This window comes from Rhinolophus sinicus, chromosome 3 (genome assembly GCF_057876585.1).
Source record: "Rhinolophus sinicus isolate RSI-liver-muscle chromosome 3, RSI-T2T, whole genome shotgun sequence".
Lineage (NCBI taxonomy): Eukaryota > Metazoa > Chordata > Mammalia > Chiroptera > Rhinolophidae > Rhinolophus > Rhinolophus sinicus.
The window spans coordinates 194897415-195041593 of NC_142503.1; the positions used below are offsets into that span (position 1 = coordinate 194897415).

General features: G+C 43.1%; 1 protein-coding gene and 1 pseudogene across 4 annotated transcripts; one reads left to right on the top strand and one right to left on the bottom strand.

Moving 5' to 3' along the window:
* Positions 1–1246: 1246 nt before the first annotated feature.
* On the top strand, positions 1247–63061 carry PAPOLA (poly(A) polymerase alpha). 4 transcript variants are annotated; one of them, XM_074326966.1, is made up of 22 exons: positions 1247–1473; positions 15924–16097; positions 16501–16567; positions 24287–24368; positions 26312–26421; positions 26864–26917; positions 29165–29276; positions 29972–30061; positions 30152–30290; positions 31839–31911; positions 33217–33337; positions 34305–34389; positions 39528–39581; positions 40105–40224; positions 41530–41639; positions 45660–45781; positions 49653–49795; positions 52247–52347; positions 52577–52797; positions 56821–56883; positions 58711–58785; positions 60881–63061. In XM_074326966.1, exons 1-22 carry the CDS (start codon positions 1466–1468, stop codon positions 60974–60976), a joined length of 2220 nt encoding a protein of 739 aa, XP_074183067.1. In that variant the 5' UTR covers positions 1247–1465; the 3' UTR covers positions 60977–63061. The 4 variants fall into 4 exon arrangements, with proteins under 4 accessions (XP_074183067.1, XP_088653600.1, XP_074183068.1 ...); XM_088797474.1 differs by having other exon boundaries at positions 52250–52347; XM_074326967.1 differs by lacking the exon at positions 56821–56883.
* A 2398-nt stretch (positions 63062–65459) lies between these two features.
* LOC109457625 (small ribosomal subunit protein eS26 pseudogene) lies at positions 65460–65973 on the bottom strand (annotated as a pseudogene).
* Between the last annotated feature and the right edge of the window lie 78206 nt (positions 65974–144179).

The following is a 144179-nucleotide window of genomic DNA, read 5'->3' on the forward strand; positions in this document are numbered from 1 at the left end:
TAATTTAGAATTTTTCAGTAGCCACACTTAAAAAAATGAAAAAAGAGACAGGTGAAGTTAATTTTTATATTTTCTTTAATGCAACATATCCAAAACACAACCTAAAATATCATCAATGAGGTATTTCACATTCTTTTATTCATACTAAGATCACTGAAATCTATGTATTTTGCACTTAGATTACATCTTCAATGGACTAGCTTCAAGTGCTCAAAAGCCCCATGTGACGAATGGCTGCCGTATTGGACAACTGAGGTTTAAATCCTGTTTTTCCCACTGAGCCATTAATCCTACAACGTTAGGCCCGCTAGATGTTCTGGGGGGAGAAAACAAATCCTTTGTCAAATTTCCAGAGGCTTTACAAGTGCACATTAGTATATTTAAAGAATTTAGAACTTTAGCTTTCCCATATTTCTTTCTTTCCCGCCCCTCCCTTCCATTCACCTTCCGTGTGACACGTTAGAACGCGCTAATTCGAAGAGCGCAGGACTATCGGTCTCTCTAATCCGAAGAGTAAAGGGACATCGGAGTCGAGACTGTCTCAGGCACCCGACTCCTGCGGGGGGTGGGGGTGGGGAAGACTCCCAGGTGCCGCCCCAGGCAGATTAGGGCTGGAAAACACAGCCTCTGCGAGGCTGTGGTCGAAACCAGCCTTGGCTGAAATCCCAGTGGTTACTGCCATCTCAATTTCTACGGAAAGACGTCTTTACCAGTAAGTTGTAGAGCACCTTTTTTTAAACTGAAATTAACCCGTGTTCCAGAATTCGCTGTCATCAGTCCCACCCTGCGGATTTACTCATTCAACAAACACTTGTTGAGCGCCAGCGTACATCAGTGGACGAGACAGCCGAACAGCTCCGTCTCGGGGAAACTCAGTCTAGTGGGGAAGGTGGGGTCCTAAAAACATCTCTGCGCCTTCGGGCCTTGGGACTCGTTTCCCTCCGAACTGCGGAACCTCACAGTGCGCCGGAAGCGGCGCCTCGCAATCTGGGGACCTCTCCGAGTTCTTCCTCGCGCCATCCGGGCCGCGTCGCTCCGTTGGCGACAAGCGCGTCCCCGCTGGACAGACGACCTGCCACCCGGAGCCTCCGGCACCGCTCCCAGCAAGCGCATGACACCCCGCACCGAAGCGTGACGGGATTGGGGCGGAAATTGCCAGGCCTCGGGCCGCTTCTCGAACTACCCTTCCCGTGAGGCTTCGCGGCGCCAGCGGCCTCTACGCAGGCGCGCGCACGGCGTGCGTGGCGGCGTCACCGGTTCTAGAACGTTGCTGTGGTAGCGCTCGGGCGCCATGTTAGGACGAAGGGGAAGGAGGAGAAGCGCTTAAAGCGGCGGGTGCGGGAGTGGGGTTGGACCCAGGGCTGAAGCAGGCCCCCCTCCCTCCCGCCTCAGTGGATCATGCCCAGGGCGGCAGCGGCGGCGGTTGCGGGGGGGAAGTGACTGGGCGGTGCCGGCGCAGGAGACGATGCCGTTGTAAGTGATTTGTATTCTGTTTTCCTCAGCACGCCGGCGGGGCCTCGGGGGCGTCGGAGGAGGGGGAGGGGGTGGCGGGCGAGTCGGGCCCTTGCCCCGTGGGGGAGGCAGGCGGCACTGGGGCTCTTCCTGTTTCTTCACCCAGTCGCCGCCGCACTTCCCCTTGTGCCCCGTTCCCACTTCCCCCACCCCTTCCTGGCTTCGGCAGCCTTCGGGCCGGGGGCCTTCCCCTTCCGGAAGAGCCCGAGGAACCTCTTGTTCGCCTGCTCCCGCTTTTTCGCCCCGTCTGAAAAACAGAAACAAAACAGTGTGTGGCGGAGCGGGAAGCCGCCCCTCGCGGGGTCTGCGCACGGGGTTCTGTCTCGCCCTGCGCGCCTCCCGGGCTCCTTTCGCGGCTCTGTTCCCGGTCTCCCTCCGCCGCGTCCTTCTCTTCTTCCCGTTTGTAAGATGCGCAGATCGTGCGCCAGTGTTAACCCGTTTCCACGTCGGAGCTTTTTGAAGCACCAGTGAGAAGCCCCCTTTTGAACGTTGAGCCCCGCTGTGTGAGACCCTCCTGCCTCGCCTCAGGCCTCCCAGCCTTTCCCCCGCCAGGAAAGGGGCGCTTTCCGGGGTGCTCTCCGGAACGTGTCGGGTCCTGGTCGCTCGCCTGGTTTTGTTTTGGTGGGATGTCCGGATTGCAGCCCTGCTTCCTCCTCCTTCCAGGGGCACTGTTTTTCTTACTGTAGACTTCGGGCTAGTCCATCTTTTTTTTTTTTAATTAAATTTATTGAGGTGACAATTGTTAGTAAAATTACATCGGGCTAGTCCGTCTTACTAGACCTGCTCTTACACTCTTTTCCCCCCTTCTAGGGATTTTAAAAAGTGTATCTTTTTCAATGAAAGAATGAGATGTGATTTGAGAACTCATTGTTGGAATAGAAAGATTACAGCTTATTTTCTGCGTTTGTACAGCAGTGTTGAGGCCTAAATAGTGAGACTGCAATTCTTTCATTTTTGAAGATTCGAGAGTAAGAGTGACCCTTTGAGACAAGGGACCAAGTTTTCTTCTTTGTAGCCCCCCCAAAGAAGCATGTAATTGACACTCGAAGTTTTACTTGAATGCAAAATAAAGGTTTTATGGTTTCTAGATACCTAATGTGCCACCTCAGGTCTATTTATATTTTTAAGTAAAGATAATTTCTTTTCTGCACCTATCACCGATTATAGTTTTACGATTGTATTTATATTTATATACAAGTGTACATATGTGTGTATGTGTGTATGTCTCTACTGGTGAGGCTGTAACGTTGACACAGGCTTTAAAGACATCTATTGCATTGTACACAGTATTTTAAAAAGGAATTTCACACTCCTTCTCACCCACTCCTGTCATTTTGTTGAAAAGCCCATAAACATATTATTTCTGTAATGAGAATATTTGCTTTAATTAAATATATAGACCTCAGATTTTAGAATCTGCAAGATCCTTGTTAATTGATTCATTTTTCATGGAACGGTGAAAAGAGGCTCTAGGAGAGCCGAGTCTAAGCAAGATTTTTGTGGTATTTTTCAGTTCAGCAGCAATTAAAATGTTTGCAGTGATGCCATGTGATGTTTTCGTGTTAGGTCACATTTTATTGCTGCTTTAGAAAATGGACTTCTCTTGTTTATAATCTTGTTTGTATTAAAAATTGATCAGTGATAGGAAATGTATGCCTAAAAACTTTAATGAGTAAATAAGTAATAATTTGTCTTTTTTTTGTAGAAATTAAAAGTCCTTTTATATCTACTTTTTCCAAACTTTCTTGGAGAGAAGGAGGTATACATTTTCTTTGAAGACCTAAGTGCTTTAAATTTTTTGACAGTAATTCAACTGCATAAAATGGAAGACAATCAAAACAGTAGATTTATACATGGATATTGCTTTTCGAATGTGTTTCTTGAAATGTGAACAATATGGCTAGTTTTTCATTAGCTATCCCTCTCATTTTTAACCCCAAGTGTACTATTGTCCTTTAAAATTAAGCAACAAAAAGACCAGAGCCTGCCTTGGCCTTTTTCCTCATTAATTTGCTTTTTCCTGTTCTGGTGTTACACTGTCATTAAATTTTGTTTCTTTGATGTTTTGAATTGTGATTTCCAAGCTACACTGGTTTGTCTTACACTTTTCATTTTTGGTATGTCTGTCCTGTTAAATTTGGGTGGATGGGTGGGTAGGATTGAGGCTTAGACCATTGATGAGATGTCAGAATGGATTGAATCAAAATAGATTGTTAAAGTTTAAGTCGCTACAAAACATTGTGAACAAGTGTCCATACTTTGTCTAGGAATTATATGTAGTTGCATATGTAATTTTGAAAGGTTCATATGAGCCATGGTGATCAAACCTTCCAAAAATTTTGATGGATATTCTTAGGATTCATTAAGAGAGTTTCTCACATAGGTACAATTGACATTTTGGCTGAATGATTCCTTGCATGGAGCTGTCCTGTGTATTCTAGGGTGTTTAACAGTATCCCTGACCTCTACTTGGTGGATTTCAGAAGCCCCATCCCCCATTTCCCCACTAGTGACAATCAAAAATGTCTCCAGATATTGCCAAGCAAAATCTCTTTGTTGAGATTAATACAGAGTATAACGTATGGAAACTGTATTCCGATTTCTGCCCTACTCTGTGCTGGTCCGGTCATTATTTGCATCAGCTCAGTTCTGGCTATCACACTTGTAATAAAAAGACTTTAGGGAGAGTAACCAATATCAGTGACCTAGCATTCATGCAGCATAGACGGTTGGTTGTTGGAGTTACTGGAAGAGACATTTAGCAAGAGTTGGGAGAGACAGTAGGTGTTCTCCCAAATATTTGTGGGGCTGTCATAAAAAAGAGGGACTTGGAGTAATTTCATGTAGTCATCACAGGTAGAACTGGGACCCATTGGTGGCTAGTAATATTGTGTAGCAGTGGTTTGGAGGGTGATCTTTGGAAGCCTGGGGGTAGAGAGTGGGCTGAAATCCTCTCTGGGAGTACATAAAAACCAAACTATTTTCATAACAATATTGAGAAGTTAGGTGTTTTTTACTCTGTTGACGCTTACACTGGTGTTGCAAAAGCTATTACGGCTAATGCTGCTCATGCCTTCTGAGGAATCAAGGCAAAGGCGCCGTATTGTATTAGTAGCCGTCGTGTTTTTTCACTACACACCGAGTTAAAGTCCTTGAGGAAGCAGTAAACTGTTAATTTTATTAAATCTTGACCCTTGATTTAGTCTTATAAATATGCTGTGATAAAATGGGAAGTACACATAAAGCTGTGTACTAAAAAGTAGAACGGTGGTTTTGAGAAGAGCACATGTATGATTGATTAGTGAGCTAAACTAGTGCTTTTCTCATGGGCCTCTATATTTACCTGAAATAACAAGTGAGGAACGGGATATTCATACTTGACTATTTAGCATTTACTTGAAAATGAAGTGAACCTGTCTCTTTAAGGAAAATACAGTATTTATAGTCAATGATAAAATGTGAGTTTTCAAGCAAAAATTAGAATTTGGGAAAGCTTGACAGCTTCCCAACAATTAAAAAAATTTCTAATTAGATTTATGGTAATATTAATGAATATAGTCTTTTTTTGTTTGTTTTTGTTTTTTTAGGAGGGCGCAACTCACAGTGGCCCATGTCGGGATCGAACCGGCAACCTTGGTGCTACCAGCACCACACTCTAACCAACTGATCTAACCGGCCACCCCATGAATATAGTCTTTTTGATAGTGTATAATAATGTGTGAACATTTGGAAGATATGTATAATTCAGTGGACCCACATTTTCCAAATCACCAATCACAATGAAATAAAATCATCCATGGGTAAAAGGTACATTTGAAGTGCAAGACAGACCAATGGATGTCAGTGCAAGTGTGCAAAGCGTTTATTGATCCAGTTGCAACTTTCATAGTGTAATTAATCTTAATGAAATTACCACTTGTGGAGTTTTGGTGGAGTATCAGGAGAACATCTACAATTATTTGAAAAGGCCTTTAGCGTGCTCTTTTCTAGTTACAATGGTATGATGCCAGGTTTTCTTCATATGTGTCTACCAAAAACAACTTACTGAAAGGGCTTGAACACAGAAGCACACATGGGAGTCCAGCTGTTTTTGATTATGCTAGAATAAGATTTGCAAAAACGTGAAACAGTGCCATGTTTCTCACTAAATTTTTGTTTTGGAAAACATTAGAAAAAATTATGTTAACATGTAATGGAATTCTTGTTACTTAAATTAATAAACATTCAAAAAATTTGCCGGTTATAATTTCCAAAGCAGTAAATACTGGCAGATGTAATGCATATAAATGAAAGCTCTTCGGGGGTCCTCAGTAAATTTTTTTTTTTTAATTTTTATTGGTGAATATTGGGGAACAGTGTTTTTCCAGGACCCATCAGCTCCAAGTCAAGTTGTTTTCACTCTAGTTGTGGAGGATGCAGCTCACTGGCCCATGTGGGAATCGAACTGGTGATGTTGGTGTTATGGGCACTGTGCCCATAACACCAACTGAGTCAACTGGCCGCCCTGATCATTAATAAATTTTAAGAGTTATGAAAGGGTCCTGAGACCAAAAAGTTTGAGAACTGCTGCTGTATAGTGACAGCTAACAGCTGCCCCAAGCTACTGTTTCCAGTGGTGGTGTCAGTGCTACATCTATGGTGGTTTTTTATCACAGTCTAGAGGAAAGGACGCACATGATTTAAAAATTATTTGTTGTTGTCAGTGAAAAGCAATGCATGAGATACTAATAACCTTTAGGGAAGATAACTTCTAACTCTTGACAGATTTTGATAGCCAGATTTTAGGATTTAGAGATCTTGTCATGAATTGCTTACTACTTAGTAGATGTTGATTATGGTTTTGAAGCATGTTTTCAGTTCACGCTTTTTCATGGAGAAGTTGGGTGGGAAGGTGTTTGAGTCGAGTAAATGTATGAGTTGATTTCAGTTCTAGTCCCTGATAAACTCCCTCTGCCCCTTAGGCAAAAGCCTCTCAGCTTAATAACACAACTTTTAAAATGTTCTTGTTTGATTCATCAGAACATCCCATTTCTTGGTAACTAAGCCACCTTTAAGTTAACATTATAGTTAAATGTCAACTTCTCTTGCATCTAGGCAAGTTTATAAAAACTGTTTTCAGGCAAAATGAGGCCATTTGGATTCTTAGCTATTTCTCATTTTTGTGGGGTGGGAAGCATGTGTTTCATTCCATTTATTCATTGTTTTGATTATTCAGCAGCTTTTAAATAATCACACAATCTCAGTTTATGATTCACAAAACAGAATTGCAGGAGCCATTTAGTGCTCTTTAGCTTTGGTTAAATTGAGGCTCAGAGTAGTCACTTGTCCAGGGTATTAAATGGTGCTGAGGTGTAGATTGGGCTTTAATTCATTCATCTCTGGGTTCCATGTTCAATTCTCATTCTAGTACTGTACTATCATCTCCTGTGCACCTTGTTGGAAACTGATCAGCCCCGGGGGGAGTCTGTTTACATGTCTTCAGTAGAATTAATTTTCAGTATCAAGTTTTTTGTATGTAGAACATTTGAATCCCAATTTTTTTACTGGTAACATTTATAGTATACATAAAGTATAATATTCTATAGAACCTAAGATCTTAGTATGTCATCTTTTTAGTGAGTGTTTCATTTATCTAAAGCCATGCACAGATTTACCAGTTACAGACCTCATTTTGTGACCACTGCCTTCTGTGGAAGGTGTTTGTTTCTTCATCTTTGGATTGCAGGTTTGCAAAATGGCATATAGCATTCTCATTTGTGGAAATTTAAGGGTTGGGAAAAGAAAACAAGTAGGCTTTTTGTTTTTTGTGTGTTTTTTTGGTATCTTTCTTCTTTGTCATACAGAATTGTCTTTCAAATTCGTATTTTCTTTATATTTTGTCCAAAAACTAGCTTCTTGCATTTTATGGTAGTCTTTGGGTTAAGAATAGTGTTCCTGTCAATTTTGGTCATCAGAAACATCTAAATTGCATTTTCTGGAGTTATAATACTGTGATTTAATATATTTTTGGCTATTGCTTTCTGATAAATTTTTATACTTTTTCAGATTCTCAATTTTATTCACATTTCCTTCATTTTCAAGTGTATTTGGCAAATTGATACAGGAGTGCGTGGTTTGGCTGGTTTTGTTACTACTTCTAGCCCCTCTTGAGAGAGAGACAGGAGAACAGTTGAAAGTGCCCTTAGGAAGTAAGGAAAACTAGCTTGGACATTGTTATAATTGAATGCTAAGTACCCTTTCCCTGAATAATCAATCTTGCATTTCCAAAGTTTGGCATTGGGATTTATCAAGACGTATTTCTCTTGAGCATAAACTATTAGTTCGTTTGTGTTTGAGCCTCTGCTCTAAATATTGGCTGGATGATCCACCTGGAATACATATTTTAAGAATTTGGTTAGGTTCTAAATATATTTAGTACCGCTGACAGAACACATGGCAGGCGAATTAGCCATCCTTAGAAAAATTTCTTAGGAGCAAATACATTGTCTTGGGTATATGCTTGACTCTTAAGTTACTAGTAAAATTAAAAAAGTTAAGCTTACTGTGAAAGGAGATTTGTACTGTTTCTGCTAAGAATTAATATTTAATGCACATTCACATACTTTAGAAAGATCCCTTATTCCTTTTCTGTCCAGTGTCCTTTTTTCCTGCTTTATCTGAATGGGCACATTATGTTTTAAGTTGAAGGCCATTAAACAGGAAATTATACAGTGGTGAATTGTTACATTAAATAAGTTATTGTGATTTATCTGAATGCTTCCAAAGAAAACTATGAATATCAAGTTCAGCTTTCATTTTTAACTTGACTGACTAAAACTACAAAGAAATGATAAAGTGTTTTTTTTTCTGTTGGCTGGTAGGTATACATTTTGAGGCATTTGATCCTGTTAATATAATGGGCCACAACATATACCAAATGCCCAATATAAGGAGGCAGGGATATATTACCATGTTTCTCTGAAAATAAGACCTAGCTGGATAATCAGCTCTAATGCCTCTTTTGGAGCAAAAATTAAGACCCGGTATTATATATTATGTTATATTACATTACATTTATGATATATTACATTATGTATATACAATATACATATTGTATATTATATATACAATATAATATATTACAATATGTAATATTATGTCTTGCATTATATTATAGTGGGTGTTATAGTAAAATAAGATAGGGTCTTATATTAATTTTTGCTCCAGAAGACTCATTAGAGCTGATGGTCCAGCTAGGTCTTATTTTCGGGGAAACACAGTAATAGTATTAGCTTTGTTCAAATTGGGATGCAAAGCCATTAAACATTAACTATTCCGGAAAACACCATTGGCGATTCCTTGTGTTATCTGCCTAGACTGCACTTTCCCCCCTCCCTTCCAGGCATTTAGAGTGCGCTTCTCTCTTAACTTTTTACTTTGCTGTTCTGTGTTTAAGGACCTGAATCCCCGACAAGATTTTGAGATTCACTGAGAACAGAGGATGTCTTTGTAGTCCTGATTTTAATTTAGCATTGTCTTTCATACACATATAAGAGTTCGGTAAATTTTAACCTAAGTATTTATTATGCTGTACTTTTTGGCAAAAATAAGTTAAATGAGAAAAAGGTGTTTTTAGGAAAATTGGATTGACAAAGTTTGATAGCTTTGGATGCCTTAACAGTTTTCTGGAGCAATAAATAAAGCATGATTTGCTTTGTCTTTGCTATTTCTAATCACAGAGTATTGCACTGAAAAATCTGTTTTTAAACTCTTGTTTTAATTCACATCTTTAAAATAATGTGTTTTGATTAGCATAAACTGAGTTTTTAGTTAATAATCAAAAAGCTACTTATTGTTTTAAATTGAACATTTGTTTGGTGTCCCTTTCTGCCAGGGAATGATCTTAGGGGGTGGTTTTAGCTTCCAAACTCAAACTTAATTTAGTGGTGAATAGTAGCATTAGAAGATTTTTGACTTGTATGACATCATTCATACTTATTTCTAAGAATAATTTTAACAAGTTGAAACAAAACTTCATAAAATACAAAGCGAATCTCCTCTAATCTCAGTTCTGCTTGGTGTGTTTCTATGCACATAGAAACATGATGCACAAATAATTTTTAAAGATATAAGGCGTTCTATTGTGAAAGATGTGTAGAGGCACTTCAGCCTCTGTACATACCGGTTACGATCATAGTCAGATACCTGGGTTCGTATCCTGGCGCAGGGAACTTAGGTGAACTTTTTTTCTCTTTAGTTTCTTCATCTGTGAAATGGAGAGAATTAGTAGAGTTGTTAGGAGCAATTGGGAATAATGTCAAGAAGTGCTTCCTATGCTACCTGGAATATGTTGGGGTTTCCATAAATACTAGCTATTATCATAATTATATTCTGCAGCTTTTCACCTGACATTGTGTGCATCTTTCCATGCAACTGCATGTAATACCTGCCTCATTCTTTTTATATCACATAGCATGACGTTATAAGAATCTCCTGTAATTATGCAGTGAACAACCTGGGATATCTTTTTGTATGAGTTCTATGAAAAGGGTCAAATTCCTGAACGTACAGGGTCAAGAGAGGTATTTATTTGCAAATTCCAAGCATGCCCCCTGGATGGGGGATAACCCTGGGATAGGGACTGCTCATTTCAAGCTTGTTGTCGCTGTACAGATTTGTAGCTGTACTATGCTTGGCCTGTCTTCTAATCCATTGTATCCTTACCCTGGGAGTGGCCGGACATTTAGATTTTTGTTTTATTAGTTTCAGGTACACAAGACAAAATAATACTTAGACGTTTATCTTTTATATCCCCCACACTGTGTGAACCCACCCCCCCATCCACTATCCCTCTGCCATCGAACAGCCATTACATTTCCACTGTATTCCTAATGCTGTACTCCGCTTCTTGTAAATACATACTGGACGTTTGGATTTTTATGTAATATTTTATATATTAAAATGTGAATTAAATAGGATATGTCTTGCAACTTCAGGACCTTCAGTTTGAATCCTGTGTCCTAGTAGTTCTGTAAGATAGATTGCTAGAGGTGAAATTGCTAGTCATAAACTTCAAAAATTGATATATGCATTTTTAATTTCGATGAATATTGCTTTTTAAAATAATGTACCAAGTTCACTTGCATTGTGATGGTTAAGAGTGCTCATTTTCTTACACCATTGCCAACATTGGAGGTTTATAATGTCTTTAGTTTTTATTAGATGTCCGTCATCTTTTCCTCCTGTGTGGCAGAAAATGGTTGTCTTAATTTGGTTCCCTGATTTGCAGTGAAACTTTTTTTTGGCGATTTAAGAACTCTATATGGATTAAGAATATTGTTCTGACATCAGTTGTGTGTCTTTTCCTCACTTATCGTTTGCTTCAACTTTGTTTATGAAGTATTTTTGCTATATAAAGGTTGGAGTATTTTTATGTAGGCAAGTCTGTTTTTGTGTATGGCTTTTGGGATTTGTGTCATGTTTAAATGTGGTTCTGAAAATAGTGTTCTTCATTTTTTTTTACATTTTGAAATAGCTCTGTAATTCTTAAATACTTGGAAATATCATTGCATCTGGAATTTGGATTTTACTATGTATTACTAAAGCCATGTGAGTATTCCAAACTTTCCTCACTAACTTGAAATAGTTATCAATAATAACATAACATGTTTCCCCGAAAATAAGACCTCACCGGAAAATAAGCCTTAGCATGATTTTTCAGGATGTCATCCCCTGAACATAAGCCCTAATGCATCTTTTGGAGCAAAAATTAATATAAGACCTGGTCTTATTTTTGGGGAAACATGGTACCCAAAGATTGATCATAGTTAGGATTTATGGCCACTAATCTGCAGTTTAACTACCATAGAGAGGTGCGCTATTTGAGTTCACTTTTTAAGTACTGTACCAAAGTAGTTTTTGATATTTCAGAGTGTATATTTTGGTTAAGTTGGATGCCTAAATTTTTGAAACAAGTATTGCCATAATCAGCCTGCAATCATATGCTAATTTCACAAAAGTGTTGCTATTTCTAAGTACCTAAATATTTGTCATAATTAGAATCAGGTCGTGGACAGCCTAGCATGGGGAAATGATGGAGCTTTCTTTAGAGTATTGGTTTAAAAACTTTCTGCGGTTGGAAACTGCTCTTCAGTGTTATAAACGTGTGATAGTTTTTAAATTCCTACTTTGCCATCCAACTTAGAGAAGAGATATAGTAAATTCTAAGGTAAATCCACAGAGATACAACTTACCAATGATAGTATATAACTAGTGGCAGAAGTGAAACCAGGCCTACTTTCTACTTTATTAGAGTGCTTCTGAGTTGAGAGCAGACTTTGTAAGACACATTTTTGAATGTCATTACCAGAAGTCGTAGGGGTTTTTAAGGAAGCTGTGTTGTATTTAGGAAGATACACTCAATAGCAGTGTAGATGGCATACTGGCATGGCAAGGGCGTAGAAGGCAAGGGGGGATCAAACTGTCAAGAGTCAGAATTGGAGTAGTTGGAATGGAATTGTTACATAGCATGTTGTTAAAATTAAAAGGAGACATGGGCATGTGTCTGTGTGAGCTTTGCCCCCGATGAAAATATTTTAAATATTATAAAGAAAGTACCCCATATTCTCAGGGAAAGGTTCTGAAAACATTTAACACTGTGCCCTCTTCTTCCCCCTCCCTGTCCCCAAAGAAGTGGGACGGGGGAAGGAGTGTTTTGCTGTCATTTGTGTGATTTTGAGAGGGAACAAAATTTGTGTATGTACTGTTTGTATATGTACTGTATATATGTAGTATGTGTGTCTTACTCTGATCCAGAAAGGATTAAGACTTCCCCCCCTTCTTCCACCTCCCCCCACTCTGGTTCTATTCCGATTCTAGCCATTGTCCCCCCACTCCAGTTGAAGCCATTGTTTCTCAGTCTAGTTGTGCAGGACAGAGCTCCCTGGCCCATGTTGGTACTATGAGCCTTGCATCCTGTAGTGTGTCCGTCCCCTCCCCCCCCCCCAGGAGTCGGTTGCTGGCTGCTCACGATAGCCCATGGTAGCCCAGCTCCAGGGAGAGCCGTTGTTCACAATCTTAGCTGTGGAGGGTGGAGCTCCCTGGCCCATGTGGGAATCGAACCTGTGACCTTGGTGTTAGCCCAGCGCTCCAACCACCTGAGCCACTGGGTCGGCCCAGGATTAAGACTTTAGTCACATGTTAAAAACTATCAAGGTGTTTGTATTAAAAGTGGGTGAAAAGGAAGAATAAGGATAGAGATATAAAACAGGAAGCAATTAGGGTACTGAAATAGTTCTTACAGTAATACAGTGGTATTTGGATTTTTGTAGAGAACTTGCGGAATTGCCACCAGTTTCATTCTAAGAATTTAGGCAATATCTTAAAGGTAAATATAAATTATGTTAATGAGATGAAAGTAAATCAGTTGCTCAAGAAAAGCAAAAGTGTTCTTGATATTGAAAACCAGAAATTTTAATGAGTCACACATACTATATATCTAGTTTTTTTTCCATTGTTTCACATAACTGTAGAAGTTTTATTTTTAAAATAGCATAATGTCTGAAGAAGGCTAAATACTGGTAAAAATGTCTCTAGGAAGTGATGGACAATGGGCAAGTGTCTAATGTGTTCACACATGGGAGGAAGAGCTTGGCATTCTTGGGATTGATAGCTGTCTGGTGTTTGGTTCTAGGAGAGTCTGTAAAGCAGAAACTTTCAAATTATCCAATATTGCAGTGTGTATTTTTGTTTTGTTAGAAGAACAACAACATAAATTGTGTTTTATCACCCTACTTCATTTCTAATATTAAAATTAAATGGAAAAACTTAACTTCCTCCACTTAAAGCATAATCATGGTTAATGTTTTTACTTGGGATATTTGGAAATTCAAAGCATCTGGCAGCCTGGAATTCCTAGCCCTGCCACTTAGCTAAGATTAAGCCATTTTTATTGGAGGCAGAGGTATCTTGTAACTTTTAGAACATGTATTTGTTTCTTTACTTTTGTTTGGTTGTGACTTATTTTTATTTAATTAATATGTTCTGTATGTATACTTGAATTAAATATATGTATATGTATACATATATAAATATGTACTATATATGTCCTTTCTTGAATTAGATGGGGCAAATAAATGTGTTTTATCATAGATGATGTGACATTATGAATAAAGTAAATAAAAATTTATGACTTGCATGTGATTTGTTGCCCAATCAAAATGTTAATGTGGAAACTAATGCAGACATCAACTTTTTTTTTTAAATTTTACGGTGAATAGACTTGGTGTGAATTTAGAAATCCGAGTCTGTATCCAAATATTCTGGTAATAGAGTTGATATAGGCGGCTTTCCAAGCATTTTTTTTTTCTCTGATGGTGAAAAACCTGAATATTTGAGAAAGAAAAAAATAGCAAAGATAAGCGAGGAATCTTAACCCCACAGAGAATAGGTACTCATATTTTGTTGATCTAAACTGGTAATGAATTTAAGAAAGGGAAGGAATACAGAGAAACAGATTACTTGCTCAAAACAATAAAAACAAAACAATCTCTTTGAACCAAGTCGAGCTAGAATGAACTGTACACTCGTTTTCATTTCTGGCTCTACTCAAATTAAAATTTGTAAAACTTCATAATTCTGGGATAGTCATGAAGGGCTATAGTTCACTTGGAGAGACGCATGAAGCAGTGAACAGTACAAAAGAATGTAATTAGGATGTGTGGTAGGTGTACATTTTTCCATTTAATACCTAACTTCTCTGATAGAGTATGGTGTGAAGGAGGATTTTGAAATGTCTAGGCAGTTTTGAGGGCCACCTTTTTGATGTCAGTTTTATGGAACCTGATAACTATTTGATGACTGATGAAAACGTAGTCACCAAGACATGAATACACTTACACTTAATTTGTATATTTTGTATATACATCATAGGTGATGCTACATAAATTTGAAAAATAGGACATCGATGTAAGGTATTTAATCTTCAGATGTTTCTTGGTGCCCATGTAGATCCCCAGCTCTGAAAAAATTAGATTAAGAGAGGACGAAGGGGAGCATTTAAGATCTTGCTTCCCAGCATGTCATCAGTTTGGCTCAAATAAACTCATTAAAAACTCAAGGAAAAAAAGGGAGTAGGAGGAAGTGATGAATTAACTGCTGCAAGAGATAATAAGTCTGATATTTATTTAGTAAATGTTACTGTAAAATCTGTGTTAAAATTGAGACAATGCATAACTAGACCAGGAAACATTGATTAGGTGATATACAGCCCAGTAGCTAATTAGTAACAGACAGTATGAGCTTCATGGCATTCTTAGGTCTGTGTTGATATCAGAAGACAAACTATGAAACACCGTCCAGCAGTCACAGTATAAACCAGAACCCAGCCAGTAGGCGGTGAATACATAATGGGACGTAACCTGCATAGGATTCTTGAACCTGGCACGTTATTCTCAAAGTAGATTATTGCACTTTAATTTAAAAAGGAAAAATGTATTTAGAACTTAAAAAACAGTGGAGGGGCATGTGTGTATAATAATTTTTTAAGAAACAGAATTTGGGGGATATAACTGATCCAGATGTTAGGTTATTCCTTTAGGCCCCTATCTTGTTTTGTATGTTATTTGACTTGTTAGTTTTTAAATAATAATTGTGCTTATCTTTAGAGTCCTTGTCCATTGACTTATAAAGTTAATTATAAGGATGGATAAAAAAACAATTGTTTTCACCAAAAAATAATCCAAGTCAAATTAGTTTTCTAAAGTCTTTAAAGCATGCCGTTTCTTTACACCAGTTATATTAAAATCCTATTGGTTTTTTAAAAATCTGAATTTCTCTTAAAATGGAAAAAACTTCTAGGCTAACATTATTGTTGAAGTGTAAATCTCTTACTAAAAATCTGTCACAAGCTTAGTGTGAATATAGTTCTCCCTCCCCAAAGTTTGTTATGTTTATGTTATGCCCTATTGTCTGAAATTTTATTCATTGTGAGTCATGTTCAGTTCCATTTGGGGAGTCTCTTGTATTGGTAAAGATAGTGTTTTTGTAGTATGTTTATCATTACTTTAGAAGTAATAGTGTAACAGATTTTGGCTCCTTTTCAAGAAGTAAAATATCTTGGTTTACTTCTTGTCTAGATTGCATTTTCTCCAGCAGTATATTTGATCAGGATTCTTAGAGTTTTGGATGTTTTAGGTAGTGACAAAGTTAAACTCCTTGGAGTGGGAAGAGAAATATTTCATTTGGTCACTTGCTTTTCGTTACTTTTGTTGTAACACAAGTAAAACGTCTTTTGTAAGTAAAGTTTTTTGAGGTGTGGCAAAGAACCAACTATGTTTAGAAATGTATTTTACTAAGCAGGTTTTCTAGTCATGCTGATTTGCTTCAAACTGTAGACATTCTTTGGCAGTAATTGTATCCAATTCCATTTGTAGTCCAGTTACAACGCAGGGATCACAACAAACACAGCCGCCGCAGAAGCACTATGGCATCACCTCTCCTATCAGCTTAGCAGCCCCCAAGGAGACTGACTGCCTGCTTACACAGAAACTGATTGAGACTCTGAAGCCCTTTGGGGTTTTTGAAGAGGAAGAGGAACTGCAGCGCAGGTAAACGTGTGTGTGTGTGTGTATTTTTATAATTTCTTATTAACATAAGAAACGAATTTTGAGGCATTCTCTACTCAGAAAAACTTATTCTCCCAAATATATGTTTCCTACAAAAGTGATACTTAGAAAAAACTTTTTCTACATAGAATTCTATTCCCTTAATTTTGATTTTTGATGCTGTCGGTTATCATAGTATAGAATTGTCAGGAGAAAGGGGAACGCCTTACTCAGCTAAAGGAATGCCTTACCCAATGTAACAGTACCTACATATATCTAGCTACTACATACTTTCTGATAACTTAAAAATTTACAATTTAGAAAGCCACTTATTGAAACCTTTTCATTTTGATAAGTAATGATTTGGAATAACAAACAACTTGATTGATCTTTGCTCTATCAACAGAATTTTAATTTTGGGAAAATTAAATAACCTGGTAAAAGAGTGGATACGAGAAATCAGTGAAAGCAAGGTAAGGTGCCTTATTTGTGCATGAAATAATTTGCCAACTGAACATAGCAGTTGTCTTACGTGACCTGTTATTTGAGTGGATTTAGTCTTTAACACAGAGTCCATTTTAGACTATTGATAACAGAATTTATATTTTGTTTCTAGTTATTTTGAAAGTAGGAAAAACTGAATTTAGTGATTTTTATAAGTCCTCTTTGGTTGCATCATTTCAAAGCTTAAATTCAGTAATTATTTATGTACTTTACTGAAATAGTAGATAGTTCCCTGGAAGGGTGCTTTTAAAATGTGTAATATTTGAAAGTCTTGTTACCTTTTAAGGAATCCTACAACAATGAGCATTTTTCAGGTTTTCAGATATTAGACTTTCAAACCGAATATTTATTTAGGTTTTTTATAATATTCTCTGAGTTCCTAATACTAATTTTGAAAAATCATACACACAACTGATGAATCCATGACTGGATTTCTGGTAAAGGAAATGTATTCTTAGAATTGTGTGTGGAGTTCATTTAATAAAAAGAACCCAAGATAGAAGAAGAGGTATCAGTGTAGAAGAAAAGTCAGTTCGTCTTTTGGTTTTTGTAAAATTTATAGTATTTTTTTCTTAAAACAGTGTATGTGTAGTTCAAGCAACTAATGAAAATTTTAACGTGGGAGTATTTTAAATTGGGAACTCTGTATTGCCTATTTCTCATTGATAGAGTTTGGTAAAAATGATTTTGAAAAGGAAGGTCTTTTGAGTTGAGGAAAGGTATTCAAGTATTTTTTAATCATTTATTGAACTTAGAATTTTTTTTGTAAGTACACACATTTTGTTTTTTTTTAATTGGGGAAGGGGAACAGGACTTTATTGGGGAACAGTGTGCACTTCCAGGACTTTTTTCCAAGTCAAGTTGTTGTCCTTTCAGTCTTAGTTGTGGAGGGCGCAGCTCAGCTCCAGGTCCAGTTGCCATTGCTGGTTGCAGGGGGCACAGCCCATCATCCCTTGCGGGAGTCGAACCGGCAACCTTGTGGTTGAGAGGACGCGCTCCAACCAACTGAGCCATCCGGGAGCTCAGCTCAAGGTGCTGTGTTCAATCTTAGTTGCAGGGGGCATTGCCCCCCCATCCCTTGCGGGACTTGAGGAATCAAACTGGCAACCTTGTGGTTGAGAGCCCACTGGCCCATGTGGGAATCAAACCAGCAGCCTTCGGAGTTAGGAGCATGGAGTTCTAACCACCTGAGCCACTGGGCCGGCCCCTGAACTTAGTATTTTTTTTAACCTTGTGTAGAAAACATAGATTTGTTTTAATGGCTTTTTTTTTTTTCCAGATGTTTAGTCTTAAGTTTAAAGCCATAGTCAAGTACACAAGACCAGAACTTAAATTTATTTAATGTGAACCAAGTACTGTCTCACTGATAGTTTTGTTTCAGGTACTTGAGTGCCCAGTAAGTTTCTTTAACCAGTAATTATTTTTAAATTATTTTTTTATCTTCCAATTACAATTGACTTGCAATATTACCTTAGTTTCAGGAGTACAGCATAGACATTTATATAACTTACAAAGTGATTCCTCTGATAAGTCTAGTACCCCCCTGGCGCCATACATAGTTATTACAATATTATTGACTATATTCCCTCTGCTTTACACCCCCGTGACTATTTTGTAATGGCCAATTTTGACTACTTAATCCCTTCACGTTTTTCATGCAACCCCCCCTCTCATCTGGCAACCAGTAATTGTCGATACAATACTTCTGCTGGTTTTCCTGAGGGTAAGAAAAATTGTTTGGATTAGTGAAGTTAATGCTTATTCCTATTCAGATTTCTCTGTGTCCTTTTTTTTTTTTTTTTAAAGATTTTATTGGGGAAGGGGAACAGGACTTTATTGGGGAACAGTGTGTACTTCCAGGACTTTTCCAAATCAAGTTGTCCTTTCAATCTTAGCTGTGGAGGGTGCCGTTCAGCTTCAAGTTGTTGTCCTTTCAGTCCTAGTTGTGGAGGGCGCAGCTCAGCTCCAGGTCCAGTTGTCGTTGCTAGTTGCAGGGGGCACAGCCCACCATCCCTTGCGGGAGTTGAACCGGCAACCTTGTGGTTGAGAGGACGCGCTCCAACCAACTGAGCCATCCGGGAGCTCAGCTCAAGGTTCCCTGTTCAATTTTAGTTGCATGGGGCGCAGCCCACCATCCTTTGCTAGAGTCGAAGAATCGAACTGGCAACCTTGTGGTTGAGAACCCACGCTCCAACCGACTGAGCCATCTGGTCACCCAAGAGCTGAGCGGCAACTCATTAACTTCATTCTATTGGAGGGCGCCTCTCACTGGCCTATGTGGGAATCCAACTGGCAGCCCTGTTGCCCGGAGCTCGCGCTCTAACCAACTAAGCCATCCGTCCGCCCTGTGTCCTTTCTTTATAGCCTAATTCTGTAAGTAGTAAATTGGTTAGAGAATGGGAGTAAAGAGTTGAGGCTTCCCAAGTTTTGTTCTTTTGTGTCTGCGTTTTGTGGAGAGAATTTCTTCCTAAGCTGGTTAGTTTTAAGACTTGATACAGGATTTCTTGATGAAGTCACTATTTATATTTTTAGACTAGCTAATTTCTTTCTTAGGGGGGTGTCCTTGGATTGTAAGATGTTAACTAGCACCCCTGGCCTCTTCCTGTTAGATGCACTGTCCCTGCCCCTCCCCCCCTTCCCCAGATTGTGACAACCAAAAATGTCTCAGACATTTCTGCGAGAGGCAGAATGATCCTTGGTTGAAAATTACAGATTTAATGTATATTTACAATAGATTTGTAATACTTTGGGGGGAAAATTGCATAAAATTGGAACTTTACTTTAGTTGTTTGGTTTGTCTGTCATCTAATAATATCCTGAGACTTAAAAAATTTTACACTGCAAATGTTTTTCTATGACTGGAATTAAGAAATCTTAGTTTGTGGGTAATTATAATAGCTGTAAACACATGTATGTCTAAAAGTGTACTAATTGGCCACTAGCTACATGTGACTATTTCCATTTAAATTAACTACAATTAAACCTTCAGTTCCTCAGCTTAGTAGTGAAGTGTAGCTAGTGGCTACTGCATTGGACAGTTCTGTTAGACAGTGCTAGCCAAGATACATGTGTGTAATCAGAGACGTCCACAGATCAGTGTTCTTAGGTAGTTTCTTCCTAACTTCCTTTGAAGGCCTGTTTCTGCACACACCTTACTCATTTCATTTAAATAATCAGGCCAACTTTGTGAGTTTTTAAAATACCTAAATATAGGCATACAAAGGCCTTGACTACTATAAAAACAAAACAGAATAGGAGAAAAATGACCAAATTTTTTATGTATGTAAATATGGGGGCCCCACAGAATATGGGGCCCTTGGGACAGATCGGACAATTAAGGCTTATATGCCATATTCTTTTTTAAGTTTTTTTTTTTAATCTTTTTTAAGTTTTTTAAAATTGATTTTTTAGTTACAGTTGACAGGCAGTATATTAATTCCAGGAACATAGTGATTAGACATTTATATACCTTATGAAGTGATCACACTGATAAACCTAGTACCCATCTGACACCATTCATAGTTATTGCAATATTCTTGACTATATTCCCTATGCTGTACTTCACATCCCCATGACTGGGGATCCCCATTTTTGTAACTGGCAATTTGTATTTCGTAATCCCTTTCACCTTTTCCACCCAGTCCCCCCAATCCTTTCCCATCTGGCAACCATCAGTTCTTTGTATCTCTGAGTTTGTTTCTGTTTTTATTCATTTATTTTGTTTTTTAGATTCCACATATAAGTGTAATCATATGGTATTTGTTTTTCTCGGATTTTTTTCACTTAGTGTAGTACCCTCTAGGTCCATCCATGTTGTCACAAATGGCAAGGTTTCATTCTTTTTTGTGGCTGAGTAATATTCCATTGTATAAATGTACCACATCTTCTTTATCCAATCATCTATTGATGGGTACTTGAGTTGCTTCCATAACTTGGCTATTGTGACTAATACTGCAATGAAAATAGGGGAGCATATGAGTGTATGTCTTTTCTTTTTCTTTCTTTCTTTTTTTTTTTTTTTTAAGATTTTATTGGGGGAAGGGGAACAGGACTTTATTGGGGAACAGTGTGTACTTCCAGGACTTTTTTATTTTTTTCCAAGTCAAGTTGTTGTCCTTTCAATCTAGTTATGGAGGGTGCTGTTCAGCTTCAAGTTGTTGTCCTGTCAGTCTTAGTTGTGGAGGGAGCAGCTCAGCTCCGGGTCCAGTTGCCGTTGCTGGTTGCAGGGGGCACAGCCCACCATCCCTTGTGGGAGTCGAATCTGCAACCTTGTGGTTGAGAGGACGTGCTCCAACCAACTGAGCCATCCGGGAGCTCAGCTCAAGGTGCTGTGTTCAATCTTAGTTGCAGGGGGCAGAGCCCACCATCCTCGTGGGACTCGAGGAATTGAACTGGCAACCTTGTGGTTGAGAACCCACTGGCCCATGTGGGAATCGAACCGGCAGCCTCCGGAGTTAGGAGCCCGGAGCTCTAACCGCCTTAGCCACCGGGCCGGCCCTGAGTGTATGTCTTTTCAAATTAGTGTTTTGGATTTCTTTAGATAAATACCCAGTAGTGGGATTGCTGGGTCATAAGGTAGTTCTGTTTAATTTTTTGAGGAATGTCTGTACTGTTTTCCACAGTGGCTGCAACAGTTTGCAATCCCACCACCAGTGCACGAGGGATCCCTTTTCTCCACATCCTCGCCAGCACTTGTTTGATGATTTATTGGTAGTAGCGATTCTGACAGGTGTGAGGTGATACATCATTGTGGTTTTAATTTGCATTTTTCTGATGATGGGTGATGTTGAGCATCTTTTCGCATGTCTGTTCATCTATATGTCCTCTTTGGAGAAATGTCTATTCAGGTCCTCTGCCCATTTTTTAATTGGACTGTTTGATTTTTTTGGTGTTAAGTTGTAATTGTTCCTTATATGCTTTGGATATTAACCCCTTTTGAACGTATCATTGGAGAATATCTTCTCCCATTCAGTAGGTTGTCTTTTTGTTTTGTTGATGGTTTCCTTTGCTGTACAAAAACTTTTTAGTTTGATGTAATCCCATTTGTTTATTTTGTCTTTGTTTTCCTTTCCCGAGAAGACATATCCCAAAAAATAATGCTAAGAGCGATGTCAAAGAGTTTACTGCTTGTTTTCTTTTAGGACTTTTATGGTTTTAGGTCTTACGTTTAAGTTTTTAATCCATTTTGATTTTATTTTTGTATATGGTGTAAGAAAGTGATCCAGTTTTATTTTTTTTGCACGTATCTGTCTTGTCTTCTCAACATCATTTATTGAAGAGCCTGTCTTCACCCCATGGTGCATTCTTGCCTTCTTTGTCGTAGCTGAATTGACTGTATAGGTGTGGGTTTATCTCTGAGCTCTGTTCGTTCCAGTGATCTTTGTGTCTGTTTTATGCCAATACCATGCTGCTTTGATTACTGTAGTAGTTTGATCTAAGGTAGCGTGATACCTCCAACTTTGTTCTTCTTTTCAACGTTGCTTTGGAAATTTGGGGTCTTTCGTTGTTGAGGCCTTAACTATTTTTTAAATTTAAATTTTTTTTTTTTTAGGCCTTGACTACTTTTAACAAGTGTAATATTATGCATGTAGAGTGTCTCTTTTCCGTAAGTGGTGATTAAATGTGTTCTTATAAAACAGGGGAGTCCCTGAGTCTTACAATTTATTTTTAGGGTTTTGGAATATGAAGTAACACTTCATTTATGTCATTTTTGGCAGAGGGGTGGGTAAGTAGTCTCTTTTATGCTCTGGTACTGAATGAGACGTTACTGAGTAATTAGAAGGTAAAGAGAAGTATTGACCTAACACACAGTAAAATTTTTTGTTTGAGCAGACATCGTCCTTACCGCCAGGGCCATTCAGTAGTCATCATGGTACTTTGTAGTAGTGCCAGGGTCAGGAAGGTGATTTTTAAGTGCTTTCCTTTCAAGCATCCTAGGTGTTTGTGAGCAGATGAATGGATAAAGAAGAAGTGGTACATACATATAGAATGGAACATTACTCAGCCATAAAAATGAATGAAATCTTGCCATCTGCAGCAACATGGATGAATCTAGAGGATATTATGCTGTGTGACATAAGTCAGACAGAGAAAGACAAATACCATATGATTTCACTTATATGCGGAATCTAAAAAACGAAATAAACAGACTCATAGATAACATTTTGATGGCTGCCAAATGAGAGGAAGGGAAGGGATTAAGCAGTACAAATTGGTAGTTACAAAATAGTCCTGGGGATATGTAAAATACAGCCAAGAGGGTTGTAACAACTGTGTGGTGTCAGATGGGTGCTAAATTTTATTGGAGTGACGACTTCGTAAGTTATATAAATGTCTAATCACTGTTGTACACCTGAAACTAATTAATATTATGCCAACTGTAATTAAATAAAAACTTATTTAAAAAAAATTTTTGTGATGAAAAATTCTTATTTCTGGTGTTTCTGCTTTTAAGAAACTGTCAGTAAGTTTAGTTCTGTCCAGAATCATCCCACCAAAGTCTTTTGGAAATCTAAAAAATTAAACTTCTGTATTTCCCCGAAAATAAGACGGGGTCTTATATTAATTTTTGCTCCAAAAGGTACTTTAGGGTTTATGTTCAGGGGATGTCATCCTGAAAAATCATGCTAGGGCTTATTTTCCGGTTAGGTCTTATTTTCGGGGAAACATGGTATTATGTAGCAGTATTGGTCTTAAAGTAAGTCACTTATTTTTCCCCCCTTCTTCCGCCCCCTCCTTCCTCCCCCCCCCCCCACTCCGGTTCAAGCCGTTGATTCTCAGTCTACTTGTGTAGGACACAGCTCCCTGGCCCATGCTGGTGTTATGAGCCTTGCGCTCCCCCTGGCTGAGGCAGTCAGTCACTGGTCGTCAGTCGGCTGCTCACAGCAGCTCACGGCAGCTCTCACCAGCTGCCGGCTACTCAGGTTGGTCACCAGCTGCTCATGGCAGCACACAGCAGCCCATGGCTTCTCACGCTGGCTGCTGGCTACTCATGCTGGCCACCAGCCGCTCCTGGCAGCACATGGTAGCCCGCAGCAGCTCACGACAGCTCACGCTGACCTGCCGACCTCCAACTGCTCACAGCAGCCCAGCTCCAGGGAGAGCTGTTGTTCACAATCTTAGCTGTAGAGGGCGCAGCTCACTGGCCCATGTGGGAATCGAACTGGCGAACTCGGAGTTAGGAGCTCGGAGCGCCAACCTTCTGAGCCACTGGCTGGCCCAGTAAGTCACTTTTGATGTGGTAAAACTATACGCTAATATTATGGGCTATTTGGTATAATCATTGATTATAATATAATTTTTTAAGCAATCATATATTTTGTTATATTCTAACATGATTTATACAGCATCTTGGTTATGAATAGAATCTCTGATTCTAACATTGCTTCTGTGTAATCCCATGGTTTCTACCAGTCCTCTTTAAAGCAGTTTCTAGAAAGAAATGTGACAAAATTCTAAAATAGTAAGGGTCTTCATTAAAGAACACTCATTAAAAGTTCAAAAGTGCTTGAATTTCAAATTAGATTGATCTGTGAAGGCCTGGTATTTTGTAGAACTTATACAGTTTACTGTCCGTATAAATTTGCACTGAAATCTTGTTTTGTTCTGTTTTGTTTTATGTACAGTGTTACTTGAAATTTCCTTTGTGCTCCACTGGCAGAATAACTACTTCTTGTTTGTTTCAACAGAATCTTCCACAATCTGTAATTGAAAATGTTGGCGGAAAAATTTTTACATTTGGATCTTACAGATTAGGAGTACACACAAAGGGTAAATATTGTTTTCATTATTTTGGGAAGGAATACTTTCTTTAAGGTTTTTTTTTCTGGAGGGGGAGAATATTGGGGAACAATATGTTTTTCCAGGACCCATCAGCTCCATGTCAGATCGTCCTTTACAGTCTAGTTCTGGAGGGGTGCAGCTCAGCTCCAAGTCAAGTGATTGTTTTCACTCTAGTTGTGGAGGGCGCAGCTCACTGGCCCAAGTGGAAATTGACCGGTGGCCTTGGTATTATAAGCATTGAGCTCTAACCACTGAGCAACCGGCCGCCTACTGGTGGCTCAGCTCCAAGCTCGAGCTGTTGTTTCTCACTGGCCCATGTGGGAATCGAACAGGCGACCTTGGTGTTATGATCACTGCGCTCTAACGACTGAACCAAACAGTCGCCCACGTTTTTATTTCTTAAAAATTGTAATAGCATATCCATCTCAGTTACTTGTGGTGTATCATACAGCTTAAGTTTGCGTTAAAGAGAGTACTTCAAGGAGCCTTAATTGGGTAAGAAGAAAGAAATAACATGCCTTCTATACCTGTGCTGTCCAATGCAATATTAAGTAAAATGTAAAATTCAGGTCCTCAGTATAAGTAGCCACATTTTAAATGTCTGTAGCCACATAAGCTAGTGGCTACCACATTGAAAATTGCAAATATAGAACATTTTTCCCATTGGAGAATTCTTTTGAACAGTGCACCTCTCTATGTCATTTCCTCTACCTGAAGAATATCTCACTGTGGAAATCAGAACACAAATGATTTAAACTTAAAAAAAACACCAAAAACCTATGGATTCCCCCCCCATGCTTTTATTATAGTTGTAAAATACAGTAAAGGAAAAAGTAAACCAAAAAAGTGCGTAGCTGAACCCATTGACAATTACTATCAATATTTTCTTATTTACACTTGTAATTTTTTTTCTCTGTGCAAATAAATACACAAAAATGTTATCATGGCAGAATGTTTATTGAGCTTTTTCTTTTGACTGAGCATGGAGCTAATACGTTTTTGATATTCATTGTCTTATTTATTTCTCATTCTATTCTCATGTAATATATAGGAGTCTGAGACTTAAAGAAGCAGTAAAGCATGAACAATATCTCCCTGCCACCTTTTGGCAGAACTAGGATTCTAACTTGGGGATTCTGAGGCTGTACTTTTCAACCGTTAACCACTGGCCTCTATGTTAAAAATTTCTGTCAGTATATACGTGTTCTTTGTTCAGGCGCCCTTCCTTCTCCCCATCTCCCACTATGTGCCAATAGTAGTGTACTGTTTGCTCGTCTGCTTCATGAATATGCTAAGTGCACAGCCTTCCTAGCTCTTGAGTCTTAGGGAAATGTCTGTATTGACCTGATTCCCTGTTGCTCTCTCCTTTTTATGGTCCCAGTTACTGATTTTAATGATCTTTGTTGTGTTTTCCTATGTGCTCAGTGCTGGCCTCCTACCTATCAAGCACTAAATTAATAACAAATATCTTACCATGGTCTGCCTCATTGGATCTGTAGGTCCCATATAGGGGCCAGATAGGAGCCTATAAGCACCTATAAGTCACGTCATGTATAGAAGGAAACTATTTCTTTGTTTCACTAATGGGCACGGCTGTGACTAAATGACATCAGGATGTTAGGTCTGTTCTTAAGTAATTCCCTCTCCACCATAAAAGTCCTATCTGAGTCACCTTTCTTTGACTTCCATGTCACCTGGGCCACTGCAACTAGAGGATGCTGCAGGAAAAAAGATATATCCCATTAATTAGGATCATACTATTCCTATACTGACTGGTGTGTTTTTTTAAGGGGAGGGGTGCATTTTTAGATACTTAACAGATAATGTTAACCAATTCTCAAGCACAAATGCTGCAATAAGATATAAAATAATGTTCTAATAATAGTAATTAATGGTTGATGGGCTCGTTTTTTGTTTGTTTGTTTTTCTAGGTGCTGATATTGATGCCTTGTGTGTTGCACCAAGACATGTTGATCGCAGTGACTTTTTCACCTCCTTCTATGATAAGTTGAAATTACAGGAAGAAGTAAAAGATTTAAGAGTGCGTAAATGTTTGGGGTGAAAGGGAAGGAGTTATAAAAATTAGATAATTGAGTGAATTTTATGGCTGTCATTTATTGAACTCTTGAAATTTGCCAAACCCTTTTAAGTGCTTTTAATGTATGCTTGCATATTGTTCTTTACAAGCCTGAAATTATAAATCTAATCTCGTGTACAGAGTAGGAAATGAGGCGAACAAAATATTATGCAGTTTAGCCACTATCTCATATCCAAGTGTCAGAAATCAAGGATTTGATCTTAGGTTTGTCTGATTCAAGAGCCTACTGCGTTAAAGCTGGTTGCTGAGAATCTAGTCTGTGTCAGGCATTACGCTAAATTACCTTTTAATAATTTCAAGTATTGCATTCATTTAAAAGTACTAAAACTAGAATAGGTGTAATGTGTAGTTTCAGAGACACTGAACTTGTTTGATTTTCTTATAGGCTGTTGAAGAGGCATTTGTGCCAGTTATCAAACTTTGTTTTGATGGGATAGAGGTAAGGCGTAGTTCAAATAGACGGTTTTGCTATGTGTATTTGATCAATGTAAGTTAAAAACATGATTTATTTTAAAGTTTTATAATTAGTGAGTTGGTGTGATATTAATAAGAATTAACTTTTTAATGGAAATACTGCCTATTCTTTGTAGAGTACCATTTTTAGTCTTTTAAAGGAGTGTAGTGAAATTAGGAGCTAAAATAATCAAACTAATGAAACATTGACAATAAAATGCTGCTACAAAACAGTTTACTTGGTAGTTTATCCACATGCAAATTTTGTATAATTCTAGTCTTACTAGGATAACACAATATATTTTTACAAATAGAACTTCTCCTTGACTTCATTTAAATTAAATATTTAAGAAGCTGATAAAAAATTGTGACCTGATATTATGTCTGAGGAAATATTTTCTGATGGGAGAAGATACATGAGCTCAAATTCCCGAGATAATATGCATTTCTCTTTGCCGCTTTCACCATGTGTATTGAAAGTAATTTGAACAAAGCTGACAGTGAAGCAATTTTAGTTATTGTGTTACTTCTGCCATAAATGGTGGTGCTGGAAGCACTGATAGTAATAGTGAAGATTATAAAAATTCGTAAACTTGAAGAATAATACTCCATTGTTTTGCAAAAAAGGTGGTTTCTGTAATGTCTACATAAGATGCCCAACTCAATCTGCTATAAAAAGTCAAATGACTAACCTTAATAAATAGACATAAAGTATTAGTAAAGGATTATCAAGTTCAGGTAGTTTTAATTTACTGCCAATGTTTAAATAAATATAAAACAATCTGTAATGTAAGGTGATGTTCCGTTTTCCCAAAAATAACATTACCAACAAAAGGGAGATTTTTTTTTTTTCAGGACACTCAACCCAGTTGTGTAAACTTTTCAGGAGGGAGATGAAAGCCAAATGGTTACTTGAAATGTTTAATGTGGTAGTTTTTTATCCATACATTGTATAGAAAATAATATTAGGGAATGTCTTTCCATTACAACATTTTGTGAAGTAATTTTATCCTTTTTTCAAATATCTGTGTACTGAGTTGCTTTTTGAGTTACCTGTTTTTGTGAGCATATAATCTTTATTTCTGTCTAAATTGGGGCTTTGAAATCAGTTTCATTGGAAAACTTATGCTACACCGCAGGTATTAGGTTGGTGCAAAAGTAATTGCGGTTTTTGCCATTATTTTTAACCTTTTAAACCGTATTACTTTGGCACCAACCTAATATTTATATTTGTATGCATGTATAGTTTTGTCTATCCTGTAGGTACATGTGAATCATTTTTTACAATAAGCTCTTAAAATACTTGTTTTTAAAGAGATCTTATAAAAGGCTCATTTATAGCAGCATTCAAAGTTTTGGAAGCATGAAATCATACCCTCGGGAGTAATTACCAAATCTGTGCTAAGTGTCTTTGCACTCCTACCTTTCCTTGAAAAAAGGAAAAACAGTTGTCACTTGTATTTTACAGAAGATGCCAAAAAAAAAAAGTATACATGTTTTAAGAACAGAAAACTATTAAAATTGTAATAATATATAACGATAACAAAAGATGACTACAAGTCACATTTGACTTCTGCAATTACAAGAGGTGCTCAGCGTCAAGACACTTTTGATTACGGCAAACTACTGCTTGAGCAAAGTTGACCAAAGTGTCCACTTGTGTACATTTTTTTGACACCCTCCCCCATAAGTCTTCAGAGTTAGCCAGTGTTTGTTTTTGTTTTCTTAGTCAAAACTAAGCTGGAGGAACATGCCATAATATTATAGATATATAAGTTCTTAAATATAAGGAGCTCCTTTTTTAACTGACAGGTGTATTTGGGCTGAATATAAGGATATTGGCCTTATATTTGGGTATCTTTTAGTATGTAATCAATTCACAGTTTATATAGATGGAGAATTGAACAGTTAATTTTAAGTAATCCAGTTTATGAATTTAGCAAACTTAGTAAATCCAGTATGCATTTAATAAACTTAGTAAATCAAAGTTAGTGTTGTAAAAATGACAAGTAGGTATTTATATAAGTTCTGTTTCAGATTACCATGTTTTAACATTATCTGATTAGAATACCCATGGTATCAATTAATAGTGTTTGGGTTGCTGCAGGCATTTTCATGTTCATAATTGATGAGAAGATGCCGGCTTTAAGGAGTATGAAGTGTTTTGTTTTTGAAGAAATGCCTTAAAAATAGCCCAACAGATATGGAATGTTAAGTTTTGTTTTTGTTTTAGATTGATATTTTATTTGCAAGATTAGCACTGCAGACTATTCCAGAAGACTTGGACTTACGAGATGACAGTCTGCTTAAAAATTTAGATATAAGATGCATAAGAAGTCTTAACGGTATGTTAAAATGTGTTTCCTTTTGCGTAATGGCAGTTTTTGTCAAATATGAAATAGTTTTAAACTCAAGTTTTGTAATGAAGCTTCTTATAGCCATATTGTTTATCCATAGTCAGTCAAATAAAATGTGCTTTACTTAATAGTTAGACTGTAGGTAATTTATTTTACTCATTGGTATCTTGCACTTTTTTTTGTCTATTTACTGGGACATTTAAATTTAAAAATTGTGACATTGGTACTCTGTTGCTAATGATTTATGTTTCACTGCATGATCCTAATTAATTTTGATCCTAATATCCTTTGTAAATCCTTTGTAATGTTATCAACTATTGTGTTTAAAAGGATTGCTGTTGGACACTTTTGTATTAGCATTGCTTGGTACCATGGTCTTGAAGAACAATTTTTGGAAATTTAAGTGGATCAAACTCAGTATATCCGGACTGGGAGAAATTCTAATTATGGGTTGAAAGTTTGAGATTAGGCAGATTCCAGTTCAGATTCTTTGGGTTAAGACAGTGCTTGTAATAGGAAATGAAAGTTTTAGGTTTTTTATTTGCCTCTTTATTGAATTAACATTACTGATTCTACCAAATAAGTTTTTATTTATTTGACATCGATCTCAGTAAATTTAAAAGAAGCATTAGCATTAAATTTTTGATGATTTAATGTTCTGTTTTTTTACTCCTGTTAATCAGGTTGCAGGGTAACCGATGAAATTTTACACCTAGTACCAAACATTGACAACTTCAGGTTAACTCTGAGAGCTATCAAACTGTGGGCCAAACGTGAGTTCAGAATTTGTTGGCTAGCTTATTAAAAATATTTAAACTGTTGTTCAACACTAACTTCTGTTTTTGCTTTTCCCTTATCAACAGGCCACAACATCTATTCCAATATATTAGGTTTCCTCGGTGGTGTTTCCTGGGCTATGCTAGTAGCCAGAACTTGCCAGCTTTATCCAAATGCAATAGCATCAACTCTTGTACATAAATTTTTCTTGGTATTTTCTAAATGGTATGTGTTTAGATTATATTAAAATAAAATTGATTGTAGACACTGAAGTTTAGTCTTATTTCTATGACATTTCTGCAGCTGGTTTCAGATTCAAATTTTAATTCATGATGTAACCATTTAGGTAGTCTTGGGGGGAGATCATATTGTATATAAAATGGCAAACTTAATTTCATTCCTTTTCCCCTAGCCTCCCCAGGATAGATAGTAAGACAGTTGCTATTTGTACTTCCATGTGTAAATTTACCCTCTAAATAAACTCTGAATTTTAGCTGTAATGTCTGCTAAAATCCAATGAATTAATAGGTTCGGATATCACTTTGGATAAATTTATATATACAACCTTTTACCCTTTGAATTCTTCTAAATCTATAGGCTATTAGATTCTTGCGATTTGTTTTTTGCTTTCAGCCGCCCATTTATCTTTGGTAAAATATTAAGATGTATATAGCAAGCTTTTAGGAATAACTGAAAGTGCTTGAATAAAGGCAATTGATCATCCCTTTGAGATTAGTCATTAACCGTAGAGGGATTTTTTTAAAGCTCCCTCGTTTTATTTATCATGTTCACATTTGTCAACCATTATTTCTTTTAAGAAAAGTAAGATAAGAGGTTATTGCCATTTTAAATTAGTTGCTTTGGCCCAAAAGCTTAGGGTTCTTGGTTTTAATGAAATTGATTTTAGAGATTTGTCTTCCCTACACAATTTCTGCCAACCCCTCTGCCAACTCCTCCTCTGAAAAATGAATCTTTTCTGCCTATTTTATAAAATCAGAGTTTTTGGATAGAGTTTATAATGTAGAATGTGCCACACCTTTTAATACACATTCTGTTATTTACAGATTTGCTAGCATTTAATTGTATATAACACAGGTTTGATGAGAGTGACTAAAGAATGTTAGAATTTCTCTTAGTGCTACACATCCATAGCAAATGATATTTTTAAGAAGTTAACCTTGATATTAAGGATGGTAAATGTTTTCCAGTTTTTAATCTCTTCCATAAAGGACTGAAATAGCTAACCTATAGGGTGCATCTTGAAACTGTGTTCACGTCACAAAGTTTTGTAACACATACTCATAACCCTTAAGTCAAGAGATGGAGAAAAATTTTCCTAGTCAGTTTTTTTATAATTATTCATACTTCTTTGCCTGTAATGAGTTAGTTTTTTCATTCTCAGTTTTTTTGGCTGGAGCTAGTACAAAGACAGGATTTTTGTCTTTCAAGAGGGATTTCTCACATTTAGGGTTCAGGTGAACACATGAGATGTCTTGGGATAATACTTTTTAATTGAAATAGTGCTTTATCAGTTCTTTGAGAGGCAGAGATGTTTGACTTCAGTCTGAGAAAGCTACCAAACGGTTTAAGTTAATTTCATAGAAGAAAGGTATTTCAAGTAGTCTTAACATCGATGGGAATAAAAGATGATATATACCCAAAGGGCAAAATGAATGAAGAAGGATCACGTTCACAAATGCTGTATGTTTAACAAAATACGTTCAGATGGTAATATCCAATAGTCTTATCAAGTGCTACAATCTTTTTAAACAGGGAATGGCCAAATCCAGTGCTATTGAAACAGCCTGAAGAATGCAATCTTAATTTGCCTGTATGGGACCCAAGGGTTAGTGTATTATTTTTTCCCCTACAAATTCACACTGTGCAATAACAAGTAAAAGTCATCTGCGTAAACTTCAGGGAGACTTCCCATCCTTTTAACGTATGAGTGGACATGTTCGTATTACACTTTCTTTTAGATAACCTCAACTATAATTGTCCTCTGATGTGAGAAGCATAATTATGTACCCTGTAAACTACATTTAATTGTGCATAGTTTATAATACCAAGTTCACTAACATTTTAATTTATATAGAACTACCTTGTGTAAGTCCAAGTTGTGTGGGCATTTGTGCTTAAAAAAAATAAAAGGATCCTAAAAATTCCTGTATTTTTTTATTTGATCTAAATATTCTGTTAAAATTGGGTTGTTATAGGAAAACCGTTGCTTAATGTTTACCTGGGGCAGATACTAATTAGTATGATGTAATTATAAAAATTGCTTTGGGTATTTCAGATTACAAAACATGGTTGGGCCAATGAAGAGCTTCCATTCTGCCTTTTGGGAAGTTACGGCCTTTACTGCTTACTCAAATGTTGACAACATGCACTTTATTAATTGGTAAAAAATTTAGGTCTGTGGAAGGCTTCATAGGGTTATAAATATTTTATATTTCTATATTGTTTTGCTATCTTAATACAGTATCATAAACATTGTCAGTTTGAAGTTCTGTTAATTATATCAAGTTATGTCTTTTCAAGTTTTCCAAACCTCAAAGCATTTAATTTTGGAGGGATGTGAGTTTACAATTTTCTCCAGGGAAATATACCACTTATTCTTAGTATATGAATTAAGGTGAACAGTTACTAAATCATTACCTTTTAAAATAATACCAACATAGATAATGTAGTTCCGCCATGTGTTAATAAGCTTGTATGCTTTATAAGTTGAGGGTATGTTAAAAAACAAGTTTCCATCTTGTTTAAAGTTCATTTTACACAGAATATTGTAGTATAACATTTCTCAAAAGTGTAATTGTGTATGCATCCCCATTTCTGTTGTTGAAAAAGGAAAAACTAAACATCCATAGATGCCCAAGTAGAACCTTTTTTGCTCAACAGGCACACTGTTTCTAGTAAGGTCGCCAAAATAGTCATGCCCAAATGATTGAAACAAACTTAGTTTAGACCAAATCCTGATTCTATAAAGAATTCCCATAAAAACAGTGTCTCCTTACATGGTTTTTCTTTCTCAACTCCAGCTGTGAATGAAATGAAATTTAATCGTTGGTTCAGTTTAACAAGGGGTAAAAAGTCCAAGTATCTGTTGCATATGTACTTGAAGAAACTGATTGGCTGTTGTTGTATGTAGGTAAACCCCAGTGATAGGTACCATCTTATGCCTATAATTACACCAGCATACCCACAACAGAACTCCACGTACAATGTGTCCGTTTCAACACGGATGGTCATGGTTGAGGAGTTTAAACAAGGTAAGTGGTTATCCTTATGCTCTCCTTTATACACAAAGGATTTACGTACCATTGTAGACTCAGTAGTTGGGTATGCAATCTAAATTCAAGAAAGCACTGAGGTGAATTTTGATGTTTTTGTTTATTGGTTACAATATATATTAGAATTAACTTGAAAGACTTAGCTTAATTCCTTTTAGGCAGTTCATTTTTGATTATGTATTGGAAGATTAACCAATATTTAAAGCTGTATCCTTAGCACAGCTTTTAAGGACTGGTTTAGTGCCATACAATTGCCATGTCAAAATTTAAAGTGTCGTAGTTTGTTTCCATTGGGTGACGTGAGATGCTTTTTTAGCAGGCTATATTGGAAAGCGCTTTGATCAGGATTGTGGTCAAACTGCCCACTGATTTGGAAGACCCTCTAAACTTTCATGACTTCCAATAGCACTGTTAATTTGAAGGTACAGCTAGCTATTGGCAAATGGTCTGAGGGAGGTTACTGGAACGGGGTGGTTTGACTTGACTGACACCAGTCTAGGAAGTAGAATCAGCTGTCCGACTACCAACTTCAAACTCAGAAGTGTAAAGTTCTTTTCTGTGGTCTAAACAGGCTCTTCATGAGAACACATTGCTATTCTTTTAGAAACAGCAGGAAGCTTGTTTTTAGAAAGACAAGAAACAAAGCTGATGGGAAACTTTTCTTGAGTAACTACAGTGCTTAATTGTTGGAGAGAGTCAGTCTATGGGCATGGCATTTAAGAGTAATGGTGATTTACCAGAAACCTGGCTCTCAAAAACTACCCCAGTTTTTTTGAAAAGTATGTATATATGTAAGAATCTTTGTGCTCTAACGTCATAGACTGAAATTGCTATTTATTAAATTTATTGTAGGATCATAGTGAACGCATGTGGTATGTTTAAGATCTTTAAAACTCTAGATTGTTAGACCAAACCATGCAAACATTTTAATATGTTTTTAATTTAGGTCTTGCTATCACAGATGAAATTTTGCTGAGTAAGGGAGAGTGGTCCAAACTTTTTGAAGCTCCAAACTTCTTTCAAAAGTACAAGTATGTATTTTAAGGCATGTCGGACATGTTGCTCTCTTAAGTAATGGTTGCATATGTGAAATCTCTTCTTGCTAGACTAATGCAGTTTTGAATTTTCCTTTAAACATCTTCTATAGAAGTTTCCTTCTGTCACAAAGGGTGTACTGTTTTTAGTTAAACCCCTATTTTTACTTGTCAAGCAAAAGTATAACCCCTACAATTTTGCTGTCCTCTGAAACTGAACTCCTACTCCATTTGTAGCAGCATTAATTTTCTAGGCATATGGTATTCATCACCAAATCTCAGACTCTGTACACCTTGGCATGGAATGAACTGTAAAATTTGTAGTTAAGAAAGTATTTTCAGCTAGTTCTGGAAACATCATTAAGATTAACTATAACAGGCAAAGCTCATGTCACATATAGTCAAATGTTTTCAATAGTTACAGCACATGATTGGCCTAAAATTTCCCTCTGTTAATGAAGCCCCTTCAGATATTTCTACAATTTTTTTGGAATCTAAGTGGGTGTAATACTTTTCACTAATGGTTTTGATGGTTTAATACCTTAGTACAGGTTAAAAGCCTGCTTGTGTTGGTTTTGATGAAAATTGTAAGTTACAATAAATCTTACTTTTAAAACAATGGACTTGCACTTTTATTTGCCCTGAGCTGAAAACTTTCCAAAGTCCCACTTAAAAAATTTTTTTTCTTTAATGCTCAAAACATTCCTGACCATTTGATCTTGTGGATTGTGTTTTGTAATAATCTAAGCAAGATTGCTTTATGCTATTTCCCCAATTAAAAACAAGAATGATGACCTTCATGATGTCTCTGTGTTTTGTTTCTGTATCTTTTGCATGAAAAAGCAATAATGGAGCCAGCTTAATTGTTGTGTTCTGGGAGCACTACCTTCAGTAAAAATTTAAATAGCGTAACATTGAATGCTCATGTTTATTACTTATTCCCCATTAGTTGTGCTTTTCCATTTGGCAGATGATTTGTCTTTTATTTAAACCAATGTTGAGGAAGTACTCTTGAACATTTGATAAACATATTCTGATATTTAAAAAACTATAATTGTACAGAGAATAGTACATTGGTTCTGTAGAAAAGGATCAGCATCTCTTAATCCCTGAGAATCAAAGATGAAGCTTGATTCATTCTTTTTCCTATCTCACTTGCTTACAGGAGTAAGGTAGATAGAATGAAATTCTTGAAAGTACTCGTGTCTTTCTTCACAAGACACTTTTAAGAAAGATTATTGTTGAAATTCAACAAACCTCGATAGTATTATCCATTTGAATACATTTGAATTACTAGAACTTTGAAGATTTTCTTTTAAGACTTGCTTAATCTTTTTCTTTTAAAACTTCTAAGCTATCTTTCAGTCTGTGCCAAATAGTATCTATAAGCTCTTCAGTTGACATTAAAAGATTATAGATTACTATCTTTACTCTTGAAACAAATGATTTTAGGTTATCACAAATGACTTTAAATATAATTATATGAAGATGTAGCAACAAATAGAAGAAATTATATCAGGAAAATTAAAATTTCAACTGAGTCCTGGGATAAAAGATTTGAAAACATGACAACAATGGGCTAATTTTATTTATATCAAATTGTATTTCCCCCTAATTTCCCTCTACGTTTTGAGTAATTTTTATTAGACTTCAGAGGTATTCACAGATTTGAATTTTTCTTTTAATATATAAATTACCCCAAAGATTGACTGTACAACTAAATGGAAAATTCTAGTTTTCCCTGATTCCAAATTGGTTAAATCTTATTTGAAGACTATCTTGCAAGTATTTGTTATATATAGGATTTTAAATCGTATGTAATGTACCTGCCTGCCATTCCTGGAAGGGAGGGAACCATGGAAGGCCTTTGTCTTAAAAAGCAGACAAGTCATCTTCTAGAAGAGATCAGTGTTCCTTGTGAAAAGGGGTAACATTATTTTGTGAAGTTTTAAATAGTTTTAAGAAAATATTTTTCGTGTATTTTCTTGAAGGTACTCAAATTGACAAGTAACAGTAAAATAAATCATTGATATAGGAAATGTGAATACTTATTTCAGGTGTTCCCATTCGCTAGGAAACATGGAAAGGTATTAGGAAAACCAAAATGTTGTCTAAGATGTTATTAATAATTTGTAATTCCAAGGAGAAAACATGTATACAATAATTTCGCATTAAAATGTTTTGGAAACTTTAAAAACTGCACTGTACCTATTGAACCTGAAGTAAAGATGGAACTTCAAAGATTTTTGTCTGAGAGAATTAGGTTTTTCAGTGAGCTATAATCTACCCAGATAAAATCTTAATGTGATGAAATGGCCAGGAAACCTATTTACAGAAATATTTTTTGGGGAGTGGTAAATAGTTATTAAGTAATAACTAAGTGTTCTTAGGAGTTTTTAAATAGGTTTTAATTCATTTGGGGCACATTTTTATAGTTTATTGGAAACTGATAATCTTTAAATTTGAGGGAAAGTTAGTCACTATTCCATTAAGAATTCAAAGTGTCTTGTGAAGGCATTTGAGCATCTTAAGCATGATAGTGGCAGTGTGATACAGGGGATCACGTTTTTTGGAATAGCAACAAAATAGAGTCTAAATTTAGAAATACTACTTGGTTTTGTGCTCTGATAGGGATTTGAGAAACTGAATACCAGTTCCGGTTTTTAAAACAAACTGAGTTGGGATTCTGTTTTCAATTTCTTGGATGAGTTTGTTTTATAAACAGATTCCTAATGGCAGGTTATTTGTATTAAACATTGTATTTTGTATTTCCACTTCAAATTTGCTTAAATGTGGCTGAGTAAAGGACATTTAACCAGCATAAATACTTGTTAGCAATTGATCACTTTTAGCTATATTTAAACAAATGCATTTGTGTATAAACAATGTAGATACTCCGCCCATTTCATTAATAACCAAAGTTGAACTCTAAGCTTCAAAACTAAACTTTGAATTGCCAACAAAATTACGTTCAGATGTATTGTACATTTTTCCTTAAATAGAGACCACTGTACATTATTTGAGCTTTTGTGGAAGACTTAGGTGGTTATTAATTATATACATTTTAATAGTGCAGTAAAAGTGACTCAGAGACTGGGAGTTTGGTCCCTACGCTGCGTGAACCCAGACAGTTTGCTGTCTTTGAGTTTTTGTATGCATGCTTGCTTTTTATACTTGGTTGTCTCCTGTTACAAGTTGTACTTTGTCAGAAAGCTCTTCCTCCATCTCCCTTTCCTTTTTTTTTTTTATATATTTTTAAATCTTGCCCATTTACAATCTCTCAGGCAATTGGAAATTGGTTACTGAGCTGGTTAAGATTTTGTTTGATTTAAGAGCACTTCGGTCTCTGAGAGCAGATTTCTGTATACATAAATGCATGAACTTTTAGTGCTTTCATGTGACTTATTTATTTGAACCATCTGTGTTCTATATATAGTTGACCCTTGAAAAATGCGGTGGTTAGGAACTGTAATCTTCGTACTACTTTTGACTCCAACACTTAACTAACAGCCTACTGTTGACTGGACTCCTTACTGATAAATAGTCTATAAACACATGTTTTGTATGTTATTTAAGTATTGTATACTCTGTCCTTAAAGTAAGGTAGAGAAAAAAATATTAAGAAAACCATAAGGAAGAGAAAATACGATATTTATTTTTAAAAATCCACGTATAAGTGGACCTGTGCAGTTCAAACCTGTGTTGTTCAAGGGTCAACTGTATTTGGTTTGCTCCAAATCATGCTGAACAAATTAAACAGGTAAAGGAAGTACTAGTCTGTGTGGATTTGGACTGCATAGTCACATATCTGACTCTGTTTTCATATTTACATATATTACCTCTGTTACCATAAGATTATAAATACTTGGAAGTTAACTCACTTGAACACAATTCCTCTGCCATAAGACCAATATTATCCCATTGTATAGATGTTGTACACAAATCTTAGATTTAGATTACATAGCTATTAAGAATTAGAACTATTTTCAAATACTTGTGAGCATAAATAATCAAATGGTCTGTTTTAAGGAAGTATGGTTAAAAAATGTTTCAACATGCCAAGTCTTCAGTACCCCTTGCTTAAATGTCTTTGTGTGTGTGTGGGGGGGTGAGGGTGGGGGTAGGGAGGCGGGAGGGAAGGTGAGGGGCAGTTAATTTGAACTAAGGTTGGTAGTTTTTTTCTGGAGCTAGGTCAGACATTTGCTCTTAGCCAGAAATCTCATTTGTAAAATGTGAAAGAAAGAACATCATAAAGGTTTTATCCTTTTGAAAGAATTTAAAATTTTTTGTCATGCTCTGATTTTTCCAAACTAGTATCCATACTAGATACAGTTTGCTTTTTAAGGTAAAGTTTCTGGTGAGAAGTTTGGCTTCCAGCACCTCTAAAATGGATTCTGTAGAAGAGTATATGGGACTGAACTTTTTCACCTTATGAAATTGAATTATACTTAAAATAGATATTTGGTCATGATGGTATTTTCTCAAAACTTGTCTTTTCTCTAATTTTGATGGAATTGGATTCAAATTTTGATGGAATTGCATACAAATCAGATTTCTTTGTTGCCCTCAATTAGTGATGTCTGCTGCTTTGTTACAGAAATTTATACTCTTGCTTGAAGAGTCGTGAGGCCTAACTTAAGTATTAATTGAGTTTAACTTTTGCTGCCTTTTAATTTGAGTTAAACAACATGATGTGTTCGGTACTGTTTTTGAAGTTACTGGTGTAATAAGTATATTTAGTGATCCTGTTTTTGTGGCACAGCCTTGGTGCTTCATTTCCATTAAAATAATTTTGCTTTAATAAATTATATTTTAGTGAGCAGCTCTTGAATTTTACAGATAAAGCACTCCACTGGAGTCATTGAACCAAATTATCAGTTAATGTGCATTCAGCATTCTTGAGTTAAGGGGCTTTTGGAGTAATTATTCATAAAATAAGTATTTGTCAGAAGAATTACACTTGCCAATAGTTAGAAACTTGTGGAATTTAGCTTTTATGATTTGTGTGCATATTGAGATTGCAGTTCCCCTTTGCTAAATTGATGCTGATGTATAACTGTCACGAAGCTTATATATTAATATCCAGCACAAAGCACTTAAGTGAAATAAATAGCATGTTGTCTTTATCTTCAAAGGCATTATATTGTACTTCTAGCAAGTGCACCAACAGAAAAACAACGCCTAGAATGGTGAGTACAAGATTAGACTTTACAGAAAAACTAAACTTCAGAATGAATCAGATAGCCACAGAACGTATTAGGAGATGGGAGAAAGTCCTTAAAACATCCAGCTTGGTTTTATTCATAAATGGAGTTTTACTACTTACAATAGAAGTATAGGAATTTTGGGGATTCATATACAACTTTTGTTTGTTTTTTAACCTTATAGAAATCCAAGTATCATTTCCTAACTATATTTTAAGGTGCTTTGTTTTAGCTTACTATATTTTTTTCATTAAATACTTCTGGGGACGTCTTCTGTAATCTTCATAGTTTGAAATGTGGTTTGATTTTCTTCTCCCCTAGTTTTCTCTTCAGCATTTTTGGGTAGAGCATGAGATTTTGGTTTTATCTGTGGGGGTCCAGACAGTTGAACTGCTCGTGTATTTAAGTGTGATCTTCATGTTACTGCTTTACATAAACATTTGATTTTGTGCATTCTATCTTTTAAATTAACCAGAATTTTTATTAATACTAAGTGACATTTGTTCAGGGTGGGCTTGGTGGAATCAAAAATCCGAATCCTGGTTGGAAGTTTGGAGAAGAACGAATTTATTACACTGGCTCATGTGAATCCCCAGTCATTTCCAGCACCCAAAGAAAATCCTGACAAGTAAGCAGTTTTCTAATTTAATCTAGTTTCCTCTTCCCATTTTCAGCTTTTACTCATAGAAGCATTTATAGGCAATTTTTAATAGCTACAGTCACTATTTTACTGATTACATACGGCTCAAAACCAATTTGAGATTTGTAATTTAGGTTTTCCTGATTAGAAACATTGAACAGAAAGACTTTCTTGAGAAAAATCACCACTGAAATAAGTTGTTTTCTCTGATGATAATAGTTTGTTATGATTGGGTCCCATTAACTAATTCGAGTTCAAATTCTGTAGATCTGCCCTTGAGCATTTCTTAACATCCTTTCTTGTCCTGTTTTGTATAGTGGTTGTCAGAGTAGCTATCATACTAAATATCAGTCTTTGCTTTCTTAAGTTTTAAAAAAGAGAACACACTTGGATTTGACTATAAAAATCTGATTTGTGATGTATTCTGGAAAATTGTGAAGATATGCTAAAGCAGGCTCACTTCATACTTTTAAAGGTCTTTTATAGATCGTTTTGTGGTTTGATTATTGCTGTATTATTGTATGAGATTCTATTTTGCAGACATGTACTTTGTTGCATTTGGAGGGTGATGGGAGTTTTAGTAATGAGCTTTTAAAAAAAATAAAATAGTATTAAGGAAAGATTGAAAAATATGAGCAAATGGGTCATTTAAGATTGTGCTGTAATAGAATAGTTGCTTTCTGATTGTTTATACAGATTATTTTCTTTTGCAATTATGTAAAAGAGTGATTTGAGCTTTTACAAATTTTTGTTGCTACAATCTTAATTTTTAAAAGATTGTATGAGCCATTCAGTTGATAGGTCATTAAATGTTCAAAGGTAACTGAATTACCCTTGTTCCTGTTACTGCGCTGTAGTCGAATTTTTGTTCACATGGCCTTTCAATTGAGTTTTAAAAGTTTAAGGAACATATAGTAAGTCCTAGTTAAACTTTTATATCTAGAATATCTGTTCCTGTTTCCGATTTTTTTAAATGCGTTAATTCCTTTTCCTTTATTTTTCTTTGTTTGCAGTGCCTCTGGTACTTTAGGGTCATCATTAAGAAAGGTGGCTGTCAGTACATAGATAATATGAGTATATTTGCCCTAGAACTCTGTTTATATATTAATAGAAAGACAGAGGATAGATGTCAGGGGAGGACTTTGAATTTTGATGGAGTTTGGGTTTACAACTTAATTTACTTACACATTTATATTCCCAGTTTTCCCACATACCTCAGATTGCGAATCACCTTGATAACTGTATTTTCATGAAATCCTGATAAACTATAGTAATACTCTTCTTACTTTGCAGGGAAGAATTTCGCACGATGTGGGTGATTGGGTTAGTGTTTAAAAAAACAGAAAACTCTGAAAATCTCAGTGTTGATCTCACCTATGATATTCAGTCTTTCACAGATACAGGTATATCTCTATTTGGATAATCAAAACATGTAATTGTATATTTGGATTTGTCTATGTATACCATAGTGATATTTGTAATAACTGTTAAAATTACATGGGAATATTGAACAATGGCCATCAAAATAATTTTAATGTTTTTGGATTAGGTAATAGTTTCAGAATTGTCTATTATATAAATGATTTTTTTCTATTGTGGCAGAGCTAAAGTGAAGTAGAACCATTTTAAATTTGACTTGTCCACAATTACTTATGAAATTGGAAATCACCTGCATATTTGATTGTCTGAAAGACTGTGTCTAACTGCCTTAATAATCTGGAACCTTAGAAATTTATGTTAAATTTTAGTGAAACTTTTGGTAACTTGAGGAAATTTATCCTCTACATCAAATATAGACTCAAATATTAATTCATGGGTGGGGGATAGGATGATGAGAGCTGTGTTTCAGATTGACCTGTACCCTGAGATCGAAGGTAGTTTGATTTCAGTAAAGACCAGATGGTGGGTGTGGTTGGCAGAAGCTAAGGCTTTACATACACACAGCTTTCCAAGGGAATGGTGAACATGCCCAGAGATCGTGAGGAGTGTGCATCTTCTTTACCGACTAATTTTTCTTTGCAGCATCTCTCCTTTCCCCCCCCCATTTAAAAAAATTTTAGTGTGTGTCATTTTCACTTGTCCCCAGTAAGGAGTTTTCCCCTGAGCACATTCAGATTTAACATGAATTTTTTTAATCTCCGTGGAGGAGAGGCATAAATTGGTACAATTTGTTAAGAAGTCAGTGTCACACTAAACATAAAGGAGAACTAGAACACGTGTATTTCCATGTGGAAATGCTCAGATGCAATGACTAGAAGGTACACTTTGCTCAGGTGATTGCACCTGTATGTAGAGTCAGTCAGCAGTGTGACATCTGTGAATTCCTGCAGATGGAGGTGTTATCTGCTGTGGCTCAGGGACCACCAGCAGCAGTGCCATCGGTGACATAATAAAAGTTAAAGTTTCAAATCTAAAGGTAATCGTTTGATACATATGGTAGTTACATTTCTGGAAAATTCAGATGAAAAATACTAGGTTTTTATGTAAAATTGAGTTCTTCGTTCAAATAATTGATAAGTAGGTTTTTTTATCTTTTCAAATGTAAGGACATGGTACAGCCCTTCGTTGTCAGGAGCTCTCCACATTGAAGGATATTTAGTGTCTCTAGCAAGTAATAATCCTTAATTATTGTGACGACAAAAGCACCCATACAGGTTTTTTAGCACGTGATTTGCAGGGTGATAACTATCTGCTGGATACCACAAGTCTTTCAAAGTAGAAATTCTGATGTGAACTTAAACTATTTATGAACTAGCAAATCATGTGGAGATATTTGAATTAGAAAATTTATTTTGTGCATTGCATCTAAGTTGAGCCATATATCAAAGGTTGTATTAATGAACCATCAAAATTTTTAAGGAACTTCCAGGTATTTGGAGCAGGAAATATTTAGTTATCCTGTATCTTGAAACATTTTAATGGAATACTTTGTGGGATTCTCGAATAAAACAACTTTTACATTTTCAAACCTCACAGTCTTACCTCCAGTCTCTTCCAGCTACTGTAAATCTTTTTGATTTCAGGTTTTGGCAACTGTATGCTTGTAATTGTTCAGGCTAGGAATCTTGGAGTCCTCCTTGCCTCTTGTTTTTCTCATGTTCAGTCCTTATTTAACATCTTTGATAGATTCTTGGAAATGCGACTTCAAGCCAAACGATGTATAACAAAACCAATTTTACCATAACTGCTACCTGTATAAACACTAGTGAAGTTCCTATGGCGTATTTCTGGTCTCAAAAACATCACCAAACTTCTAAATAAAGATCTCAAATACTTCTAATATTAAACATTGAAATAAATGTGAGCTATACAAACATTTAAGAAAGTTTAATAAAAACAGAATTATTTCCACTTACTCCAGCTCAGGGTGGTGGGTGGCTGGAGCCTCTCTTGGCAGCTCAGGGCACAAAGTGGGACCCACCTGGACAGGACACCCTTGTAATGCAAGGTGCACTCACACACACACACACACACACACACACACACACACACACACACACATACACATGCACACTCAACTCAGATGGGGACAATTAGACACGCCAGTTCACCTAACTACACATCTTTGGGGTGTGGGAGGAAACCAGAGTACCTGGAGGAAACCCATGCAGACAGGGAGAAGGTGAACTCCACCCAGACAGTGGTCCTGGCCAAAAATCATGTTTTTTCTCATCAACGTTATCATGAAACAATGTTATTTAGGGACCTGGTGTACTTGATGTAAATCCATTAAAAAATTCTATTGCCTCTGCTTTCAGAATACAGTGAGATTTCTGCTACTAATGTCTGCTGCTGTCAACCTAGTTCAAATCCTTTATCACTGCTTAGTTGGATAACTGCTGTTACCATAGGATCCCTGTTTTGCCCTTGCCCACCTTCAGCTATGGCAGTCAGCATCCAAAATGATACTAAATTAAATCGTTTCCCGTCCGTCCGTGTAACTCAGAATAAAAAGCCTTTATTGTGGTTTGCAGGCCTTGACCTGATCTGACCTCATTATGTCTCTGACCTCATTTTCTGTTACAAGTTCAGAATTCTTTATCCATGTGTCTTGGGGCCAGTAGGTTATAAAGTTAGTAACTGACATTTCCATTGGGGCCTGGAGCAACATTTGGTAATCAGAGACTAACATTTCTGCAGGCAAAGGCAGAAACCAAATAGCCACGGATAGTTTAGGATTAGGGTTTGTTGCCAGATGAGTTTTGGTGCCAGTCTTTGGAAAAACTGTGTGGTGGGAGCTTTTGGGATTTGAGAGTTGCAGGTGAAGGATTACTGATCTGCACTTTTCCTCTTCCTTGTGGCCTTTTTGTTGTGTCCTCAAACATTCCAGATATGCTCTCGGGACATTTTGTCCTTGATATTTGCTCTTCCTGGAATGCTATTCCACCAGGTACTATCAGCTCCCTTCATGTCACTTCTTCACTTTCATTTAAGTCTCCACTCAAATGTAATCTCAATTTCCAGGTTGAGCTTCTTCCCTACTCAGTTTTTCTCCATAGCACTTAGCATCATCTGCTATGAAATACAGCTGGCCCTTGAGCAGCTGGGTTTGAACTGCAAGGATCCACTTAACATGCGAAGTTTTTCAGTTGACCCACACAGTTCAAAACCCATGTTCAAGGGTGAGCTCCATGGTTAGGAATCCACTTATGTGAGGGGCTGACTGTGGTTAAGTATTTTTGACTTTTGGGAAGTCACCACCCCTATCCCCGCGTTGTTCAAAGGATAACTGTTTTATTTTATTTTTTTTCTATTTATTATATTCTCCCTAGTGGATTGTAAACTTTGTGAAGTTCTTCTGGTCTCTTATTCCCTGATGTATCCCAGTGTCTAGAACAGCATGCTACAGTGTAGTGTAGCCACTCAATAAATATTTGTTGTTTGAATGAATTTTTTCATTTGGGGATCCTCTGAAACTAGATTATTTGGATTTAATTATTTTTGTTCTTGTGACCTGTTATTTGCGTTATTTCTATAATACAAAATATGTTATTGTCTTACAATTTTATCTTGCAGATTTTTGAAAATGTATCTTTAGGTATAGTTAATAAATTTGACTTTTGCTGCATTTGTTACATACTTAGGCAAGAATTTAAAATTATACTGGTAGCATAAAAGGGACAGGTTTAAGAACCCCTTTTCCTCCAGTTCCGCCATTTCTTAAAGAGGTACTACTTTAAGAGTTATTACACTGAAAGAATTAATACGCTTTGTTTTGATTCGGTATGTAGGCCTTGTGGTAAAAGGGACTTAGGGTTTGCTGAGGCCGTGAATTATCAGATTAGAGATAGGTTCTGAGCTAATAATTTTACAGATACGAAGTGTTGATGAAAAAGGATCCCTACTTAGAATAGCTCCTGCGTGAGTTTAACTGCCTTTATTAATATGTTTCTGTTTCTTGTAACAATTTCCTAATTGTATAGTTTATAGGCAAGCAATAAACAGCAAGATGTTTGAGGTGGACATGAAAATTGCTGCAATGCATGTAAAAAGAAAGCAACTCCATGAACTACTACCTAATCATGTGCTTCAGAAAAAGAAAAAGGTAAATTTAGAAAGTACTTACAAAAGCATTACTAACAGTATTTTATGTATCCAGGCTATCAGTATTTCAAAAATTTAGGTGCAGTGAATTAGTTATATTTGAAACAGATCTCAGCATTTAAAAAATCTGTTGTTACATGGAGCAGTTCATTATGTGAAACCTTGCTCCTAAGGAATCAGGTGTATTGCGCACAGTTGCTTCAGACTTCAGAAATATTCGTGGTGATGCTTTGCATCCTTGTTTTATATATACTGTCTTAAATCTTTTATTCTTATCTAATATCCCAACATCAGTATCTAATTTCCTTTAAAAAGTAAACAAATTAAATTAGATATTATGTCAATCAAGTTAATTATATGACTTTTTTTAAATGAATGGGTTCATTTTGGTAAGAATTATACATGTATTTTATTTAAAAACTTATAAAGATCACTAACAGGTAACTAGAGTTAATAGTTTATATTGTTGTTCTGTTGTTAGTGTTTCCTGTTGAATAACTTACAGCCTTTTCCTCATTTGGACTTATTATAGAGGGCATGTTAGGATTTTAGTGATGATAATTACATTTTTACTTTAAGTGGTTTCAAAAATAGATGACTTATTCCTATAATGGATTACTTAGCCATAGCAGTGAAAATAAATTAGAGGTGCATATTATGTTGAGTTAAAAAGGTACAGATGAATATGTACCATTTGCTACGTTAAAGTTTACAAGTTTAAAAAATGTAAACTATATGATTTAAAAGAATATGAGATAAAAGTATATGTTGGAGAACAGTAACCACCACATTCACGATAGTGGTTGGTTAACGGGCTGGGAAGAGAGGAATAAAGTTTAATACTTAAGGGACTTTGACTTTATAACGTCCTGTTTCTTAAGACAAAATACATTGCAGTACAAAAGCATCTAAATCAAGGGCAAGGGCTTTGGAGTATTTGATTCAGTCCCAGGTCCCACTGCTTCCTAGCTGTGAGACTGGGGCAAGTTTCATAACAAATACCGTGTTCTGGATTTGCCTCATTTCTAAAATCAGGATAATATTTTTACCTTCCTCGTTAGGTATTTTATGAGGATAAAATGAGTTAATACCTGTAAAAGGTTGTTTAGTGTCTGGCACACAGTAAATGCTTATATTTGTGTTATTATCACCATCTTCATTATTCAGAACTCGGGGTAGAGGTACTTATTTAAATAATTTTGGTCTAAAATGAAAAGTTTTTAAAGCATCTTTTATTTTAAAAAAATAACACATAAAGCCTTTTATATGGCTTAACTTGTTATTCTCTTCTCAACCTAATGGTTTCATGAGTTAACTGAATAATCAAGAAAGTGATAAAAATGTAGTTATCTTGAACAGTGTTTTTTCTTTTTCTTTCTTTCGTTGTCATAAAATATACATAACATAAAATTTACCATCAAGTAATTTTATTTTTAAACTAAAATGTGAAGTCAAACATTTGTCTTCTAATTGTCCCTTGGTGTTACATTATTAATGGTTTTAAGCAACCATACTTAAATACATATTCACTACACACACAGATGTATAAACATTTTATATTTTCAGAAGTAAATTTAAATAATCAGATTTTTTAAACACAACCCATTTCTATTTTATTAAAACAGCTATTTATAATTGAGGTAATTAGATTTTCCAGAAACCTTAATTCGGATTACCTTTTAAAACTCCTGTTTACATGGCAGTATTGATATTTGGAACAACTAATATATGCTTAAGTAAATTTTATTTTTATTCTATTTCTTAAAGTAGTATCTAGATATAATCTTCTAGAATGTAAAAGGAATCATTAATGATCAGAAATTTATTGTTTAGTCCAAAAATGGTATTTATCAAATAAAGTTTAACCGTAATCTCATTACCCAGTAATAGTTACTCTTAACATTTTCATTTCTTTCCACACAGACTATTCAGTGCACATCACATATGTAACCACATATAATGTGTATTTTTAGAAGGTCTTTGATGATACCTTTTTGTGGCGCTTGTTAGTATATTGTGGCCACCTATCCAAATCACATTGCAAGTACTAATAGCTGCTTAGTGTTTCTTTGTATGGCTACACTGATTAAGTCTGTCTTCTAGCTGACATCATTTAGATTATTGCCAAGTGTCCACTAGTAAAATAGCACTTCACTTGTTTTTATGAATAACAGGTGTCTAGAAATGTGTATTTATGAATCTTTTCTTTGGACTCTTACAATAGCTTCCTTTTATTAACTGCTATTTGCAAAGCACAATGTACAAGTGTTTTTCTGTATTGAATGATACGGCAACCCATACGTTTAATCTGTTTTAGAAGAAACAGAGTGGTTAAAAAACTTGCCCGAGTTCATGTAGTATGAGGTGTGGATTGGATCTAGGTCTCAGTGCAAAGGATGTGTGTGTATTTCTCTCTGTAGTATGGTCCATATTTACCCTTTACTAGGAAGTTTTGATAGAATATTTATGATTTATTGGCATTAAAGTCTCTCGTGCCAATAAAGACACAGAGACATAGACACCTAGATACAGACACAGGCAAAGCAAAGCAGCTTGATGCTGCTTTGTGTTCAGAACACCAGTTAACGCCTCCATGTTCACAGTTTATCCCTAACGAGAGGCCTGGTGTCTCACAGGTGTTTGATTATCTGGTCAGGCAGGTATAACTATTTAGAATTGAGTGTAATTTACTGAACAAATCCTTGTCTGGGGGAGAGAGAGATTGATAACATTTTTGCATTGGAAAGATGCTCATTTAGGATATTAGAAAATTTGTTTCACAACTGACTTCATAGGTAAGTGGCATTGCTCTCACCTCCTCTCCCTTCTGCCAAATCTCATCTTCCTCATGTGATCAATATTGATTTATGTCCACAAGTGGTGTCTTTGTAGTTCTAAATTAACAATTAGAATAGAACATACACGCACACACATGGGGTATATGGGCTTTTGTCAGCAATGCAAATTATTTCCGTTAAAATGTTTCTGTAGGTAAGTGAACACTGAGGCTAAAAATATTCTGGAGAAAAGGAAGCTGAAGAAATAAATTTGTTATTATAATAGCACTGATTACAGAAATGGAGACTTTAACCCACTTTAGAAATCAACTTTCATCCCATAGAATCTCGCAAAGTTGTTGTGTTTTTTTAGCTTTATTTTGGTTTTCCTACATTAAGTAACTGTCTTTGAAAGCTTTGAGTTTTAAGAAGCAGGACCAAGATTAGGATTTACATGTGGATGTTAGGTTTAGTTTTCAGAAAACTATTTTTGCTTTTTTTTCATTGGATAATTTACTCTATTAAATGTATCATGTTAAAATCCTGTTTCAGTCAGCACTAGAAATCCCTTTCTTTTGGAGAGACTAGGTATGGCACTAAATTGTATTTACTGATCGTTTTTTTGAAATTACACAATTTTTATGTTCGTTGTAGAATAATTTAAAAATCTATAAACAAACAAAAAATTACTTCTAATCCCACTAGCCAGAGATACTCCTTGTTAATATCATGCTTATTATTATAAGAATTTTTTTCTAATATGTGTGTGTGTATTTAAACCCTCTGATTTAAGATCCATGTGTTTTCATGTACTTTTTGATTTGCAATATGTCTTACATTCAGTGTGTACGTTTAATGCGCCATTCCTTTCTCCTTTTTTGTTTCGTGGAAGAACTGTAGGCAAATTGAAGGCCTCCTAGGAGTCAGGAAGTGTCTCGTCAGATCTTTGCCATCATTACGACACTTGTGATTTTCAAAAACTTATGATTTGTGCTTTGTAGTAGAAGTAATTTATCAGTGAAGGAAAAGATGTTAGTGTTTCAAAGATCTGGGTAAAATAAAAATATATTTGATTAAATATTTTATTAATTGCAGCATTCAACAGAAGGTGTCAGATTGACACCTCTGAATGACAGCAGCCTCGACTTCTCTATGGACAGTGATAACAGCATGTCTGTGCCTTCACCTACTAGTGCTATGAAGACCAGTCCATTGAACAGTTCTGGCAGCTCTCAGGGGTAAGGAAACGGAATGGAGTGTAGGGGCTGCTTCTAAGCAGGTTAGATAGACTCTCGTCGTTCAAGTCATTTTTGTAGAATATGGTTTTTATTCCATCTTGTAATATTTTTAAAATTGCTATTTAACTCTTAGCTTTGGAGCAAGTAATTTTTATTTTTTCCTACTGTGCCATGCGTGTATTCCATTACATGTCTTGATTCAGATGTGAATGTCAGTGCCGTAAGCCCTTCAGGTTTTCATATAGACTGAGGCAACTGCTGCCTACAGTGCACTGCATGGTGTGCTTAGGAGAACAGACAGAGGGACAAATCACCTTTCTGTCCTAGAGCTGCTTATACCTGTGGCAGGAGGACAAATCTGGGCAATATTAGGGACCTTCTAAAGAAGGTGTACATCTGTGTGGGTGGGTTTATGTTAGTGGAAACTTTTGAAGAATTAAATGTCTCTAAAAATATTTAAGGCAGCTAAACATTTTTATTATGAAAGAAATACTAAAATTAGAATAAAAGGCATTATTTATATTTAATTTCTATAAATCTTTGTAGTGTATCCTTACAGAATTTTTTTAAATGGATAAATGATGATTTTCAAAGGGAGCTGTTAATGGTAGACTTGGGGTACTGCTCGTGTTTTCAGTTGTGGAGGTTGTACTGAGCACTTGCTAACGCGGTTGATACTTACATTTGAGCACTTAGGAATGCATGGTATATTTCAATTTTTAAAAGCAGTTTTGAAAGTTGGATAGTTAAACTATTACCAATGTGAGAGGCTCGGCTGGAATGATTCTCCGGATGAGTATGAAATAGAAAATGCCGAGGCATTGTGGATGGGGCCAGTTTTCTTTTGGGCTTTGAATGTGTGATGTGTTTTTAGGCTGATCTTGCACAATCTGAAGACTTCACGTGTGAACATGGCCTCTAAATTTTGTAGTTTTAAAACAATTCCCCACTTATAGAGCATTAACTTCTGGATTTTTACTTTTAATGGGTTTTTTTTTTTTTTGAGCATAAAAGTAGAAATTTTAAGAATTTTAGGATTTGTATAAAAGCCTTTGTGTATTTTGAGTTTGTGCACATACATGTAAAATAGGTGTACATACTAAGTAATTTCAGAAGTTTTAATACTAGTTTCAAAAGTTTAATGTTAGAAGTAGTATAACTTGTGTAAATAACATTTCTGGATTTTCAGTTTATGATTATTTGCTTAAGAAATAAGAGTATTTATTAGGTACCACTTTGCCAGCTCTTTCAGGTGTTTTCCTGCACCTAGTTCTCCGGTCAACCCTCCTTTTCTGTTTAATCATTAGAGGTTTGTGCCCCTGGGGGCGCTCTCTTCAGGCCTTCCTTCCATCTTTGTACTTTCCCTGGGGTTGTGGTGTCACCTGCTCTGTTGACTTCATTTACTTCCATGTACAGTAAGTCCTCACTTAACATCATTGATAGGTTCTTGGAAACTGTGACTTTAAGCAAAACGACATACAACAAAGCCAATTTTACCATAGGCTAATTGATACAAACATGATTTAAGTTCCTGTGGCGCATTTCTTGTCACAAAAACATCACAAAACTTCTAAATAAAGACCCTAGACACTTCTAATATTAAACATTGAAATAAATATGAGCTATACAGACATTTAAGAAAGATGACTACAAACAAGAGAATTCTTTTCTACGTAACACACTTGTTCCTGTGCAGAGTCCTGGTGGCTAGAGATTCTCTCTCTCTCTCTCTCTCTCTCTCTCTCTCTCTCTCTCTCTCTCAGACTGGGGCAGTGTAGACATGCCACTTCACCTCATGTGCACAGCTTTGGGATGTGGGAAGAATCCAGAGTATCCGGAGAAAACCCACACAGACATGGGGAGAACCTGCACAACTCCCCACTGTCCCGAGCCAGGAATTGATTTTTTTTCTTTCTCATCAACATTATAATGAAATGACGTTGAATGAAAACGTTATTTGAGGACCTGCTGTACCGGTTAGCTCCAAAACTTGAACAATCTGCATATTCTCTGGTTTTTTATGTAAATGTCACATAGACACCAGGAATCTGTAAGTCCTCTCGTGTTGCCCACTTTGTCATTACATCATCACTCAGCAGTCACACCATGTGCGCTTGAGCGGAAGGAGAGAGAGTGGCCCCAGAGGACTTTTTGCTGTTGTTTTTCTCTCAGGAGGTAGTAAAGATGGGATTTTTAAATGCTTATATACAGAATTTATTTGAAACAGAAAAGCTAAAGAGATAGGAGTGTAATGGAGGAATGAGTTGTATTTCCCGAGATGACAGGAGGGAGTGGATCCAGAACCCGGAAGGCAGGGTTGGGCTTTGAGAGCCTGTGCCATCTATCTGGGCCCCTAAATGGGATTTTAGGGTTTCATGAATCCTTAGATTTTGTGTGCAGAAACTTCTATTTTGCCCACCATTTTAACTTTTTTTTTTTTTTTTTTAATAGCAGAAACAGTCCTGCTCCAGCTGTAACAGCAGCATCTGTGACCAACATACAGGCTACTGAAGTTTCTGTGCCACAAGTAAATTCCAGTGAAAGCTCAGGGGGTAAGGAGATTGGTTTGATAGGTTTGAGGGTGCTTATATTATGTGGAGTTTTAGCCGTCATTTTGAAAGATGGCTTTCTTTGTTAATATAGTGATTTGAATTCAGTTCTTTAATGCCTTTTTATTATTTGCATGTAAAATCAGTGAAATCAAATTTAGAGACATAAAGCTTTACTTATAACTTGATGTTGGTATAATTTAATTTTTATTAATGTATACTCATTACTTAGGTACATCGAGTGAAAGCATTCCTCAAACTGCCACACAACCAGCCATTTCATCACCACCAAAGCCTACGGTCTCCAGAGTTGTTTCCTCAACACGTCTGGTAAACCCAACACCTAGACCTTCAGGAAATACAGCAACAAAAATACCTAATCCTGTAGTAGGAGTCAAGAGGAGATCTTCCCCTCATAAAGAAGAGAGTCCCAAGAAAACCAAAACAGAAGAGGTATCTAGCTCTATATTAGTTACCATGGGAATATCAGCTTAACTGTTGTAAAATCCAGCCAGAGAAAACCTTTGCGAGCACAAACAGAAGCAGCAAGGAGGAAAGTGTGTAGAAAAGTTTTGGGTAGCTCTGCAGTGCCCTAGCTTCTCTTCACCCTTCCCACTCTTCTCGGTAACTTCCTCTCCCATCAAGCCGTGCCTCTCATTCAGGCTTCTAGTAGCAGGTCTAGTTTGTAACACAGTTTAGCATGGACTTACGTGACATCTCAATTTATTACTCTCTTACAATTATAGCTTCTTTGTGCACTGATTCTTTAATAACATAACCCCTCTGGACACAGTTTTGTGCTTCTGTGATCCAAATGGAGTTTGGGAGTTTCTACCCTGTACTTAGTATTATAGGGTCACTGAATACAAGTGGTTCTGAGGGAATTCTTATTGAATGACTGACCAAAGTTGCAAAGGCAGATTAGTTTTGGGACCTTGAATGATTATGTTTGCTAACCCTTCAGGAAATTTTCTAGCAATACTTTAACTTTTTATAGTGGATAGTTTATCTTGTCAAAGTCTCATATAGTTTTAGGAAAAGCATTATACGTGTAAATTGATTTTTGGTGTGTGTCTTAAAATAGAAATAGCCTTATTACACAATTTTATTGCTCCCTGGAATCACTCTCCTGTTGTTTTCCTTTTAGTGAGACATTCACCATTGCCGCAGAGATGACAGTCCAAAAACACCAATTTTGTAGTGATTTTGGCAGATCATTTCTTATTTAGGAATTTAAATCATTATAACAAAGTTTCTTTAGAATGGGGGGGAAAAATCTGTTTCTCTTGGAGTGTTTGATCTGCAGTGGTGAAAACTTATTGTGTAAGTGTTCTATTCCCTAGGTTATACTGACGTTTTTGTTTTAGATTTTTTGGAAATAGTCACTATTAACAAACTATGAATAATTTGATAAATTTTGTCACTCATATGCTAAATGCTAATAAAAAGTGGGTTATAGTATGTTTTAAAACATGTATTCTAAAAACCCACCTGTGTCTGTCTAATTATCTCTTAAGGCAGTGATTTTGAACCTTTGTTATACATCAGAATTTTTCAGGATTTTTTTTTTTTTAAATGTTTTTCCTTAATATAGATTTTATGGCCTCCTCCAGATAACTAAATCAGAGACTCTCCAGGAGTTAGGCCTGGGAATTTCTCTTTTTTTAAAATGAGAAAATAACTTTATTTCTGTTTCTGTGTAAAACTTAAGGGTGTTTTTTTTGTGTGTGTGTGTGTGTTTTTTAAAGAAACACCGCCAAAAGGGGATTAGCTCAGTTCATCCCTTCCTCAGCCATCTGCCTCCCCCCATCTTCTAAATACTGTCCTAAAACCTTTTGGAGGCAGGGAGTGGTGGGGAGGCAGCTAATCAGAGCCTCTGGTAATCCTTTATTAAAAGCCCCAATGCTACATGATTGCATTTGTAGCTGCCTGAGAATATATTGGTTTTGGTGCAATTCCACATTTTGTCTATTGATATTTGTTTGGAGTTGTCAGACCATGTCAGAATTCACATTTCTTTTTACCTTAGTGTAATACATGGAAGCATAATTCTAGACACCTATCATTCTGTTTCCTTAGTTTTAATGGCTTAATTTCTTAACCCTGCGAGCTCTAACTAAACGTGTACCAGCACGATGTTTGCGATTTAATTTGCTCTTACCTTGGTAGAAAACACTCATGTTTCCTGTCTTAGAGAAGCATTAGGAATATAGAATTTTTAAACTTAGTGTGGAAAGTTTTATACACATAAGTAAAGAGAATCATTTCATGTACCCATGTACTCATCATGCAGCTTCAGGATAATGAACTTGGCCAATCTCTATACCCTTAATTCTTTCAGCCTTTCCCATTTTCCGTTGTTCTTGGATTATTTAGATGCAAAATCCAGACATCGTATTATTTCATTAGTATTTTTAAAATCTCGTGTCTAAAAGGTCATTGACTAAATCTGTAACTAAATAAGATCCCTGGTTAGCAATTGATTGATGTCTCTTAAGTATCCTTTAAAATACAGGTTTCTCCCCGTATTTTCTTGATTTTTTTGTTCTGTATAGTTTCTTGTAGTCTGGGTTTTACTTATGGCAACTCCATGGAGTTGACTAATAAAAACAGAATTTTAAGATACAGAAGGGATCTTAGGATCTTAGTTATCTACTAGACTAATCTCATTTCTTAGAAGAGAAACGAGGTTCAGTGGCTTTCTCATTTATAAAGCTAATTAAGATCAGAGCCAGAATTAGGACCTAGGCCTAAATCTTGAAGAAGATTGTTATAAATATCCTAATTTTGAAGCTCTCCTAAACTGGGTCTTGCATTCTCTCTTAATGAGTATTTGGTATTAGAAATTTTAGCAAACCAGAAAGAAGCACTGGTCCTTCTCGATTAATAATCCTCTAACACGTATATAGATAGGAGGGTTTTAGATATTATTAGGGAGTTTAATTCTGCTTAATTTGCATAATATACTAGAGCTTTTCAAATACATATAAATGGTAGAAATGTAAAATAAAAATAAAAATGTTTGCTCTGTCACCTGGATTACGTGGCTAAATGATGATATATATACTGGGGGTGCCAAAAAAATGTATACAAGTGGACATTTGATCAACGTTGCTCAAGCAGGATTTCGCCGTAATCAGAAGTGTCTGGATGCTGATGGTAACCACTTTGAGCACCTCTTGTAGTTGCAGAAGTCAAATGTGACATGTATTCATCTTTTGTTATCAGTATATATTGAGTATCACAATTTTAGTACAGTTTTCCTTTCTTAAAATGTTTATACATTTTTTTGGCACCCTCTATAAATATTCTAAACTTACGGAAAATTTCAAACATGTACAAAATTATAATGAACAGTCATGTTTACATCACTTAGCTTCAACAGTTAACTCATGGTCAGCCTTGTTTCATCTACACATCTACTCCTTCCCCCATTGTTATGAAGCAAATCCCAGGCATATCATTTCAACCACAGATATTTCAGTGTGTATCTAAGAATAAGAACCAATAAAAAACACAACTATAGTATACTATCACCATACATATTTCTCTGTGTGTGTGTACACACACATATATGTGTATGTTTACCAGTATTGACAATAGTTTCATAGTGTCATGTATTCAGTTAGTGTTGAAATTTGCCCAGTGGTGACTTAAATTACTGTTTGTTAAGTTTGTATGTTTGTAGGATACAAATGAGGTGCTTACCGGAATTTGTTGGTATTGCAATTAGCCTATGGTTTCTATAATTGTTTTAAAGCCACATTTATAATTAAATTTTAGTTCTGCCTAGTAAATCAGAGAAATTAGTGTCAAAATTACTTTTCTTAAGAAAGTGATGTTTATTACAAGTCACTGTAGGAATGGGAAAGTTATGCCATTTTTGCCTTTCCCTTTTCTCTCTTCATCAAAAATGAATTGTTTGTTTTGAATAGAATTATAATAAATTTAAAAATGAAGACCCTAGGAGAGCATTTCTCAAACCTTCTATTCAGGATTTTAATAGCTCCTACTAAACAGGGGGACTCTGTGTTTAATTAAGTTTGGGAAAGTTAAAGGGGTATTATTTATAGAGCTTCCCAGAACCTTTTATGTGCTAATGTGTGTGAATCTCTCAGAATACAGGTGGTAGTATTCCAACTTCCTAAATTGTTTGTTCAAGGAAATCTTTTTTTCCTCTTTCTTAACAAAAAATATTTTATGGACTCAGTGGTTTTAGGAAGGTACTTTAGGTGGTGATGATCAATAACAGTTTTCCTCATGTTCTTTTTAATTTTGGAAGATCCTAAAGCCAAGTTAAATTTGTTCATGTGAAAAAAAGTTTTAAGTGAAGCAGTCATCTATTTTAAGGCCATACTTGATCCTACAGGTTAAATTACTTTGTAATTTTAAAAATTTGTATAAATTAAAGCATTGATTGGCAAATAATCTAAAATTTTCATTTAAGAGAATAAAGCTTTTTTTTTTAAAAAACAGGATGAAACAAGTGAAGATGCTAACTGTCTTGCTTTGAGTGGACATGATAAAACAGAAACAAAGGTATATAATTTAGCCTTGGAATACATAACACAATTAAGAGTACAGAAGATGTGATAGAAATGTCTCTGGAATATTGTACTGTATTTTGTTCTGTAGGTTTTAGGTTGTTTTCAGTATTGTTTTTAGAGAAGTGTTTGTCCCTTTTAATGTTAATTTATAATACTGAAATTGAACTCCTCAAATGTTTGTGGTCCTACTAGAGATGCAGGGTAATCTGGTGAACATTTAATGAATAGAAGGATAAGTTACCTTTAAAGGAATTTAGATAAAGCAGAGAAGATTAGCAGTAGAAGCAATTAATTACATTATCAAAGAAAATCAAAGTAATTGAGGATGGTGGGGGTGGTGATAGGCGAGAAGAGTTAGATGTTACTTTTTGACTGCAGAAATAGCAAAGGCTTCATAGAAGGAAGTGGTAGTATTTGAGTTGTCCTTGAAGGATAGGATTCTTGGCCGTCCAAGATGAGAAGGTCATTTCACTTTTGGAGTGAAAATATGGTATGTTCAGAGAACTGGTTTTTGGCAGAAGGTTCTGGCTAGACCTGGGGTGCATGGGACTTGAAATAAGGTAGATGGAATGGAAGAAATTGGTTTAGCCAAACCTTATTAAAGTTTGAGTGAATGTCATTTTTTTCAGAAATTGACATGTACTGAACGAAGCCTTTTAACTTTTTCCCGTTGCTGTAGAAAAATTGGAAATCTTCCCCAAATTATCTAGATTCCCATTATTGATATTTTAGCAAGTATTGTTTTGATGTGTTTATAGATTTTGTCTGTGCATACATGCCAGTGTCTTTTACTTTCAAATCTTTATTCACTCTAAACCAAGAAAAAGCGACCAAATATTAATGGCTGCAATAGAATGCTATCGTAAAAGTAGTTACCATTTTTTTATGCAACCTGTTCCCTATTGTTAGCAATTGTTTCTGTTACAAAAATAAAGTAGCTCTTTCTATACTGTAGTATTGGCTATTGCTAAACACCTGCCATCCGTTTATGTTCATTTCATTAGGATAAATTCATTGAAAAGGAATTACTGAAGCAAACAGTATGCTTTCTTTTAAAGCCTGATACGTATTGCTTCAGAAACACTGTACTTCTACTCCCTACACCCTATTTTACCCTTTTCAATTTTAGAGGAGAAAATTGCTATCTCATGGTTGTATTGTTTTATAGAAATTCAAATTTTTGTTTTATTTTCATTTGTGTGTATATATGTGTGTGTTATTTTCTTTTGTGCACTACTTTAAAAAAATGTTTAGAGCAGTGGAATGACATGGTTCGCCCTGTGTTTTCTGATTCTACTTAGAGTGGAATCAGTGCATTGATTATTGAGGCGGGGAAGAAAAACCAAAAGGAAGAGGAATGTTTTAGAGATATTTTCTACTTTTAATTAAAGGCGTGGGAGTGAGTTTTTTGCTTCTGGGTAATTTTATTTAATAATATTGAATGAGCTGTGTGTTTTTCACATAGCCAAGAGCTTGGGTTTATATTCTGTTAATTATTGTCTGGGCAACGTTTCATAATGTGCCTGTGCGTGTCTTTAATTATTATTTGCTTAAAATGTCCAAATTGGAGCGAGTTGGAAAGTCATGAGATGCGTTGACCATTCCTTGTGAGACTTAAGGAGGCAAATAGAAATTCATGTGCATATGGATGGTGTGATGACCTGCAACGTGGATTCATAGATGATTTTGTAATGTGGTTGCATCTTTCTCTTGATCCTTCCTGTCTTCCAATTTGTCTTCTTTATTAGCCACCAAACCCAGTTATGTTCTTTTATTCTTTTTTAAGTCTCTTTCCTCCCCCATCCTCTTTGTCTCACAGGAACAAGTTGATACAGAGACAAGTACGACTCAATCAGAAACTGTTCAGACAGCAGCTTCTCTGTTGGCCTCTCAGGTACTAAGTGCAAAAAGCAAGGAGAGTTTTATTAATGTGGTTAAGATTAGTGTGGTATAATGAATTAAAATGAGCATATACAGAAGACTGTTAAAATTATCTTTGTGAAAGTAATTATTTGCTAGGTTATAAATGTGTTTATTGTAATTTAAAGGTAGAACACTGGATTTGTTGGAACCTTTTTTTGTTTGTTTTGCTCTGTGAAGATGCCAACTCATCCCCTTACATATTTGGTATTGCAAATCATTTAAATCATCACTAATCACAATATGCAGTGTTTGTATAGAGGTTTTATTTATAGCTCAAAGAGTGAAATTTAAATTACGACAACTAAAAACCATTCTTCATGGGGTCTTTTTTCCCCATGGTTGATAGGATCTTTTTTTTTTTTTTTAATGTGTTCCTGCCTCACTTTTTACCTCTGATTTTTCAGTTATTAATTTAATGTAATCTATAGTTGTTTAAAATTATTTTTTCATTTGTCCTAGAAATTCTACTTGTGATAGTCTCTTGCATATAGTAGGCACCTGGAATCTTTTCTCATTGATTTGGGAGCCTCCATTTTGTTTGTGAAACAATTTTCTTTTTGAATTCTTTCAAAATGAACATACTGCAAAGCCTAGTTCAAACTCTTCACACAAAGTAAATATTTTCTTTAACTAGGTATTAAACTGGTTAACCTCTACAAAAGAATTGGGTAACAACTGCTACATAGTGATGTTGCTGAACTAATACAATGCTATTTTGCTGCTTTGCGGTTCAGAGTTGTTTTAATATAATTCTAAAATGTGTTGTTTTTGTTGGTTGTTAACCTATGTCATAGTCCCTAAAGATAAAAATATTATGTTTACTGTTCTGGAATGTCTTTTAGCTAATAAAAATTTTTGGAGGGGAGTAACTAAAAGAACATTAGGAAGTGTGCTTGATATTGATACATGGACAAACCTGTTTATCAAACTTAAGAACTGTGCTGTGATTGTAATTGTGTGTCTTGGTTTGCCACGTTACTCTCCAAGAAACTATTTTCATAGTTCTGTCTCACCGAGTTCATCCCTATAGCGATTAGTACCCATGGCGTTTGTTATTTAGCTATTTTTATATAGGAAGTAGGATTTTCTTTTTAATGAAAAGATTCCTAGAGCCATTGAAAGGAAAATCACCCAGTTACAAAAGAGTGATGATGTTGATTTTAAAAATACATCCCTATATTTAATGATAAAAGGGGAATTTTTTTTTCCTGGGGAGGTGATTAATATATTGTGGCTGTGTTTAGCAAGGAATCCTTTTTGTTTTGAGAGGAGATAAACTTGGAATATTTACAGCTGAAATGCTAGGATCTCTGGGATTTGCTTCAGGATAATCTGAGAGTGATGGTGGGAGGACAGTGGCTTGGCTTTCATTGGACAGTTGATGAAGCTGGATAATGAATGCATGGGAATTCATTATATAATGCCCTCTACTTTTGTGTATTTGTGGACTTTTCCATAATAAAACATTTAAAAATTACTATTATGTTTTTGAATGTTAAAGAAGGCTTGCAATTTAATTAATTTTTAACATCACACATCTCTAAAATTTAGAATAATTAAGTTATTGCTCAGTTGTATAGATTTCATTTTATAATATACAGGGTCAGAAAATAAATTTACTGATAACTGCTGCTTTGTGTATAAGGTGAACTTTAAGTATTGTCCCACACGGGGGTGCTCCAGCACCAATTAATATTCCAGCCATTAGCTCTTAGTGTTCTAAGTAAAAATAGTTTAATGTGAGCTTAATAATTATATGATAGGTGGTTCTTAGAGGAGTGTGTTTATAAAAGCTGTATTCGAAATTACTCAGCAGTTTTCTATATATTGCTAAAATATTCCTATTATTTGAAAATTTCGACAAGTGGAGAAGAAATAATTTCATAGTAAGTCATATTTATTTGCACTCCATTTTGATAACGTTTTAGAATATTTTTCTTTAAATTCTTAATACTTCTTGTGATAAGGTCCCATCCATGTCTTAGGAAGTAAAGCAGTGGAAAGTAAATCTCATTGTTAAGTTTCAGTGCTTTGAACAACGTTATGTTCTTTGCTTTTGTTCTCAGAAAACATCCAGTACAGACCTTTCTGATATCCCTGCTCTCCCTGCAAATCCTATTCCTGTTATCAAGAATTCAATAAAACTGAGATTGAATCGGTAAAAACAACCTCAGGGGTCCATAAACAATATCTGCCAACTCAACCTGTTGTCTTCAAATGCTAAAAAAGGAGAATGGAGGGTACAAGACTAGACATGACTGAAAATGGATTTAGGTTTTTTTTGTGACCTCCCTTACTGGGCTAATCAGCACTTGATCGGAAGACCAGGTTAGTATGTGAAGCCAGGAGTACTATTATTATTGTGTTAGCAACAGTTGCATTAACTATTTCAAAAAATTACTGCCTTTAAAAAAAACGAAAAAAAAACAAAAACAAAAACAAAAAAAAAACACCTCAAGCTATATTTGTATCCATAATTGACATCTGGACTGGGTTTATGTTGGATGCATTATTTGGGAAATTTGCGATAACAAACTGGCATAAGAATTCCTTATTCTGATGATGCACTTTTATGTATTTTTTTTATTAGAAAGTAGACTAATTTTAGATTTTCAGCTTGATGGATTTTTCATTTTTCCTGAAGAATTTCCTTTACCATTGGTCTTCAAATCGGATACTATTGTGCAGTGATATACTGTTGTACTTCAGAGAAAGGATAAGAATACATCTGGTTCCGTTTCTGTGAGGTAGCTGTAACCCTTAAAAATGAAATGTCAATTCTAGGCTATATATTTGACATTGAAAGAATAATTAGGAAATAACTTGGTTTTGATGGGGTCATGATTAAGAAATGATATTTTGGTTTTATTTATAGAATTGTTTAGAGTGCATACAAATCAGCGATCAGCCGGCAAATATTTTTTTTTGAGCTTATTAAAGTTCCATATTCTTTTGCCTTTAGTCTGTTGTCTTTGAAACAAACAAAGCTTTTGCTTCTTCCCCCGTTTCGTTTTTCCCTTTTTGCTTGTATGCATAAGGTAGGATTTATTTCATACAAAACAAAATGCCAGTATTTCCTTAAGCCATGATGTGAAACCAATGACCCTGTGACCACATGGCACAGAACACTATAGTTTGGTCCCATGGCTGTAATTTCAGGGCGACTAAAAGTATTGCCTGTGAACATGATCCCTATCTCGATGGCCATTTGATCTCTAAATGAGAGGAATTTTGTACACTCCACAGAACTCCTGTCTATAGTAAAGTTGATTTTCAATTTTAAACATGTGGGCAAACAGGCATTTTCTCCAAGAATTTTAAACTAATTTTTACTTTTAAACAGTTGACCAAAATTTGTCAGTAAATTTTACATGTAGGAACATTTTAAAAATCATTTCTAGCAAGCACTTGCCATCTAGTCAGCTCTCTCCGTTTTCATTTTGTTTTATCCCGTCAACAGATTAGGAACTCTTTTCTTTAAGGAAAATAAGTCCTCATAATTAAGCAGCAGAACATCCATCTTTACGAAGTCTGAGGGATGCCGGATGCGATAAACTTACTCTTTCTTAATCTGGACAAAGCAGACCTGACAGTTTTCTGACGAGCATGTTTTATGAGTCCTCCATTGTGCTCCTTCTATCACATGTGCATTTTTCATGTTAAACTGCAATTCCTTCAGCCCTTCCCCATCCTTCTAAATTAATTTTCCAAAGTTGGAGTGTAGTCTTTCCCCCTTAGGCTAGGCATTAATTGAAGCTTTTTTCTCACCACTCTCGATCACGTGTAGTATACAGTATTTCTACTTCCCACCTCTGCTCTGCAGTCACCTTCCCCTTTCCCTCCGCCTAAGGAAAAAGATGGTCAGACAAACAGGTGAAGTGTACAAGGTGTCTGTGTGTTTTGTGTAGCTGCAGAGTTAGATTGAAATTGTCAGGCACAGATTTAGTCTTGTCATTTTGTTTACACATTGGGGGAAAAAATTCAGTTTATTAAACGTTTCATGTAACTGCACCCAAGTTTTGCCAAGCTGGAAACTTGGACCTTTTCTGTGTAGTGACTTTTTAATTCTAGTTTTCATAACCTGGAGGTCAGACTGTTGCTTTCGCATGATGTACGTAGTGTCTCATGACTGGAGTTTGCTTTGTTTTATAGTATCTGTACTCCTTGTATTTTTCAAGAGCTATTTTGTAAACAGATGATGTATTTCTCCATTGAAAACACAATAAAAAAAAAACAGCACAATCCCACAGTTGGCTGATTTCTTTTGACTGACTTTGTATTCTTTCGTTTTTTTCCGTGATCTAATAGGTTCTACTTATAAGTTTATATAGTATGGCTCTAAGTGAAGATTGGCAAAATAATATACTGCGGTTACTTTTAGAAAAGATTTGTTTCTGGTTAATTTATGCCATTAGCAGCAGCCTAATATTAATTGATAGCTCACATAATTAGGTATTGGTTTTTCATACACTTGCTCATTAGGGAGGAAAACATGAATATGTTACTATTAATTCACTTTCAGCTGTCCCATCATCTACAATATGTATTCTGTGTATGTAGACACTATATACATCTTTTCTGTATGTTTATTTCATGCATGTGGACAATACACCGCTGATGTGCTTCCTTTTCAAAGCGATTGGTTTTCAGAGCAGTTGGTACTTGAACGTCAGCAGGTGGCACTGTTGTTTTTCAGTGAATTTAGGATTATACACCACAACCAGCCAGGATCCTGCGTTTCTCATTTTACTAAACCCGGATCAGATGCTGCTTTTCTTTCTCCCTTTCTCCCTTTCTCCCTTTCTCCCTTTCTCCCTTTCTCCCTTTCTCCCTTTCTCCCTTTCTCCCTTTCTCCCTTTCTCTCTCTCTCTCTCTCTCTCTCTCTCTCTCTCTCTCTCTCTCTTTTTAATTGAAGTTTATTGGGGTGACAATTGTTAGTAAAATTACATAGTTTTCAGGTGTACAATTCTGTAATACATCATCTATAAATCCCATTGTGTGTTCACCACCCAGAGTCAGTTCTCCTTCCATCACCATATATTTGCTTTTCTTAAACCCCCAAATGCTCAACATTGCATATTTAACTCCTGGGTTAGGAGTGAACTGTTCTGTATGTTTGTGATGGCCAGTTCTTGGGTATGGTTCTCCTAAGTGCTTTGAGTGGAGGGATAATCGCATCATGTAAAAGCCATTGCTCTGCGGGACATGTAGGTGTTCTGCTTCATTCCTGAAATTCTAAATTCTAATGCCTTCACTATGTATCAAAGCTACATGACTACAGTGTGGGATAATGTTTTACTAACTTCTGTGACTATTCAGTAAAAGAGAAAATAGTGTAAAAATCACCCTCGACTCCATTGTTAACACCTACAGAGTTGAACTTCCTGTACTTCCTCTACCTTGATAGACACCTAACCATGGGACTGAATGTCACACGTTCTAAGTTTTTATCACCCACGTGGCCTTTTGGCATTTCAGTCATCTCGATGAATTAGTAAAATGGTAATTGAAAGTTGTGTGTTTGGGGTTCTGGGTATATTCTGGAATAAAGTTTGTATTTTTCCAATTAACACCTCTTTTTCCTCCACACAGAAAAATTTTTTAGAGCTCTGTGTAGTATTAATTCTGGCTGCACTCAAGGTGGCAATAAATGATCGGCAGCTCCAAGTACTAATTGATACCAGAAAAATAAATAATTAGCATACCCAAACTTGTGGACAGCGCCCTGGGAATATTAACTGCTAGTGCACTTAAACGCATTTAAACAAAAAGGCATTCAGCAGTCCTCTGGATATACTTTTGCCTATTTTAATTCTAACGAATAATACAAGACAATTAGTTGCCTTTTAGCTGGAATTAGGTTTTTTGTTTTTTAATTCTCTACTTTATTCCTCTTCTGTTAGCTTTTCTTCACACCAACATCACAAAATGGATGATGGTGTCTTAAGTGAGACCTGAAATGTTAAGTGTGTTCTGTAATAAACATGACCTTCTGTCATATAGAGACAAGTGGTCAGTTTAATTCTGTGTAATACTTGTTTCTCATATTTGTGGAATTAATGTATTCATCCTTTCTCTATACTTACCAGTTTAAAAATTCTTATGACATTTTATATATCTTTATTGGCACCAAGAAAGATGGCATCAATATTTCTGAGCCACGTATTTCAGAAATGATTGTATGTACTTCGTTCTAGAAGTGATTTCATATACTTGCGAAGTCATTTCAACATTTTTTCCTCAGAGACATGCTTTTGTCTCAATGTTCTGGGAACATCATTGCAGTTGATCAAACCATATACATATGTTGTTGAAAGGCATGGAATTTTAAGTACTTTTTCCATTTTTCATCCACTCCCAATTCACAGGCCTTTCCTTGAAAGGGTAGAATTAAGGCAGGACTCATGTCCACGTTTCTGAAAGCTCACATGGGTGTGAAAGGTTGCCGTTGTAATTACTGTGTTTTTCTCCAGTTACCTTTTCCAATGCTCCACGTTTTCAGATAGCTAAAAATCATATCTTTTACAAAGAGCACAGTATTGTTTAAAGTTTATGGAATTTAACCTTCTGCTATTTAAAATGTAACTTTGAAAATATTCATAATGAATATAAATAAAATAATGCAGCCACTTTCCTTCTGTTTTAGGTATCTTTCAGTTCCACTAATAGAATGGAAGATGTATCTTGAAATGACGAGCAGAACAGTCTATGTGCTTTAATCAAAGCTTTGTATTTTTATCCTACAGACTATTTCTTCAGTTCCTAAGGACTTGGCTCCTTACATGGGCTTTGGCGGAGGTCGTGGGGCGGCACCCGCAGATCTAAATGGGGGTGGGGTGTCGCGGGAACAATTCCTGACGACCTTGCGTGAATGGCACGACTCACAGTGATGTAGTTGTGCTCACAGCCTGGGAAGCACAGAGGCGGCGGAGACGCTCGCGGGGAAATAACCCTGCGCCTCTCCTGGCGGACGTCACGGCCCTGCCCTTGGCGCGATCGGGCGCAGTTGGTGCTCCGCGTAGGCAGCACATGGCCGCGGCACGACCTTTTTGGCACGACCACTGTTCCTGCTTTTCTTGGTCATCTTGGAAGGGGGGACCCGAGAGAGTGTGTGGTTTCTTTTTTAGGGGTGACAATGTGTTTATGCTAAACCCTCCACACAACCGTCCACACCTCCGCTTACTGGTCCAGAATTGACCAGGGAAGCCTAAGGGTGTGTTGGTTTTTGTTTTACATTGTGGAATAAAGAATAGGGTCTAGAAGCCCCAGAGCTGAATCACCCTGGGCTTGAACTTGCCACTGCCACTTTGGTGGCAGCAGAGTCCCTTTTCGCCCTAGCACAGACACCGCAGCCCTAAACCACTTTACATAAGCCATACCCAGCAAAATGCGTTATTGGCAGCAGTGTAAATTCAACCACACAGTATCACTTTGAAAACATTGTGTGAAAAAATGTTTTACCTATAGTTTTGAATATATTTCAAACAATTGCATCAATAGATTGACATACACAACAGATTAAAGGGAGCACTGAGGGTGAATCCTGCCCTAGGGTAGGTTTAAGTCTTGGACTGAGGAGAATGTCATTAACAGCTAAATGATAAAGCATCCCCTACCTGGTCTCAGTAGGATGTGTCTCCACACTTGCAAGTATTCTCAGTTTTCAATTAACTTGGATGTTTTTAATTTCATATTAATCATGTGAGTACTTTAAAAAATATGTATATATATAAGTCTCTTAAAAATACTTTGCAAACCTTTTAGAAACATTTCCTTTAAATAAATTGTGAGGTGCTATTTTTGGATCCAGCAAATTTAAATATGAAAATACGTATTTTCAGTAATTCAAAATTTGGATTTTATAGGTTTCTTACAGCTCAGTGCAGACATTTATCTCAGTCTTGTATGTTTTCTAATGTCTTATAGCCCTAACATTAAATTTATTTTCAGTATAATACAATTTTTGCTCAAAGAAGACTTGCGTAAATGAAAATAACAAAGTTATTTCTGGGGAATAAAATGATCTTATGTCACTGTTATGCCACATACATAACACGCATATGTGGGTATTTGGGGGTATTTTCAGATTTTAGGTGTAAGAAAGTAGGTATGTGTATTTTAATATAATAATTAACTTTGTGCTTGTTCCCTGTGGATGCTGTCTCTCTCTTGGCATAACACCCTCCTTACAAACTTTCACACTGTGTGGTGCCTGGTGCTATGTGATTTCCAGAAATCTGGCATGAGAATTGGTCCTTGTTTGCGTTTTCTGACTGCAGTGGAGCTGTTAATAAAGAGATTGATGATAAAGTTGTCGAAAAGAGACAGTTGGGCAGAGCTGCTCCCCATGAGTGACAGAGGGCATGATCCGCCTTTGCAGCCAAGAAAGCCGCCCCCAGCAGAGAGCCGGCCGTGCCTGGACACGGTGCCAAGACTATTAGGAGGAGCCGTACTGCCCCGCTAGACTGCTGTGCCTCTAATTTAGACTTGTTTCACGTGCCCATTTTTATCTTGAAGTTCATGGAGTGCTCAGGACAAGTACACTTGCACAGAGGACACACTTCCCAGCTGTGAAACAATCAGTTTTGAAAATTCTTGAAAGCACTCATAATTCATCCTAAGTTGGTTTAGTAAAATTGTTTTATTTCGAAAGTATTACGACAATTTTTGTAGAAAGCCTGAGTTTCTTCTAGCCAGCAGCCTCCTCAGAAGCCTTGAGGGAGTCCAGTCTGACAGCCTCAAGGAGAACCAGTGGCTGCAAGAGCTCTTGGTTATGGGTAACTGTCTTAGAATGGTTGTGTGTATTTTCCACGTCTCGCTGCTGGTAAGCTTCGGCTACTGGCGTACACTCAGCTGTTACTGTTTTGTGAGGTCTTGATAGCCCACAAGAAGTTTGGACACTAGTACTAAAGGCAGATTGTGCCTATGAGTTTTAAGCTGCCCTGGGTTACACGTTTTCTGCTTTTGTTTCTCAAATATGAGAATGTTTTATTGGTTAGGTTTCTCTTACAAGAAAAAGTATATCATTGTGGCCTTTGCGTCTTTGCCTTCTTAAATGACCAAATGTGGACTCTATAGTTTCTAGACAATGAAAATTCTTGAAAAAGTTAATTTTGCAACTATGGTTTTTGCCATCTGCCAAAATGCTTGATTACTTTCTCTTTCTCTCTGTCTCTCTGTCTCTCCCCCCCCCCACACACACACACAAATTTTAGATTGGGCTCAAGGTGGTTTCCTTGATCCCCAGGGGTCTTACTGTTCCTTTTAGAAGCAAGTTCTGACCAATCTCTACTTCCTTTAACATGAGACCTTCAAACATTTCTGAATTGTCATTGGTTGGTTTTCTTATCCCAAGTAAAATCATATGCCGCGGTGTGTTTTTTGGCCAGAGTGCATTAAGACTACAAGGCCAGACCAGGCCAGAGGACGTTAGCATGCCACTCATTGCTGATAGTCCTGGTAGCCTGACCCTTACTATACATCTCCAGGAACTGGACAACTGAAGGGGAATCCCATCAAGCCCCCTGCCTGGAATATATCACAATCAGGACAAATCCTCCAAGTGCAGTAGTTCTCAGAATAACGCACTGACTGGTACCTTACGGTTCTAGCAGGTTCTTTTCGGCATCTGTGAGGTTCATGGTGAGCATGAGCTGTTGCTAAGCTGGGGACTCGTATTTGCCTCAAGGAAAGCATGAATGTACGCCAGGAATTTACAGTAGACAAATCAGCTGAAAGAACTTGTCAAATTTCATGTCATTTCTCTCCATGTCTGTGTGAATCAAAAGTGGTTTTTTCCTGCTATTCTGCATTGTTCTCTTGACTTAGCTTTGATTTGGGAAGGAGCAAAATGGCATGTTTTCAGGAGCCTGGTATCATGAGCCTCCGTGGTGTCCTTGAATCCTAGCATGTTTGTGAACCTGCTCTCCGAGGCTGGGTTTGATCTGAATGCCCTGGCCTCCCAAGAAGTTTCATTGGCCAGATTGGCCAGGTTGGCTTCCCAGGGTCGGTTCCAATCACAGGCCTGTAAGCTGTAATCCCTACAAAACAGGCTTGGGTACTGTGATGGGTGGAAGCAAGGTGAGCCGCGAGGACTCCTGGAATTTTTCATCAGCCCCCTTTTGGCCTTGTTATTACTTTCATGAAGAGCCTTGGATTTGGCAAACAGGCTGTAGGAAACCTTGAACATTTTACTTCATTTCCAGAAGGGTTTGAAATGATTTAGATTTTTGACGTGACTAAGAATGAAATGTTTTTAAAGGGTAACGCAGTCAGGATAAAGGAAATAAATGTATAGTCGGGTCAGGCCAGAAACCTAGGGAAAATACCTTAATGCCCCCCTTGCCCCTTGTTTATTCAACAGATGTTTTCAAGTTCTCTCTCGAGCACTTTTCTAGTTGTTGGCTTCATGGAATTTACATTCCAGTGGAAGTTGACTTCTTTAATTACATTTTAATTAGTAATGGCTAGTTAGTTGCTAAACCACAGAAACAGGAAAACTTCATTAATTAAGAATTATTTGGAAATTCTCATATGTAATTGTTGGTTTGATCACCACTCAAGACTATACCATTCAAAGCAATGGAGCTTCCATGAAGGATTAGAAAGAAGCATGGAAGGGGCTTGAGTGATGTTTTACTTGAAATCTGCCGTGATGGTTGCCGTGGGGAGAAGACGGGAGGGAGAACCCCACCCGGGTGTTTGAGGCATGACCAGACAGCAGCCTTTTGGGAGGTTGGGGCCCCGTGGAGAATAGGAGGGGACGATGAGGTCTGGGCTTTTCAGTGAAAGGCTCGAGCTGCCACTTCTGGAGGAGGTGGCCTTGTGGCAGAGGTGCCTAGTCCCTGGTATAAAAACGGACTTCCACAGGATACTGGATTGTCTGTGTCAGGGATGGCACATGCTAGAAACAGCCTTCAGCAAAGTTGCCCCTTAAGCCAGCCATCCTGACTGCCATTTTATCGTGGCCACTGAATTAAAACATTTAGCCAACACTGTGTGGTAGTGGAAAGAATGCAGTTTTCAAATCAGAGCTGTAGGCAGATCTTGGCTGTAGCACTTCACCGTTCACCACGGAGCACTCATTGGCCTTAAAGTTTTGACTAACAGTTTTATGTGCGTGAGCCACAGTGGTCTGGCGATTCGAGCTGTGGTCCAAGGGGGGGTTTAGGCAATCCAACATTGGAAGGAGATTGCATGTTTGAGATTCCATTCAAGTTTCAAATTTGCGTCAGATCAACCTGGTGGATTTTGTTGGTAAATAATTTCAGCCAAATATTATCACCAGTTCTTAGAATTTTATATCTAGTTGGTGTGAGTAGCCTAAATCTACCCCACTGAAGGTTTCCAGGTAATAGTGGGAGAGGGAAAAAAAGACTGTTAGGTAATTCTGATTTATAAGTTGAATGTTGCCAAGCTTTGGTCTTTTCAGTTGAATTGTACTCCCGTTGGCCTCAAATCCTGAGCTTTGCACTTCTGAGGTTGCCGCCTGTGTGTGTAATATCTGAGGAGTGCTAACAAGTGCTGAAGAAATTTAAACTGCTCAAGAGTAGAGCAAATAGAAATAGCAACGATACCTGTGAGGTGGCCCAGGTGGTGCTTCACCATATCCTAGCTGAAGGAATTTATTTGATAAATCTTGTTAAGAACAAAATTAAGGCAGAAGTCCCCTTAGAGGAGTTACATAAAAATGATACTTAATATTTTAGAAAAAGGTAAAAATAGAAATCGATAATCTGAAAACGAATTTTTTTGTGGGGAGGCCTTGTCCATTACATTGTATGTAAAATGCCATGACTGGTAAGTATTATGGGTGAATATGACATTTAGAAAATTCATTATTAGGTGAATTGATTTTAGGGAAATTGATGCTCTCTAGAATTTGTTAATACTGATTTTTTTCTGATTATAATAGAAGTACATAATCATTGTAATACTTGAAAAACACACAAAAAATATGAAGAAAATAAAAGTCATCCATAATCGACTTCTCCAAGTTAGTTTTCAAAATCTTTTATGTATTTTCTTTGTCTTCCTTTTTCTTTTTTTTTACATAGTTGAGATCATGCTAGTAAGCAATTTTGTATTGTAGGCATTTTCCCTACAAGTGGTCACGGCTGTTGATGATGGTATGGTGAACGCAGGAGTATTCTGTGCGTCCCGATGCACCAGCCTTCAGAGTGTGGCTTTAGGGCCGTGGGGAAACGTGGTGGTGTCAGTACCCAGCAGGGACAGCAGAGGGGAGAGCAGGCTGTGTGATGGGGAAGCCCGCCCCTGCCGAAATTCTTGAGGAGAGGATTGAATTATGGCAGTATACTGTGGTGATTGGCTTTGTGTTGAACTGAATACCCCATCAGATGGTTAAAGAAAAAACAAGTTCAGAAAGCCTTCCTTCAGCCTGATCGCCCTGCCCATTTTTGTGGTGTACTGATGTAATTCTAATGGATACTTCTGTGAGTGTTCACTCATTTAGCAAATGGTCACTGATCCTACTGTGTGCCAGGTGGAGCTAACAGAATCGGCAAGCAGGAAAAATGAGCCCACATCCACTGCACGCCCACAGTGTGCCAGGCACTTGGGGCGCTCACTGACGTCACACTGAGATGCAGTAACAACTCTACATGGGAGTGAAGAAGTGGTAGGGCCAGTAATGGGTCGAACCTGGCTGGTTCCAGAGCCCAGGCCCTTTTCACTGGTTCATTCAGCAGCTGTGTAGACACCCTGCTTGTTTGTGAACAAAACTGGCCATAGCCCCTGTCCTTGTGAAAGCTGTAGTTCACCAGGGAATGAGATGGCAAACAAATGACACCCGTCACTACAAGCCTCAAGGAACAGAACCCAGAGCTCAGAAAGGACAGAGACTCACCTTTATACTAGGCAGGCTGTGACCTGGAGGGTGTGGCATCAGCCAGGCACAGAGGGACCGGCAGCAGTTTTCCAAAGCAAGGAAGAGCTTAGTGAATTTAGAGGAACAGGAAGGTGATGGTTTCTGGAGCTGGGGTTGAGAGAGCTGTGAGTGCCCAGAGGTGTCACAGTATCAGCGCTGCTAGAGGCCCAGAAGCTGCCGGGAAAATGGGCAAAATAGGTACCATTTGGACGGTGAGTTAGTGGTGGTTCATGAAACAGCAAGGGCTTTTGGGGGGGGGAGGGCAGGAGACAACATTCCAGGCGGAGAGGAGGGCTCATGCCCAGGCACTGAGGGGAAGGCATAGGGGCTCAAAGTGACAGCAGGCTCGTGCGTGGAGGGGGCAGGAAGCAGTATGGTAGGTTAACCAGAGAGTTGTGACAGCTCTCATGAAGGGTCCCGAAGGTCAAAACATTTCACCATGAACATGACATGTTCCAAGCTCTTCGTGGGGTTATAACCTCAGTGGGGGAGAACAGAGCACAAACCAAGTAAACAGATGGCCAGGGTCCATCCCTCTGGAGCTGTACCTGACCCTGACTCCCAGCCGCTTGCTACCAGCTTGCATTCTGCTTAGGGTAGCTGGTGGCCAGAAGAAACAGCCCTTCGCCAGTGACCAGCCTGCACCGGGACATTTTGGACCCTCATTATCAGGTCCTTGCTCCGCCCCCCCCCCTTCATTCCAGACCCTGTTACTAGTTCATGTCGCTCCCCTCTCACCCAGACTTCTGGGTTACAGCTTAGTGCCCTTGGGGTCCCCCCTCCCCATGTTCTCTGATCGGTCCATTTGGGGACAAACCATTCTGCCCTGCAGTACGGAATAGCATGTAGTGAGAGCCAGCCTTGCACTAAGGACCCCACCTCGTGGTCCTCCCAGCAGCCCCGCGAAGGGAGATGTCTGCAGACCCGTGGTTCTGATGCAGGACGGGCCTTGCTTGGTGTGCTGGACCGCTGGGCTCTCTGCTTGCCTCCGTGTCTCGGCCCCTGGGGGGCTATGATCCCCAGGCCTGTGCTAGTAGCACTTTCCTCCTGGCTGCTGTGGGCCCAGGGTCCCTGCAACACAAGTTCACTTGGCTTGCAAAGCAAGTAGAGGGAACGACGTGTCACTGGAACCAGCAGAGGCTGTGAGCAGTGTGCCCTTTCCATTCCGACACTTACGTGGGGGCCGTGACATGACCTATTAAGCCAGGGGCTGCTTCTCTGCAGAGTCCTCCCCCAGACGCTCCTAGTCCTTGACAGCCGTCATGGTGGGGCTCAGCTTGGCGAAGATGAATATTTATGAGTCTTTATTTAATTAGGGCTAGAAACAGCTCTTCTGTGCTCATTGATTAAAGCAGCCGCCCCACTACCTGCCCTCACCCCACCTCCCACCAGCCCACAGCCAACCTGCAGCCCTGCTTTGCTGCTCACTCTCCACCGTCCACCGCCCAAGGGTCAGAGCCCGCAAGGCGGGGCTCCTCTCACTGCCCCCAGGCATGGAGGCGTCATGGAAGCACTCACACTCACGGTGGTGGGGGTGCTGTCGTTTGGCTCCATAAAGGGCACCCCAGTCCCAAAGCATTTAGCAACTTGGAACCCAAGTGGAAGATACTGGAGAAAACCTAACAGGCATTTGGGGAAGCACCCACCCGTCCTCCTGACGCTGCTGCTCTGTCTGCTGGTTCTAATTACAGCCTTCCCTGCAGGCTGAAGGGGAGGGTACGCAGTGAACAATAAACATCTCAGACAGAAGAGGGGTGTTGGGAGGGAGGCTGGAGCAGGGGCCGGGCAGGAAGAGGACACATGAGGACAAATCTCTGGGAACCTTTGCTAAAAAGAGGCCAGGGGAGTGTGGGCCTGGGGCCACCCACAGTCCTCGTGGTTCTATCTCCTCACCCCCTGAGCAACCTTGCCAGAACCTTGGTTCCAAACCCCAAGCCACTTGGCAGCACCCCTTGGGGCCCCAGCCCGTTCTGGGAATCTGGGGACGCAGGGTGTGAGCTGCTCTCCGTACAGCCTGGCCTGGGATACCCACTGATGCCTGGGCACAGCCTCCCACTTGCTCCGCTCTTTTGTTGCTTATGCTCTGCTTCTGGCTTCTACACGGGAGTCTCTTCCCTGGAGACCTAGGGTGGCACCTGCTTGGGGAGGGAGGATGTGCGCCAAAGATAAGTAAGGCGGACGCTAACCATCTGCAGCGGGCTGGAGGTTTACTTGCTCTGCCCTTCCTGAACCCCAAGTGCCTGGCAGGAGTTCTGGGTGTTGGAGGAGGGAGACAGCATACCCCTCCCCCACTGGCCATTGCATGCTCTTCCTTAGGCTCAGGAACGCTTGCCCCATCTCCTCACTATGCATCCCTTTTGTGCTCGGCTGGCTTTCACTCCCCCTGCGGGTGGTCGCTTAGCTGTCGTCATCTGGAGCAGCCCTTTGATCCCTCAGGCTGGGTTAGACCCTCTACTACCAAAGCACTTTGGCTAAACTTCTTCGCACCTGCAATGCATATTGCATTGTGTCCCCAACTGGAAACCGAGCTCCTGGAAAGCAGGGCCATGTCTTGATACAAGTCTGAGGCCACAGCCCATGATGTGTGGTAGATGCTTGTCAGTGAAAGTTCAGAGAATGAAGGATGGAACAGTTTCTGTGCTGAGGAACCCCCAAGGTACTAGGGGAATACCAGCTAACGTTTGTTAACACTTGGGCTCCCACACTGTGCTAAATGCCTTACAGGGATTATCACATTGAATCAACAGTCCTTGAAGCAGATATTATAATTCCCATTTTGTAGGTGACAAAACTGAGGCACAGAGCAGTTCCATACTTGTCCAAGGTCCCAGTTGCTGTGATGGGGATGCTCGGAGCAACGGCGCGGACAAGAGGGGCACCTGATTCTGTCCTGGGCACTGTTGGCACTTGCTGTGTCTCATTCAGTTCTCAGAACAGCCCTGTGAGAGCAGTGTTGTTGCCCGGAACCTAAGAATTCAGAGAAATTCGGTGACTTGTTCAGGGGCACCAGCTGGGAAGCAGTGAAGTCAGAATTCAGACCCTCTGACCATTCCTGAGCAGGGGGACCCTGACGACAGGACTGTGAGGCCAAAGGCCCCCCAAACCAGGGGTTGTTTCTTCCCATGTTCCCTCCCCCCTTACTGGGAAGGCACTGGGATGTGACAATTCTTATTGTCATTACTGAATAAACCATGACAGGGAGCCCTGCTAATGGGTCCTTCCAGGTCTCAGTGGTCACTGTCCAAACCCTTTCCTTGTTTGAGGGCTAGCTGCTGGTGACCCAAAGTTTCCCAGTTCACCATGTCCCTGGCTGCGGTGGGTTTTGTGGAATCAAATGACAAGGGCTCAACAAGTTTGTGAGTATGGCCACAGCACACGTAGCGCGGGGCTGGGCCGGTGCTGGGAAAGGAAATGAAGCTGTAACTTACGTGATTTCAAAAAAACCCATCTTGGCCTGTGATTCATTTTTATAAAACATGAATATGGTATCACCTCCCTAATTCTCATTTCTTTCAATGGAGGCTAAGAGCATTCAAGAGAGAGCAGTGCCAGACTCGCATTCAGCCTTCACAGTTTGTCCTTCACAGGAGTGCGGGCTGACTTAAGAGTCATTGCTGCGATCATCACCAATGGAGTTGGCGCGGAAAAGGTGCAGAGAAGACGCGGGAAGGAGGGCAGGCGATCTGTGCGGAGAGTGAGAACCCATTTATCTGGGTGTCTGGCTTGCACATACTCTGTCCCTCGGGGACTCCACCCTGAATCTCTGAATTGTGAGTGCAGAAGGCTTTCCAGCTCTGGGAAGAAATGTCACACAGCGCAGGCACCCAGGCTGTGCCCCGTCTTTGGGCACGTGTCGAGGCCGTTCGTGGCTATGTCCCATCACACACCTTTGGTGGTTAACATCCCAGCTTATGTGTCTGTTTTCACAGCTCACACCAGGTGATCCTGGATGCCTTTACCTCCAGCAGCCTATTGACCAGGTACACGTACCTGATGGTCTGGACTCCTCGCCAAAAGCCTGTGACGTGGCCTTGTGAACTGCATTTCACAGGTTAGGAAGCTGCCTCAGATAAGAGGTGTGTAGCTTGTAGGCTGCATGCATCTGGCCAGATAACTGCTCTGCTAATCAATTTGCTAATTGTGCCGGCGGGGGGGAGGAGGGCTGCTTTGGGGCCTCAGTTGACTTTTTAAGAGACACACACTTTGAACCGTTGGAGCTGTGTTTTTTCTCTGCATCCATCTTTACAGACTGGTGAGGTGTTTGGCACACCGTTTCTCTCGGAAAACCCTAAGGAAGGGGACTTGTGGGGTGGGGAGCCAGAGTGGGGCTCAGAGTGAAATGAGAGGAAGGTGCAGGTGGGAGTATAGCTGTGAGGCAGCTGAGAGCCCCTCCCCCACGCTCTGGGGGACACCGACCCCACGGGGATCCTGCCCAGCCCTGCATGGAGAGTGTGTTCATGACTTTGTTTGAGAGCACACAGTGTCCCATCCTTTAGTTGTTACTACAGTTTGTTTTGTGTTGCTGGCTGTGTTCTCAATAGCAGCTGGTCATTTTATTCCCAAACAGTATGGACACATCCTGAAGGTAAGGACCCCACCTTAGGCTGCTTTGTTTCCACACACGCTGCTTAGCGGAGTCGGAGTGGCCTGGGGATGACTAACCTTCTGAGGGTCCCCTGAGTCTTTCTTCACTATATGAACAAGAATTAGAATGAAACACAACCGTATTCGTATATGAACCAAACAAATTACAACTGGCTCTGCATGTCTCAGCAAACTAGTTTTCCTCTCTGGGCCTCAGTTTTCCCGTCAATAAAATGAGGCCAATTGACAGGGATCCTTGGAGGAGCTTCTGCCTCTCAGCTCCTTTGGGCTCTAAGTCTCCTCTTGGAGGATGTCATTCCCCCTGAAAACTGTGCTTTGACAAAAACTTGGTCTCTCCTCCCATCCCAGCGGCTGCTGCTTTCCCACCTGACTGTGGCCCGCAAGTCTGACCGCCCCCCCCCCCCACCGCATGCCCCACCCATCTGTCTTTGTGTGGCATTCGAGAAGGAGCTCAGCCCCTCCTGGCTTCTCAGAGAGTCCTGATGAATACAGATACTGCATTTTTTGCATATTAGCACTAGTGCCAGTCTGAACCCAGCTGTGTGCAACGTAAGGTGAAATACAGATTCCCCCACCCCAGCCACGGCTCCTCCGCGCATCTAATGGAAAAGGCAAAGCTTTCGGAGTGGGCTCGCATTGCATATGCATAAGCTCTCCTTTGGCTGGGGAGGGGGGTGACAATTTCACTCTCTCTCCCACTGTGTCTCTTTGTGCTTCTTTGAGTTTCCTTCAAGAGTAGCAGGCCATCTGGACTAAACAGCTATTGGAAGTGACGTGGCCGTGCCCTGGACTGCCCTCTGGGGATCTCTCGGACTTGAGTCTTGAACCAGAACCCACCCTCCTGCCCACCCACTCAGCACAGCAACAGGAGTCTTTGTCAGCAGCCTCCTGAGGGAACAGGCCCGTGCAGGATAAAGAGCAAGCCTCTTTCCTGGCATTGGAGGCCCTGCCCTGTCTGCTCCCTGGCTCCCACAGCCCCCGCCCTGCCCTGTCTGCTCCCTGGCCTCCACAGCCCCCGCCCTGCACTGTCCAGCCTAACTGCCAGCTCCTAGACTGGCCAGGCCTCTCGTGCCCCAGAGCCTTTGCACAGGCTGTTTCTTCTGCCCCCTTTCTGGCATTCTTGCAGGGCCCCTTCTGTGTTCCTGTAGCCCAGGGGCCTGCCTCTGGCCCACACAGGCGCTTGGAATGCACACCTGTCCCCACTGTCCCCTGGGCCCTCCCTGCCGCCGCCACTGTCTGGACACAGTGAAGAAGGCCAGGGCCAATGCCCTTTTAACCTCCTGTATCAAGAATTCAGTGTTAGAACTTTCATGAGTCTTGTCACAGATGTGTTGTGCAGGGGATGAGATTAGGAAGGAAAGCCAGTCTGAGGGGATGCTCTCTGCACTTGAATGGGAAACCTGAAAGGAAGGAGGGGTGGCTGGTGCAGGTTTTGTCGCTATTGTCACAGCTGCCACTGAAGGCTCCTTGGCAGGAAGCTCTCAGTTCTCCTGTGGGAAGGAGAGCTGGGCTGCCTGGTCACATGGGAGTGGTGGGTGCTGTGGGTGGCCACCCCGCAGCCTCCCCCACCTTCTCCTCCCTGCCCTCCTCTGCCTCTGCCAGGTCTCCTTGGCGCTCACTCGCCTTCCACTTCTCCATTGGAATAGCTGGGAGAGCAGAGGGGCTAAATTGAGTTCCTATAGCTTTCCCTGTATATATTTAGAGATAAGAAGTTCATTTAGGGATTGGGGCTGCTTCTTGTCTATGCATCATTAAGCACGCCACATCTGCTACTGAGCTAGCAATCAGCAGAATATTGAGAAAAGTTATAAAGAAATCTTTGCGTGGTTCATTTCCATGCCCAGCTCCGGCGTCCTGGCTCAGGCTTTCAGGAGCGAGTGTGTGGGAGGAAGTGGGGCTGGGGCTGTTGAAACCAGCCTCTCCGGACCTGGCACGGGATGAAGAGATGCAAAAGTAAATCCATGTTGACTGGCCACCCTCACAGTGTGTGTGGGCACGCGCGTGTGCGAGCATGGAGAGTGGACGTGATGGTCTGTGAAAAAGCTGCACGTGCATTTTCCCACGGGGGCCAGGCCAGGGAGGGCACGTGGCCTTGCCGGAAGCTAAGGGCCCCTGGCATTCCCGAGCACTGCTCTGCAGTCAGAGGCTGGAGACCAGACTTCGGTACCACCTCTCTGGGTGGCCTTGACCGAGTTGCTTCCCCTCTGTGGTCCTCAGTCTTATCTGAAATGTGAGGGTGTGGGACGAGGTGGGGTGAGGGGGCCAGGGAGCAGGTGAGAAAGTGCTGCACAGAGGACGTTCCTAACACATGAGCTCTCTGTCCTATCTCGCCGCCCGGCAGGTGCCGGCCTGAGCGGGCCCGGGTCTGCTTGCGGAGCGCTGGCTTTGGGGTGGGGAGAGCCGCCGGCTCAGGTCCTGATTCTGGAGGCTCAGAGCTGGAAACCCCAGCGGCAGGTGGGGCTCTGGCCTCTCCGGCTCCTTCACAGGGGGAGTCAGAGCTGAGCCGCCTCACCCTCTACGTGGGGAACCCTGGACAGCCTCCCACCCTGGCCCCAGGAGGGCCACGTGGCGGTGGGGTGGTCGGAGGCTCCCTCCCGGGCCGGCTCTCCCGCTGCATGACATGTAGTGGGTTAAACTGCAGGTGTCACTGTTAGCCCTGAAATGGGGGCCGGGGCGGCCCACAAAGGAATCCGCTCGCTCCCGGCCAGTGGGCTCCGCGAGCTGTGGCTTGGCCCGGGGTCCGGGACCCGACGCGCTGCCCCTCTCCTCCCGCCGCCCCTTCCGCCTGCACCCAGATTAAATAAAGACAGCGCGGGTCCAGCACAGCCCGGCCCACAGGAAGCACCGCATCCCCACGGAGCGCCACGGGCTCCCCCAGTGCCTGCGATTAGGAGGAAGGAGCAAAACGGGGTTCGTGGGATCCCACTTAACCTTAGAGACCTCCCGGGAGGAGGGGATGCGGTTGCGCCCCGCGGAGGAAAGGGGGAAACGCGGGTTTGACACGGGGTGTCGGCGGGCTGCTGCTCGGAAGGAGGGGGCCGCACGCAGCTGCGTGGACAGTTGGGGCCGCCGTGGAGGCCTCGGAGGCCGCCGAGGGCCGGGGAGAGTTGAGGACCTGAGCGGAAGGCTCAGCGCGGTTCCCCTTCCTGGAGAAGCCGAAAGGGAGAAGAGACCAAATGGCGGGGGTGTTCCCGCTGGGTTCCCCGCACCTCACAAGGTGGCACCACCCTTCGCAGACACCACCAGCAGTTTAGTGGTTTAGATTGAAAAAGTCCTCCTTCTAAAAGTCTGCTTTCCAAAAACGAGCGGCTGGGTGCTGCTTTTTGAGGGAATTCGCCCCAGAAATCACAGCCCCCTGGTCATCCCGTCCTGCACTGGCTGGGAGATGCCAGCCACCTCCCGGCCATGGCCACGGAGATCCCTACAGCTGCCAAGTGAACCCCACCCTGAACTCGCTTTGGGGGGTTGCTCCATTTCTTTTGCTCGCCTTCGCTTTAATTCTGCGTTTCATTCTCGCTTGAGAAACCTCCTGGACATGGAACCAGTTTTTTTTTGGGGGGGTTCCCTATCTGGGAGCTGGAGGTCCTCAGGTCCAGTGGTTGCTGGGGAAGGGGCTGCAGGGTTCCGGTCCCCCTTCTCCTAATTCCTGTTTCAAGACATAGAAACGGCATGTACACGTGTGTTGGTGGGGAGCAAGGGCACCTAATATTTCCAGGCCTTAAAAAAAGAAGAAAAATAAATTTTTGAATAAGAACGGTCCGTGTACTGTGACCGCAGGGCAAATGCAAATGCGGGTTTTCAAACACAGACTCGTGAATTCTTATTAAGAGTTCGTGACCGTGCCTCCAAGCAGGACATTACATATTCATAAGTGTGAGTGAGGGACCTGGCTCCCCACTTCAGGTGTGGCCTTCCCAGCACCCATGTCCCTTTAATCTGGGGAGCAGAAGAAGAAAAAGCAGGAGAAAAACCAAACCCCATGACCAGCGCACTTGGTCTGTTTTCTTCAGCTCCTAAAGTGTTAAGGGAATATAGGAGATGAAAAGATGCACGCGGAGAAAGAAGCAGCCACAGCCATCCTCCGAGAAGATCTTTTTAGTGTCAAGTTAAATGTACACAAATAGCGGCTGCTGATCTCTTTTATTGGACTAACATGTATCCAGTAATATCCACACACTTTTAAAACCATTGAGGCCTCCTCTTCAGGTGTTCATTTGAATAGAAATAGCTGAATGAGTGTTTTTATAATTGATCCCCTGAGAACTGAATGTCTAGTGCTGCATAACCAACATTTTCCCATTGCTGAGGTTTCCCCGCCCGCCCCCCTCCCCCAAATTGCCACTCTGCAAAATTAGGATTTTTGTACGGTTTTGATAAGAGAATTAACCTCCCCCGTGCCAAGCTCCCCGAGTACGCAGCTCTCCCAGGGAGTCAGCCTGTCCTGGGCCAGCTCCAGGAACTGCCCCCAACTGAGCTACAGCCTGGGGAGAAAACTCCCAAGATCCCCCCTGAGGAGGATCTAATGGCGGCAGAGGGAGGGGAAGCAGCTTCCTCTCACACCCACACTCCACCAGGGCCAGGCTCCTGAATTTTTCCGTCTGTGCAGCAGGGCGAGCCTTGCACTTGCCAGAAGTGCCTGGATGGTCAGCTGTGGCCTGATGTGCAGTCTGGGTGCTTGGAGCCTTGGACCTTGGGAACAAGATGAAAAGTACAGCACAGGGAATGTAGTCAATGATATTGTAATACTGGGTACTAGACTTATGGGGGGGTCACTTCGTAAGTTATATAAATGTCTAATCACTGTGCTGTGCACCTGAAACTAATATAGTATTGTGTGTCAACTGTAATTGAAAATTAAATTAAAAAAAAAAAAACACAACAAACCCAAACCCAAAACTTTTCTCTCATTCCAGTGCTCTCTCGTGTGCTGTCGTGTGCTTTTTCTTAATGTTCATGCTAGTTTTCAGGTTATAACCGTAATATATGCTCAGTGTAGAAAATTAAAAAACTGTGTAGAAATGTAAAGCTGAAAATAAATATTACCCCAAATTCACCATCCAGAACTAAACACCGTTGTATTTCCTATCAATCTTTCTCTCTGTGTGTGTGTGTGTGTGTGTGTGTGTGTGTGTGTAGTTGAAATTGGGATCATGCTGTACCTTCAGCTTTGTGTCTTTTCTCTCCCCTTTAACGGTATCTACAAGCGTCGCCGTGTGTTCAAGCACTGGTCGTCACGATCAGTGTAGCAGCTGCACGCACAGCCACCAAATGGTTGTAGTTGAATGAATTTAATCACCACCATTGATGGACAGTGAACTGGGAGTTTTCCGGTTTGACTGTGTACGAAGGAATGTTCCTGGCCCTTTAGAGGGAGACTTATTTAAAGAATAAGAAAAAGTAAGAAAGTTACTGAGGAAAAAATGTTCCCTTTGTGGATGAGAAGAGACCGGAAAAGCAGTTTCTTTCGGCAGAAACTGAGCAGTGAAAGGCATCTCAGATAAGAGAAGCCAACAGTGATCAGGCCCCGCCCCCCCGCTCCCTCTAGCAGGGCCTGGGCCCCCAGTCACTCCTGGGCCACAGGCTCTCGGCCTGTGGACATCCCTTCCTGCTCTAGTAGAGCTGCAGCCAGTTTTAGTCCTGGTATCAGGCAGGCTGCCTTCAGCTGCATGGAACAGAAAACCCCTGCTCAACTAGCTTCAGAAGCAAGGCCACTGTCTTTGTCACATGACAACATTTCCTGAGGAGTCAGCTCCAGTTTCACTAGTTCGGGGACTCTGCAGCCTCACCAAGGACCACCACTGTCCCCCGCCATCCCCAGCATGGCAGCTCAACCTCAGGCCACCTCCCCTCCCAATCCAGACATGTATCCAGACGTGATGAAGTCCAGAGGTAGAAAAGGGACTCTTCCTTCAAATGGGATGGGTTTTTTTGTTTATTGCATCAGCAAGGACGATCTTCTCTAGAAGCCCATCTAACTTCCCTCACTTCTCATTGGCTAGAACCTGACGCCCAGGTCTGAGCCGGTCAGTAGCAAGAAGAAAGACATTCATCTTTTCTGAGGCTGAGACTACATGGGAAGGGGTGGGGGGCACTGTGGGTGCCTGGGATGTGCCCTCTGGCGCTTCTGGCCCCCTGCACCCCATGTCTCCAGGCCCCTCTAGGCTGTGGGCATTGACTTTGAGTTGCAGGTTCGCACAGACCCTAAGGCAGCCCTCGCCAGTGAGCAGAATGTTAACTGTCCCAGCCTCATGGGTTGGTGGTATACCCAGGGCCCTGGAGCCCACTGTGCGACCTAGGCCGGTGTCCGTGGTGGTCTCCCCAGATCTCAGCAGGTCCCAGGAGCCTTAATGAGGGCCACTAGAGGCCCTCGATATTGCCACTCCCTCCTCTGCCCTCTGTGCCCTGCTCTGTATGTGTTGTCCTGCCCTCTTAGTCCCTTCCCTCCGACTTCTGGAAACAGAATGTTAACTTTATTAGGCAGAACCCCTCCTCCACAGGCTGACCCCAGTCTGACCCCAGTCCATCCCCAGTGCCAAGGGTGGGCCCAGAGTGTTGCCGGGCCAGTCACTGCATCACACCCCCAGCTCAATCTGGGGATGGGCATGTGATCCAATAAAAGTTGATGTCTGCTGGGATTCACGGGACAGAGGTGTGCTTCCTTGCCCGAGGTCTCTAGGATGTGAGTGTGGAGCTGGTGGTCCCCATCCCACCTCCACAGGGCAGAGTCTGAACCAACATAGAAGAAGAAAGTCAGAAGATGGAGAGAGAAGATACAACAGGTTCTAATGACTTCTATTGAACCCCTGGATCCAGCCATGCCTGAAGCAGTCCTACCTCTGAAATGATCATTTATGGAAGCCAACAATTTTCTTTTGCACATAAACCAGTTCGAGGTGGGTTTTTGTTGCAACTGAAAAGAGTTTTGTCTAAACCACCCAGCAACAGGCTACTCTTCCAAAACCTCCACCCCAGGGCCCCACTTTGTAACCATCCCCAATGTCCCAGTGAACCTGACTTTGCCACTTGCTCTGGGCGCTGAAGACTGAAGGCCAGTCACACCTCCTGGGCCCACCGCCTCCAGTTCTCAGAGCTTCTCTGCAGGACAGCTGCTTGCCCTGTGCCTGCTGAATGACCTGGGCCCCCTTTGGAGAAGCCAGGCAGACACAGAAACGTGTTTCCTCCCTCCCTCTGCCCAGGCTTTCACACCTCGAGGGGTGGTTTCCTGATAATTCAGCTGGAAACTTCCATGGCTCAGTTTCTGCTTCTCTGAGTTTCCCTGGCGGGCTCCTCTAAGGACTCAGCTCCTTGCCAAGGCCTGTGGTCAGAATGCATCTCTGGGCACGTCCCTGTTTAGCCAAACTTGGCACATCTCCTGGGTTCATCCTCCTTCATAAGCATGGCTCCCACCTGCTAACTGCCATGGACACATGTGAGGGAGGCTTTGCAATTTTCAGCGGCTCTGATGTTGAGAGGCCTCCTAGCTTCTTCTAGAAACTTTCCCCCCAAAAGACTGCATGTCCCTGTGTCCAAAAAGTCATGGGACTGGAAATGAAACAAACTGAAGGAAGCAGGCCTGGGGTAAACTGGGGTGGGCATGCAAAATAAGGCCCATGACTTACCCAGAGGGACAGCTACCTCTCAGGGCCAGTCAATTGTCGTCACATGGGAATCAGGCACAATGTTTGTAGAGGTTGTAATTTCTCAGAGGAAGATGGAAATCCATGTTTTTATGTGAAATTTCTTTCTTTTTTTTTTACTTTTTATTGGGGGAACAGTGTGTTTTTCCAGGACCCATCAGCTCCATGTCAATTCGTTGTTTTCAATCTAGTTGTGGGGGGCTCAACTCAGCTCCAAGTCAAGTCATTGTTTCAGTCTAGTCGTGGAGGGCGCAGCTCACAGTGGCCCATGTGGGAATCGAACCGGCAACCTTGTTGTGAGCAATGCACTCTAACCACTGAGCCAACCAGTCGTCCCTGTGAAATTTCTTACGTTTCTCAAACAGCTGTCAACAAAATAAAAAATTTTGAACGCTGTGAAAACCAACCCTCTCTGTCCAAGTGCATTAATAAAGCAACAGGTTCAGACCACAAAGAGCAGGGCGACCTGGTGGATGGATACCAGGCAGGAACTGGAGGCCGAGGTTCTGGGCCCACACAGCGTGTAACCGTGGGCATGTGATTTAGTTTCTAAACATTTCTAGCTGTTTATCTTTTTATTTTTTAAAGATTTTTATTAAAAATATAACTAACATACAATATTGTATCAGTTTCAGGTATACGCCATAGTTAGTCAACATTTATATACCTAAGGAAGTGATCACCATGATAAGCCCAGCGACCATCTGACACCACACTGTGCTGTCACAGTATTATTGACTACGTTCCCCATGCTGTGCATTACATCCCCATGACTTACCTAGTCTACATCTGGAAATTTGGACCTCTTGTTCCCCTTCCCCTTTCACCCCCTTTTTAAATGTATCAATTACAGTTGACATTCAATATTATTTTATATTAATTTCAGGTGTGCAGCAGTGGTTAGACATTAATATAATTTAAGAAGTGATCCCCCTGACTAGTCTAGTATGCACACAGCACTATACATAGTTGTTACCATATCATTGACCATATTTCCTGAGTTTTACTTTACATCCCCATGACTATTTTGTAACTACCAGTTTGTATTTTTACCCCCCCACCTTGTCCACCCTGCCCCACAACCCCATCCCATCTATCATGCCAACAAATCTAGTGCCCATCTGATATCTATAGATAGATATTACAATATCGTTTACCATATCTCTTATGCTATACCTTATATCCCCATAAGTACTTTGTAACAACCAATTTGTACTTCTTAATCCCTTCCCCTTCTTTCACCCACACCCAAATGGGTTTATTTCTGTTTTGTTTGTTTATTTTGTTTTTAGATTTCACATATAAGTGAAATCACATTGCATCTGTCTTTCTCTGTCTGCACTCAGCCCTCAACCCTCCAGGTCCATCCGTGCCACTGAACATGGCAAGAACCCATTCCCTTCCCTGGCCGAGCAATATTCCATTATATATATGTATCACCTGCTCTGTGTCCATTCTTCCATTGACACCAGGCTGCCTCCTTGTCTTGGCCATTGTAAACAATGCTGCAATGAACATATGGATGCACATGTCCCCTCATAGTAGCATTTTGGGTTTCTTCAGATAAAGACCCAGAAGTGGGACTACCGGATCTTTCATTATCTCTTCATATAGTAGGATGCTTACCTCCATTTTATTTAGTTCTTTTTCTGGATTTTTCTCCTGTTCTTTCATTTGGGACACATTTTTTTATTTCCGCGTTTTGCTGCCTCTCTGTGTTTGTTTCTATGCATTAGGTAGATCTGTTATATCTCCCAGTCTTGTCCGGGTGGCCTTATGTAGGTGCCCTGAGGACCTGGCACAGTCTCACTGGTCACCTGCTCTGGGTGCTCCAGAAGTGTCTCTTGTGTGGGTTGTGTGTACTCTCCTGCTATAGTTGAGCCTTGATTGCTATTGATACATCAGTGGGTGGCATTGACCCTCAGGCGGACTGGCTGTGGGGTTTGGCCACATCCACAGCTTATGGGCTGCTGTGTGGGAGGCTTACCCCACTGAGTGGGATTCAGCCCAGCATGGTCTGGTGCCTTTTGAGACCACCCTTTGTGTGTGCTACTTGTGGGGCTGCTTGGGTGGTGCTCTGCTGTGGTCTGAAGCCAACCTCCAAGTATATTGGTTCTGGGGCCTCCTGAGAGGGGCTCTGGTATAGATCCAGGTAGGCACTGCCTATGACCAGCCGAGGACTACCTGGTAGGAGCTACAGGTGATCTGGGGTTGTTCGCTGCCTGTACTAACCCTGCAGGCATTTGGGAGAGGCCACACTGAGAATCGAGGATGGCTGCCACCCGTACCAGGCCTGGGGTAAGTTTGCAAAAACTGGGACATCCAGAGGCCTGCTGCCACCTGCCGGCTCCCTTAAAGTTCAGCCACTGATAAAGCCTCGTGCAGTGTGTGAGTTGGGTGGGGCAGGGTCTCAGAAGTCACTAGAGAGGGAAAAGTTGTGTTCACCAGGTTAATGTAGACTCTGGTTTGGTGTCAGTTCTGAGCCTGGAGTTATTAGGTTGGTGCAAAAGTAATTGCGGTTTAAAAGATTAAAAATAATTGCAAAAACTGCAATTACTTTTGCACCAACCTAATACTTAGCAGAAGTCTCAGAGCACACCAAGGCCAGTCACCACCAGCCTGGGGCCCATGGACTTTGATAGTTTTCCTACAAAGAGTGCAATGTGGGAGTGGTTGGCTGCTCAAGGAGAAAGTCTTCCAGCTGCCAGGAGTTGCATGGGGTGTGGTCCCAGTGAGTCAGCAGGGCCGTGCTGGAGCTCAGCAGGCCAATCGGATTCAGAGTTGGCCGTAAGCGTAGGGGGCGGGCTCAACCAGGAAAGATGGCGCCCACCTGCTGGCTGCACAGAGGAGGACCTCCCACAGGGAAAATGCTGATTGCCCTCCAGTCCGTCCCCCACCAAGCCACACAACTCAGTCTGCCTCCCCAGATGCCTGACATCCATTATGTCACCGTCCCTCTGCCCAAGGTAAGGGCCTGTGAGTGAGTGAGTCTGTGCGCGGGCCGTTTAAGAGGATGTCTGGGTTTCCCGCACCGTCCCAACCGAATGGTCAGAATCACCACTGTTTTTCACAGCCAGATGTTGTGGGAGCTCCTCTTCCCAGCAACAGTATTCTGGGCTGGGGAGTCTGGTGTAGGGGGCAGGGGTCCCTCGCTCCTGGGAGCAGGAGGTAGGAGAAACTTTGCGGCTGAGATATCCCCCCTGATTCTCAACTGCCACAGGGAAGATTGGGGCCCGTTCCATGTCTCAGCCCCTCCTACAAGTCTCGATGTGTTTTTTCCTTTATATTTTTAGTTACAGGACTTCTGTTTGGCTAGATTTGAGATGGTTCTCCAGGTTGATTGTTCTGTAATTTAGTTGTAATTTTAAGGTGTTCAAGGAAGGACGCAGGCAGTGTTTATCTACTCTGCCATCTTGTTTCCCTCTCCTAGCTGTTTATTTTTTAATCCTATCAGATGGACTTCATTATTCCCATTTTGAAGAAGAGAAAACCCAGGTCAGAGAGGTGAGCAGCCCCCAAGGGCAGAGCTGTGAAAGGGCGGAGCCTCTGCTGCCAGCACTGGGTTGTTTGGGTCCTGCAGTCAGCTCTTGGCTCTGAGTCCCCAGACGTCTCCAAGGCATCCAGGAGATGCCAGTGCGGAGGGGGAGCCTGATCTGTCTTCAGCAGCTCAGGCTGGTTGCAGAGTCCAGGGCCCTCAAGGGTCACAGGCTTTTTCTTCCTCTGGACCTGATATTTTCTTCCTCCCCTCCTCTCCCCTCCCCTCCAGTCTGCCCTGTCCCTCTATGTGTGCAGCATATTTTATTTCTGTAGCCCCATTGTCTTGTCATGTTCCTGGTTTAGGTGATGTTTCTAAAAGTACTGGCAATGGGTTAGCGATTTCATGGTCTAAGTCAGAGAAACTCCGAGAGGAATACTGTGTGTGCACTGTCCTGCCCATGAGCTTGTGTCCGCCTCGCGACTAGGACTGTGGCGGCCTGGTCCTCATCGCTTTCTAGTCTTCAGTACTCTTTTCTCTGCCCAAGATAATGCTTTCTAAAAAGAAGGACATTCAAACACTCACGCATCTAGACCTTTTAGCTCTCAGCCCTGGCTTCTTGTTTCATCATTGGTACTTAATCATGATAACGGTGACACATTGGAATGTCCCCTTGCCACACTCTGAGAAGGTCACCGCAATTTGCAGAAGCTTTGAGCTTTTATGCTGCCCTTATATAATAAAACAGACAATGGCAAGCTATTTGTGTTGTCCCATTTTACAGATGGGAAAATAGAGGCCAAGCCTACTAAAATAAGTGGCTCAGTCAACCCACATAGCAAAGTAATAGATAAAACCTAATTTTTGATCTTAAGGTCTAGGTGATGTCCTCCCCCTACTCAACCATTTCCCCATTTGCCTTGTTGGCGCATACTAACTAATTTGGATTCAGAAGCAGAACTTATATGTTCCTAGAAATTGTTATCTGGCACTCACTCATCTTGGTTCCGACTCTCTCCATTATCTCTTCTTCGGGAGTGGTTCTTTGACTTGTGGAATACAAAAATCAGGCATTGACTAGGAACCGTGGGGGGAGTGCCAAGCTCTGGAGGGACAGGCAAGAATGGGTTCATCATCCCCCTTCCTCCTCCAAACCAACCTTGGACTCTGCCCATCCTGCCCAGAGGGTGCCCGCCCCTCCTTAGATGCTAAGGACAGCTGCCGAGTGTCAGGGCCCTGAGAGGGAAGTGACCGCCCCTTCCCTGCACACCCAATAGCCATGCAAACCTGACCTCACATGCTTGTCTCCTGGCCACTGGTTTTTATTCCTGCAATTCTTAGGCGAGCTTAGCACATCTATCTGCCTTTGTACCTCCTGCTGGCCTGTGGGTTCCCTCCAGTCTTAGAGTAACCAGAGGAACTGCCCTCTCTGTGTGAGGGGGCTCACCTCAGTGGGAACTCCGTGCTGTATTTATCCGCCCCACCCTTGCGTATCCTTTCTCTTCACGCTCTGTGCTCTGTCTGAATCTGGCAGGCCTCTACTGAGAGGAATTTCAAAGCTTCAGGTCTTGGGAGATGGAGCCCTGAGTCTGGAGTGGGGGCAGAAAGAGTTGAGTTACACTAAGAAAATAGGAGGAAGGACTTGTCACTAGTCCTGAGAGATGGAAGCAGAGGCCCAGGGGGGAGGAGAATCTGCTGGGGTCCAGGGACTAGGAGGGGACAGGGAGGTGCCCCAAATCTCAGTAATCAAGAGAAATGGTACTTTCGTGCCATATTTGAAAACTCAAAATCACTGAAACAAAACAAAACAAAAAAACCCACAATGAAGAAAATACCAAAATTTTAAAGACAGGATTAGCTGTGCAAAGACAGATTGGAGCTTGAGACGAAGGAAACGTCTGTAAGGACGAGCCCGTCTTTAGTTAAAACGGTGATGTTTGTTCACCGTGGATTTCCCCCATAACTTTTTGGGCAGCGTCTTAAATTCTGCACCCAAGGCGAGCGCCCCACTTGCCTCACCAGAATCCCAGCCCAGGGAGGACGGTGGGTCCCTGAGCACACTGTGAGGCCACCGTGGGACCTCTAGTGGTTTCACTGCTGCCATGGGAACCCCTGCAGCCCCCTGACTTCACTAGGATCCCTCACTTACATGGAGGCTGCACGTGAGCGTTTTCCTGTGAAAACTAAGGAGAAGTGCTACTTGTAACATCTGCAGGGATGCCAGAGGAGCAAAGGTGACAGTGTGACATGACCTGTGGACTGGGCACATGGAGACAGGGGTGGGCATGGACCTTCCTCGGGCAGATCTTGGGGCTGCACCCGCTTATCTAGGGCAGGGTGGGCTGGCTGACTTCAGGTCACAGAGTGATGCCGGCTCCCGAGCTGTCCCAGGCTGAACACTTTGTCCTAACCCCACTTGGGTCTCACTCACCTCTGGCCAGGGCACCTACAACTGCAGGGGCTCCTTGGGGCGGGCAGGGCCCAGCTCCCCTACAGTTGAGGGCATCTGAGTCTGGTCACAGGCCCCCAAACTACGTAATGCTCACTTTTGTAGTTGGAGGGCCATCCTTCTGGTTCCACTCTGCTTTTCAGGGACAAATACCTGCCAGGAAAGCTGCCTCTTTTCTCCGTCGTCTGGGGCAGACATAACTAACTAATGGATCACAGCTGCCCCGCCCCTCCTAACACAGGAGTGTATGTCGTCACAGCTAACTCACGGGAGTTGGTGCAAAAGGATGAGATTTGTCATCTTTGGCTGTCAGTTCTTCTCTCTGCTCTTCTTGGTGGTGATGGTTTTGTGCTTGAAAGCCTCCTGGAGGGAGAATTTGTGGGTGAAGAACTTATAGGGAAATTTGTATTAAGGCCAGCGAGATCACAAGTGAAACTGTGACTCTGTGGAAGTAAATGCATTTGTATACCTTCGCTAAAAAACTGGAAATAGCAGTCCAGCTAAAGAGACTATCACACACATTGTACAGGTTGTAAGTCTGTAAATGAAGGGTGCTGAATGGTTAATTCCCACGTACTGGTTACGTCAGAACTGTTTCAGGGCCGTCGGTGTCAGCAGTTCCAGTAAAACCCTAGATGTTCACTCTGCCTTCCCCCAGGTCCTGGGCACATTGGAGCCCACGATGTGTAGTAGGAAAGGGGAGGCCCAGGTGCCCGCAGACCTGAGTTTGAATTCCAGCTCCACTCCTGGGACCACCTACTTCTCTGAAGTCCCGTCTCCTCATCTGCAAAACGGGAGGAGGCTTTCTCTCAGGCTGTTGGGAAGATTAACTAAGATCATTATTTAGAGTGCACAGCATGCTGTACACAGTAGGTGCTTAATGAATGCCGGCCTTCTTGTCCTGTTCCCCTCCCCACCCTGACTCTCTGGCCTCTTCTCTGTAGGGTCTTCCATCCAAGAGCAGGTACCTTTCTGATTTTCACATTCAGCCTCTCCCAACCCCACTTCTGACTTACTCAATTTGAATATCCAGATCTCAAATCTCGGTGTAGATGAAAAGGTGGAGATGAAAATTTATACCAGAGGCAGATCCAGGTTTTGGGGGGCCTTGAGCTTATACATTTTGGGGCACCCTCTTACAAAACTATGAATTCCAGTTTGGGCTCAGGGCTGTGGAAGGGGCCTGGGCAACGGAGGGGACTGAAGCAGAAGCTTCCTTAGCTCTGCAGCAAACCCCTTGGATCCACGCATGTCAGAATTTCACAGGAGTGAGGGGCCTTCTGACCTCTGCGTGCTGTGCCTATGGGCCTAGACCCAGTTGCCTCCTCCTGGGAGCCCTCCTTGATAGCTGTCTGTACGCCCCAAGAGCAGAGCTCGTGGAGGAGGAAGGAGTGGAGCTGGGGTCCTCCCCTCCTTCATCCACACCCAGGTTTGTCAGGTCTGGCGGAAAGCCCTGCCGCACTTTGCCAGGTCCACTCTTGAAATCTGGCCGACATCTTGCCAGAAGCTCCCGTACCCTGGGACTGAGAGGAGGTGCTGGGCATTGGCTGGAGCCCGGCGCCCGGCCAGGCTTGCCTGAGCGTGCCCAGATGGGATGAGTCTTCCTGCACTGGGCCTGCCCTCCCTCTCCTTCCCATCCTCCTCCCCCTCAACGCTTCTTTCCCCCTCTAGCCTTCTCCCTGCTCCTTTCCCCTCCTCCCTTCATGTTCCCCTCACTCCTCCCCTTCTCACCCTCCAGCCTCCCCCAGGGTCACTGGGCTCTGGAAGGCGCTCCTGCCTCTGGAGATGTCTGCTCAGGGCTGCGGGACTCCCCCCACTGTGCTAACACAGGCCCAGAAGACACATCCTGTGATGACAGAGCTGTCCAGTTGCCTGGAAAGGGCTGACAGCACACACAGCCCTGGTCAGGGCAGAGCAAGTCCCCAGCCAGCTGGTGAGGGGATGGGCCTGCGCCAGGTAATTATTGCCTGGTGCAGAGGTCGAACGCCACAGAGCGCCTGGTGTACTAATGAAACACAAATGGGACATCTGTGTTCAGGAGTTCAGCAAACCATGGAAAACCCAACTTTGCCAAGAGTTTATGTACTACTGAGAGCACAATCGGTCCTTCCAGCTAAGGGAGCAGTAAACACACCAGAAACCATTTTCCTCTGTTTATCCACACATTCTTTCTCTGGGAGGCGTTGCAACTTTTCTGGTCCTCAAGAAATTGTTGGAGGTGTGGCAGGCGGAGAGCCGCTGCCAGTGTCCTGAGAGGCCCTGGGCCCGGGGCTCCTGGACGGGCTCAGGGGGAGGGGACGAGAGGGACAGGCTGTCTTCCCCCAGGGGTCTCCATTCCTCTTAGGCACTGAGCAGGATCTGGGCTTCCCTTCCTCCTGCGGCATCACGAGGTGGGGCTGCGAGCGTGCTGGGTCCCATGGACTTAAGCAATATTAGGGACTGAGGGATGATGCCACAGAGCCAGGGTCCTCTTCCTGTGCAGCCTTGGCAAGTCACATGATCGCCCTCGGTTTCCAAGCTGGTAAAGTGAGGGTGTGGCTAAGGCCCTGGTGTTCATTCAGGTTCTTTGGGGGGCAAACAACACACACTCACTCTGACCGGCTCATCCAATAAGGCGGAGCTTACTGTCGGAAGGGGTGGAGGCACTGCCTCAGGAAGCCCAGGGCCCTGAGCGGCAGGAGAAGGGGCGCTTGTCTTTACTGGATTCACTCCAGTGCCCCCGTCCGGAGTCTTGGCAGCACTCGGCCTCAGTTTCCCATCCTGGGGACAGACTCTCGCCCAGCCACTCGGGTGCCTTTCCTGGGCGTGGTGTGGGCACCATCAGAGTGGCCATTCAGGGTCAGCCCTTGCACTGGGGGCTACTTCGGAGGAGGGGAAACCACGGAGCGCCAGCTGCCACAGTGTGGCTGCCTCAGGGCTGCACAGGGCAGCTGTGAATGGGGTGCACCTGTCCTCTTACAGCCTGAAGCCAGGACAGCTCGGGGGCCTGACCCCCTGCTTCCACTCGACCCTCGCTCCTCACTTGGCCTCACTTCCAGCCTTTCCCTCCCGTCCGGGGCCCATGCTTGAGCAGGTCTTTGGGAGCACACCGCGACTGGGGTCCACATTTGTACACAGGCCACTGCTGCTTCCGTAACCCCCGACATGTGCTGGGCCTTTGCTGGGTGCCCAGGCTTAGAGCCCCCCAGACCATTTGTAGGGTACTGGCTGCCTTGGGGCCCTGGTTGGCAGTTGCTGGGGCTCGTGGCAGAGGCATCAGGAATGCCCTGGTTAATGGAGGCCAGTCAGTGGGGGTTGGGTCCTGAAGCTGAGGCTGGGCTGTGCACCCCTGTCCAGGTAGTGTGGCCCTCAGAGCCACGCCGGCCCACTAGCCAAGGCTCTGCACATGCCGGTTTTAGAGGGGCCAGAGAGTGGGCCACAGCCAGGGCCCCGGGGGTCAAAATTGTGCTGTTGCTGGGTGGAGCCCGGGAGAAGCACAGCAGGAGCCAGAAGGCGGAGGCAGGTCCCCATGGGCTGGGGGCTGGGACTCCACCTCCCAGGGGCAGTGAGTGCCTCCCCGCCCCCGCCTTTCCCAGTCAGGTGTAACCCCTAGGCTTCATGGAGATGTCTTAGGCAGTCTCCACGACAACTTGCCAGACCAAAAGTTTGACCTGAGACTGTGGCAACCAGGGTGCCCAGGGCTACTTCCTTCTGAGCTGATGGCGCCTGGGTGTGGAGCCCCAAGGACAGGCTCGGGCATCCTTCCCAGGCAAGGCTTTGCCACTTCGGGTTACTCACCTCTCAGTGTCATCAGGAAACGCTAAGACTGCTTTGCGAGTAGATGGACACTTGGTCACTCAGCGCTCTGGTGTGGGCAGGTGTGGCAGACCCTCCTGCTGTGACTCCCGTCCATTCCTTCTGCTTCCTGCTGGCGGATTCCGGTTGGTTCAGGGTCCACCCTCCTCCACACGCTGTGGCTTTGGGACTTGTGATTGGTCTGGGGTTTCCCCCTTGACATTGAAGCTGGTCAGAGGACCTACCAGGTCTGAAGGTGGCGCTGCCTCAGGGTCTTTGTATGCGAGGCAATGAATCCCTTTATTTACTGTTTAAACCTCTTTGAGTTGGTGTTTCCATTACTTGCCTCCTGACGCAACCAGCTGATCGTGCGTATGAGGAGGGACTTTCTGCTTTCATGGGAGACATGAAACCCAGTCCGTGGGTCCTCACAGCAGCCCCCGAAGTGGGGGAGCTGTGGCATTGGCCCCATGTCTCAGATGAGGACAACTGAGGCCATGGGCACACAGGTCCACAGTGAGAGGGACAGACCTCAAAGTCAGGAGGGAAGGGTTGCAGGACAGCGTGAGCTCATCCTGTGACCTGACAGCTGAGAGGAACATGGAAGCCACCCTGAGCTGGAGGAGGACCCCCCATTTTCGTGTAGCTCCTGTGTGTTGGGTGTGGGCAGCAGCGGTGGGTGGGTAGGAGGGTCTCCCTTTCGTCACAACAACCGTGGCGTTTATTAACTGCTTACTCTGTGTGGCACCATGCATGACCTCACATCATCCCTGCAGCGTCCACATAAGGTTAATCTCCATGACTTGCATTTTCAGGGGAGGAAACTGTGAAGAAAAGTAAGTGTGGGTATCTGGGTTGAAACTCAGTGGCCACTGTGTAAACTAAAATGATGACTCTCCATGCAGAAGGCAAGCAACTAAAGGCCGCAGATGGAGCTGCGGCTGGTCCAGGAGCCAGGGGGCCGTGTGTCATTTCCTGGCTCAGCAGGCACCTTATCCGGGAGGGCTCTGGGTCCCAGATGGCCAGCAGCTCAGACCGTGTCTCAGTTGCTCCAGTGCCCCAAGGCCCAGCACAGTGCCTGGCACGCAGGAGATGCCCTGGGAGTGTTTGCTGAATGAATGACTGAGTGTCAGTGGTATCAGTGGCTGCATTATCCTGAGCAGTTGTTAGGATGAGAAAACCTACCCTGGACCAACAGGGCCGTAGACCAGAGACTCCTGGAGTATAGATGTAGAAACAAGCAGAGGTCTGAGATCACGCAGTGAGTTGGAGAAGTCAGGCCAGGATTTGGGTTTCCTGCCATCTAGTCCAGTGCAGCCCAGGGGCTTTGGGCTTCCTTGTTTTATTTGCAGGCACACCATGTGGTCAGGAGGTGTGCCGGGAGGGGCGGGAAGGTGGGCATGCACGTCTGGGGGGAAGTGGGTGAGAAAAAGCCAGAACCCTGTGGGAGGGGGGAGCTACCAGGAGCTGTTGTCTGGCTCAGGGCCTCAGGGGCAGGGCTCCCAGCTGCCGGTTTTGCCCTGGCCCTTCTCTGGCCAGACTGGGTGAGGAGTGGCCTCCAGCGGCCGGCCAGCCCTCGGGAGTGTCGGGAGGAGGAACATGCACTGCTCTTCCTTCTGGTCCAAAGCTGCTAAGCCGTAGGGCTCTTGGGGTTGTGATTAGGGTGAAGAGAGGGCCCACCAGTCTTGACCTGGGGTGGAGAGGGTGGGCTGGGACAGTGGCCTGGGACCCCCCCATGCCCACAGCCCCCGCCCCAGCACCCTCTGAGCTGGCAGGATGGACGGGAAAGGCTCCATGGGGCTTGACATTGTGCTGCCAGCAATGAACTTGGCTCAGAAGTGCTCTGTAGGCAGAAAGAGAAGTAGTAGCAAGAAGGCTTTCATGCGCTATTTTAGGATTCCTGGTCCTGAACATTTATCACTTACTGATGCATATAATTTGCCTGATGACTCAGTTTCATATATTTTAGTTTCCAAAGATAAACAGTTTTGCATATTTCCTGCAAATGGGGGTTATATTTAATAATCTGAGGGTAGGAGGGCTGGGTCCTGGGGACAGGCAGTTCACGGCAGGTGGATGACTCGGGACAGCTTGGGCACAGAGGTCTGGGTTCTTAGCCCATGCTCGGAATTGTGACAGGAGGTGGCTTTGGCTGGAAAGACCGATGGGGAGAGGTGCAGAAGGCCGGCCCGAAGAAGGGCTGGTTTTAGAGGCGGATGAATCCAGTGGATACAGCCTTTGGTGCCTGATTTCAGGTCGGGGGGCGAGGCTGGGCTGGGCATCGGGTGGGAGCCCTAGGGTTTGGAGCCAAGGTGAAGACCCTCAGCTGTGGCTCACGGAGTCCAGGCCCGGCCCTGGCCGGCCGTCTCACCATCCTGGTCACAAGCAGGTCGGCCGGAGTTGGGGGATGTGGCCCCTTCATGACAGTCAGAACCCTGACCCAGAGCACTGACAGCTGGTCTGGACGCCGCGGTAACCATCCTGCCAACAGCACAGGCAGCGTGGACTCCAGGTCCAGCTCGGTTACAGACTCGGGAGCGACTTGGACAGAGTTTAATCTTTTTGAATCTTGACAGTAAATGCACGTTATGGTTTCTCGAAGGTGGGGATGATGTGTGACATGTAAAAGTACCACACAGAATGCCTGACATAGAATAAATGCTCACTACATGCTTCTCCACAAAGCGTGTGCTCAGTTGTGTGTTAGCTACCCAAGGTGACTAAAAATATGGGCTATGGGTTTCTATCTTTACGGAGTTTATGTCACGTGAGGGAGGCAAAGCACACCCATGGGTAAGGTAAGGGGTAATAGTCAAAGAGAGGGTCTGATTAGATTGTGGTATTCATCGGGAGTCTTTTGGTGGCAAGTGACAGAAAGCCAGCTCAGATGGATTGAGCAGATTCTTGACCACGGGTAACTTCCTTCTCAACTGGCTGCAGGGGCCCAGGTGATGATGTTGTTGGGATCTGGCCTTACACTTGCTGTCTCTGGGAGGGTTCCATCCTCATGCAGCCTGTCCCTGCAAGGTGCCAAGACCGCTGCCGGAAGCTCCACGTTCTCATCTGCCTTCTCAGAGGCTCCAATGGCACTAAATGCTTCTCTTTCTCTTCAGCCCAAAGGAAAGGCTTAGAAATGAATCATGCCGACTCAGTTGGCCTGGCTTGGGTCACATGCCTATCCTCGAACCCACACCAGTGGCGAAGAGGTTACCAGATGAAGTGGGTGGTAGTTCTACTATTGCTCTCAACTCTTCATTCTCCTTTCCTGTCAGAGGATTATACATCCCCTGCCCATGCCATGTGACTGGCAGTGCCTCCTGCGGGCGGGGGTTGCCTGCCCTCTGCACTGACCTTGAGCTTGGCATGGGACTTGCTGTCGTCAATGGCATGTGAGCAGACGTGATGTAGGCATGTCTGAGTGGCAGTGTTAAGAGTTAAAACATCACAGTTTCCACCAGCTCCCTTCCCCTTTCCCCTCTGCCTTTAGAAGGGGCTGTCACAAACAGAGGCTGGATCTGAAAATAAAAAGGCAATGGAACAGAGCTGCAGCTAACCTGAAGGCGGTGTGAAATATATGTGAGAACAGCATGTTTGCTGTTGTGAGTTGCTGGGGTCTGGGGATCATTTGTTACTAGCACCATCCAGTAACTGCTGACAGATGCAAAGGGGGAATTGATGCTGGACAGACAGAAACGACAGAGAAAGGCAAGAAGGTGATAGAATCCAAAAGCTCTGTGAGTTCAGAGAGCAAACGTCCATGACGTGCGTTGGGCTGGAAACAGAGTGGGCGGCCATTGGCATTTGGTGAATTTGCTGCAGCTGCTGACATGGCCCAGGAGCTGGTTTTCTAGGTTATTATCATGACAGGTCAGACTGAATCTCATCCTAGAGTCAGTGTTCTCAGGGGGTTTCCTTTAAAGCACAGTCCTGATCACATTACTTCCTTGTTTAAAATCCCTCAGTAGGTCCCCACAGTTTGTCTTGACCTGTCACAGGGTGTGGTCACTGAGTGTGCCAGTGAACTGAGCTGTGCGTGTTTCCTGATGGTGCCCTCGCCACTGCTTGCACCTGGGCAAATCCACCACCATCCCTCAGCTGAACTATGGCGATAACCCCTAACTGCTTCCACTCAGCTCCTCCGTTCCACTCTCCACCGAGCAGCTCACACAATCTTCTAAAAATGTCAATCAAGTCACGTGCCATCTCACGGCATGCTGTCACATATCCCATAAAACCCAAATTCCTTGTCAGATGGGGCAACTTGTATTTTCCCCAGCTGACCATAACCCTGTCTCCCATCCCCCATGCTCTTACAGCATAGCCCTGCACTCCTCTCAATGAGAAGTGGGGTCTATGTCCCCTGTGCTTGAATTTGGGTGAACTTTTGACTGTGGTGGAAAAGATACCTCTTCTGGGGCTAGATCACACACTAGGTGATACAGCTTCTGCCTGGTTCTTGGGGGATATGCTCTCTTGGAACCCAGCCAGCATGCCCTGGGAGAAAGCATAAGCAGCCTGTGGAGAAGCCCCTGTAGAAAGGAACATGGGCCTCTAGCCCACAGCTGAACCAACTATGTGAGCGAGCTGTTTGGAAGTGAACTCTCCAGCCCCCTGTCCAGCCAACTCAGCTGATACCAGTGCAGCGGAAATGAGCCTTCCTTACCAAGCCCTGCCCAAATTGCATATCTGCAGTGAAATAATTTACTGCTCTTGATTTAAGTCACCATGTGCCAGGATGTTTTGTTACACAGCCCTCGGTGACTGATGCACACAGCCTGCAGGGCCCTGCGGGATGCGGCTGCTACTAGTTCCACCTCCTTCCACTCTCATTCTCATGTTCTGTGCACTATTTTCTTTTTATTTTCTATTTCTTGGGCAGGCCAAGCACAATCCTGCCTCAGGACCTTTGTCGGTGCCATTTTCTCTGTGTGGTACCTTTTCCTCCATTCCAACTGATGGTTGTGGTCTCATTCTTCAGGAGTCTTAAATGTCATCTCAGAGAGAGCTTCCCTGATCACCTCGTTAAAGAAACTCCTGTCCCCCCCTCCACATTCACTATCAACTGACTGTTTCTGTTTTATTTTTTCCATACCACTTAGGACTATCTGAAATTTTCTTGCTTAGTTATTTCTATATTGTCTGTCTCTCCCTGGGAGACTATGAGCTGTAGGAGGGCAGAGGAAAGTCGTTCTTGTTTAGCATGTGCGGTAGTTGATTTTGTATCAATGTGACCGGGTCCCAGAGTGCTCAGATGAAACATCTCTGGGTGTCAGTGAGGGTGTTTCTGGATGAGATTAGCTCTTGAATTGGTGGGCTGAGTAAAGCAGATTGCCCTTCCCTATTTGGGTGGGCCTCAACCAATCAGTTGAGGGCCTGAATAAAACAAAAGGCAGAAGGGGAATTCACTCCCTCTGCCTGACTGTCAGCTGGGACATCAGTCTTCTTCTGCCCTCACTGGTACTTACGCCGCTGGTCCTCTCATTCTCAGCACGACAAACTGGCTCTCCTGGGTCTCTGGCTTGTAGTTGGCAGCTCGTGGGGCTTTTTAGCCTCCATAATCCTGTAAGGCAATTCCTTATAATAAATCTTAGCTATATACGTGTATCTACTTCTGTAGCTTTCTCCTATTGGTTCTGTTTCTCTAAAGAACCTTCACTAGCACACAATGTCTCCCCCACTTTTAAATGGTGCTTGGCACGTAGTGGGAACTCAGTATTTGTCAGATGAACTGACACGAGGCTGCTTTGTGCTGCCTCTATGGTCCAGGCTACTGTTTCCCTGAGGCTGCCCCACACCTGCTTCCGTCTCGCTACTGCTCATTTCTACAGACTCCGCTCAGCACTCCCTGGGGCCAGGAGCATGAGGTGGACACAGCATTCTCTGTGATTTCTGTTGCTGTTTCCTTAGCATTTTTTCCTTTTTCTAGCTTTCTGTTAAAGGCTCTTCTCCAGTTCTGGAGATCATTGTGGTCGTCCGTAACTGTCCACAGTTAAGAGTGAGGCACTAAAAGGCCAAATGAGGAAAGGGGGCGTGGATCCCGCCATATTCTCTGGGCAAACTTTCTCTTAACCCCCTATTTTCAGTAGGGTCTTCACTGTGCCTGGGGTTGTTGAGTACACAGCTTGGTTCATTTTCATCACAAAATAAATGTTATTCCGCCTTCTCCTTGGGTGGGGGTTTGGGGGCACAGGAGCACAGGGTGGAGGCTGGAAGGAGACCTGGTGATAGTGTGACTGGCTCACCCTGGTTTGCTGGGGACCATCTTGGTTTTTGCACAGGAAGACCCACATCCTGGGAAACCTTTCAAGTTCAGGCGAGCAGGACAGCTGGTTGTCCTGACATCAGGTGGTCTTGCTGTCCTTATGTCAACTTTCCACCAATTCTGTCTTCATTCCCATCTTATCCTCCAGCCTTCAGATATTGTTGGTCCTTCTGGTTCCTGGGCCTGACTGGGCTTCTGTGTGTGTGTGTGTGTGTATGTGTGTGTGTGTGTGTGTGTGTGTGTGTGTGTGTAGGGACTGGTTTGCTTTTTGTTGCGCACGCTCCTCCCCACCCCTTGAAATCAATTGGAGTTTAACTCTCATGTGCTAAGTCAATTACCACTGTCAACTCTCCATCTTCCCAAATTTTGTTGACATCTCTCCTCTTCTGGGTAATCGTCCCTGTTTTCTTTGTTCTTGTGGGTTTATAGCTGTTTTGTTCCATTGTCATCATTTAGGTGGGGTCCCTGGACTCAGAGGAAATGCTTGTATTTCATCTCTCCTATTAACTGTAAGTCCCTCCATGTTCCCACTTTAGCCACCATCAACTGGACTCTGTGCTCTGAGGCTGACTCTCACACCTCCTCCCATCCCCACCCCCCGGTTCTGATATTTTATTATACTAAGTCTCTTCTAAAACCACAATGCCTCGATTATTGAATTTTAGTTCTGTATTTAAATGGATCCAATCCCTGCCACTTGTGCTTTCACCATACTTGTTCCTTTTGTGGTTCTTTATTTGAACTGGTTGATTTCAATCACAAGTCATTTTTCTCAAGGGCTTGGCTGCTACATTCCTGGAGTTTTATCATGTTAGAGAATATCTCCTGTTGCCAGTGTACTCAAATAGCATCTTTTCAGGTTATGATTCTCTCGGTTAGTCTTGAACTCAAGAGCTATTTCTGCAGTGTTTCCTGGCATTGAACATGGCTGTAGACAAGTCTCTGACCAACTAGATTTTTTTCTCCTTGTGGGTGATTTGCTTTTTCTGTCTTGGCCTTCAAAGAACTCACTTTGATCCTTGATGTTCTAGTGTTTAATCAGGCGGTGTTTCAGTGTTGATGGCTCTGAGTTAAGTTTTTCTGGAACACTGACTATAGATGTACACGTGGTCTGCCAATTAAGTTTGCGAACTCATCCTAGAAAGTGCTCCATACCTCATTGCTGACTATCACTATGGTCACCTTCAAATGACTCTCCTTGCGAAGCTTTGCACCAATCCAGCGCCTAGTCCACGCTTCAAAGCAATTTTGGAACTCTTTTTCTGGAATGGCCATCAGAGCTGTCGTCATATTACCCTTGATGTCCTGAATGTCATCAAAATGTCTTCCTTTCAATATTTCCTTTATCTTTGGGTGAAGAAAGAAGTCATTGGGGCCAGATCAGGTGAGTAGGGAGGGTGTTCCAATACAGTTATTTGTTTACTGGCTAAAAACTCCCTCACAGACAGTGCCGTGTGAGCTGGTGCATTGTCACTATGCAAGAGCCATGAATTGTTGATGAAAAGTTCAGGTCGTCTAACTTTTTCACGCAGGCTTTTCAGCACTTCCAAATAGTAAACTTCGTCAACTGTTTGTCCAGTTGGTACAAATTCATAACGAATAATCTCTCTGATATCAAAAAAGGTTAGCAACATCATTGCAACAAGTTCGGAAACTTAATTGTCAGGCCTTCTTGTGTGTGTGTGTGTGTGTGTGTGTGTGTTTGATCTATTGAAAAAGTTATTAATTTAAGAGAAACTTTCTTGTATTATCTCTTTAAATTCATATTCGGTTCCATTTATTGATTGTTTACCTCAAGGACACACATTTCTTATGTTGTACCATCTTCATCCATTTTCAGTATTAACTTATCTCTCATTGTTTTGATCGCTTCCTCTGCATTCACCAATTTTCTCAAGCTTTTCCATTACGTCAGCAGTTTTGGTTTTAAGTGTGTTTTCTGTTCCTTGTTGGTCAGGACACTTGTCACGATGTTTCGCTCCCGTCTGTTCCCTTAAGTCTGAGTAATCTGCCTTTTCATCTCTTCCCCGTGTTTTATTACTGTTTCTTTCTGCTCGTGTTTTATGAGTTACCATAATCTTAGTTGTTCAATGAGGACCTTCCTTCACTTCCCAGAGTTATGCTTCCCTGGAGGTCAGGATCTTGGTTTCTCTTTGTCTGTCTGTCTCTGTCTCTCTCCCCTCCCGCCTCCCTTCTTCTTCCCTGTGGGTTGCCACATGATGCCATGTTATTGTCGTCAGGGTTCTCTCCTCCATCAGGACAGCTCTGGCCGGAGTTGCGTGCTGTGTTGGAATGAGCTTGGGGAGAGACCTGTGGGTGTGTGGGTGACTTCCTGGCTCCTTTTCCATCGTATATGACATCAGTTTGTTTTGTCTTCCAAGCTGCAGTTGGAGGGCGTGAGGGGTTCCGTCCACTTTTCTATAAGTGGGATATGGTTGGGGGGGCAGTTCTGCTCAGGGGGCGGGAGGTGTTTGACATGACACAGGGGTTCCACTCCATCCGTCACCTGAGATTCTGTGACGGTCCTCGGTCTGAGCTCATGTCCTTGGTTGTAGAGTAGATCTCATCCCATGTTGAGCTTCAGATGGTTCCTGGTTTGGACCAGCCCTGAGGACCTTCTTTCTGTTGAGTTGTGGGCTCTTCTGGCACCGTCTTCGATGGGCCACTGGGGATGGGACTGAGGAATGAGGTGGTAGGTGGGCTCTTGGGGTGAAATCCTAAAGAGAGAATGGGGCAGAGAGAGGATGCGGGGTTGGGGGTGGGCATTTGGATGTTTGGGCCCGAGGGTGATGTCCACGTGGCATGAAGCACTGGCCATCGTCCCTTCTGACTTAAGTCTTTCCAATATCCCCCTGCTTGGGCCCCACTGCTGAGAGTGGTCCATGGGTGGTCAATGGCTTGGCATGTCCTGCGTCTGCGAGGAGAATTCCCTCAAGGGGCATCACTGAAATGCTCAGAAGCTGTGGAGAAGCAAAGGACCAAGGGCTGCTGGTCAGGCAGCCTGAGACCTGGCACCCGACAGGCTTCCATCCCACAGCTCTCAGACCTCAGGTGCCAAATCACCCATCACCCTATGAGACCCCACCACTCTGCAACCCTCAGGCCTCTGCAGGCCCACGTGGCGGGTGGTATCGGTCACCAGTGGCTTGGAGGGAAATGACTGCCCTTTGCCAGCCCATAGGAGCAGCAGGAGGACAGGAGAATGGTCCCCCAGGTGTTCCTCATTACAGACCCCAGCTCCCCAGGGAGAAGAGGGATGTGGCAAATCCACCCTTTCTCTGAAAGCAGACCCTGGGCTTAGCTGCTTCTTCCACTGGCAACTGATTTCAGACCTCAGAGTGAATGGTGCCCGCTCCTCACACGTGCCTCCTGGTTTTATCTCCTTCGCAGCACCTATTGCTCCGGCCTGTCACGGCCTGTCAGTGTGTCTGCCTACATGAACTTCTCAAGTGCAGGTACCACGTCTCGTTCACCCAGTGCCCGGCACATAGTAGGTGCTCACTAAATGGCTACTGAGCGCATGAATGACTTCACTGACGACAAATATAGCTTCTGTTCGCCACCCGTGCTTCTCCTCACCCCACACACCAGGGACACATACACAGGGACACGCCTTTAGCGAGCAGGCAAGTTTAAGGCTGATAGGATCCATTCATAATGACATAGTTAAGTAACATTTATGTTTGGCGGAATTAGCTGGGCTCCCTGAGGGCAGCATAAGCCAGAGAGACGCTCTGTTTCAGAGTCCTGTCTCCCCGTTTCAAATAGTTTGTCATTCTTTTGTGGCAATGGTTAAGTGCTCCTGGAGGCACGCGGAGGCTTATTTACTGATCCACAGATGACGGATGGCGTATCCCTGCTTTGTTTGGAAGGGAAAACTTGAACAGCTTGTCTGCACCTCTCCACTCGGACATTAAATCAACATGGCTCTATTAGTGGCCTTGGGATGCCAGCTGAGCTGTCTCTGAGCCTGTCACCGTGATGTCTTCATCTGTAACCAGAGCAGACGTGAGCTCCTGGCAGCTTCAGGAGGTGACAACAAACCCAATTAGCTCCTCTCCACGGCGCCACGTACTCCGGCAAAACGGGCTGACAGGGAGGGCGGCTGCAGTGCCCCGCACAGTGGGATGTGGCATTCTCGGGAGGCAAGGGGGGAGGAGAGAGAGAGAGGAGAGAAGAGAAGGGAGGAGGAGGGGAGGGGAACAAAGGGACCCGGCTTCATTGTTGGAGGGACTTTCTTCATGAGTGGAGTGACCTCGTGCCAGAATGGTCTACAAAGGGCCAGGCCCCTCTGGCTCTTGGATGGCTGACGAGGCCGCCAGAAGCCCAGCTGATGGAGTCCATCTTACACTGAAACCTTGCTTGACTTTGATGCTGGTTATCTCGGGGCACATTCCCTTCCCCCTCTGCCTCCGTCCCCACTCCTCTCCTCGTTCCTCAGCTCCAGGCACAGCCCAGAAAAATCCAGAACTTCTGGTGCTGGTGGGAGGTGAACATTTGGTATTTCTCTTGGTCAAGGTGGGTGCCAAAAGACAGATTTTCTCTTGGAAGTGAGAAGAGGTGGGGGTGGGTTGCAGGGTGGGGTGACGTCGCAAGGGGAGAAGGGGCTGGAAGGATGCAGAGAAACACAAGCTCACCACTTCAAACATCAAACGGGGTGGAGGAGGAGAAAGCTGGGTGCAAGACTTGGCTGTTTGCTCTGTGTTTAGATACTGGGGAGGGTGGAGGGAAATGAGAAAAGAAAGAAGGAAAAGAACAACCTCCACAAAAGCGCAAACTCGCACCAGCTCGCCTATGTGGGAGTTCACTAAAGTTTCCAGGCTCCTGAGAGGAAGACATTAACGGTTTCTTGGGTCATTTACTTCCTAAGAACGACTCTCCTGCCAGCTCTGGGGTATTCCAGCCATCCGCCTGGATGCCCTTTCTGGAGCTAGGCATTCTCTGTGCTCCGAGAATAGCCACGAAATGGTGACGAGGGAGGTGGGATGGGGACGGCCTCGTGGGAGGGGACCCTGGAGATGGAGAATGTGACGCTTTGGTGGCGAGGGACCAGTAAAAAGGGGAAGAAGAGGAGGAAGCAGGCTGGCCTCTGAACACTGCCGTAGACTAGATGTACATGTCTGCTCTGCACAGCCTCCCGACCCCGCAGCAAAGGGATGGAGTGACGGGGTGTGGGGGCGGGTGGTGCAGGCGGGCAGGTGTGTGGGAGTCGGGGCCACGCCCGGCTAGCTGGGTGGCCTTACACACTGTGCTCACCCTCTCTGAGCTTCCAGTTTGCTGCCCATTAACCAGAACAAAGAACAGGGTCCTCATAAGGCTGCCTGGAGGGAAATACAGGGAGAGTGAGTGCCTGGCAGGTCCCCTGTACAGTCTTCCCCTTTTCTGCCTCTTGTCTTTCTGGTTCTTAGGGGAAACGCTAAGAGGGGGAAACAGGTCCCTGCCTGCAGGAGCCAGGCCTCAGGAATGCCTCCAGAGTGTCAACCACATGAAATGGGCCAAAGTCACTTCCAGGAAGGGGCTCAGTGCATGGACTCCTTCCCGGGAGAGACAGAGAGCAGGCGTTTGCAACCGTCGCCTGCTGGAGCCAGCGGGAATGTAGTCAGTGGCTAGTGGCTGGCAGCGCAGTGGTGTTTGCTGCCAGCTTGCTGGTGGGGCTGTCGCTTTCTGCCACAACCTGGTACCATCTACCTGTGGGGGTCTGGCAGCAGCACGGCCCTCAGGTGAGCGATGGGAGGGGGAGAGGCAGGGAAGAGGCCAAGCGGCCCGGAAGGGGCTTTGTGGTCCTTCTTTCGGAAGCAGTTTGTTGGGAATGCACATTCTCACAGTCCAACTCATTCCAGATTAATTGGGCAGGATATGGAGGCATCTGGCTGTGGCATAGAGCAACCAAAGCTCGTGCGTGCGCTGGAGCCCTGGACGGCTTCTGGAACCAGCCCAGTGCTGCCAGGCACAATTATTTTCAGCAATGTCTTTCTGCCACCGAAACTTAGGACTGTGGACTTTGGCATTCAAGCTAAGTGCCAATTTGTGAGCTCACAAATTGACACGATCCTTGATGCAAGATGTTGTACGGGGGCCGAATGGTGGAGAGACAGACCCCCACACCCGCAGCCACGTGGTGGTTGGGCCTGTTTGGAGAGAGCTCTTTGTGTGTGTGTGTGTGTGCGCGCGCGCGCGCGCGCGCACGCACTCCCTCGCGTGTGCTGGGCGTAAAGATGAAGTTGGAGGTCATCAGGGGCCAGCTCACAAAAGACCATGTAGGCCAACTGGAGAGTGTGGACATTAGCTTGTGAAATGAGGGGACCTTCTCATAGCAGCCATCATTCCCTCCAAAGAGCCGTGCATGGTCCCCTAAGACTGTGCCAAGTGGCGCTGTGTGCTCCCGCTGTACCATTTGCTAGGATAGTTTGTAATCTGTACGGCAATTCATTCTTTATCTGCTGTTCTCATGAGACTTTGAGCTTCTGCAGAGAAGAAAGGTGCTTGGTCACAGGGGTTGCCCGATGCCCCGACACCCAGCACAGTGCAGACGCTGTTAGACCCTCAGTTGAGGCAGGTGGAACAGGCCACCGTTGTTGGGAGAACTGTGACCAGGTCACCTGCCACAGTGTGAGGAGGGATTGAGGGCAGGAGCATGTGGGCCAAGCAAACACCACGGCATACAGCTTCAGTGGCCCAGGTCGGACAGGAGGAGGCTTGAGCTGGACTGCAAGAAATGGGAAGGACGTGACGATGAGAAAGGTGTTTCACAAATTAAATCAACAGGGTTTGGCCACTCTTTCAAGGTGAGGCACAAGAAGGAAGGAGTCCAGGGTGACTGGATTTCCGTTTTGGGTGGTGGGTGGTGGGCGTGCAGCCAGGGGAGGAGCAGGCATTTGGGGAGAGAGGAGTTGGGCCACGGGCATCCTTAGGCAGTGGTGCCTGTGGGACTTCCGGATGGAGAGTTGCCGTTGGATCCGTGGGTCTGGGCCTGCAGGACACGCCTGGGTAGAGGAGCATGTGCGAGAACACCCAGGGAGAGGCTGAGGGTTGAGAGGAGAGGGCGAGGGGTGGAGGCAGCAGCTGAGGGTGGGGACGAGGAGCCTGCAGGAAGAGCAGCAGGAAGAGCAGGTGTGGTGACGGTGACGGTGACTCAGGAGCCAGGGAGCCACGGGTTTGGGGCGAGGGGATGGAAGAGACCTGAAAGCTTTGGGTTTGGCCACGACGTGTTCCCCGGAGGCCTGGGCGTGAGTGCTGGGGTGGGACGCAGGCAGATGGCAGTGGACCGGGGAGCACAGGGTAACTCTTGGTTACCAACGTGCTGCCACTTAGAACCACCGATCACAGATGTGTCCAGAGCATAAGTGCAGCAGGGCGTGGGAGGTGAGGAGGGCTGGCAATAGCTCTTCTTTGGACCCCTTTCTTCCCCAGGGTCAGGCAGAAGAGCTGCGTCCAAATCTTGGCTCTTCCACCTGCTGGTTGGAAACCTGGGTGGTGCCTTGTAACTTCTCTGAGCCTCAGTTTCCCTCAAGCTGGGAATTAAATGGGGATTAAGTGAGACGATGCATGTAAAGTAAACAGAGTCCCACTGACGTCGGCCCTTACTGCTCCTCAGTAAGAACCAGTGGGCTGGATGCTGTTGCTCCTTGGACAAGAACCTGAGGCTCAGAGACATCAAGTGACTGGCTCATAGCCACACAGCCAGGATGGGGAAGGATTTGGTACTGGGCAGCCTGACTCCAGAGCCCAGGACTGAACTGTGTGCAGGAACGCACCCCCCCCCACACACACCACCCCGGGTCTTGACTATACTGCTGTTAATAAGTGAATATTGAATCAGCAGGTGTGTGAGAAGAAAGCCAGCCAGCATCACTTCAGGGAGAGCGGGAGGATTGTATGAGACACGAAATCCTTCTCCCCATGGGCTGTGGCCTTGGTCCTGCAGACAGTCCCACAGTCTGTCTGCTCTGCTGCAGGCACCCATGTGTGACCGTCGCCTTGGTGTCCCCACCTATTTCCTGAGACGTAAGAGGGCCTGGCCAAAGCTACATCCTTCCTCGCGGGTTTTGCACTGAGTGGCCTGTATCCATTCTCCTCACAGTTCCCTTCTCCCCTTCTTTCACGACCAGCACTCAATTACTGCCCTCCCTCCTTCCTCCCATCCCTATGGTGGCCCTGGGGAAGAACCCTAGGTGAGTGACCTAGTGCGGTGGAAGGGCCCGAAAGGCCCACCTGCTGCCATGCTGTGCTAAGAGCTGCAGGAGATGGGTGTGCCCAAGGCGCTGGGGAGTGTGAAGGAGGGTCTCAGCTCAGCCTGGGGTGAGGTGAGGGGTCATGGCAGGCTCTCCAGGGGACGTGACATTTGGACTGGGTCTTATGTTCCCAAGGTGGGGGCATAGTCCAGGTTGCAGACACACTGTGGGCGACAGCAGGCACGTGGGATGTGTTTGGGGAGTGGAGAGCAGTTAGTACAGGATGGGTCCATCCTAGGTGTGACCTCTTTTAGCCTTTCACCCTGCTCACCAGTCAAGGCTTCCCACCCTCTTCAGCCCTCTCCCCCACCCTCCAGAAAGAGCTCCCTAGGATTGCCGTCAACAAAGAGAATGCCAGCAACGCGTTCCCAACGCCCTCTACATCTGGTCTAATGTGGATGTGGAAAGGCACTGGGGCAAGGAGGACCTAGAGCCCCCGGCTTCCAGGTTAGGGGCAGTGCTTGGTCATCATGGTGGCAAGAATGGTTCGGAGTCCAGGAGGTGGCAGGAGACCCCAAAGGCAGGTTCTGACCCAGGGCGGGGAAGGCCCGTCCTCTCCACACCTTCTTCAACCTGCTATGACTGGGGACCCGAGGACCCTTCTCAGGAGGGGGAGATAGAAGGAGCCATAAAACCAAAGCAGAGCAGATAATTCAGGAGAGGAGCAGCTTCTCACTGGGTGGCGTTCCTGTGCGAGCTCCGTGACGCAGGAGCCATGAATCCCCAGTGCCCCGTGTGGCACCAGACACATAAAAGGTACTCAGCAAATACTCACTGAATGAATCCATGAACCCATGGCTGCCCACTTAGCCACAGCCACCCATTCAGATAACTGCAGCAGCCGTTTTGCCCATAAAGTCTCAAGTATGGCCGTCACCAACTTTATCCGGACAATGGGACAGCCCGGCCTTTCTGACAAAAGGGGTGGGTTGCAAGACGAATCAGAAACGAGCAACAATCAACAAACAAAGCAAAGCGCTGAGTGTTCATACTGTGTGTGTGTGGGGTGCTGCCATGGGAAGGTGGGTTCTGCCTCAAAGCCTGTTGCTAAGCTTTCTTCTGCTCTCTACGAACCCCCCTTGGCCAGTTTCCGCTCTTTACCTTCCTCCTTCCTGGCTCCCTGTTATCAAGATTATACTTTCCTTTTGAAATTATTCTGTGTGTTAGATATCAAGTGCACAAATCAGACCCATCTGTCCACCCATCTTTCTCCACACTGGTCTAGTCCCAGCCCCCCCTCCACGCCCATCCCATTTGCCACAGCCACCAAATCTCATGTAGTTAAGGTGTATCCCTTCAGACGCATTCTACGGAGCAAGAAATAGATGCAATATCTATGCAAACAATATGTGATATTCTTTTTGTATTTAAAAATTCCCGTAAAACCCTACCATACTATACGTTCAATTCTACAAGTTGTTTTTTTTTTCCAATCAACATACTCTGATTCATACAACTCGTAAACAGAGATCGAGTTCACCTTATAAATTGCTGTACAGTGGTCTAATGCACAAGCATGCTGTTTTTCATCTAGATATTCTCCCAAGGGTGGGTGTTTTATGTTTGTTTCTGCCGTCACAAACGATGCTGTGACGAGCGTGTCCCTTTGCGTAAGAGCCTCCCAGGCCTCGGGCGTTCACTGAGCACCGGAAGTGCTGAGCTGTGCAGAACGTGTGGTGCATGGAAATACATGGCCACCCCGTTTTGCAACCCCTCCTGCCTCTTGCATCTCAGCTGGCGTAGGGATTTCCTTTGACCAACAGACTCGACCTCTTCATGAAAGGAGCTGTATCAACTTGTGTGACCATAAGCGAGCCACCTGTTGGCCCACGCCAAGCTACCAGCCACTCGATTCCTCCCCTCCTGACTGTCCCAGGCTCTCTTTAGGGCCGAAGGTCCCTTCCAGTGAGAACAGTTGTCAGCCCAACAGCATCTCCCTGGACCAACCATCCAGTAGGGAGAAAGGCAGGAAGAGGAGAAAAGAGGCAGAGCAGTTATTACAGCTGTCATTCCTCCCAACCCACTCAGGTGAGAGAGGGCTGAGGGGGAAGACGGCCACGGTGGGGAGGGAGTGTGGCTCTGTTCTGACGGTTTCTAGGCCTTTCTTCTCCAGAGAGTTCTTTAGTCCCCTCTGCGAATGAGTCCTTGATGCCTGAGAGAGTTTCCTGGGAAGGCAGGGAGGACCAGATGTGCTGGCCACCAGGTGAGCTGGCCACCAGGCCACCCAAGTGTGTGGCTATGCATCTCATAGGGGAGAAATTCGGGGCATCTCAAAGGAAATGCATCTTGGAAGGTCGATTTCTAACCTTCTTGTAGCTCCTTAAAACCCACCTGGGTCCAAGGAGATGTGAAATTCAGCCTTTTGGGGCCTTTCATGAGCATTGAATCAATGCTGTCCCCGGAAGCTCCTGAAACACGCCAGGCCATCCAGGTCCATCACACATTTATCCAAGGCCTCTGGAAATACCAGATTCAGACCCAGCCCCCAGCCCCAAATCTGCTTACCATTCAGCTCCGTCCGGTGTCACCTCCAGAGAAACCCATCAGACACGGTCACACCACCTATGGCAGGCAATTATGTCACCACTGCGCCAACAGTACGCCAAGCAAAACATGAACCACAGCATGAAATGCCAACATATCGGCCCACCTCACGAACAGGGTACTTACCGCTCTCTCCTGTTCAAAAGTGGGACGCAGTTCTCAGTCCTTATTTTCCCAGATTGCTTTGGAGAAATTAAAATCGTGACCCTCCCCAAGTCTCCCTCCCACCCACTGGCCTCACGTCCTTCTCAGCGCTGGCTGGGTGCACTCACCTGGGCATCGGGCTGAGCCTGCACCTCTTTCTTTCTAGCCATCTGGTGAGGCTCTCCCCACCTCCAGCCACCTCCCCAGGCTCAAATAACTGGTGATTCTGCTTCCTCTTAACTCATTTTTCTCCAACTGCAAGTCCAAGGAGAAGGGCCATGCCTGACACCCCCCCCACCCCCAGTGTCAGCCCCTGCACAGTTCCTGGGCCTTTGGGCTTCTCCAGGACCCCGCCAGCTGTGCACTAATTAACATCAGATCCAGGAGCCACGAAGGCTCATGGCAGCAGCAAGTGACCATCCGATGGCTCCTGAGAACCATGTTCCTCAAGTCAAAGTAGTGCCCTCAGAGCCGCACAATGACCCACGTTTGAGCAGCAGTCTGGATTCTGGCCACAGAGACTGGATTTTCCCAGCGGCTGCACCTGGGAGGGGACGTGTTTTTGTTTAGGGAAAACAGATGTGGTCACGCTGCATGTCCGCATGTCTGTGGCTTCTGGGCCAGTCCTTAGGATGGCCCACCTGTGGGCCTGAAGTGCAGTTGGGGGGAATTTCTCAGCAACAGATTGATTTGGGTTCCCTGCTCCCCCTTTGGAAAGATTCTGTTCCCGAGGGGAACACACACTGTTCTTGGAAGGTAGCCTGCAGAACACTTGGTAAAATTTAGGGCTTTGTAAGTTGTGCTACCCAAGTTTCCAGGTTTGGAAGAAGGGCTTCCCACTATTCGGCTTCACTCACTCCATCACCCTCTGTGATGGGTGCGTTCTCCCTAGTCTTCTGTTTTCCTGACACCCAGATCCTGGATGGAGAGAGGGTTCCCTTTCTCCTTGGGAACAGGGTGGCCCACGGACAGCAGGCTGCTCGGCAGACCTATGGCAAGCTCCCAGCCCTCTCCACCACGCACTCGGCCTGGTGTCCTGGTGGCCTCCCGGCCAGCTCTCCAGCGCCCGCTGGGGCCCTGCAAAGCCCCTCTATTGCTCTGCCTTCTACTGGGGTGCAGACGGACTTGTGCTCCTGCCTGCAGGGCCGCCATCTTTCCCTGTGTGCCTCATTATTGGAAGCTGGAAATATCGGACAACTTTGCTGAGCCAAGCCTGTGCTGTCAGAGGCCCAAAGACAAGCACAGAGAGCTCCCACCGCCAGCACCCCTTTCTCCTTCCCTTCACACCTGCCCCCTCCTTGCAGTCTTCCATCCCGCGCCCCCAGGGAACTTCTCCACACCTGTGGCAGCCCCCGTGGCCCAGCAGTCACCTTCTTTCAGGCCGTGGAGCTCTGGCCCTGTCCGCCTGAGGCCCAGGCCCCTGCAGGCCTGGCGGGCTTCACCTCTGATTTCCTGCCCCCTAAACCCAGGCTGCCCTCACTTCCCTCCTCTTTCTCCTCCTTGTAGCTCTTGTCTGCACTGCAAGATATAACACTTCTCAGTTGGTTCCATGTTTCCTTGAGTTTCTGATGGTTCTCCTACCAGAGTCAAGAGAGATTCTTAGGGGGCAGTCTTCTGTCCCCAGGGCTTCAGGGGTGCTGTCTGCTCCCCTCCCCTTCCCTGCAGACTTTGTGCAGACTGCAACATACACACTTGACTTCGAAGCTTCCTGCCTGCTTTTCTGACATCTTACTTTCAAAGCCAAGCCAGTCTCTCTAGTGAGGCTGCTTCCTGGGGGCAGCTGATGTGGCTGCAGACAGTCAAGGTGAATGTCTCTCCCTCCCCAACAGACACCTTCTCACTCTGGCGTCCTTGTCTGGCACAGGAGAGATGCCCACAGAGGGAATCTGGAGCTGACCAGGAACGGCTGTGTGAGCATTTCAAGGAGGCCTGGAAGGGGTGTGGGGGTGGCGTGGGGGTGGGGGAGCTCTGGCTCCTAGGAGGCCTGGCCAGGGGGGTCCACACAGCAGCCCTGGTTCCCTGGGGAGGTCGGGCAGCTGACTCAGCCTGCCCCTGGCCAGCCGCGTGCTCAGGTCACGTTGTACCCGCCGCCCACGCTGCCCTGAAGCCCCAGCGAGTTGTAGTCGTGGGAGGTGGAGCCCACCCCGGCCGGGGGAGGAAAGAAAGAACCCTTCTTGCCAGCGCGTTCTTCCCGTTTACGGTTTTGGCCCTGCCCCCTGGTGCTCGCACTGCGCCATCTGGCTCTCTCTGCTGCGGCCCAACCCCCGCAGGCTCCCGCCTTCTTTCCGGGAGGGGCTGTTTGCCGTGAAAACCCAGGTCTGGGGGCGCAGCATGTAACGTGCCAGGCTGGAACTTCTGAAATTGTGGGATGGCTCCCCAGCCGGGTCCGTGGCTGGCCTCTGCCTCGGTTTCTTCCCAGAGCCGCGTCGGAAGCAGGCGGGTCCCTGTCTCACATCTCAGCTCAGGGGGAGCAGAAAAACTCCAGTAGTCTTGGGGGCCACTGAATGCTACCTTTGGGCATCAGTCTGCCTGAAGCACACTCAGAATTCCGCTTCACGGGCTGGCAGCTTTTACGGACTGCCCCCCTCGTCCTCCCCTCACACACATTCCCCTGATTTTATTTTTAAGGAAATAATAACAGCAATTAGCAATTCCTTTGTATGGTTCCAGTAAAGGAACAATTTAAAGGGACCTGCACACTGGAATTGCACCTCTTATCCTTGGAGGTGGGGTGGGAGAAAGCTCGGAAGGGAGATAGCCCACCCCCCACAGATTTGGGGGTCACCCTTGCGCCACTTTTGGAAGGCCACCCAGCTTCCGGGGCCCTGAGCCCTGGTGTGGCTGGGAGGGGTTCAAACGCACACTCAAAAGGCGCTAACACAAAAACCGACAGACAAGCTAACATCAAACAGGACACTTCAAAGAGGGAAAGAGCCACAGGATGAAGCCATGCAGCACGCCGGTCCCTAAACGCAGGGGACACAAAGGCTCCTCCCCGCCCAGGGCTCTGCCGCCATCCAGATCCCAGCCCAGGGCTCAGGATGGGTCTTCAGGGACTATGTGATCAGTTATTGCACTCTCCGTGCTCAAGCACTCGGAGGGGCTAATTAGTGCTTTTAATATGCAAATCAGAGCCTGGGCAGATTAAATCTAGGAAGAAAAAAAAAACCAGCTGGTGAATATGTTATTTTAATTATTACTCCAAAGGAAATATGGGCCTGGCTTAAGAGGAGAGCAGGCTGGTAGGTACGACAATCTGTGGAAGGGCCCTTGGTGAAGGGGAGCCGCGAGCTGGGGAGGGACAGGGAGGGTCTCTGCAGGCTTGGGCTCCTAGCTTTTCTGCCCTGGGGCCTTGCTTTCATCATTCATAACATCAGGGGTTTGGATAAGCTGATTCATTCATTCATTTGTCCCTTCATTCATTCGGCAGATATTTAGTGGGGACCTACCACATGCCAGGTGCTGTGCCAGCAGCAAGGTCCCTGTTTTAAGGGGCTTGCTTGCATTGTAGGGGGGAAGGCTGACAATCAACAAGTAACATACAAATAAGTCAAAGGACTCCAGGTGATGGAGCTGCTAAGAAGGGAATACAGCTGCTCTATGGCAGAGAAAAATACAGAAGACGCTTGTTTGGACAGGATGGCCGGGAAAACTTCTCATGAAAGACGTCATTGTAGCCGAGGCCTGGAGGACCATATGCAGCCAGGAGCATGACAAGGACAATCCCGGTCCTTTTAGGCCGCGCTGAGTGTCCCCGTGGCACTCCCATCTGACACTGGGATCCGTGATTCTGTCTCAGTTTATGGGAAATGGGGGAGCAGGCAGGGGCGCGACATCCTCCAGGCAAACAGAAAAACCCAGGTCAGCTGATCCTGACTCAGTTTCTCTTGCAAACGAGAGCGAGGGAGGAAAACTCATTGGAGAAGTCTGTTTTTCCTGGTTCTCCTCATCATGTTGGCTCCAGGGACTCAAGACTCTGACCCCATAAATGTATTTGTTAGGGAGAAGGTGGCATCTGCCGAGGACCTCCCTTTCGTGTGTCTGCGCGCACATGCGCAGCCTGCATCCTTGGCTAGAAACAGAACTTTCAGCTCTTGCATCTTTGGAAACTTGAAGACTTTCTAGCAGGTTCTTATACTCCAGCTGGGGTATGAAGCCAAAGGGCGCTCCCCAGTCTCCTGTCCCCTGGAGGTGCCGATGGGCTCACCACTCTGATGCCTCACGTCTGGTGCCTGACTTCTTGAGTGGGGTTCACTTTCATGGGACACAAAAGAACAGAACCTGGACATCAAGGTGTGTCCTATCTCTAGTCACAAACAGAGGGTCGTGAGTTCTACTTTCTTGGGTACAGGAGCAGGATAATGGAAAAACAAACGAAAAATTCAGTTTTCTCCACCAACTTTGCCTGGAGGCAGCAGGGGGAAAATTCTTTGGAGAGGATGGAGAGGAGAGTAGAGAAGGAAAGTGTATAATGAGTGAGAGTAAAACAGCCAGAGAATAGAAAGAAAAAAAAGAAAGAAACGAGAGAGAACACAGAAACAACAGAGGAGAGACAGATGATATCAGAGAGGAGAGGAAGAAGAGAGAGGAGAGAGGAATGGAAGGGGAAGGGGGTGGAGAGGAAGGGAGAGAGCAGCCGGGTGGCAGTGGGCAGGACACCCCAGGTGCAGGTGGGCGGTATGGACGCCAGGGCCAGCTCCCACCAACGTGCCTCCCCCAGCCTGGCAGTCTGTCCACGAGCGCCCATGGGTAAGCTTAAGGACAAGAGGAACCTGCTTTCCAAGAAAACAAGTTTGCAGCGCATATGTGTGCCCCGGGGCTCCTGCAGCCCATCGGGAAGAAATGTGTGGGGGCTGGCGGGACAGACTGGTCCATGGCCGGAGTGTGGGTGCCCCGCGCGGCAGGTTCCTGTGGAGTGACCCTGGGCAGTTGCAGCTCACTGCACAACCGCCCCCCGGAAGAGGCACTGTCATTTTCACCCCCATTTAAAAGAGTGAAGTGAAGCTTAGGAGTTGGAGCTGTCTGACCAAAGCCACGCAGTCGCCAATGACAGAGCAGCGGGTGCCAGCACATCGACAGTTACAGTATGCTGCTTGCCTTTCCCTTCATGTCTCAGATCTGTCCTCCAGTTCAGCAGATGCCAGGTGCTGTGCAGGCTCTCGTGGCGGACACCACCACCTCATCCTTCCACGGGGGGCTCCCAGTTGGACAAGGATGTGGCACAATGTCATGGGGTGGGGCAGGGTCGGGTGGGGATCCCAAGGAGAGCACAGAGGATACCCCCTGTGAATTGCTAACCACAGGCCAGCCCTGTGCGGGATGCCCTGTTGTTGCTCAACCAATCCGATGGGTGTCGCCCCCGTTTGCCCAGGGGCACGAGGTCGAGGCAGAAGAGGATGTAGCCAATGGGCACTCAAGGAAGGCTTCCTGGAGGAGATGGTATCTGAGTTTTGGAAGATGGCAAAGAGTGAGTCAGGTGAAGAAAAGCAGAGAGGGCATGAGGGGCAGGAGGGCCAGCGCAAGCCAAGGCCAAGAGACCAGACAGTGTGGGGCCTGAAGGCAAATAGAAGACATTCGGAGTTAGCACTTCTTCCAGTGTTAGTGCCCCGGGGAGTGATGGGAGCCGAGGACGAGTGGGTTGACTAGGGACGGCTCACAGAGTGATGGGGATTTGCTGAAGAGTGTTAGGAACGGGGCCAACTGAATCCAGTTCTGCGAAGTTTCCTGTGGCTGCAACGTGGAGCTGCGGGTCTCCACTTCTTAGATCTTAGATCTAAGAGAGATCAGTGAGGAACCTGTCACAAAGGTCCAGCTCAGAGATGACAAGTCTCCCCCAGGGCAGTGACTGTCAGGGTAGAGCGAAGGGGACAGATTTAAGAACTATGTGGGGAGAAGCGTTGGTGGGACTGCTGCGTGTTGGGAAGTGGGGGAGCATGTCCCTGGTGACTTCCAGGTGTTGGGTTTGAGCCACGTGGGCAAGGAGGAGGCACGCCTTGGCAACGTGGCCGTCATGAAACTGGCCAGGAAGAGGGACATCTCTCTTGGGTGGCCCTCAAGCTTGTGGTTGGTGCTCAGCAATCTTCCTGGAGGGTCAGCAGCAACATCGAGCAGAAAATCGTGGCCGCACAGATCCAGGGATTGTCGGAAGGCGAGTCCTGCAGAGCGTACTGTGTGCAAGGACTGCACAGAGACTGGCACACAAAGATGAATTAGACGTGCTTCCCTCCTCATAGTCAAGTTTCTCACGGTCTGGTGGGAGAGACAGACAGACAGACAGAAAGTGACTGTGCATTGTTTTCAGTGCTGTGATGGAGGTGAGCAAATGGCATAGCAGGAGCCCAGGGACGGGTCTTCATCCCGGGTTGGGGGCTCCCCAAAGTGAAAAGGGGAGGGGGGAGCTTGCTAGTGGCCTGGGCAGACAAGTACACCAGGTCATAGTGATAAAAATATCTAGAGAGCTCCCGATGAAAACCAAGCCAATCATAATGGTGCAAAATGACAGTAATAAAAACTAACTTTATAGTAGTGTGCAATCATCCCCCAAATCCAGTCTTAGAACCTTGAAATCACCCTAATGATTCCCCCATTGCTATTTTAGGTCAGGCCCTGCTCCCGCTCCCAGCCCATGACAATCATTGATCTGCTTTCTGTTTCTATAAATTTGCCTTTTTGGGGCCATTTCACAAAAATGAAATCATGCAATATGTAGTCTTTGTGTCTGGCTTCTTTCACTTTGATTGGTGTTTCTGACGTTCATCCAACTTGTGGCATGTTTGACTAGTTCCTCCCTTTTTATTGCTGAATAAGGTTCCATTGTAAAGATACACTACATTTTGTTCATCCATTCACTAAGTGATGGACATTTGGATTGTTTGAGGTTTTTGGCTATTATGAATAACGTTCCTGAGCATTCATGTACAAGTCTTTGTGTAGTCAAATGTTTTCATTACTGGGAAGTGTGGTGGGTTTATGTTTAGCTTTTAAAGAACTGCTACACTGTTTTTCAAATTGCCAGCACCATTTTAAATCCTCACCAGCAGTGGGTGAGGGTTCTAGTTTGCTCATATCTTTGCCAAACTAGTTATTGTCTTTTTTTTATTATTAAAGATTTTTATTACAAATACAGCTAAGATATTATATTAGTTTCAGGGATATACCATAGTTATTCAGCAGTTATATACCTAAGGAAGTGAGCACCATAAGCCCAGCGACCATCTGACACCACACTGTGCTGTCACAGTATTAGTGACTATATTCCCCATGCTGTACATTACATCCCCATGACTTCTTTGTTTTATACCTGGAGATTTGGACCTCTTATTTTCCTTCACCTTCCCCCCTTTTTTAAATTTTAAATTACTGTTGAAATTCAATATTATTTTATATTAATTCAGGTGTACAGCATAGTGGTTAGACATTTATATAATTAAGAAGTGATCCCCCTGACTAGTCTAGTACCCACCTGACACTATACATAGTTATTACCATATCATTGAATATATTCCCATGTGCTTTATTTTATATCCTCATGACTATTTTGTAACTAACAGTTTGTACTTTTTAATCCCTTCAACTTTTCCACCCTGTCCCCTAACTCCCTCCCATCTATCACCCCAACAAGTCTAGTACCCATCTGACACCATATATAATTATTACAATATTATTGACTATAGTTCTTATGTGCTTACACATAAAGTTCACGAACTTAATTGTCTGACCTCGTATACCCTATATCCTCATAACTACTTTTTAACAATAAATTTGTTAAACCCTTAATCCTTTCCCCCTTTATTCACCTACATCCCCAACCCCCCTCCTGTCTGACAACCATCAAAATGTTTCTGTATCTATGAGTTTGTTTCTGGTTTTTGTTTGTTTTGTTCTTTAGATTCTGCATGTATCACATTGCACGTCTTTCTCTGTCCGACACTCTGCTCAGCAAACCACCCTCCAGGTCCATCCATTCCACCACAGATGGCAAGAACTCATTCTTTTCCATGGCCAAGATGCCACTGTGTATATGTACCACCTCCTCTTTATCCATTCATCCATCAATAGACACCCAGGCTACCTCCACATCTTGGCCATTGTAAACAATGCTGCAATGGACATATGGATGCATATGTTCCCTTGAAATAGTGTTTTGGGTTTCTTTGGATAAATACCCTGAAGTGGGATTATTGAGTCTTTTCTTGTCTCTTGTTATACACATTCTTTTAAAGTCTATTTTATCTGGTATAAGTATTGCTACTTCAGTTTTTATTTTATTTTATTTTTTTCATTTCCATTTTCATGAAATAACTTTTTCTATCCTTTTATTTTCCATCTGTGTGTGTCTTTCAATCTGAAGTGAGTCTCTTGTAGGCAGCATATGTAAGGGTTTTTGTTTTTTCAATCTTATGTCTTTTCTTTTCTTTTTCTTTTTTTTAAAAGATTTTATTGGGGAAGGGGAACAGGACTTTATTGGGGAACAGTGTACTTCCAGGACTTTTTTCCAAGTCAAGTTGCTGTCCTTTCAATCTTAGTTGTGGAGGGTGCCATTCAGCTTCAAGTTGTCCTTTCAGTCTTAGTTGTGGAGGGTGCAGCTTAGCTCCAGGTCCAGTTGCTGTTGCTAGTTGCAGGGGGCATAGTCCACCATCCCTTGCGGGAGTCGAACCGGCAACCTTGTGGTTGAGAGGATGTACTCCAACCGCTGAGCCATCCGGGAGCTCAGTGGCAGCTCAGCTCAAGGTGCCCTGTTCAATTTTAGTTGCAGGGGGCGCTGCCCACCATCCCTTGCAGGAGTCGAGGAATTGAACTGGCAACCTTGTGGTTGAGAGGATGCACTCCAACCAACTGAGCCATCCAGGAGCTCAGTGGCAGCTCAGCTCAAGGTGCCGTGTTCAATTTTAGTTGCAGGGGTCGGAGCCCGCTATCTCTTGTGGCACTCGAGGAGTTGAACTGGCAACCTTGTGGTTGAGAGCCCACTGGCCCATGTGGGAATCGAACCAGCAGCCTTCGGAGTTAGGAGCATGGAGCTCTAACCGCCTGAGCCACCCGGCCGGCCCACAATCTTATGTCTTTTGATTGGAGCATTTAATCCTTTTACATTGAAAGTAATTGTTGATAGACATGTAGCTATTGCCATTTTATTACTCATAATTTTGATTTTTTTTTTCACTCTGTCTTAAAGAAGACCCTTTCACATTCCTTGTAATACTGGTTTGGTGGTGATAAACTCCTTTAACCTTTTCTTGTCTGGGAAGATCTTTATCTGTCCTTGGATTCTAAATGATAGCCTTGCTGGGTAGAGTACCCTTGGTTGCAGGTCCTTGCTCTTCATCATGTTGAATATTTCATGCCAATCCCTCTGGCCTGCAAAGTTTCTGTTGAGAAATCAGCTGACAGTCTTATGGGGGCTCCCTTATAAGTTACTAGTTGCTTTTCTCTTGATGCCTTTAAGATTCTTCCTTTGTCTTTAACTGTTAGCATTCTAATTATAATGTGTTTTGGTGTGGGCCTGTTTGTGTTCATCCTGTTTGTTACTCTCTGTACTTCCTGGACTTGTATGTCTATTTCCTTCTCCAGGTTAGGGAAGTTTTCAGTCATTATTTCTTCAAATAAATTCTCAATCCCTTGCTTTCTCTCATCTTCTCCTGGTACCTCTATGATGCTAATGTTGTTACACTTGATGTTGTCCCAGAGGTCTCTTAAACTATTCTCATATTTTTGGATTATTATTATTTTTTTTTTATTTTTTCTTTTTGTTCTTCTCATTGGGTGTTTTCTGCTACCTTGTCTTCCAAATTGCTGATTTGATCCTCTGCTTCATCTAATCTGCTGGTGATTCCTTCTAGTGCATTCTTCATTTTAGTTATTGTATTCTTCATTTCTGACAGGTTCTTTTTTATGGTTTCTATGTCCTTTTTTATGCTTGCTATCACTCTGTTGAAGTTCTCACTAAGTTCCTTGAGCATTCTTATAACCATTGTGTTGAACTTTGTCTCTGGTAGGTTGCTTTCCTTCATTTCATTTAGTTCTTTTTCTGGAGTTCTTCCCCGTCTTTCATTTGGGATGTATGTCTTTGTTTCTTTATTTTGACTGCCTCTGTGTTTGCTTCTATGTATTAGGTTGAGCTGCTATGTCTCCCAGTCTTGCCCAGGTGGCCTGTGTAGTAGATGCCCTGTGGTCCTGGCACAGTCTCCCTGGTCACCTGCTCTGGGTGCTCCAGGAGAGTCCCTTGTGTGGGTTCTGTGTGCTCTCCTGTTATAGTTGAGTCTTGATTGGTATTGGCACATTAGTGTGTGGGAGTGACCTTCAGGCAGATTGGCCACGTCCACAACTCCTGGGCTGCTGTGCAGGAGGCTTAACCCACTGAGTAGGATTTGTCCCTGTGGGCTCTGGTGCCTGTTGAGACCACCCTTTGTGTGTACCACTGGTAGGGCTAATTGTGCAGTGCTCTGCTGTGGTCTGAGGCTAACCTCCAAGTATGTTGGTTCTAGGGTCTCTTGGGAGGGGCTCTGGTGCACACTCAGGTCAGCCATTGCCTGTGACTGGCTGGGGTCTACCTGGTAGGAGCTACAAAGTGATCTGTGGTTGTTTACTTCCTGTACTAAAGTTGGAGGCATGTGGGAGAGGCCACAGCTGCGAACCGAGGATGGCTGCCACCAGTACCAGGCCTAGGGTAGTTATGCAAAAAGTCAGGACAACCCAATGCCTGCTGCCATATGCTGTTCTGCTTGAGGTTCAGCCACTGATAAAGCCTCGTGCAGTATGCAAGTTGGGTGAGATAGGGTCTCAGGGAGTCACTAGATTGAGAGGAGTTGTGGTAACTCCTCAGGTTAATGTAAACTCTGGTTTGGTGCCAGTGATGAGCCTCGAGATACTGAGCAAAAGTCTCAGAGCACACTGAGGCCAGTCACTGTCGACCTTGGGCTCGTAGACTCCAATAGTTTTCCAAGAAAGAGTGCAGTATGGGGTGGAGGTGGGGAGAGCTGGCTTTTCAGGAGAAAGTGCCTGGGGCATTGATGGAGTTGGGTGGGGCAGAGTCTCAGTGAGTCAGCAGGGTAGAGCTCACCATGCCAATCAGATTCAGATTTGGTCTGTGGGGGCGGGCTCAACACAGAAAAGATGGTGCCTGCATGCCGGCTGCGTGGGCAGAGGACCCACACAGGGAAAATGGCGACTGTCCTCCATCCTTGCCTACAAAGGTACACACCTTGCTTTGCCCCCTGTATGCTTCCGACACACCCAGAGTCACCGTCCCTCCACTGGAGCCCAGGGTGAGTGCCTGAGAGTGAGTGAGTCTGTGTACAGGCCCATTAAGAGGATGTCTGGATGAACCGGAATATGGGAATGGAGAAAGTAAGCGTGCTGAAGAAAATGGAATACTCTAAATATCAAACTTTCTTTTACATAAACTTAAGGGTAACCACTCAAAATAAATCCAGAATTGAAATATATACTGAAATAAAAGAAGAAACAGAGGGAAACATCGTAGAATACCACCACACAGAAATAATAGACAACAACAAAAAGGCAAAGAAACAATGGAGACACAGCCTTACCAGAAAACTAAAGATAGAATGACAGGAAATCCTCACATATCAATAATCTCCCTAAATGTAAATGGACTGAACTCACCAATAAAAAGGCACAGAGTAGCAGATTGGATCAAAAAACTAAACCCAACCATATGCTGTCTCCAAGAGACACATCTCAGCTACAAGGACAAGCATAGACTCAAAGTGAAAGGGTGGAAATTGACACTCCAAGCAAATGGTACCCAGAGAAAATCAGGTGTAGCCATAATGATATCAGATGAAACAGACTTCAAGGTGAAAAAGATAACAAGAGAGAAAGATGGACATTTCATAATGGTGAAGGGGACTGTACAACAAGAAGACATAACAGTCATCAATATTTATGCCCCCAATCAGGGAGCACCGAAATACACCAAGCAACTACTAACAGAACTAAAGGGAGAAATTGACCAAAACACAATTATACTAGGGGACTTAAATACATCATTGACAGCTATGGATAGATCATCCAAACAGAAAATAAATAACGAAATAGTAGCCCTAAATGACACATTAGATGAAATGGACATAATTGACATTTATAGAGCACTTCATCCTAAAACATCAGACTATACATTCTTTTCTGGTGTACACGGAACATTCTCAAGGATAGACCATATATTGGGACATAAAATCAGTCTCAACAAATTTAAGAAGATTGAAATCATACCATGCATATTCTCGGATCACAAGGCTTTGAAATTGGATATCAACTGTAAAAAGAAAGCGGGAAAAAACACAAATACATGGAGATTAAACAACATACTTTTAAAGAAGGACTGGGTCAAAGAAGAAATTAGAGGAGAGATCAAAAGATACATAGAAACAAATGACAATGAAAATACATCCTACCAAAATTTCTGGGATGCAGCGAAAGCAGTTTTAAGAGGGAAATTTATCTCATTACAGGCCTATCTCAAGAAACAAGAAAACTCCCAAATAAATAACCTCATGTTACACCTTAAAGAACTAGAAAAACAAGAACAAGTGAAACCCAAGGTCAGCAGAAGAAAGGAAATAATAAAAATTAAAGCAGAAATAAATGAAATAGAGAACAAAAAGACAATAGAAAAAATTAATGTGACAAAGAGCTGGTTCTTTGAAAAGATTAACAAAATTGACAAACCCTTGGCTAGACTTACTAAGATAAAAAGAGAGAAGACACTGATTAACAAAATCAGAAACGTAAAAGGGGAAGTTATCACGGACACCACAGAAATACAAAGGATCATCCAAGAATACTATGAAGGACTATATGCCACCAAATTCAACAACCTAGAAGAAATGGACAAGTTCTTAGAAACATATAGCCTTCCAAGGCTGAACCATGAAGAACTGGAAAATCTAAACAGACCGATCACCAGTAACGAAATTGAATCAGTCATCCAAAACCTTCCCAAAAGCAAAAGTCCGGGACCAGATGGCTTCACTAGTGAATTTTACCAAACCTTCAAAGAGGATCTAATACCAATTCTGCACAAACTCTTCCAAAAAATTGAAGAAGAGACAGTACTCCCTAACTCATTTTATGAGGCCAACATTACCCTGATACCAAAACCTGGTAAGGACAGCACAAAAAAAGAAAACTACAGACCAATATCTCTAAAGAATACCGATGCAAAAATCCTAAATAAAATTCTAGCAAATTGAATACAACAATGCATTAAAAAGATTATTCATCATGACCAAGTGGGGTTCATCCCCGGGGCACAAGGATGGTTCAACATCCGCAAATCCATCAATGTGATACATCACATAAACAAAATAAAGGACAAAAATCATATGATTATATCAATTGATGCAGAAAAAGCATTTGACAAGATACAACATCCATTTATGATTAAAACTCTTAATAAAATGGGTATAGAAGGAAAATACCTTAACATAATAAAGGCCATATATGACAAGCCCTCTGCTAATCTCATAATTAATGGAGAAAAGCTGAAGCCCTTTGCTCTACGTTCAGGAACACGACAGGGATGTCCCCTATCACCTCTGCTTTTCAACATAGTGTTGGAAGTCCTTGCCAGAGCAATCAGGCAAGAGAAAGAAATAAAAGGCATCCAAATTGGGAATGAAGAAGTTAAATTATCACTCTTTGCAGATGACATGATGCTATATATAGAAAACCCTAAAGACTCCACCAAAAAGCTATTAGAAACAATCAACGAATACAGTAAAGTTGCCGGCTACAAAATCAACGCACAAAAGTCCATTGCCTTCCTATATACTAACAATGAAATCTCAGAAAAAGAAATACAAAAAACAATTCCTTTTGCAATTGCAGCAAAAAGAATAAAATACCTAGGAATAAACTTAACCAAGGATGTGAAAGACCTATATGCTGAAAACTATAAGACATTTTTGAAAGAAATTGAAGAAGACACAAAGAAATGGAAAGACATTCCGTGTTCATGGATTGGAAGAATCAACATAGTTAAAATGGCCATATTACCCAAAGCAATATACAGATTCAATGCAATCCCCATCAAAATCCCAATGGCATATTTTAAAGAAATAGAACAAAAAATCATCAGATTTGTTTGGAACCACAAAAGACCCCGAATAGCTAAAGCAATCTTAAGAAAAAAGAACTATAATGGAGGTATCACACTTCCTGACTTTGGCCTGTACTACAGGGCCACAATAATCAAAACAGCATGGTATTGGCAGAAAAACAGACACATAGACCAATGGAATAGAATTGAGAACCCAGAAATAAAACCACATAAATATGGACAGATAATTTTTGACAAAGAAGCTAAAAACATACAATGGAGCAAAGACAGCCTCTTCAATAAATGGTGCTGGGAGAATTGGATAGCCACGTGCAAAAGAATGAAACTGGACTGCTATTTGTCACCGTGTACCAAAGTTAATTCAAAATGGATCAAAGACTTAAGCATAAGACCTGACACAATAAACTGCATAGAAGAAAACATAGGTACTAAACTTATGGACCTTGGGTTCAAAGAGCATTTTATGAACTTGACTCCAAAGGCAATGGAAGTAAAAGCTAAAATAAACTAATGGGACTATATGAAACTTAAAAGCTTCTGCACAGCAAAAGAAACCATTGACAAAATAAAGAGGCCACCAACTGAATGGGAGAAGATTTTTGCGAACAGTGCCTCCGATAAGGGGCTAGTATCCAGAATATACAAGGAACTCGTGCAACTCAACAACAAAAAAACAAACAACCCAATTGAAAAATGGGCAGAGGACTTGAAGAGACATTTCTCCAAAGAGGACATACAAATGGCAAATAAACATATGAAAAAATGCTCAACATCACTAATCATCAGAGAAATGCAAATCAAAACCACAATGAGATATCACCTCACCCCAGTCAGAATGGCTATCATCAACAAGACAAATAGTAACAAATGTTGGAGAGGTTGTGGAGAAAAAGGAACACTCATACACTGTTGGTGGGAATGCAGACTGGTGCAGCCGTTATGGAAGGCAGTGTGGAGGTTCCTCAAAGAATTACGAATAGAATTGCCGTATGACCCAGCAATCCCTCTCCTGGGTATCTACCCAAAAAATCTGAAAACATTTAGAGATAAAGACACGTGTGCTCCAATGTTCATTGCAGCTTTGTTTACGGTGGCCAAGACATGGAAACGACAAAAATGTCCTTCGATAGATGAATGGATAAAGAAGTTGTGGTACATATACACAATGGAATACTATTCGGCAGTGAGAAAAGATGATATAGGAACATTTGTGACAACATGGATGGATCTTGAGAGAGTAATGCTGAGCGAAACAAGTCAGACAGAAAAAGCAGAGAACCATGTGATTTCACTGATATGTGGTATATAAACCAAAAACAACAAAAGAACAAGACAAACAAATGAGAAACAGAAACTCATAGACACGGACAATAGTTTAGTGGTTGCCAGAGGGTAACGGGGGCGGGGGGTGGGGGGTGGGAGATGAGGGTAAGGGGGATCGAATATATGGTGATGGAAGGAGAACTGACTCTGGGTGGTGAACACACAATGGGATTTATAGATGATGTAATACAGAATTGTACACCTGAAATCTATGTAATTTTACTAACAATTGTCACCGCAATAAATTTAATTAAAAAAAAAAAAAAAAGAGGATGTCTGGGTTTCCCACTGCCATCCCACTTGGATGGTCAGAATCCCCACTATTTTTCACAGACAGATGTGGGGGCTCCTCTTCCTGGCACCAGTACTCTGGGCTTGGGAGGCTGGTGTACACCTGGGGTCCCTCGCTCCTCTTGGGGGAACCACCATGGCCGAGATATCCCTCCTGATTCTCAACGGCCACACAGAGGTTTGGGGTCAGTCTGTTTTGCATCTCTGCCTCTCCTACCAGTCTTGACTTTGGCTGCTTCTTTATATCCTTAGTGATAAAACTTATGTTCAGCCAGATTTCAGGTGGTTCTCCAGGTTGATTGTTCTATAATTTAGTTGCAATTTTAATGTGTTCATGGAAAGAAGCAGGTAGTGTTTATCTACTCTGCCATCTTGGATCTGTTCATTGTATTTTTTATTATGACATTCTAGTAGGTGGATAATGGTATATCATTGCAGTTTTGATTTGCATTTTCCTAATGATTAATTATGTTGACTTTTTCATGTGCTTATTAGCTATTTATATATCTTCTTTAGTGATGTTTATTCAATTTTGTCTGTTTTTAAATGGCTTTTTTATCTTCTAATTTTTGAATTGTAAGAGTTTTTTTTGACAAATCCTTTATCAAATATATGATGTGCAAATATTTTCTCTCCTTTCATTCTCTTAATGGTGTCTTTTGAAACACAAATGCTTTTAATTTTTATGAAACTCAATTTATGAGTTTGTTATTGTATGGATTGTGCTTTTGATGCTGTATCTAAGAACTCTGCCTAACCCAAGGTTCAAAGATTTTTGCTGTTTCTTGTAGAAATTTTGTAGTTTTAGTTCATATACTTAAGTTTATGATCCATTTTAAATTATTTTTTGTGTATGGTATGAGGTAAGGGTCTAAATCCATCCTTTTGCATATGGATATCCAGTTGTTCCAGTTCCATTTATTGAAAAGACTGTTCTTTGCTAATTGAATTGCCTTGGCACCTTTATCAAAAACCAGTTGATCATAAATGTAATAGTATAATAATTCTGTTCCATTTACTCAATCCTTACGACACTACCACATTATAGAGTAGCTCTATGTAGTAGTAAGTGTGGAAGTCGGGCCCTGTAAATTATTTGTTCTTCTTTTTAAAAATTGTTTTGACTATTCTGGGTCCTATGTATTTCCATATGAATTTTAGGATCAACTAATCAATTTCTATAAAAAAAAATCCTACTGGAACTTTGATAGAGATTATGTTGACTGTATAGATCAATTTGGACAGAATTGTCATTTTAACAATATTGAGTCTTCAATCTGTGTACATGGACTATCTATACATTTATTAAACAATTCTTTAAATTATCTCAGCAATGTTTTATAGTTTTAGTGTACAGTACAAACCTTGCATTTCTTTTGTTAAATTTAGTCCTACCTAAGTGTTTTACTCTTTTATTATAGGTGGAATTTCTTTCTTAATTCAATTTTCAGGTTGTTTGTTGTTAGAATATAGAAGTACAATTAGTTTTTGTATCTTGTGACCTTGAGTATTACATCTTATATCTTGTGACCTTGTTGAACTCATTTATTAGTTCTAGCAGTTTTGTGTGTGTATATGGGTGTGTGCAAGCGTGTGTGTGTGTGTGCGTGTGTATATGTTCCTTAGGCTTTTCTACTCATACAATCATGTCATTTGTGAATAAAGACAGTTTTACTTCTCTTCCAATGTGGATGCCTTTTATTTACTTCCCTTGCTTAACTGTACTGGCTAGAACTGCTAGTGTAATGTTGAATAGAAGTGGTGAGAATGGAGACATCCTGCCTTGTTCCTGATTTTAGAGGGAAAGTGTTCAGTCTTTCAGCATTATGTATCTTTTACTGCAATAAATTTTTAAAATTCAAACATTCACCGTATTTTTTTTAATCACACCTCATATGTTCATGAGGTAAAATGATCCATAGTTTTTCTTTTCTTGTCTTTTCTGGCTCTGATATCAAGGGAATACTGTCTAGTAGACTGAGTTTTCTGAAAGAGTTTCATATTTATTTTTTCTTTAAATATTGGATAGGACTCATCATTGAAGCATGGGTTGTTCTTTATGGGGAAATTAAAAAATTACTATATATATCCTACTATATAAAATTACTATATATCTCCTATATACAGAGGGTGCCAAAAAACTGTATACACATTTTAAGAAAGGAAAGAATTGTGTTAAAATTATAATACTCAATATATACTGATAACAAAAGATGAATACAAGTCATGTGTATACATTTTTTTTTTTTTTTTGCAACCCCGGTATATATACTTGTACTAATTATAGGTCTATTCAGAGTTTCTGTATCTTTTTGAGTTAGTTTTGATAATTGTGTCTTTCTAGAAATTTGTCCATTTTACCTAAGTTGTCTAATTTATTGGCAAAAAGTTGTTCATAATGTCTCTTATAATCCTTTTTAACTTCTGTTTGACAATGATGTTCCCTTTTTCATCCTTGATCTTGGTCGTTAATGTCTTCTCTCTTTTTTACCTGATTTGTATAGTTAAAGGTTTGTCAACTGCTCTGATCTTTTGAAAGAATGAACTTTTGATTTCATTGATTTTCTCTATTGCTTTTATATTTTATATGTCACTGGATTCTGCTCTCATCTTTATTATTTATTTCCTTATGTTTGCTTTGGATTTAGTTTGTTCTTTAGTTTCTTAAGATGGGAACTTAAGTTATTAAGTTGGGACATTTATTCCTTTTTAATATAAATATTGAAGGCTATGCATTTCCCTCTATGCACTGCTTTAGTTGCATCCCATAAATTTTGATATTTTTTTTCATCCAGTCAAAATATTTTATAATTTTCCTTGTGATTTTTTTTTCTTTGACCAATGGGTTATTTAGAGCTATACTGTTTAATTTCCAAATATTTTGGGTTTTCCAATTTTTTTTTTCTGTTTTGATTTCAATTTAATTCCACAGTGATCAGAGAGCATATTTCGATTTCAATCCTTTTAAATTTATTGAGACTTGGTTTAGGGCCTAGAATTTAATCTACCCTTGAGAATGTTCCATGTATACTTGAAAATAATGTTTATTCTGTCACTGGGTGAGTATTCAATAGATGTTGGTTAGGTCAAGTTGGTTGCCAGTGCTGTTTTCTTTATTCTTGCTGATTTGTCTAGTTATTCTATCAATTATTGAGAGTGGGGTATTTAAGTCTAAAACTATTATTACTGTCTATTCTTTCAATTAAAAGTTATTTTCAATTGTGGTAAAAATAATATAAAATTTACCATCTTAACCATCTTTAAGTGTACAGTTCAGTGGTGTTGTTTACTCACATTGTTGTGCAACAGATCTTTAGAACTTTTTCATCTTGCAAAACTGAAATTCTATACCCATCAAATCCTAACTCCTCAAGTCCCCCTCCCCCAGACTTTGGAAACCACTATTCTACTTTCCATTTCTATGAATCTGACTATCTCATGTAAGTGGATTCATATAGGGTTTGTCTTTTTGTGACGAGCTTATTTCACATAGCATAACATCCTCAAGGTTCATTCTCTCTCTCTCTCTCTCTCTCTCTCTCTCTCTCTCTTTCTCTCTCTCTCTCTCTCTCCCCCTAGATACCTCGATCTTCCCCTGTATCTGTACAGCTCACCAGCTAGCTAGTTATTGGTCAGAAGTTATACACCTTGAGCAGGTAAGGCTTCAACCCTCTGCTGATGGAGCTATGTGTGTAAGTAAAGGAGTACATTTAAAGTTTAAGCAGGTTTTAGGTCTGTCCGCATTTCTTCTTTCATATCTTCTCGGCACATGTGTCCAGGCTCACGGTCAGTCAAGGCTATAGCTTCGGCCCTCTGCAGCCTCTTCTACATGGATATATCAAGAGCTTATCAGGGCTTCCTATTATTGTCTCACTTCCCACGTCTCCCGATTGAATTCCCGGCTAGTCTTCTGGTCCGTACTTGCCCCAGTGAGAACTACAACCTCAGGTTAGCTGAATTACTGGACTTCCTTGTTCATTTTCCACTGAAAGTGCTGCTGTTACTGACAATGGCACTGGGTGTAGGTCTTTTTCAGTGCTCCATTCCAAATCAAGTCATTCCCCCTCTGTTGTCAAAGCTACTGGTTTTCACAGCTCTCCCCACCCTGATAGAAGGATCTGGGGTGAGGGATGAGAGCAGCCCCTAGCAAGAATGCTCTATACTTTCACTGTTCTTATCTGAAGTTCAATAATTTTTCATGAATAACCACTGATCAATTTGGTGTGCAGCTCTGGTTGATGTATAGATCTCTGAAATGGTTGTTTTTGATGATTTTGTCTAATTTTATCATTGCTCCTTGCTCTGCTATAAAACAAGGTCTTGCCAGCATTGACTTTTAAGGGCTCAAAGTTAGAGATGCAGTCATGGGAAGGCCTGGGGGATATTTGCAAGATCAAATCTTTTAATAAGTTCTTAAATTTGCAAATTCTGCACCCTTGAGAATGGAGAGAGGAGCCACTGAGAATCCCTGGGTTACCCATCCATCCATCCATCCATCCATCCATCCATCCATCCATCCATCCATCCATCCTTTTATTTATCAAGCCTTTGTCAAGTGTTCATTCTGTCTCAGGCACTGTGTCAGGAACTCAGAGAACAGAAACAGCTAAGATAAAGTTCTTGCTCTCAAAAAAAGCACATGGGTAGGAAATCTTAGTGACAGCATCCCAACAATAGCTGTGAGTCTGCATGGGTCGGGGTAGGAGGGGTGGGTTAGGGTTAAAGTGGAGCAGAGTGGGGTGTTCTTCTGGCGCTTCCCATAGCTTCTCCAGCCTCTGTCCCCTGTTCCTGCCTAATAAACTTCAGCCCTTACCTGAAGACTGGTGTAGCCATATCTCTCGTGTCTCACAGGGAGCCCGCTTAGCTTTGGGGGGGAATTGTCTTCTCTGCTTCCTATCACAAAACTCTAGGCAGCAGTTCTTTATCTTCAACTGAGAACTGTTTCATGCTCTGGCATAGGAAAGTGTCTGCAAACAGAGATAAGCTATGTTTTCACATTTTTGTCTACAAAATTAATGATCTACAACTACAATAAAACCGTCATCTCCTGTCACAGTGGGGATCACAGGACATGATGAGCTTAAAAAAAAACAAACAACAACACAAAACCTCAATGGCAAAAAGTGCAGATGTTTTTATTTTTCCGTTTCTTTCAAGAGCGTTTGCATTTGTTAGAAACATGGAATCATAAAATACATTGTTCCTGGGAGATTTTCCAGCCCAAAGCCTTTATTTTGCCTGTGGGGAGATGGGAGATGTGTCCAGGGTGCTCTTTCAGTGGATCTGCCCGTTCCGGGCCCTGAACTCTCCATTGGCAGCCTTGGTTTCCATTGTCCAACTGCTCAGCAATGAGCTTAGCTTCTCTGAGCAGGAATCCCCCAGCCCAGATCTTCAAAAGCTGGCTGCTGGAAGCCCCCCAGCCCTGTCATTTCCTGGTGCCCCATCTGCATGTGCTGAGTGCAGACTCTGATCTCTCCTCAGGACTCTGCTTCGGGCTAACTCCCTTTGCCTTTCTCAGACTCGTGGGAACCTTTGCGACAGTAAAACACAATGATTCAGAGCAGGCTGACATTTGGCAGGTAGGCAGCTGCACGGTTGCACCCAGTGTTAGATCACTGAAGCGTTCACATTCCAGGGGTAATAGCTGCTGCCTGATCCTGTGTGGGCCCCTCTCCCCTGCCCCGACCACCCAGCAATCCAGTAGCTGAGAAGTTCATTTTGGCCAGCAGTGGCCCCCAGAACCCTGCTCTATCCCTAAGGCTGGTGTCTGTTCTGATACCCTCCTCCTTGTTAACCAGTTTGAATGTCAGCCCTGGTTTAAGATCATGGGCTCCGGAGCCAGCCTGCCTTGGTTGAAAGCTTGGTGTTCTCTGGCTCTGTGATGATGGGCAGGTTGTTTAAACTCTCTGAGCCTCAGTCTTCCTACCTGCAAATGGGGATAAGTACACACCTCACAGGGTTGCTATGAGATTCACACTGGTAAAAGTGTCCTGGTTTCCATCTTGCTGGTTCTCACTGTCTGCACCCCATACTTTCTCTCCTGTCTCTAAGTCAACAGTGAGATAATGTGTGGGCCATGCACCAGGGCCTGTGCAGGGACAGCAAGCATGTTCTGCCCGATGGTTTTTCTCTCTTGAACCACACTGATATGCCTATGGCCTTCTGGGTCCTGGGTTCTCCTGCCCAGATTGATGGTTGCTTTTTCCTTATCAGGACCACTGACTGGCTCTACTTCCTCAGAGCCAGCTCTCCCCTCCTGCCACCCCCATTCTAACTACAGCCAGGGTGACTTGTCAGCTCATTCCATGCCTTTGTGAAAATTGGAAAAAGGTAGCCCCTCTGGACAGGCATTTGGACTGCAGTCTGGATTTCAGGCTCCATTCACCCTTTAGCCATGCACCCTTTGTGCAGTGCACATCCTATGCAACTGTATGTGGTATCTCTGCTGGCAGCACTTAAGGGCATTTAAAAAGAGTGCCGATAGATTTGCAAACACTAGAGCATATAAAGAAACAGCTAACTTTGATCATTTGTCCAAGCTTTGCTTTACAACTAAATGGCATAACTAATCAAGTCTTAATATTTATTACTTAATATTTATTCAGTAATCATTTGTCGATAGCCTACTCTGTGTCAGACTCTGAGGATACAGACATGACCAGGACCGGAAATTGATCGCTGAGGGATGTGGTGTCTAGGAGAGAGGCAGCTGCCCAGACCTGGAGCTTCAGCCCTAACTAGTCAGGTCTCTGCCCTGGGGTCAAGGGCAGGAAGGTCCATTGGGGGCTGAAATCCAGGAAGGGGTGAGTGGCCTTGAGCCTGGGAGCAGCCTGTTCTCTTCTCTGCTGGGCCTTCCTGCCAGGGCCGGCCTTTGCTCCAGCTTCAGCCCGTCTGATAGAGAAACTCAGCTTTCAGACTCCACCTGCAACCTGCTCGGAAGCCCTCCGACTAGTGCATTTTCTTTCATTGAGAGGCGGAGGCTGACTGTGGACGTGTCAGCCCAGCTGCGCCCTGGATCTGAGCCGCTGCTCGTTTGGGAGTGGACAGTGTACTCCCGGTACACCTTCACAAGCGCAGTGGTGTCACAGGATGCCACACTGAATCTGTGCGGGGTGTGCAGATGAGCGAGTGTTGCCGGTGCGTGCTCCTCGAACAGAATCACCTTTTGCACGGTATTAATGTAAAAGTTTCATTGAAAAGACACCAGCTGTGGTCCTACCCAGGTTTATTCATATGGGACCTTCACTGGGTCAACTTAATACTTAACTACTGCTTATTATCCCATCAGTCTTCAGGGACAACCCATGATCTAATTGCCCAGCATTTATGTTGCTTGGTAACCACAAATAGAGAATAATAGTCCTTAAAGGGGCAGTGTGGAATTTCATGCCCCTGCAGTGAAGTACACTTCATTTCCCAGAGCACCCTGTGTTTTTTAATTCAGTGACTAAAAATGTGTAATGAATAATTAATTATGTGCTTGGAGGCACAATAGCTGCCTACTTTTGAATATTCATCAGTGGCATTATTAATTCACTAGAAATCCCAGGGAGGAATGGGATAGGCTTTTAGCCTAGCTGGAGGACTTAAAGATAATGTTTTGCAATGCGTACAAACTTTTTTAGAGCCGACTTTTCTTTGGGAGGCGCTTTCTGGGTAATTTCCCCCTTTTAAGAACATTTCTCTGTGGCCCGGATTCCCGTGGAGCTAGTGGGACGCAGAGTCCACCAGTGACCGTGAAAAAGGCCCACTCTGGAACTCCCGCTGGAAAGCACATTAATAACCGGGCCTGTTTGTCCCTCATGGCCGGACTGTGCTAATGGGAGCGAGAGGCCTGGTGACACAGGCAGGAGCCCATGTTTGCTTCCGGAAATGAAAGCAAAGAGCATGTTCGACAGCTTTGCACATTCCCACTTGGGGCCTTCTCCTGTCGTGGAGACAAGACGATAGTCTCTCCCTCTGCAGGCTTTCAAGGGCTGATCTCATCTGCAACAGGCACTGGGCAGCTTGCATGGCTCCCACGGGCCGAGTTTCTATCTTTGGCTTCTTGGCCTTCTAGAGACTTCTAGAGACAGATGAGACCCTTCTAGATCCCAAGCAGTTTTTGTTCCACAATGGGGATAGAATCCCAGAGAGCAGTTTCCAGGCTCTCGGCCTCACGTGGAAAGGTGCTGGCTGGGGTAGTAGTTGGCCGTCAGCTGTGACTAGTTGGCCATTAGCCACTGATATAACTGCCGTGGCTACGCTAGCAAGTGCAGATTGCAGGTAGCAAGCGGATTACATTGCAGATCGTGTTGATCCTACTTCCTGTGTCTCGCCCGGCTGCCAGCGAGCCTGGGGTGCAGGAAGACCCCTCGTTGGGGTACTGGAGGATGTTTGCTTTTGTGTCTCAACCAGCTGCCAGCGAGAATATAGTGGTGTGACTCCCCTATCTATGGCTCCATGGGTGTTCCTTTTTGGCCTCAACATACCCTGCGTTCTTGTGCGGGGAGCAGGAGCTGAGACCCTGCATTATAGCCTCCTTGTCCATTTTTTCTCAACACAGTTGTCCATGAGCCTGTCAAGGTTTCTGTACTAACTTTCCTGCTGCAGTTTTCTGTGATCTTGCATGGGGGTATAGCTCTTTACCCTACTTCCTCATTTAGCCTGTGGAAATCTTCCTGCAACCTGGCCTTGCTAGCTGCCTATCCCACACTCCCTCCCTGCTTCTTTCTTACTGATATGACCACTGCATCCTGGAGGCAACACAGCACCCAGCTAAAAGATTTCACTTCCCTGCCTCCCTTGCAGCTAGAAGTAGTCATATGACTAAATTCTGGCCAATGAGATGCATGCAGAAGTTGGTAGGCAGACCTTCTATGGAGCATTCTTAAATGGAGGTGGGGTGGGCATCTTGTTTGCCATTCAGCAAACAGGAAGGAGGTCAGTTTTTGGAGTTAGACCCTTATTTCTATTTGCAAAACATATCTGTGTCTCTACATATGAGATTACTCAAAGTTTGCTTTCAGTGCTCATTGTTTCTCACTGGTGACCCTGGGAGTAGTTTGTCCTCTCCACTCTGCTCTGGAGAATGCGCTGTGATGGTCACACATGACAGGATGTGTGTTTTCTATAGCTTGGCCTTCTCTTTCTGCTCTTGGTCTTTAGGTTCTGTCGGTGGGTGTGGGCTGTGTTTTACGTGCATTTTGGTGATGGGAGGGATTTCCCTGTGTCTCTGTATCACATGCCATCGACGCCCTGGCCTGTGTCCCCTCAGCCCACTGGCTCACCTGCAGTTTGGGTGGACTATTTCCAGCCCACAAACTGCTGTCCCCCTCAAACACCCGTATCTTTCTTTTTCTCTGCCATCTGTCTTTCCCCGTCATCTCAGAAGTTGCTCCCCCTGGTCAGCCAGTGGCGGGTACGTGCTCCAGCTTCCCTATCCTCAGACCGACCCCAGCAGATTAAGCCCCGGCTTCCCACAGTGGGTTTCCTCCCCACACCCCAGCACTGCGTTTCCTCACTTGCCGTCTCCTTTTTCTGACTCCCTCACTGAGCTTTCCTGGATTACTTCCCAAGTAAGCTATCTGCACAAAAGACCTTTTGTCAGAATCAGCTTTGGGGGGAACTGCGTTTATCAGAAAGAGTAAATTCCTGATTGGAGTCTGGGCTGAAAATGGTTTCTCCCAATAGACAGGCAAGTGGACATGGTATAGAAACCTTCCTTGTGGCTGCAACCCAGGGTTGTGATAGATCATTGCAGTAATGGTCCCGGACGAGTAATACCACCATGAGTCCTGCCTTCATGTGGTCCCCTCCCGCGGGGACTGTGGTCTAGGCTGTAGGACTGGCTTTGGCCAATGAGACATCAACACATATGATGCAAATAGAGGCAGTAAGTGCTTGCGTACCTGAGCTTGCCCTTTGGAATATTTCTGTTATCATACGAAGAAACCCAGTTCAGCCTAGTGGCGGATGAGATGCCACATTGAGGTGAATGGAGACGCCCCAGGGAATCAGTGGCCAGCACCAGCCGCCACATGTGAGCGAGGCCACAGTCCAGGACCCGTTAGCTCCAAAGCCCGCCTATACCAAACTCAAAAATTTACATGTCTAATTATTATAAACAGCCCAAACATACAGAGTTTTAGCCAATCAGAGCCTGCTTGCTTTACAGACCCTGAGAAACTGTGCCCAACAATTTTAGCCATAGATAGGAGCAACTTTGTGGCTGTAAAGACCCCAAGTCCATGCTGCCCTTTGAAGCTCCATGGCCCAGTGACTCCCCTGCAAACTGCTGAGTACAACACCTAGGCACATATGACCCCTCTCCAATCCCCTCTCCCCCAGGAGTTCCTTTGCCTTCCTCCCCTTCTGGGTGGTGTCCTCCCCCTCTTCTGCCCTTCCCTCTGGAGAGGGTCATGCTCTGAGGACTTCTCTGGCATGCAAACCTGTCCAAGGGACACCCAAAAAAAGCTTTTTGCACGCTACTGCCACCTCGTGGTCATGTATTTGCCAGTTCAGTCCAGAAATCCCTTGGGCTCACTACAGTGGGGAAGTCAGAATAGACTGAACTGACTGGCCGGGAACCCTCCCGAAGAACAGTGATGAGTGGGGTGTCCACCCTGGGAGTCGTGGGGCTGAGAGCAGGGCATGGTGTGGGAGTCGTGACCCAGAGCAAGATGGTCGAGATAGAAGGGTGTGGGAGAGAGAAGTCGGCTGGCGTAGGAGAGGGCCAGGCTGCAGGAGCTGCAGTGTCAGAGGAAAGCGACAGGCAGTTGGTCTGACTAAGCGTTGCTAAGCATTATGCTCTTCAGGTGGTCTGACTAATCGCTGAAGTTCCTGTTTGGACTTCACTGCTTTCAATGCGATGTTGTGGGACTGGAGCTTTTGGGTCCCTGTTTGTGTGTGAAACACAGTGACTGGCCTTTAAGTTCTCTCTCTCTCAAACTCTCTATTCAAGAAAGGAAGTATCTTAGCTTTTTCTTTCACCAAATTCTTGACTGAGATACAATGTGTTCACTTTTAACAAATGATACAACAACATCTGTATAATCAGGGCTTAAGGACGCTCGTTTTCCTAAACTACGAGCAAGTCACACTTTTCTTAACGTTTGCCAGGAAGCTCAGGTGCATGGATTTAGATCACTGAAGACCTTCGTGCATTTTGTTCTTAGCTTGGGTTGAGACTAGAAGTAATATTGACATGTATGTTATTCCTGGGAGTATAACACTGTGTTCATAATAACCCTCAGGAAGCAGTGAACTCTACACTCCAGATATAGTCCCCGCCCCTCCCCCCGCCCCTTGTTTCAAGAAGGGAGTGGAAGAATCATGAATAATAAATATGGAGATAAGAGAATGAAACTGGGAAATCAATTCACTGCAAAATATTTGCATATTTTATTAAAAGAAACTGTGTATGAGACCCGTAACAGGGTGGGGTGATTTATTTTTTGATTTGATTTGTGTACATTAAGCTCCTGGGAGGACCTTTCCCATTGGTGTCAAAAACTCGTGGTGCATTAGGGTTCAGAGGCATTTAGATATTGACTGTAAGCCTCTTATTTTACAGAAAAGGAAACTGAGGTCTGGAGAAATTACATGGGTTGGAAGAGCTGTGGTTCACCTGTAAGAGATCCCATTGTCAAAAAAACAAAACAAAACCCATTGTCGTAAAGATGTAAGGAACATGGTGAAGCCTGGGGGAGTCACAGGACTGTGTATCTCCACCATCTTCTACAACTTTGCTGAAAGTTAGGGAGATAAGAATTATTGCCTCCTTTTCTCCTTATACGGGGGGGTGGGGGGCAAAAATATGTATACAAGGGGACACTTTGGTCAGTGTTGCTCAAGCAGTAGTTCACCTTCATCAGAAGTGTCTGGACGCTGATGGTAACCACTTTGAGCACCTCTTGTAATTGCAGAAGTCAAACATGACTTGTATTCATCTTTTGTTATCGGTATATATTGAGTATTACAATTTTAATACAGTTTTCCGTTCGTAAAATGTGTACACATTTTTTTGGCACCCTCTGTATAAACACAGACGAATGAACATCTGGGCAGGATTGACCTCTATTTGGGCAGAGACAAGAGAGCAGAAATTTTCCGTTGCATCCAGACAAGACACCCCTTCCCTTCCCCCTGTCCCAGCCCTGCTCTAAGAACAAGTTACAGCGAACGCAGCTTTCTTCAGTGAAATGGCAGGGTACTTGTGGGCTATCTCCAGCCTGTGTCAAACCCCGTCTGCTATGTAAGAAATGTTTTAAAAGTTATGTCCCTGGTGGTTAGTGCTGACCGTCCGACGATTCCCGGAGCGTGGGCTCACTCCCCACTTAAAGCAGGAGGCTTGAGATGGTCAGTGCCTTCCTGTTGGGTCTGTCTGCACCTCATGTCATCTGGAAGACCATGGTTCCATTTGGTGGATTCCACTCTGGGGTGATCTTCGCAGGAATGTGCTCCTCCCTTTTAGCTGCTGCCCTCAGCCCCCCTTTTGTTGCTCAGGAACCCCCCAAATTTGCTGGCCAGTGCCCTCTCCCATTTTCCACAGAGGCTCTTGCAAACTCTCTCCACTGTCCTCGCCTTCCTTCCCCCTCGGAGGATGGCTGTGCCTCCTGCTGCTGGGGAGAACAAGCTGTTGGGGTGCACATGTGAGCATGGCATTCGACAGCTTGCATGCAGCACAGAGCATGTTGTTCAAATGAAGCAGCAGTGCTAGGAGGTGTATGTAGGTCCAGTGGGTTCAATCAAAATGAGCAAAGACAGTGCCACTGCATCTAAGGATGGCAAGGTGGGGGAATGAAAGAATTCATTTGGGAACACCTTGTTTCAGAATGGGAAGGCTGACATCAGCTATTCACACGTTTTGGAAAACATTCCATCCATCCATCCATTCATCCATCCATCCTACCATGCATCCATCCATCCTCCAACCAACCATCCATCCATCCATCCATCCATCCATCCATCCATCCTCCAACCATCCATACAACCATCCATCCATCCATCCATCCATCCATCCATCCATCCATCCATCCAACCATCCATCCTCCAACCATCCATCCAATCAATCATCCACCATTACCCTATAAGCCATCACTCAGCACCCACTTTGAGCTGGGCATCATGCTGGGCACTGAAATTCAGACCCAATGAGATGCACATCCTGCCAGTGGAATGGTGTGCTTACCTGCTCACAGTCAGGTAAGAAGCATGAATAACTAATGCAATAGGGTGAAGACACCAGGCACAAAATCTGAGTGAGCCAGAGGAGATGTCATTCTAGCTGGGGCAGGTGATCAGGGTAGTGGGGGGCATGGGCTCTGGCGCTGGAAAGATGAATGGGAAAGTGTCAAGTGAAGTGAAACGGGAAGAGCAGGGGGCTTATGCAGGGCAGGGGGAAGCCAGAGGGGACCAAATGCAGAAGGGTCTGAAGGAGTCTGAGCCTTTGTAAATTTCTACTGACAACAGAAAAGCCAGTGGGAGAATATTCTTTAGCCCGGCCAGCCAGTTTCCGTGATGCCACTGGGGAATCAAGTGCTGGGCTTATCACTTGGATAGAAAAGATGGTGGGTGAGGGGCACTGTCATGATTCCCAAGTCTATCTGTTATTAACCTTCTGAAATTGGATCCCTGCTTTGGGTCCCCGTATCTCCCTTCTCCCTTGCATTTGCAGACACAGGGTGTACTTTCATGGCATAGATGAGGAAATTGGGTCCCAGAGAAGGGCAGAGACTGGCCCAAGGTCACATACAGCCATGTGTAGCCAAACTGTTAGGTGGCATTACTCATAGAGGCATTCAGAGACAAAATGAAAATGGTTCTATAAAGAGAATGGACATCAGAGGAAAGGAAGACACAGGATTCCATTCATCAGAAATCTGATTCACACACAGGTTTGAAAGAATGGAGTATTGGATGCTTCTTTTGTTTCCTGGGTTTATTCCTCCTCCTATCAATGCACCCGCTGCTTTGTGGGTACCACCTCGTCTCTTTTGTGTGCATCCTGGGAGTAGCTGTCAGTCAATTAGCCCTTTACTCCACTAGACAAGGAATGAGCATGTGACCCAGGCTCAACCAATCAGGTTCTCTCCTGAGATTCTTGAGCAAGAGAGACAAGTATAAAAAAGGGCTGGTTTTGGTTCACTTCAGACATGACCTCCTGAAGGATGCTATATGGTCCTTGCTATCTGCATTCCCAGAGCCGCCCTTGTTCTGTGTCTGTGTGTCTAGTCCAGCTTTCCTTTCACTTCTGTGGCCTTGGATGGGCTGATTTGTCTCGCTTAGTTTCCATTTCCTCATCTCTGTAATGGGATAATAATCCTAGCTTGTTTTGCTGTTGTGATGTTCAAGTGAGTCAATGGGTTGAATGCGTTCTGCAAACTGTGAAGTGCTCTAGGCATGTGAGAGGCTATTATTATAATTATTATTAAGGAACAGCTGGTGGGCACTGAAAGCACAGCATGAGAGTGTTTCGAATGGACCTTGCGAGAGTACATAGCTGCTTTCCACCAGTGACTCCATTTAAAATGCTTTGCTGAGGGAGCCCGGGGGAATAGACTGCCAAAGCCATGGTTTTGCGTGCTGTTCATTAAAAGGAATTTTTAAAAATAGGTCCAGGTCAGAGAAGTTCTTCCAGACAGGGACGTTTTTCAGAGCTTGACCCACATCCCTGTGATCTTATTCTCCAACAACCTGGCTCCCTGTGGAGACAGGCGTGACCCAGCTCAGCCTCTGCACTCATGTTTCTGTCTCTCGAGAGGTCCTGAGTCCTTTCTTTGCACATTTGGGGCATGAAGTCCCACCTGGAACCACAACCTTCTAAAGGGCTGGAGCCAGAGTTGCCTCCAGGACCCCACCCATCTCTGCTTTCAAACAGCTTCCTTCTCCGACAGCAGTGGAGTCCGGAGTGCAGATTTGATGGGCTCACTGGCGATTCTTCAATCTGTGCCTCTAGTTCAGGCTCCTTTCCTGAGTTTCAGACCTGCGCAGGCAGCTGAACATTTCTCCTGGAAGGTTTCAAAACTCACCAATATGATAAGCTCATTCTGTGTCACCACCCCCATCCCCAAACTCTGCTTCCTGCTCCGCGCCACCTCCACCCACCCAGGAGCCCAAACCTGACACTAGGCGCCCCTCTTAGCCCTCCATCCCTCTTCTTCACACCCAATACTCCAGGAAGTCCTGCTGATAGCCATCCTCTAAGTATCTCTAGGCTCTGCCCACATTCTCCTCCATCGTCCCTTCTGGAAACTCAGAGTGATAACCCTGAAAGCTTCTTTCTTTTCCTTCCTTCCTTCCTTCCTTCCTTCCTTCCTTCCTTCCTTCCTTCCTTCCTTCCTTCCTCCCTCCCTCTCTCTCTCTCTCTCTCTCTCTTTCTCTCTGTCTCTTTCTTTCTTTCTGTCTCTCTGTCTCTCTGTCTCTCTGTCTCTCTCTCTCTCTCAGGGATGGAAGGGAAAAGAAATAGCAGCAAATGGGAAGGAGAGGGCTCTATAATTCCTATAAGGATAGGCCATAAATGTGCCCCTATTCCAAAGAAGAAGAAACTGAGGTGAAAAAAAGACAATGGACCAAAGCTACTGCTGGCCCATCTAGTGTCAGTGAGACTTAGGAAAATGTGCCCCCTTCTCTTGCTGAAACAGCCCTGTTCCAGGGTGCATGGCTTGGCAAGCAAAGTACAGACCAGGTTTCCACCGCTAATCACTGCCTTGTGCAGTACACTACCTGTGCAACCATACCGGGCAGACTTGAATGTGACTTGCCGGAAACCACACCACTAGGAGGTTGAAATGGGAACTCAGCACTTTAGAGAGGCTCAGGGCTCTTTCTAGTGTACTCCCTGAGCTCCTGGGCACCCCTCTTTCCTTCCAAGCTGCAGCAGCGTTTCACCAGCAGGTGACAATACAGCTCCTGCCAGTACCCTCTCAGGACCCCACTACGGGATTGGCATCTTTGTGATTGAGCGTGAGAGGACTTGCCCAGCACAGAGTCGTGACAATCTGTGCAGTTGATGAGTAGCAGTAAGGTGGCCTTGGATCAGCGGCATCTCTTCCGGCCCCAGAATGGCTCTCACTCTGATTGCTCTTGGAGGCTGTTGCGTGCAGGCTGCGCGCTGTGATTGGCCAAAGTCCTGGCGTGATGGAGCCCCAGACGGGGCATCCCACGTGGACCTCTGCTGAGAGCATCGCAAGCTCTCCAGGTCCCCGGGTCCATCTTTGACAAGGCAGTCCCATTTCAACCTCATTTTGTGTGAGGGAAGGCAAGCTGTGTGCCTGGTAAGTATTAGTAAATGAAGGTATATTTTAAATGCTTCAGAATGGTTGGCTTTGTAAAGCACAGGGTCAACAGCTGTTGCCCAAAGTTTCCCGAGCTAGTCTGGACCCAGCTGCTCTGAAGGCTGCCCTGTTAACCTCCTCTGTGAGCTTTCTAGAATTGCACTTTGGTTGCCTACGTAACTAATAGGAGTGGCAACTGCTTATTCACTCAGTATCAACGATTGATTGTATCATATCAGGCAAACTCGGAAGGTCTTCTTTGTGCTGGGTTAGCTCATAAAATGACCCAGCAACTCCACGAAACAGCATTACATTCTCATCCTTCTCACTTTATTGACAGGTAAACTGAGTCAGAAAGGGTATGTGGCGAGTAAGGGCCACTCTTGCCTTCCCACCTTACCTCGCCACCTTTTAACCAAAAGACCTGCATTCTTGCCCTGTTTGGCCTCTGTGTCTTTGAGTTTCCATTTCTTCACCTAAAAGATGGGGGGAATCACACCTCTCCGGACAGCTTTACAGGTTGTTGTGCTAACAAAAAGGAAAAAAAAATTAAAGAAGACGCTTTGAAAGGGAATCAGTGATACACAAATAGAAGCCATTGACAATGGATCCCAGCCAGGGGAGCTCCTGCAGGCCAGAGCAGTGGAGCCCTGCAGCATCCTGCCCAAAAAGTCTATACGCTTGTAAGCCAGAGAGCAGCTGCCAACTGCCCACTGACTGTGGACGGAGGAAACCCACTGCTGCGGGGTTGTTTCCCCAGTGAACTTAAACCCTGAAGATGAGCGGGAGGCATCCTGCGCTGCTTTAGGAAATCAAAGAGGTTTGGAAATGTATTGAAAGAAACTGGGGGAGTCATGTCATCTGATTCATTTTCTCTGTTTTCCATATTCTTCGGTGCTGTGGGTATGGCTCATAATGAAAAGAATCCATCTACTAATAAAAGAAAAAGGGCCGTTCTTTCCAATTACACCCCGGTCAAATATGAGATTTCCACCTGCCGCTGTGCTGTGGCCAGCGCATTTCAGGGAGGTTCAGAGTTACCCCTATTTTCCCCGTCAGATACCCCACATCAGAGGGCAGACACTGACCCTGTCCCACTCGGGGTTGTTGTGTTGGAGATAAAGGGCGGTGAAGCAGGAGACCTGGTTGGAGGGCCCTCTGCTACTGGCTGGATGTCTGACCTACAGCAGTGGTTCTCAGATGGGGTGACTTTGCCCTACAGGGGATAATGGGCAAGGTCTGGACATAGTTTTGGTTCTCATGACTGGGGACATAGAGGCTTCTGGCCTCAAGTGGGTAGAGATCAGAGATGCTGCTAAACATCCTACAATGCACAGCGCAGCCCCCGCTCCCGGTCGCCTCTTGTCAAAGACGTAGCCAGGCCGCCAATATCAGGAGTGCCCAGGTG

Bases quoted from the DNA above. Each gene is read 5' to 3' on its own strand.
- PAPOLA (XM_074326966.1), top strand. The intron at 16,098-16,500 runs GTAAACGTGTGT...CTCTATCAACAG, and splicing joins GAAGAGGAACTGCAGCGCAG to AATTTTAATTTTGGGAAAAT. The intron at 40,225-41,529 runs GTAAGCAGTTTT...CTTACTTTGCAG, and splicing joins CCCAAAGAAAATCCTGACAA to GGAAGAATTTCGCACGATGT.